General features: G+C 41.4%; 2 protein-coding genes across 2 annotated transcripts; one reads left to right on the forward strand and one right to left on the reverse strand.

The window, feature by feature from the left end:
• Window positions 1-18,337: 18,337 nt before the first annotated feature.
• FAM98A (family with sequence similarity 98 member A) lies at window positions 18,338-36,065 on the forward strand. Its single transcript, XM_075267496.1, has 8 exons — window positions 18,338-18,482; window positions 20,455-20,603; window positions 21,686-21,820; window positions 25,584-25,765; window positions 26,034-26,114; window positions 27,657-27,773; window positions 28,288-28,455; window positions 33,511-36,065. Exons 1-8 carry the CDS (start codon window positions 18,430-18,432, stop codon window positions 34,408-34,410), a joined length of 1,785 nt encoding a protein of 594 aa, XP_075123597.1. The 5' UTR covers window positions 18,338-18,429; the 3' UTR covers window positions 34,411-36,065.
• Window positions 36,066-48,954: 12,889 nt separating this feature from the next.
• Window positions 48,955-118,362, reverse strand: RASGRP3 (RAS guanyl releasing protein 3). Its single transcript, XM_075266560.1, has 17 exons — window positions 118,288-118,362; window positions 93,060-93,202; window positions 89,994-90,099; window positions 88,940-89,002; window positions 87,865-87,996; window positions 83,318-83,465; window positions 81,981-82,154; window positions 81,000-81,116; window positions 79,814-80,089; window positions 71,812-71,889; window positions 68,986-69,099; window positions 59,609-59,724; window positions 56,624-56,771; window positions 54,447-54,483; window positions 54,141-54,266; window positions 51,220-51,581; window positions 48,955-49,377 (listed from the first exon to the last, which is right to left on the reverse strand). The coding sequence occupies exons 2-17, from the start codon at window positions 93,130-93,132 to the stop codon at window positions 49,369-49,371; spliced, it is 2,079 nt and encodes a 692-aa protein (XP_075122661.1). The 5' UTR covers window positions 93,133-93,202; window positions 118,288-118,362; the 3' UTR covers window positions 48,955-49,368.
• Window positions 118,363-141,024: the final 22,662 nt, after the last annotated feature.

Raw genomic sequence — 141,024 nt, forward strand, 5'->3', positions numbered from 1 at the left:
TGCAGTTTTCACTGCAAATCATCCTGTATCTAGCGAATATATTGAATATATCATCCTCCTGACGATCCTTAATGGTGAAACGCGTTGAGGAATAGGTCATCTCTTTGACAACCATAGGAGAGCATGGCAGATTGACTCTATGTATTAGGCTAATGTGGGTCATTGCAGTGGACTGACTTGGGGGAGCATATATATGCAATAGAGGCTGACCAGGCAAACCATAGTCAGAATTCCACACCCAAGAGCTAAAGTATCTGATACATCTGCTAATGCCACTACAATTATATTGAACAAAGTCGCTAGCACATATCCTACGGGTTAGTGTGGCCTTCAGTATTGACCTGTATGCTATGGAATAACAATTTACAGTCCTTAGTAGATACAGGGATTTTTATGTTTTTATGTCACTGGGTAGGATCTCACATTGAGTTGGGTGTGTCTGGGATCTCCAGGTAGATGTAGCTATACACACACAAGTGGGTGGCAAGCACTTAAGTTGCTAGTTATGTTTTAATTGGACCCAAGGGTAATATAGTGTATATTGAAAATAGGGGGCTCCCTTATACCCTGTGTTACTATTATAAATAATGTAGGCAAGTGGAGGGAAAAGTGGTAGAGGGAAGGTATATCCCATTGAGATGGCTCCTCTCCACTATGAAAGGGATGAATCCAGTTCCGGGTGTTGGGTGTAGTCATAGACCCAGGTTCCAAGCTCTGGCCCTGAGTTTTCGTACAACACATTTGGAGCCTTAACCCTGTGAAGACAGTAGGGTGTGTCTGACTTTCATTGCTGCTGCTATTGAGAGCTGAGGACCCAAACCCCGGGTAGGTGTGGAGAACCAGAAGGGCCAGCCTGCTAAGTTTGTGGACTGCACTGCTTTGTGGCTGAAGAAAAGCTGTTTATGTTGAACTTTGTGAATTTGCACCTAATAAACCAAGCACCAGTGTGAACCTGAAGACCAAGCTTCACGTGTGTTTTACTTGCCTGACAACCAGCCCCAAGCACCCGTCTCCCTTACCTTCAGGTACATTAATTGAAATCGATTTTTTAGACATCAAGGTGGGAGTTTTGGCAGATGGGTGCATCATCACTGATGTTTTTCGTAAACAGACAAACTAATTCTTTATTACACGCATCTTCATCACATCCAATAAATTTAGTTAACAGTAAACCTGTAGGACAATTCCTTATAACTAGAAGAATATGCTACACTGATGACTTTTTCAAACTTCTAGAGCCTTTGGGGAGTAGATTCCGTGAACGTGGTTACAATGAGCGCTCTATTGTGGAGGGTTTCAAAAAGGCTGTATCCACTAATCGTAGAGATACTTTAAAAAAACACAAAGATTCTCAATCACAAAATTTGCTTCGATTTATTACTACTTATTCCTCTAGAAGTTTTAAATTATCTAAAATTTTACAGAAACATTGGAATATTTTGACAAATGACCCCATAATCAAACAATATGCCAATAATCAACCGACCATTACCTATAGAAGAGGTCGCAACCTATGAGATAATTTAGTCCACAGTCATTATGTTATGGTTCTGTGTGTATATGTAAAAATAATAAATAACACAACCAGAACCGCTAAGTCGCAGAGCACTGCGGCGAGGTCCACAGGCCCAGATGGGCAGCCGTGTGTCTGAATTATGCACCACCAGTTGAACTGCACTGGCAGTGATGTGTGCAACACAAATGTGAACAGGCGGCAACAGACTCTCTCCAGTTAAAGGTCACTGGGAGAGCGTGACAATGTACAGCAGTTGAGCAAATGAAGTAGTCAGAAGCCCCTGCTATTTACAGCAGGAGAACCAGACCTTAGCATGTGCTTCACTGCACTGCACTGCCAGGGGTTAACTTCACTCCTGGTCAGTCAAACAACAAACTCCTATCCGACAAGGAGAAACAAGGCAGTTGGACTGGGAATGGGTTTGACGGGTTCCAAGGGGCAGAGCCAAGGGGAACTAGCTGGATCCCTACTCAGCGCCTAGATTTGTCTGGAACCTGGCCCTAACCTCCTGTCTCAACATATTTTAAGCAAAGTGTGAGCACCGGGCGGGCGTCGGCTCACACTATTTAAAGGCTAGTCCCCGCCCAACAGGGGCGGTGGCATGACGTCACCGATCATGCTCAGTATGGCCAAACTGGGACTTAGTCTCAGAGCGGCTCCAAAATGTCTGAGCATGCTCAGTGGGCCAAAAGCTGGACAGACTCCAGACATCTTACTGCACAACGCCGAGGGCGAGGTTTGGATTGGCCCGCAGGTGGTGCTGTGCGCCGTGATGGAAACCTGCGAGACCCGATCCTAACACATTATCAAGTGATCCCACAACCCACAATCTATTTTTGGCTCATGTGGACCAAAATCAGAATGCAAACCATGGGGCGATTGTGTCGCATGTTGCAATGTCGGCATAAGTAATGAATTCTGGAACTCTGAGAAATGTTGTATCTTTAAGATCAGATACCCTTTAAACTGCCAATCATATTGCGTAATTTATTTCACCACTTGCCCTTGTGACCTCATATGTAGGCTTAAAGAGGACCTTTCATGGTCCGGGGCACAGGCAGTTCTATATACTACTGGAAAGCTTTCCCGATCTGTGCCCCGGTACCGTAGCGCTTTACAGTCAGAAGGGCGTTTCTGACAGTCAGTCAGGGACGCCCTTCTGCCCAGCAGCGCCTATTGCGCTGTACAGTGTGAGCGGGGAGGAACGCCCCCTCCCTCTGCTCACAGTGCTCGTCCATAGACGAGTATTATCAGTAGGGGGGGAAGCGTTCCTTCCCGCTCACACTGTGCAGCGCGATACGCGCTGCTGGGCAGAAGGGTGTCCCTGACTGACTGTCAAACGTCCTTCTGACTGTAAAGCGCTACGGTACCAGGACCGATAGCACTTTACCCAGGGCACAGATCGGGAATGCCGACAGTGCGCTGAATTCAGCGCACTGTCAGCTGTCCAGCAGTATATGGAACTGCCTGTGCCCAATCTGATGAAAGGTCCTCTTTAACCTCCAGGGAATTGTGAAGACGAATCAGGGAACACGTCATCGGCATTCAGAATGCAACAACTTGTATTGATATCCAGTCTCTGAAGACGATTCCGAAACATTTCAAACAACATCATAATTGCGACTCCTCCCTCTTATGTGTTTGCGCCATTGACAAAGTCATTGTGGGCCCAAGATCAGGCAAACCCTTGCCAAAAAAAATGTAGATGGATTTATGTCTTAGATACAGTTTATCCAAAGGGCCTCAATGAATGTCTAAGTTTTGCTTCATTTTTATAAGTTTATCTTGCTATTTAAATTACTTCCTCAGCGGTTTTTTTCTTATTGTTTTTATGTTGTGTTTGTGGCTCATTTTGTATTTGTTTTTAACTTTTGTTTGTGATTTATTGACCAACATGTGAAGCGTGACTCTTTAATCCACCTCTACAGAACCTTGGATTCACCATCATTTTTTAACAATTGATTATAGATCTTTTATACCTTATATTATATCGTATCGTATTCCTCCATAATAATTATTTTTGTCACATTTGTGTGTTCACCCAGCACTGCGCACTTTTTATCACCATCACTTTTCATTTATTTATTTTTCATCTATTTCTTATTCTTATTTTATTTTTTTATTTATCTTATTATTTATGTATGCCTTAGCATCACTCCTTTGCTCTTTGTTGGGTATCTGATTGGCACTCCTATTTCATTGTGCTTATATTTCACATTGCTTTGATATCGCTGTAGTCCTTTATTCACACCATGCATTTTGCATGCGTTTTTATACAGGGTTAGGCAGGGAGGTATGAATTATTTGAACGAGGCGCCACGCACGGTGGGGATAACCTTGGTGGATAAAGAGGAGACGTGGTCAATAGAGCATCGTGTGTTCGTGTACAAGGTGTGTTCGTGTACAATACCTTTATTGAAACGTGCCATTCTGTCACTGAAACACAGAGACGTTTCTGGAATCATTTCAACGTTGGCCGTCATGGTCGTGTTCCGAAGTCTGACACGATAATGAAGTGTGTGAATAACTTTCAACGAACAAGTTCTTTTAGACCCTGAACTGCACGAGGAGGTGACCAAACAGTATGGACCCCAGAAAACATTGAAAGGGTGCTTCAAGCAGTTGAAGCCAGCCCTCGACGTTTGGCCGTACAGCATGCTCGTGCTCTTCACCTGTCGGACCAATCAATTTTCCAGATTTTACACCTAGACCTGCGTTTTCATCCCTTTAAGCTGATGGTTGTCCAACAGTTGCAGCAAAGTGACTACGGAAGACGATTCAGATTTACAGAAACAATGTTGGAAAACGTGACTGACGATTTTGCTTTGATTTTGAGTGACGAAACTCACTTTCATTTGTCAGGGTCGTAAACAAGCAGAACTTTAGGTATTGGGCTTCTAAAAATCCACAACAATCCCTGAAAAACCTCTACACAGCGACAGAGTAACTATTTGGTGTGGCATTAGTTGAAACTTCATTATTGGTCCTTACTTTTTTTGTGAAAACGGTCGGACAGTCACTACCAACACAGACCACAGTTACCTAGCAATGCTCGTGAGTTTTTTCTGCCACAATTGAGAAGACAACGTATCAACTACTACAAAATACTGTACGGTTTCAACAAGATGGGGCAACATGGCATACATCGAGAGCAGCTATGGAATTTTTAAGGCAAACCTTCCTTGGACGCCTCATTTTGTTGCGTGGAGATGTGGAGTGGCCTCCTTGGTCACCAGACCTGTCACCTTGTGACTATTTTTTTATGGGGCTGCCTCAAAGCACGAGTTTACATAAACAAATCACGTGCACGTGAAGCCTTGAGTGAAACAATAACAAGACATTCGAGCATTTTGCACGTTTATATTGCTAGTCCCGGACAGTTGTGGGATTGTTTAGGTAATACCTGCCTCTTTCATCACCTGATCTTGGTCACTCTAATTACTTTCCCTATATATCATTGTGACCTTCCATTAGAGCCCAGTGCAAATAACGAAGCCGACTTGGAGAAACGCGCGTTGGGGCGCGTTTGCATTTGGTAGGTTAATATGAGCATTCACCACCTCATACTCTGAGACTTTGGGAGGGTTATGTGAATCTGTGATTATTATTTGAGTTTTGTACTCATTTATTCTATGGCTGTATTTACACTTAACCCTGTTTTTTGTACACCATGCATGATATGTTATAAACCCTACCTGCTTTTTATGGAAGTACTGCCCCCCTTTTGACATTTTTTGTATATTGTTCTTAATATATGAATTTCTAATAAAAATTTGGAATTTTATTGAGATGGTAGTTCTGTCGTTTGACATCATATTACTTTTTTGTTAGCCACTTCAGTACCGGGCCAATTTGTGGTCCAGGACCAGACACATTTTCGGGTTTTTTTGTATGTGCGGCTGTAACATTTTTCTCGTATGTCTCATTCAACTAATTTTTGCGTCTTTTTTCGGGGACACAGGGCTTTATTTTTATGTTGTTTTTATTTTCGAATGTGTTTTAATTTTTTTTATATCCGGGAAAATATAAACATAATAGGAGGGAAATTGTGTCTGGTTTTCACTTTATCATTTTCTTTTTATTTAGTAACACAAAGTGCTACTGAAAAACTTTATAAAATAGTTTTTCCTCTCCGTTACGGTAATTTTTATTTTGTATGGTGTTGTCGGGGGTGGGGCTATAACCTTTAATAACGGCGGTTTATTAGCGTATTATTTTATTGATTTTTTTTTATTTTTTTTTAACTTTATTACTTTTTTTTTTTCCTGTCAGAACTAGGCCACCACTTCCCGGAAGTTTATAGTCTATGGGCGGTCCGGAAGTGGTTAATAACTAGTACAATTGATACACTTTTTACATGTCATTGTATTGTATGTATCTGAAAAGTTTATTGCACTTGAATCATATGCACTTTTGCACTTTGTATGTTTTCACTTTTTTATATGATTAAGAATTGTGATGATGTCACTGGGTATTGCATTACCAACACCCAGTTTTTCTAGGTTACTTTTCTAGGAAATCTTCATACATGACAGATTTGTTGCAAAATAATCTGAAATCCTTACATGGATTTCAGCAAGCCTCATTCCAATCTTCTGTGTGTAACCAAACCCTTATTGCTTATTTTTTTTCTAAATTCATCGTCCTGACAAGACTGAAATTCCAGGTTGTAAAATCAATAACTTCGCTTTCTATTCTAGATTTATGCAATTTCAACAAGACAGTGCAGAATATTCACATTTTAGAAATGTCAAGTTTTGAGAACAAATATTATTTCACTGGCAAATAAGATATTCATTGCAAAATGACAATCAGCCTGTGTTGTGCAGTGAGAAACTGCCACCTAATGTTAAACAGAGGCAATGCGATCTCATCAAGTGCAATCCCTATAGGTGCAGGGAAAGGGGAAACAATTTTAAATTTGAACGCACAAGTAGGAGTTGTATTCAAAATTTTTAAAGGTATGTGTTTAAGAAAATCCTTTAAGCATATGACAATAAATTGATACGTAAGACCCAATTCACATGTCAGTGTTTTGGTCAATGTTTTGTATCTAAAACCAAGAGCGAATTGATAACTCAGTACAAATCTTTCTATTATACCTTACCTCTGTGTAGACTCCACTATGAGTTGTAGCTTGCAAACACTGACTTATAAAAAAGTACACATATTAAAGTATTTTATATTATAACTTAACACATGAGTCATTCAAAGGGGCATCAGGTATATGTGCATATAATGGCAATACAGGTTGAACATAGGACAGACCTTTCTGCTAAAAAAAAAATCAGTGTCCTGAGGAAAAGCACCCAAGACATCACAGCTGGCCAAGATTTCAGACAAGAAAAGACAGCAGATTCGGAGGCACAAAGGACAGGTACGAGGTTTTTTTCTCTCTAGCCTAATATATATATATTAAAAAAACGTTTTATCCTGGACAACCTCTTTAAGGGAAAGCACATGGGGCTGTTGCTGTACCATGGTCATGACCCTTTGTGGAACCACCATACAAAAATGCATGCAGTTATTGATTATGTGAACCCAGTTTCTAGCTATGAAGAAGATTCATGTATAAAGTGTCATGCACACGACCAATGTCATCCGTGTGCCGCCCGTGATTTTGCAGTCCCATCCATTGGGGACAACTAGCACGGCCGCAAAACTGGACAAGAATAGGACCAGTCCTGAGTTTTGCTGCAGGGCTGTTGGTCCACACTTGGAACTGTTAAAATCACGGTTGTGTACTTGGGCCCATACAAATGAATGGGTCAGTGTGTTATCCAGAAAAAACTCGAAAAGCACACTGAACTATTACACAGTTGCAGGCTTATAAAGATGCACCTATCATTTACCTGATGCATCACTAGACTGCAGCAGAGGACCTGAATCTGCCTTGGTGTATCTCAATTCATGAGCATCTTCCCTCCATTTCCAAATGCTGCATTTTTCAACGAGTTTTTCTCTTTTATGTTGTGGAAATTCATTGTGTTTTTGCTCTAGTTTATAATGAGCAATAAAGGTAATTGAAAGAAGCCAAAAGAATGATGGTCCTCACTTATTTAAAGTGACAGACACTTTTTACTCAGCAATACACTGTAGGATTTGATAGCAATTGCAAACCTTCGTCCTGTGCACTCTGGCCCTTCTGACTATCCAGCAGAAGGGACCGTTTAACCCTTTCATTGTACTCATCTTACGTAGTCGCCGCTTTCCTCGTCTTTAAAGAGGACCTTTCACCATATCCGGGCACAGGCAGTTCTATATACTGCCAGAAAGCTGACAGTGCGCTGAATTCAGCGCACTGTCGGCTTTCCCGATCCGTGCCCGGTGTAAAGCGCTATCGGTCCCGGTACCGTAGCGCTTTACAGTCAGAAGGGCGTTTCTGACCATTAGCCAGAGACGTCCTTCTGCCTCGCGGCGCCAATCGCGCTGTGCTGTGGAGTCGGGAGGAACTCCCCCCTCCCTCTCCTGATAATGCTAGTCTAGGGGCCACACGGTGGCTCAGTGGTTAGCACTGCAGCCTTGCAGCACTGGAGTCCTGGTGTTTGAATCCCACCAAGGGCAGAAAACCATCTGCAAGGAGTTTGTATGTTCTCCCCGTGTTTGCATGGATTTCCATCCCATATTCCAAAGATGTACTGATAGGAAAAAAATGTACATTGTGAGCTCTATGTGGGGCTCACAATCTACATAAAAAAAAAAAAAAAAATGCTAGTCTACGGACAAGCTGTGCGAGCAATGGGAGGGGGCGTTGCTCCACAGCACAGCGCGATTGGCGCCGCGAGGCAGAAGGACGTCTCTGGCTAATGGTCAGAAACGCCCTTCTGACCATAGAAGAGCTACGGTACCGGGCCGTAAGCTCTTCACACTGGGCACAGATCGGGAAAGCCGACAGTGTGCTGAATTCAGCGCACTGTCAGCTTTCTGGCAGTATATAGAACTGCCTGTGCCCGGACATGGTGAAAGGTCCTCTTTAAGGTAATGCTTTTGTAATCCATTTCAAAATGGATACATAATCACATATTTTTGCAAAAAAAAAAAAAATGTTTGTTTTTACAGAGATGCATAATCTTTTTCTTATTTCATTTTTGACTCCCCATCTTCCAGGCCTAATAACTTCAAATTTTTTGCATTGCAGTAAGACCCCCCCCCCCCCCTTGATGTTTTCAAGCCAAACTGTACTTTGTAATGTACATTATTCCATATGACAAACTGGGGAACTGTTAAATTCAGAGTGGTGGTGAGTTTTCAAAAAAGTGGATTTGTGCCACTTTCTTGCAGGCTTTTGTTTTTATAGTGTTCACTGTGCAGTCACCTGTATTGTATGATTCTGAGGATAACACATTTATATCATTTTCTTTACCTTTAAACTACTAAAAAAAAATTTAGGAATGCATAAGTCGTCTTTTTTTTTTTTTTTTTTTACAGGGCCAGATGTACTTTTTAGTTATACCACTTTAGGGAATAACGATTGCATTGATCCCTCTTTTTTTTTTCAAATTATTATGAGGAGAAATGGAAAAAATTTAATTTTGGGGGGAAATTTTTTTCTCAATACACCGTTCACCATTCGGGAAAAAAATTATTTATAAGTGACAGTTTTCGGATATATATACAAACAATCCCAATACACGTTGTGTATCCTTTTCAACCTACATTCAACTAAATACACTACAAGATATTTAATGTTCCAGTGGATAAACTTTAGAGGGTTTTTTTTGCAAATATTCACTTATTTTTAATTTGATGCCTTCTACATGTTTTAAAAAAGCTGGGACATGGGCAACAAAAGACTAGAAAAAGGTGAGTGCCATGATTGGGTATAAAGGGAGTATCCTCAAAAGGCTCAGTCGTTCACAAACAAGGATGGGACAAGGTTCGCTGCTTTGTGAACAACTAAGTGAACAAATAGTCTAACAGTTTAAGTTTCTCTACATACAATAGCAAGAATTTAAGGATTTCATCATCTACAGTCCATAATATCATCAAAAGATTCAGAGAATCTGGACAAATCTCTGCAAGTAAGAGGCAATGCCGAAAAGCAACACTGAATGCCCATGAACTTCGATCCCTCAGACTGCAACCAACATGTAATATAATGTAATATTACCACATGGGCTCAGGAACATTTCAGAAAACCATTGTTAGTGACCACAGCTCGTCACTACAAGTGCAAGTTAAAGCTCTACCGTGCAAAGTGAAAGCCATACATCAACAACAACCAGAAACACCGCCGGCTTCTCTGGGCCTGAGTTCATCTGAGATGGACTAACGCAAAGTGGAAAAGTGTCCTGTGGTCTGACCGGTCCACATTTCAAATAGTTTTTGGACATCGTGTCCTCCAGGCCAAAGAGAAAAATGAGCATCTGGATTGTTATCAGCACAAAGTTCAAAGGCCAGCATCTCTGATGGTATGGGGGGTATTTGTGCCCATGGCATGGATAACTTGCAGGTCTGTGAGGGCACCATTAATACTAAAAGGTATATACAGGATTTGGAGCAACATATGCTGCCATCCAAGCGTTGTCTGTCTTATTCAGGGACCCTACTTATTTCAGCAAGCCAAGCCAAGCCACAGTCTGCACATTACAACAGCGTGGCTTCATAGTATAAGAGTGCGGGTACTAGACTCTCCTGCCTACAGTACAGACCTGTCTCCCATTGGAAATGTGTGACACATTATGAAACTCAAGATAAGTCAACAGAGACCCCGGACTGTTAAGCAACTGATGATGTACATCAAGCAATAATGGGAAAGAATTCCACCTACGAAGCTTCAACAATGAGTATGCTCAGTTCTCAAATGCTTATTGAGTGTTGTTAAAAGGAAAGGTGATGTAACACAGTGGTAAACATGTCCCCGTCACAGCTTTATTGGAACGTGTTGAATATAGAATGAAAAAGATTTGCAAACCATCGTATTCTGTATTTATTTATGTTTAACACAACGTCCCAACTTCATTGGACTTGAGGTTGTGTGTATTGTGTATAACATATAATTATTTATAAAAAAAAATTGACAATGTAGGTGGTATTGGGTGAGCCCAATTCTCTTAAAATGGGATCCTAAAGACCTTTTTAATATTTTTCATTTTATTGCATAGTTTCACTTGCCTAACAATATATAGATTTTCTTTTCAGTTACCTGGAAAAACTTGTCATTCTGGACACTTACTATCCCTGGTGTTGACTACCTGCTACATATGGTGGATCCGAAGTTGACCTACAAGGACATAATGATGAGAAATGCTATCTGCACTGAAGAACGCCTGATCTTCACCTTGTACTTTATATCATATTTTTCTCACTAAGGTCTCTCTATTTTGTTTGCTTTTCTTTTGTTGCATAGATATTTAATTCCAGAAGCATATGAAAGCATGTGAACCTCCTGGGCCCCATTTTATAATCTATCTTGTGTTATGGAGAATAGAGTTCTATTTTAATATGGCAGAGGAACCTTTGAGGCCTCCTCAAGGTTCAGGGGCCCTAAGTGTGCACCTATGTCTGATCAGTAGCATTATGGCATAATTTTTTTCATAAATATTTTTCACAGATTTTTGGCCACAGGAGAGAGCTACGCATCACTGCATCACTGTGATGGAAATCCACCATTGGTCGAATTGTGAAGTGCACGTTACATACTCTGGCAGAGGTTGCAGCCCATTGTGATGCCTTCCCTAACTAAAGAGACTTAACTACAGTAGCAGTTGCAGCAGGCTTTCTTTTCAATAATTTTGTTGCCATAGATAGTTACCTTTGGTAGATACTGGGGACTCTCATATGTTGTGAACTTCACAGATTGGTTTGCAAATTCTTTGAGATGGTGATTTGCTACCAGACCACTTCCAAGCATCATAGATACAGTCCCCTTTGTAATAGTATGAGATGAGGCTTTCCCTCTGATGCCAAAACTACTGCTCCAATACCCACACAACGGACTCAATGACCTGAAGCAGATTTTTAATTATTGGGTGAAACGGGCACATCAAATAATGGAGTACACTTTCAGAATCATGGTTAGCGAGTGGAAGATCTTTACCACTGCAATCCAGTTGTTACCATTCACCATGGATGCAGTGTGTTGCCTTTTGTGTGCTCTACAATTACCATAGGGACTATAGTCCTGAGGTAGATGAGGATGCATTGCAATCGGCTTTTGACATTGTCAATCAGTGGGGTCCTGGTCGGCGCGAGATGCCTATGCTGACTATTTCATGAATCCAGAAGGTGCCGTGCACTGGCAATATTCATGTGTTGATGTTAAAAAGACTACGCGGGGGGGGGGGGGGGGGAGTATTAAACTTTACATTCATTGAGGGAGAATTCAGTGTCGGTATCAGTGAGACTGGGACAGGAGCTGGGACATAATGTACACAGGCAATGAACAAGGGTCCGGGGCCCTAAAAAGGGTGTATACAGGGGAGAAGCTTAATTCTCTAATTACAGGGTCTATTCTCACTGCTGAGGAATTATCAAGAGTTGAATATATGTCGATGCAGGAGTTACCGCCGTTACTTAGAGCCCATTGCTTAGACATGTTACATGAGGTGTCCTGAGGATGTCCAATTAAGTTGCTTTAGATCATAATTCTTCCAGGGCTTGGTTGACTGCACGTCTGCCTTAGAGGCCATTGCTGCTCGAAGTGGGTTATCAGCAGCCTATTCTGAAATCACCTTAACCGCTGATACAGGAGTTCGAGATTCCACCTGGATGACTGTACTCAGAAGGGGAGGAACAGGTACTGCTATCCAATCATACCTAGAAGGAATTCTTAAGGCTAGTTCACACGGGGCACGGGACCGCATATTTTGGTCCTGATTTTGATGCGGGAATCTGCGTCAGAATAGGACCAAGATGCGGCTTCCCGCTCCGGAGTAGGCCCAAATGAATAGGCCTAGTCCGGAGGGTGCTGTTGCGAGGCAGACACCGGGGCTGAATCAGCCGTGGAATCCGGCTGAAGAAAGGGCAGCTCGCTTCTTTTTTCCGTGAGCCAGAACATACCGCTCATGGAAAAAAGGAAGCTAGCGGTCTACATAGACCTCTATTGTGAGGGGGCGGATTCTGAGGTGGATTTAGCGTCAAAATCCACCCCCTCTTGCCCTGTGTGAACGAGCCCTTAAAGAGTGAACTCTTACTCAGCCTATGAATTAATAGATAGGGGACATGTTAGATTGACACCCCCCCCCCCTTTTTTGTCTCCAGTCTCTTAATTGTGATTTTATGTTGTCAGAATTTTAATTTACATAACAAAAATTCTTTTATGCTTCAGACAGACGTGCCAGCAATATAGCTTAACTATGTAAGTTGTGAATCTGAGTTGTCCTTGCTACCTTACATACATTGGAGCCACTATATTAGCTTTAGGAATCAGATTTACTCTGTACAGGTACACTATTCGCAAAAAAGTACATCTTACAAAGGAAGACTTAGAATTTTGTATCATACACTATGTACCCCTGTTATGTAGGGTTGGTGATGGGGTTAAATTATTAAGAGAAAGTAGCTAGAGTATTTTACAATCGAATGGCCTGAATATCGATTTTACATGTGGTGCAGTGATATAGCTTTGGTTACCTGATGGACATGCTTCTCTTCTTGGTATTAGGGTCCTTTCACACGGAGGAAAATGGTGAGGAATTTGGTGTGGAATTGAAAGCCTCCCATTGATTTCAATGGGTTCTGCTAGCTTTGTTTTCCACTAGCAGAGTCCAGACTAGTAGTTTACACATAGTGCTCTAGAAAAATGTATTTCTCCTGATAAGGTTTTAATTTCTTTATGTATATTTTATTTCACATATATTTACACTATATTTTTTTCTTCAGAAGGAATTGGGTTTTTGATTGGGATTCAAATACACGCTTGGAAATTCCCTCTCCCCTTTTTTTAAATGATATTATTAATTATTATTATTATGAAATATTTATATATCTATTATTAAAATTATTTTTATCTATTATTACCTTTGGTAGATTGATGGTTGTAGTAACTGGATTTTTTTTCATTTTAGCTTGGGTTGTGTTCTGGTCTCATTGACATTCATATCTTTAGTTAATATCTATATATTTATTTTAGGTTTGGTTTTCTTTTTTAATTCTACATATTTTTTTCAATTTAATTTTATTAAAGACTAGAGATGAGCGAACAGTGTTCTATCGAACACATGTTCGATCGGATATCAGGGTGTTCGCCATGTTCGAATCGAATCGAACACCGCGTGGTAAAGTGCGCCAAAATTCGATTCCCCTCCCACCTTCCCTGGCGCCTTTTTTGCACCAATAACAGCGCAGGGGAGGTGGGACAGGAACTACGACACCGGGGGCATTGAAAAAAATTGGAAAAAGTCATTGGCTGCCGAAATCAGGTGACCTCCATTTTAGACGAATAGTGGATTTCAAATCCGGGTCATATGAGAATGTGAACTTTGTGACTATGAGACAGGGATAGCTGTACAGGCAGGGATAGCTAGGGATAACCTTTATTTAGGGGGGAATGTTATTAAAAATAACTTTTTGGGGCTCTATCGGGTGTGTAATTATGATTTTTGTGAGATAAACTTTTTCCCATAGGGATGCATTGGCCAGCGCTGATTGGCCGAATTCCGTACTCTGGCCAATCAGTGCTGGCCAATGCATTCTATTAGCTTGATGAAGCAGAGTGTGCACAAGGGTTCAAGCGCACCCTCGGCTCTGATGTAGCAGAGCCGAGGCTGCACAAGGGTTCAAGCGCACCCTCGGCTCTGATGTAGGAGAGCCGAGGGTGCACTTGAACCCTTGTGCACCCTCGGCTCTGCAACATCAGAGCCGAGGGTGCACTTGAACCCTTGTGCACACTCTGCTTCATCAAGCTAATAGAATGCATTGGCCAGCGCTGATTGGCCAATGCATTCTATTAGCCCGATGAAGTAGAGCTGAATGTGTGTGCTAAGCACACACATTCAGCTCTACTTCATCGGGCTAATAGAATGCATTGGCCAGCGCTGATTGGCCAGAGTACGGAATTCGGCCAATCAGCGCTGGCTCTGCTGGAGGAGACGGAGTCTAAGATCGCTCCACACCAGTCTCCATTCAGGTCCGACCTTAGACTCCGCCTCCTCCAGCAGAGCCAGCGCTGATTGGCCGAATTCCGTACTCTGGCCAATCAGCACTGGCTAATGCATTGTATTGGCGTGATGAAGCAGTGCTGAATGTGTGTGCTTAGCACACACATTCAGCTCTACTTCATCGGGCTAATAGAATGCATTGGCCAATCAGCGCTGGCCAATGCATTCTATTAGCGTGAACTGAGTTTGCACAGGGGTTCTAGTGCACCCTCGGCTCTGCTACATCAGATTGCTACATCTGATGTAGCAGTGCCGAGTGTGCATCAGATGTGTAGTTGAGCAAAACTGACTCAGCACTGCTAAGTCTCTGCATTCGCATAGGAATGCATTGGCCAGCCTTCGGCCAATCAGCGCTGGCTCTGCCGGAGGAGGCGGAGTCTAAGGTCGGACCTGAATGGAGACTGGTGTGGAGCGATCTTAGACTCCGCCTCCTCCAGCAGAGCCAGCGCTGATTGGTCGAGTTCCGTACTCTGGCCAATCAGCACTGGCCAATGCATTTCTATGGGGAAAAGTTAGCTTGCGAAAATCGCAAACTGACAGGGATTTCCATGAAATAAAGTGACTTTTATGCCCCCACACATGCTTCCCCTGCTGTCCCAGTGTCATTCCAGGGTGTTGGTATCATTTCCTGGGGTGTCATAGTGGACTTGGTGACCCTCCAGACACGAATTTGGGTTTCCCCCTTAACGAGTTTATGTTCCCCATAGACTATAATGGGGTTCGAAACCCATTCGAACACTCGAACAGTGAGCGGCTGTTCGAATCGAATTTCGAACCTCGAACATTTTAGTGTTCGCTCATCTCTATTAAAGACTCCTCCCATAGGCCATTTGGTGCTCTGTATTCAGGCGATATATGTGCTGTTTCCATATGTCGCTTGTGACGGAACATATGACATTAGTCTTGTTCTCCTGATGGGGTTACAAATAAGAAGTCAGGTCTGGTTTAAGTAGTTATATTATGCTGCTTGAAGTGTTTGTTACATTGTACAATGACACAGCACTTATTTGGTTAATAGTGTGCAGATTGGGGTTAGTCACTATGTGATTGATCCACAACGTGGCATATTTTTGCTTTATTTTTTCTGTTTATGTTTTTGTCCTTTTATTGGTGCTATATGCAGTTTAATCAATATAAAGTAGTATTATATAAGGTGTATTTACACACTGTGATATTGCAGCCGTATCCTTGCTGCAATTTTTTCCGCAAAGTGGGCATGGGATTCGCATGTATCCCATCCACTTTGCAAGTACTGTAAAACGCCGCGGCCAAATAGCTGCGTTTCCGGCCCCGGCCTAAAAGTCTGCACATTTTACTGTGTTACTGCTTGAGAAAGGTCCTGTAGTCTTAGGACTGAAACGTTGCAATGGAATAAATCTTCACCCTTTTGATTCACATTTTTGGAGTAATGTCCAATTTTTTGCATTATATATAAAGATTGATTTTTGTGCAGCAATTTCACCATTAATATGTCTGAATCTATGACTGTGCTATTACTGGATTTGCCTTCATGTTCCAAAAATTCATGAATTTTGGGACCATCAGTAAAGGTCACAGCCAGGTTAGTGTTATCTTAGACTTTTGTACTCCATTATATTAAACTGAAGCCCATTGCTCATTGAAGCAAACGTTTGGCCAGTCTATTTGCTTATAATCTAAACTGTGTATATAAAGAATACACCATGTGAATACTGCAGTCTATGTGCGAAAAAAGCAAATAGAATCAGCTATCTGTGTATAAAGCATACGATGGACAGCTACATATTTTTTTGCCGGCGTCTACACTGTTAGAATTTGCTCCAAAGTTGCACCATGTTAGACAAATTTCAAGTTTCTTTAAGGATAACGCTTCTTTCCTGAGATGTTCACTGTCAATGCCATGTCCCTACTGAAATGAGATTTCTGACAACTTTGCACCAACTTTTTTTAAGAGTAAAATGTAAAGTCTTCCACTATTTTTGCACAAGGTAGCAAAAAAAAACTTTTACTACTGTTGAATGCAGGTGCAAATTTATTACGTGCAACATTTTTTAAGTCGGTTTTGCTGGCAGGAACATTGCTGTTATTTACAACTTTATGAAAATTCTGCACAATCTGCGCAAATTTGTTGCATGTTTAAAAATATCTACAGAAATTGTTCTAAGTTTTAGGCAACCAATCAGAGTGAGAACATGCAGCGCCTTTACATCGTTCTAAAAAGTCTAATTTCTTACTGCCTCGGGGTTGTGTTTGACTCAGACCTTTCCTTTACCCCTCATATTAAATCACTCACACTCTCGTGTCACCTCCACCTCAAAAACATCTCCAGAATACACCCTTTCCTTACCAGAGATACATTAAAGACCCTTATTATTGCTCTGTTTCACTTTTGCCTTGACTACTGTAACTCCTTACTAATCGGTCTTCCCCTCTACAATCTATCCTGAATGCAGCGGCCAGGCTCATCTATCAGGCTAGACGCTACAGCAATACCTCCGGTCTGTGCCAGTCACTACATTGGATGCCTATTCATTATAGAATAAAATATAAACTTATCACCCTCATCCACAAGGCTCTCCATAATGCTGCACCTCCCTACATTTCCTCCCTCATTTCTGTCTATCACCCAACCCGTGCTCTCCGTTTACTCAATGACCTAACACTTACATCCTCTATCATCAGAACCTCCCACGCTCGTATACAAGACTTCTCCCAAGTTGCACCACTTCTCTGGAATGCTCTACCCCAGACAATCAGATTAACTCCCAATTTCTACAGCTTCAAGCGCAAACTAAAGACACATCTTTTCAGAGAGGCCTATCCCAATTCCTAAATTAAACCCTTCCGTACCGTAATTAGATTCCCTAAATTTAACTCTCCTCTGTCCCCGCTCCCACATTACCCCACATGATATGATACCATTTCTGGCTAACTTTATATGTCCAAGCACCAGCTGCATGTTAAAGGACACGACTGCTGACGGCTCCCAGTTTGTGTAATGACAGTAACTTATATTACAACATTGTCTGACCCCTGTATAAGTAATGCCGCCCCTGCTACCTCTTGTGTCACCCCCTCTACCTCATAGATTGTAAGCTCTTGTGAGCAGGGCCCTCAGTCCCATTGTGTGAGGTGGCTATTTCTCTGTAATGTATTTTTGTCTCTGCTTGATCCCTACACCTTGTACAGCGCTGCGGAATATGTTGTCGCTATATAAATACAAGGTATTATTATTACCCATCTACAGCTATGCACTAACAGCACATACAGTCTAGTTTTCTCTCCTCTCTACAAACTGACACGTCCCTCAGCATTAGACTTGATATTGGGGCACAAAGAACCAGAAAAAGGGGCAAAGCCATTGCTAAATGTAGGCCTGAGTGCAGAGGTTTGTGGCAGCATACATGGCAGAGCTGAGCCTATACACAGCATACAGCACAGCTACATGTGTGAGGTAGCAGAGCTGTGTGTACTAGAGCAGCAGAGTTGTGTGTGTAGCAGAGCCGGCAGCACAGCCACAGCTCAGTACAGCACATGGTGGCCGGAGGACATTTTCATAGCCACACGGAGCAGCTCCATGTTCCACCTCCGAGCACATCATGGAGTCTGCCTTCTGTCTCCTCCCCTCCCATGTGACTGATCACATGCTCATGACATCATCCCAGGTCCTTAAGCCTGCTAATGTGGACCGTAGTAGAGGCATGGTGATGACGTCACGGCAGGTCCTTGAGCCCTGTAGGCTGTAGGCTGCCACATCTCCTGTCCCAGCCGGCTGTTGCCTGCGCTTCCCTGGAGCAGCTGTCGTCATTGTGCAGCTCTAGTTCTGCTGACGCCATGGACTGTGACACCATGGAGAATGACATTCTGGAGGCCTTGGAGGATTTAGGGTATGGCTGACCCATGTAGACTGGAGCATGTCCCTTCTTCTCATATTATCTCCCTGTATCATGTACAGTATGGGGCACTATGGGCATGGCTGTGGGGTTGGGGCATTGGCACAGCTTCTCTTCTGCAGATCTGCAGTACATGATCCAGCCCTGGTCTGCTACCATCACAGCTGTAATGTTCTCCAGCCCTATTCATTCCCTCCCAGCTCTGCAGCAGGCAATTGCTTAAGTAGCACTTCCCTACTGGTACAGCAGTGAGGATTTCACATAATCTTCAGCGCCTGTAGACTGCTATTCACAGCAGGCCTTCTGTATTCACCAGTTATCTCCTGTCCCTTCATGTGTAAGCAGTATTCCTTAGGAAGATCTATGTGAGACAAGGCAGTAGGGGTAGAGCTCATCCTGTATGTAAATGGCACAACCCAATTACTATTAGCGATTAAATGGCCGCACCTCATAAGCCTTGACTACATGAACTTACAAAAAAAAAGGAGACACCGAGCGACACTATAGTGTAGATCCATTGGATAGTGGTAGGATATAGTACAAATGGAAAGTATTCGATCAGTTGGCCTCTCACCTTTTGTTGTTTGGATTTGATGTCACAACAATATATACCAATGATAGGTGAGAGCGGCAGCGAATTCAACAGAACTGGGCACGTATATGAAATAAATAGAGATGTAGACCCCACCACTGGGAAAGGAGAATCACACTCACTGGTCGTGGATGACAATCAGAAGTGTGAACTGCAGTAACTTTGACAACGCGTTTCTGGCAAAGGGCTCTTTGTCCGAAACGCGTTTTGATCTTGTGAATAAAGTTATTGCGGTTCACACTTCTGATTGTCATCCATCCTTCATTCCTTGACCAGTGAGGGTGATTCTCCTTCCCCACTGGTGGGGTCCACATCTCTGTTTATGTTTGACTACATGACAGCCTTGGCTGCAGCGCACATTGTGCTGTCAAAGATCCCATCGTAACACTGACTGAAGCTCATGAAAGTAAATGTGGCCATGCTCCAACAGAAATCCAGCAAGTTTGGAATTTTTGGTGACTGGGGTGGTGCAGGTGTTAAGCAGTTACGATTCAGACAGGCGATCTTTGGCCACGCCATGAGTATTGTGGTAGGAGGAGGGTTTTTTAGCCCTAGCTTACATGGGGTATGATCATATGCCCACTCCATCCTTATTCATTGAATGGATGTACCATTTATTTACAGCATGGGATATACACGTGTAATTCCACCTGATTATCCAGACACATGCAAGCTTGGCTAGTGTCAATGTGTTATCAATAGGATATCAGAATAATAAGATCTCTGGTGGCGGATTAACTCTCTTGAGATCAAAGATTGCAGCATGTTGAGTTTTCTTTTTCCCAGCATTTGCCATTTGGTGGAGAATCTAAACTTCCTCACCGGGACACACTATATGAACCCGGGCAGATAGAGTTGGGGTCACCTGAATCAAACAGTGTTTTCCCCATGTCAATCGATTGGTGAGATGTCACGTTTATTTGTTAATACGTAAATAAGCTATTTGGAGTGATGAGGACATTGCCAATGCCCTTGTTGCTCCAAAGAGCTCATTTACATATTGACCAACAACCCTAACCTCTCTATCAGCAGGGCTGGGTTGATATGCCGGGCTCTGGTGACAGATTCCATTTAACAGCTCATGCCTGTATTTGGAGGTTTGATTTCGAAGATCAAGAAGTTATAGCTCACTGCTTTACACAGTCCATAAGGACTCACCTCAAAATGTGATTTGTGAGCCAAAGTTGCACTCCATTTGTTATTTATGTTGAACTTCATGTAGATTATTATTTGACAACTGCAGAAGCTATTGATCTACAGTAAGTGAACTGACCCTATACAATGTGATATTACATTATTGAATGTTGATCAGGATTATCAGAATAAGTGCACTGTTACACTTGATGTACCCATTCTAACTATATAACTTTACAGGTACAAAGGTTCCTTGATGGATGAGGGAGCCTTGATCCAAGCTGCTACTCAAGGAGCTCTTTCTCCAGAGTATACCAAGCTGTGCGCCTGGATTGTAGCTGAGCTAAAGTTGTTCTGCAAATTAGAGGAAAATGTAGAAGCGACTAATAGTAAGTACAAAATGTGAAATATATCTCTAAGTATAGACAAAGTAGCTTACATTTAAAGCAGATTTGTCACCTAAAAATTCTGATCTTAATAAGGATAGCACATCACGTCACAGCTTCTCCTGTCAGTCAAAACAAAGAATATAAAAAATATAATTTATAATATAATATAATAATATATAATATAATAATATAATATAAAAAAATAAATAATAAAAAATAATGTGCTGTTTGGCTAATAGGAGTGAGCTAATAAAACACTTAGGAGGAGTACAGTGTATTTATGAGGGGAGCGCTATTCACATCTTTCCCCGCCACTCCCAGTTGTGATTGACAGATTGCTGTGTTTCTTCTATGTATAGACAGTAGCCTGCCTGAGACCACCATTGGTTTTCAGAATAAGGGTATATTCACATGATCATGTTCTGTCCACTAAATGTGATTCATGTAGACTGTAAGCCCTCGCAGGCAGGGCCCTCTACCCCACTGTGCCAGTCGGTCATTGTTAGTATTATACCTACCTGTATATTCTGTGTACTGTATGTAACCCCCAAATGTAAAGTACCATGGAATTAATGGTGCTACATAAATAAACAATAATTATAATATGCCAACAACCTTTCCTGGACTGATCATGGCCATGTCAATAAAACTCACTGCAAAAGAGTGTTCGGTAGCGCCCCTGGTGTTTGGGGCTCCCTGCATCATAACTTACTATTGTGCAGTGAGTTACAGAATTACTGACATGCCTTTACCACTGCTTAGAGATTTGTTACAGGTAATCAAACACCTCACTCTAAGCAAAGGCCTTTGATTTGAATGGTCATTTGCTTAGAGTTACCGGTATGTACCATTCAACATTACTCCTGTTTCCAACAGGTGATTTTTTTTTTTTTGTCTTTCTTTTTTTAAACACCATGTGTCACTCTATGATACAAAGGTTGTGCTAAATAGCATAATGGGGCTTCCTTTTATGAAGCAAGTCGTTTACTCTCTGAACATACAATAAGTAATGGTATGGGGCACCTTTTAAATACTTTTCTCCGATTTATTATTGATGTGTTTTTTGTTTTGTTTTTTCACAGGCCCTTCCGAAGCAGAAGGGTTTCAGTTAGAAATGAGTGGTCTACTAACGGAGATGAACTGTCCATATGTATCTTTGACATCTGGAGATGTCACCAAGCGCCTTCTTGATAAGAAGAACTGTTTACTCTTACTAAGTAAGTGATATAGTTACTAATTTATCATAATGTGTATGTTATTTAGCCTAATAAATGAAGAATCATTAACCTATTGTGACATTTCATTAGTGAGTCCAAACTGTTCTTATCCCCTTTCTGATCCGCCGTACTAGTACGGTGGATGCCGGGTATTTAACTATGGCGGCCGCCATAGCCGCCGGATGTCTACTGTTTTATACAGTAGACACTCAGCACTAATGCGTACGATAGGTGATCGCATGCATTAACTCTTCCGATGTCTTGGTCAAAGCTGACCGAGGCGCCATTTTCCCGGCGGCGTGTAGGTGCCGCCATTTTTCCTGTGATCGCCGACACCCGGAGTAATCCCCAAGTGGGTCAAACAAATGCGATAGAAAAGTTTAAAAAAGTTAAAAAAAAATATTAAAAGTTCAAATCACCCCCCTTTCCCTAGAACACATATAAAAGTATGTAAATACTATGAAACACATACACATTAGGTATCTCCGTGTCCGAAATCGCCCACTCTACAAATCTGTACGGTAAATGTCGTAGCAGGAGAAAAAGTCAAAAGTGCCAAACCGCTGTTTTTTCACTATTTTACCTCTAATAAAAATTTGAATAAAAAGTGATCAAAGCAATAATAGTAATACTCTAAAATGGTAGAACTGGAAAGTACACCCAGCCCTGCAAAAAAAGACACCAGATACATCCCCGTACACGGAAGTATAAAAAGTTATGGGTGTCAGAATATGGCGAATTTTAGAAAAAAGTTAACACAATTTTGGATTTTTGTTAATGGGATTAAAATTTTCGTATTTTTCGGACTATAAGACGCAAAATTTGGGGGGAAAAGAAGGGTGCGTCTTATAGTCTGAATGTGGCGCCTGGCATCCGCTGTAATAGAGAGGCGGAAGCCGGCAAGTGATAGACGCCGAGGCCTGAGACATCGCTGCGCTCCTCTGCCCTGCATGAAGCCAGCAGCGGGAGGAGTGATGCTATTCTGCTCCTCCGTCCCCCCGCCGCTTGCTTCATGCAGGGCAGAGGATCGTAGCGATGTCTCAGGCCCCGGCGTCTATCCCTCCCCGGCATCCGCCTCTCTAGTACAGCGGATGCCGGGTCAGTATCGGCGGCCCCTTCTCTCCCCCGTACCTGTGAAGTTGCAGGCCGGCTCCTGCGCGGCGATATCGCAGGAGCCGACCTGTTCGGGTGACAGCCGGGAGCCTAATGAGGCTCCCCGGTCTGTCACTGCTATATATTAGTATTGCGACTGGGTCTATGACCAGCCGCCGTAATACTAATATACAGAATGTCCCATAGACGGCAATACACTTGTATTGCCGTCTATGGGACTTGCGATCAAGTGACCGCAGGTTCAAGCCCCCGGGGGGGAATAAAATAGTAAAAAAAAAAAAAAAAAAGCTTTAAAAATATGAAATAAATAAAAGTTCTAAATCACCTCCTGTTTTTTTTTTCAATACAAGGTGATCTAAGCAATAGATATCCCCCAAAATGGTATAACTAAAAAGTACAGCTGTCCCCGCAAAAAAAACGCTCTATGCATCCCCGTACAGCTGCAGGGTCACCTGTCAATGTGGCCTTGCAGCTGTTCCAAAACTACAACTCCCATATATTAAATATTTTACCAGTTTTTGCTTCAAAATTTTTTTTCCCTATTTTCCTCCTCTAAAACCTAGGTGCGTCTTATAGTCCAGTGCGTCTTATAGTCCAGTGCGTCTTATAGTCCGAAAAATACGGTAAATAAAACCATATAAATTTGGTATCCTCGGAATCGTACCGAAACACAGAATACAGGTGACAGGTCATTTTGACTGCAAAGTGAACGCCGTAAAAACGAAGCTCGTAAGAAAGTCGCATAAATGCACGTTTTGTTCAAATCCACCCCATTCTGAATTTTTTTCCAGCTTCCCAGTACATTGTACAGAATAATTAATAGTAGCATCTTGAATAAAAAATTGTCCTGCAAGCATTAACCCCTTAGCGACCCTTGACGTAACTGTACGTCATGGGTCGCATGGGGATGTATGGAGCGAGCTCACACGCTGAGCTCGCTCCATACACGGCAGATGCCGGCTGTATAATACAGCCAGGACCTGCCACTAACAGCAGCGGTCGGTGCCCGAGCCGATCGCTGCTGTTAACCCTTTACACACTGCGGTCAAACGTGACCGCAGTGTGTAAACGGCGCCGGCGGCATGGGCGCCGCCATGTTTTGCCGATCGCCGCCCTCCTGAACGTCACAAGAGGGCGGTGATCGGTTGCTATGACAGCCGGAAGCCTATTGAAGGCTTCCAGGCTTGTCTCTGCACTAGATCTATTAGACGATGCCAGAGGCCAGAGGCCTCGTCTGATAGAAGTGTTGGGATTTTGCTATTCACTGCAATACTGTAGTATTGCAGTGAATAGTATGAGCGATCAGACTCCCTAGGTTTCAAGGTACCTAAGGGGTCTGATCATAAATGTAACAGAAGAAAAAAAAAAGTTTTTAAAAGTATTAAAAAAATAAAAAAAATATAAAAGTTCAAATCACCCCCCTTTCCCTAGATCAGCTATAAAAGTAATTAAAGAACATTAAACATAAACATATTAGGTATCCCTGCGCTCCAAAATGCCCGAACTATTAGAATATTAAAACATTTATCCCGTACTGCGAACGGCGTAGCGGCAAAAAAAATAAAAACAGCCAAAAAGCGTTTTTTTCAACACTTTGCCTCCTATAAAAAATTGAATAAAAAGTGATCAAACCATCGGATCTTTCCCCAAATGGTATCAATAGAAACGTCATCTTGTCCCGCATAAAAAGACACCACAACCAGCTCCATACATGGAAATATGAAAAAGTTACAGGTGTTAGAACATGATGACACAAATTTTTTTTTCTATTTTGCAAAGTTTATCATTTTTTTAAAAGTATCAAAAAATTTCAAATACTATATAAATTTGGTATCACCGCGTTTGTACTGACACGTAGAACACAGGTAACATGTCATTTGTACCAAACAGTGAATGCTGTAAAAATTAAACCCATAAGAAAATGGCACAAATGCATTTTTTCTCCAATTGCACCTCATTCTGAATTTTTTTCCAGCTTCCCAGTACATTGCACAGCATATTGAATGGTGCCATTACAAAGTACAATTTGTCCCGCAAACAATAAGCTATCATGTGACTCTGTGAACTGAAAAATGAAAAAGTTATGGCTCTTGAAATGTGAGGAGGGAAAAACGAAAATGCAAAACCAAAAAATGGCCTGGTCCTTAAGGGGTTAAGAGCTCATATGGCTCTGAGAGTGGAAAAATAAAGTTATGGAGTTTGGAAAGAGGGGAGTCCAAAACGAAAATCAAAAAATGCCGTCGGTGGGAAGGGGTTAAAAGGCTTGTCCTTTACCCCTCTGTCAGGTAATAAGGGTGTCTTAAAGCAATTTGTCCTGCTCCAAAACCACTCAAATCCACTTCTGTTAGTTTAATGGACAGAGCTATTTGCTCCCTGCACACTCAGCACAAGGTTATTGCATGATCACCTGTTCATTTAAGCATACAATATTCTGCACATTACCCCGGCATTGCCAGGAAATGTGTGGCCGCCTACATATCCCCCTGGTGATAAGACATGACATAGCAGCAATGCACTGGATGTTACTTTGATGACATCTTGTGACTGCATAAGAAAATATGTTGCTGAATTGCCTTTTCTACAAGAATTTGTCAGGTCTACCAGATATAAATAAATGACAATGTACTGTTGTGATCCTGACTCTCCACAGCGTATTTAATATCAGAGCTTGAAGCTGCGAGAATGTTGTGTGTAAATATACCTGCGAAAAAAGAGCTAGATGGGGGCAGTGACGTTTTCAAGGAGCTCAAGACTATATGCATGACTCTGGGAATGTCCAAACCTCCAGCCAATATCACTATGTTCCAGTTTTTTAGTGGAATTGAGAAAAAGGTAAGTTTTGGGGGGTTTTATTAATTTTTTTTTTTTTTTTTGGGGGGGGGGGTGATCTGTGAAAGGTAGTACTATTCTCTTGGCAAAGTCTGCAGAGAGACTTTGTCTTGGTTTTAGAGACAATACAAATGCCTTACACCCACTTAAATACACACACTTACATGAGAAGTTGGAGGTCACAGATTTCAAGTATCTTAATTCCACCGTGTTATATATTTTATTAATTTTGTCATATATTTTATATTGTGCTTTTTTTTTTTTTTCCTAGTTAAAGGAAACTTTAGCAAAAGTGCCACCTAACCATTTAGGAAAGCCTCTCCTAAACAAGACCTTGGGGCCATCACATTGGGTGAGTCATTTACCTTCAATGTCTTTGATGACATATACCTTATTTGTATATGTATTGCTATAATGTGAAAAAGCATCTAATAGAGGGACAAGGCTGTGAATGGAAAATCATTTGACTTTAAAAATTCCCCAATTGTCCTCCACCTTGTGCAGGTGCATGTAAGCACAGGCAGCGATCATATGTCAGGGTGTCTCGACACGGTCTGATGACTTTGCACCCCAGTTTGAATAGAGGTAATGGTCAGAAATGTGCACCCCTACATTTCCAACTACTGCTTTTGTTTAAACTGGGGTGCAAGATACTCCAGTCCTTGTGAGGGGGGGGGGGGGGGTTACAGTTTTCTGCCATTAAAATCTGCTCTGAAAAACAACCTAATCTGCCCCATTGTTATCAGTGGGAGACAGTGACCGACACTTAGGGCTGGCCAATTAACTGAAAATAATCAAAATTGAAATTCTGTTCATTTAATCATCATGAACTAGCTCACATCAGTTATTTCGAGTTCATACCATCTTGTCTCACATTGCTATTGGATAAAGGATATGTGTGGTAGGGTAGTGTACTAAAATAATCATTCACTAAAGCTGCTGATGATGGGTGGTTACTCAATAGCAATGGAGGCACGGTAGGAGGGACGGTGCTCCAGGCAGCAAGGACATTTCCTCAGTGCTCCAAAAATCTACCGTAATTATAACTACCCAGCGATAAGGTGTGGCAAGGGCCCTTCCTTGCCACACCTGAATAATAGTCCTTAGACTTGAGGCTGTGTACTGAAACACTTATTTATGGATTTAGGATTTAATATCTATTTGGGAGCTGACAAATACCCTAAGACTAAGGGTGCATTCACACTAAGTAAATGCTAGCTTATTTTGTAGAGTAAAATTACACTTGTAAATTTTGCTATCCCATTGACTTCAATGATATTTTTTTACAAGTGTAAAAATACGCCTGTAAAAAATACGCCTGTAAAAATACGCCTGTAAAAATACGCCTGTAAAATGTCATTGAAGTCAATGGGATAGCAAAATTTACAAGTGTAATTTTACTTTACAAAATAAGCTAGCGTTTACTCAGTGTGAATGCACCCTAAGGGTAAGTTCACACGGAGTAAAATGGAGTGTATTTCGGAGTGTAATTTTTACACGTGTAAAAAATTTACACGTGTATTTTGGAGTGTTTTTTTTACACGTGGCGTTTCAGTAGCGTTTACGGAGCGTTTTTTGGAGCGTTTACTGAAGTGGTTTTTTTACACGTGTAACGCTTCAGTAAACACTCCAAAAAACGCTCCGTAAACGCTACTGAAACGCCACGTGTAAAAAAAAAAAACCACTCCAAAATACACGTGTAAATTTTTTTACACGTGTAAAAATTACACTCCAAAATACACTCCATTTTACTCTGTGTGAACTTACCCTTAGATGCTCTCGGAGCTGATGTGATTGTTTGGTGACCAGTAAGTCCTGTGTCCCCTTCTCTTTTTCCACAGCCTTTAGGGTTTTACTGACTCCCTGCCCTTACATCCATATTTGTCTTTTCCAGGAGAAAATTGAAGGAATAAATCAAGCCATAACCAACGAATATGACGTCCGGAGGAAAATGTTAATAAAACGTCTGGATGTGACTGTTCAGTCATTTGGCTGGTCAGACAGGGCCAAGGTAAAAATGATACAAGCTGTATGACGGTGTGTAATATATTACCATGGTATCATGGGCTGTATTATATATTGTAGGATTTGATGTTAGATGGGCAGCAGTTCAGCCTTTTATGTGTGACCTGTATAGCTTGGGTTACATTCTATATCGCATAGCAGAAACATCTATGAAAAGTGATTGGGTTTTAATTTCCACATTTTAGACTTTTTTATAATTTATAGATTAAGCTCATTTCAGTTTTTTTCTCTCCTATAGTAAAGCAGTCTGATTTTTCCAGTGAAATTTCATGACATAGACTTTGATGGTAAATTGACTCACTATTGTGGGAAAACTTCAATTGCAGTCATTACCACTAGAGGGCGTCAGTGGGTGTAAAATTATCCCTCTCTATAAAAGCCGATCATGGCAATGGTTTTATCTTCCAATCTTTTCTACATGCATCAATGCTGATATCTTTGTGCACACGATAAATTATTCCTTTTAATAACCTCTCCATTACTTCTTTCATTGGAAACAGAGTCAGTCTGAAAAGTTGGCAAAGGTTTACCAGCCGAAACGTGCGGCCTTATTAAGTAAAAGCTCCATTTCTGTTGCCCACCTGTTGGCAGCTCGACATGATCTCTCAAAAATCTTGAGAACTAGCAGTGGCTCAATCCGGGAGAAAACTGCTTGTGCCATTAATAAGGTGGGTAGAATAAAATCAATAATTATTTCATTTAGACCTTGACTTTTTTTGGTGTTTTTTGGAAATGACTTATTGTTTAAGGCTGAGGCCTCACGTCGCAGAAACGCAGTTTTTTGGGGGGTTTGTTGCAGATTTTTCTACAGTTTTTGAGCTAAAGCCAAGAGTGGCTACAAAAGGAACGGGAACTATAAAGGAAATTCTTATACGTCTCCCTTCTGTTCAATTCGCTCCTGTATTAGGCTCAAAAAACTGCCGCAAAATCTGGAGCAAAAAAAGCTGTGTTTCTGCAATGCGGGGCCTCAATTTAAATCATATTTTTATATTAAACATATTTTGGTGATGTTTGCAGTATTTCATGTTATTATTGAACTGTACAAACTCTAGAAATCTTGCAATTCCAAATCTCGCCACTAAGCCTAAAATAATCCCTGACTTCCTTGAGGTGGTCCATGGGCCATTGACTCAGTGGTCTTGGAGTAGACCCTATTGATTTGTATGAGAGAGTCTTGTAGGCATGCTGTGTCACCTCTGCAGAGGGGATAAGCTATTGGGACGTAGATTCTGTGTTTTCACTACATATAAGCTGTGATCACTATTGCTGGTAAATGAGGGACGCAGTGAGATGCAGCCAAGAATTCTACAAAAAATAGGAGACCTCAGCGTATTATGTGGCCAGAGTCAGAACTGCAGGATTTTTAAGAATTCTTTTTAAAATCTAAATAACATGGAATTTTTTTTTTTATTTTTTTTTTTAAATCATCAGGTATAATTCTTTATAAACATGTTTTAACATAAAATTTGATTACAAAAAAATATATACTTTCTGGTGACACATTAGCTTTAATGTATTCTTTTCTTTTTAGTTTCTGGTGTGAGTAAAAATATATATGTATGTGTGTATATATATATATATATATATATATATATATATATATATATATATATATTGTTTTTATTTATTTATTTATTTTTTTTTTACATTATTCAGTTGGTTGAGGCAGCATAACTGGGAAGATTAACAAAATTAGTAACAGTGAGAAATACATTCAACTTATCAGAATACAATTCATATTTTCTGAGGTGTTTCAGAAAGTATTACATGTTGATGACTTGTAGCTACAGTAGGTCAGTAAGGGTCAGTTCACAAGTGAACTGCCCGCGCGGGTTTTGACACCGAGAGAGACGCGGTGAGCCGCATCTCTCTCTTGTCAAAACCCGCCTGCCGCGACCATCGGGAGCTGCCGGGGGCGGAAGCCGCGCGGCTTCCGCCTGAAGATAGGGCAGGTTGTTTCTTTTCTCCGCTAGCGGCAGCCCGCCGCTAGCGGAAAAAAAAGCCCGGCGGTCTACATAGACCACCATTGTAAAGGGGCGGATTTTGAAGCGAAATCCGCTGTCAAAATCCGCCCCTTTGCCCACGTGTGAACTAGCCCTAATATGTGATCAGTGGGGATTCAACACCTTAGATACCACTGATCAATTGTATCGAAATACAGCTACAGCCTCTTCCCTGTGTCAGTGATATCATGTTCATCATCAATGAATGGGGATGAGCTGCAGCGCCAAGCATAGCCCCTATGTATTATATACTGCGCTGTGCTTTTAGTGAAGAGACATTGCAGGTACTGTAAAACACAGCGGCTTAAATCTTATTAGACTTGCAAGTAAAAATTTTCTAGGCAACCAGTTTTATTAGAGGTCCCCACTGCACAGGTTCAAAGACTGCCACATGCACTGAACATATGCTGACGTATAACTAAACTTTACAAACAAAAAAACCTCTTGACTTGCGAAAAGTTATGTTTGATGTGACTCCTATTGCTAAACGTAACCACTGCCAATCTGAGCGATGTGCCCGACTGGCTTTATTTGGCTCTCCTTAGACTGGTATGTAGGCTCTGCCCTTTTTGTTTTAGTCATTGGTGGAGGCCTCAACACTGATGAAAGCTTTGTCACTAATTCTTCTGAAAATTTAGTTGCTTTTTTTTTTTTTTTTTTTTTGTAAAACTGCACATCAAATAGTATACAGGCTAAAAGAAACAAGCCATCACATACACTCACACATTTATATATATGTGTGTGTGTGTGTGTGTGTGTATATATATATATATATATATATATATATTATATACCCAAACACACATACACATTTATTATTATTTATTTATCTGTAAATAAGGAGGCTTAAAATAACATATCAGCCGGTTCCGGTGGACAGTCTCTATTTAGATGTCCAGTTTTTATTTTCCTTCTTCCTGTGCGGTGTATTGAGCGCTGAATCTTTGTTTGAACGAAGCATTACTGTTCATCACTGTTGTTCTCCTGTATAAGCCAATGGTCACAAACACTGGGGACCCGAACAGAGAGACAATACAGATTCCCCAGCCTAACAGACAGGTATATACATATATATTTATATATGCTATTTTAAGCCTCTCTATAGAGAACCAAAACACTCTTTTGAATATTTATTCCTTCTTAAGCAGGGTTCACACTAGCGTCGGTGTCCAACAGCTAGTGTCCGCGCAGGATGTAAGGATGTCTGCAGCCCACTGTAGGGCCGCCCTTACATCAGTAATAAGGAAAACGCTCACTTTTTTTAGGTTCAGAATGAAAATAAACATAAAAAAACTAACATACTAAAATAAGGCTACCTACCATGTAAGGGGGCGTTCACACTAGCGTCGGTGTCCGATGCTAATGTCCGCGGAAAATCTTGCGCAGACATTAGCATCGGACACTAGGTGTGTCCGTTACATTTCACATTATTTTAAATGGGACATCATGCAGTATCCTTTACTATCCGTGTGTGTCCTTAACTGTCCGTTCACAAAGATGTCCGAGTTTTCAAGCGGACAGCTAAATCCTACATTTTAGGGTTTTTTATGTTTATTTTCATTCTGAGTGGGCTGCAGACATCCTGAAGACTGGCTTTTAAAGTGTGAATTGATTTTTCTATCAAGTAATGAAATTCCCAGCATAAACTTAGGAGTTTAATTAACATCTTTTAACTTTAGTCTTCTTACTGCTGTGATCTGGTTTCCTGTGTGGGGGGAGATGGTGTCTGTAAGCTCATTGCACCTAGAATGAATTTAGCTCCTGATCATATATACATAGATATAGAATATATAGTCTGCGTCTATTTCAACTTATTATTCTTTGGTAGTATATACTAACATAAGTATCTTACAAGTGTAAGAAGAAGATAAGAGAAGTCCATGTTGAAATGCAAATGCAGCGTTACCACCAGTATTAATCAGATACCATACTATTGGTTCATAAATAAGTAACACCATCTGGGTATAAAGCAGAAGTGATTCCTTATTAACCCCCTGTGGGATTTATTTCTCTTTTTTGTTTGGTAGTGCGTAATGCTCGAACATTAAAGGGAACTTGTCAGGACAATTTACTGTCCCAAATTGCCCTGTTATTACTCAGTCTGCGGCCACATTATATATATATATATGTAGTGCTTTATCAGATACATCTCTGGGGCTCCGATCACCTGCACTGTTCTTCAGCTAAGCCAGAAATGTACACCCTGTCTATGCTGCGCATGCGCCTTGAAACCTTGATGGACTTCACTGAAGAACTGTATTGGTGCAGCTTTTTTTTTTTTTCCCTCCACCTTCCCCTGCTTAGGAAAAAAAAATTATCCTGGACAACCCCTTTAATGGTATAGAGTGACGGGCTCATACAGTACCCAGAGCAACTGCATTTGTTCTCATTGATGATAATGTAAAAAACTTAATGACGCTCTGTTCTATCATATTTGTTTACTTTTGTAACAGAAGAAAAATTGCAGCATGCACAACTTTTTTCTTCCATCAGAAAAGTAAAAGACATGACGGCAGAAAGCTGACATTGTGGTTTTTTACATGGTTATTGAATGCAGACTGACACCAGATGGTGGGAGATCCAAATGCATCCATCACGATAACCGAAGTGTAAATCCACCCCTACTCAATATAGTGACATATATTATGTCTAAATACATTTCATAAAAATCTATTTAAATATTTATTCCACATTAGAGCAAATAAATCAGGAGTTAAAGTAGTAGGCAAAGTATGTTAGATGAAATGTTTCTTCGTATGTCAATATGGCTGCTATATATGTTTAAAGGGAGTCTGTCAGCCGGGAAAACTGCAGCTCCATTATGGAGAAAAAATTGTTTTATTAATATGCAGATTACTTGCAAGGGGCTTTTGGAGCGTTTGTTATCCTTCCCAGGATTCACTCTGTGCTGTAGATAACCTCCTTTACTTTCTGCCCAATAATAAAGGATGGTGGGCTGAGCTGGGCAGCAGTTAGGGGGAAGTAATCTACAGCATAGAGCGAAACCTGGGAACATAAAAAAACACCCCAAAAGCTTTAATTGCCTAATTTGCATATACATAGAACAACAGTTTTCTCGATAATGGAGCTGCAATGCTGAATAACACGCTGTAGGCAAATTTGTAAAGTGTTTTACTGAACTGCAAGATACTTTTAGTACTTTGACCAGGATTTTCCTGCTGACAGACTTCCTTTAGGGTCAGTGCACACAGAGTTTTTTTGGCGCTGATTTTGATTCTGAATCTGCCTCAAACTCAGCCTCCAAAAAAAAACTCCCAATAGAGTTCTACTGGGAGGCTGATTTTGAGGCGGATTCAGAATCAAAATCAGCGCAAAAACAAACTCTGTGTGACTTGACCCTCAATGTTCTGCCTCTCCATTTGAGATCAAAGGCTGAGAATACACTTTGACCCTTTTTAGATATTTTTTTATGGCAAGGTAAATGACCCAAAATAGGCTTTCTGACTCTGTCCAGGTTCAATCGGGGATCTATTTTCCTGACATCGGACTATATACCTTGGCCGTCAATATGAGAATCATACGGACTGAATTAGTCATTGTTGTTATTGACATTGTTAATTGCTCCTTACTTATCATCTTGAATAATTTTTGATAACAAGGTTGCCTGTTAGGTACAATGTTGAAATGTGTTTTTGTATGGTCATGTTTTTCAGAAACCTTTATAACTGAATTACTAGTAATATTTGTCCTCAATTACAGGTGTTAATGGGTAGAGTTCCTGATAGAGGTGGTCGACCAAATGAAATAGAGCCTCCTCCCCCAGAGATGCCTCCTTGGCAGAAGAGACAAGATGGACCCCAGCAGGGTGGTAGAGGTGGAGGACGAGGTGGTTATGAACAGTCTTACAGTGGTCGAGGAGGCTATGAACATGGCGGAGGAAGGGGTGGCTATGAACACGGTGGAGGTAGGGGTGGCTATGAACATGGCGGAGGTAGGGGTGGCTATGAACATGGCGGAGGACGGGGCAGCTATGAACATGGCGGAGGAAGAGGCGGATATGAACATGGCGGAGGAAGAGGCGGATACGAACATGGTGGAGGAAGAGGAGGCTATGAACAAAGCGGTGGTCGAGGAGGACGTGGTAGCTATGATCATGGTGGCAGCAGAGGTGGTAGAGGAAGCAAAGTTCAAGGAGGATGGACAGATGGAGGTGGCAGTAATACTGGTGGACACTATCAAGATAGTGGCTATAGAGATTCTGGATTTCAAACTGGGGGTTACCAAGGTGGTGGTGGATACCAAGGTGGTGGATATCAAGGAAACAGTGGTGGTTATCAAAGTTCGGGTAGCTACCAAGGAGGAGGAGGAGGATATGGTGGTTACCAAGGTTCTTCCTACACAGGAGGTGGATTTCAGGGTGGAGGCTATCAACAAGACAACAGATATCAAGATGGTGGCCATCAGAATGACCGAGGTGGTAGCCGGGGAGGTGGAAGAGGAGGGCGCGGTGGCCGTGGTGGAAGAGGAGGACATGGTGGTTGGAGTGGTCGGGGAGCACAGAGCTACAACCAAGGGGGTCAATTTGAGCAGCACTTTCAACATGGAGGTTATCAATATAATCAGTCTGGTTTTGGACAAGGAAGGCACTACACCAGTTGAGATGATTCCAACTATGATTAAAGTAGAGCTCAGGTAATAAGAGTGATACACTGATCAGAAAAGATTTTTTTATTTTTTTTTTTTCGTTCAGGCTATGCTGGCTGAAACAGCCAATTGCATGCATAAAAATAATAAAATCCTATTCCTACGAAGTTTTTTTTTTTTTTTTGGGTGATTTTCTGTTGAATCACACACCTTTCATACAATTTAGTACAGTGTGAATTTTGCAACCTTCTTTCACTACTGAGCAGTTGCTGTAAGTGCGTTACACCAATTGACAATACAATTATAACTAGAAATGGCCCATATTACACCATGGGTCTCGTCATACATGTATTACATGTATGACCTCACTGATGGAAATGGGTCATGTATACTATAGTTCCCTCTAGCAACCACTTCAAAAGACATAAGCCGCTAGTGTCAACTTTCCCGACTCTTGGGAGCTAGATCCACCAAATTAGGTGGTTGGCTGGAATACTCATGTTAAAAGATTGGTCTAGGATGAGACTAATTCATTCTGGTGGATCTACAGCATCACATTTTTTTTGTGTGTGTTCGCCTCTTGGCTACGAGAATCTTTTACATGACATAATGTATTTTTTTTTTCTGTTATGGTCTCAATACCTAAAAATTACAAGGTTTTCCCTTATCCCCCAGTTTTGTTTGTGACCCTCCAAGTCCATATATACTGATTTGTTGGCACATGGGGAGTCCATGGTAGTGGTGTCACTGCTGCGGCTAGCAGGTGGCCACTGAAGTCTGCTTTCTCTGTGAATATGCACAGAATGGGTTTGAGAAATTTTTAGTTTTGGCGCGCTACTTGATCCAGACAGTGAACGTGGTTTTTTTTTCTGTATTTTTGTAGTGTTTCTGTTGGGAATTTTGATAGCAATAACCACTGTTGAGACAGAAAATGTTTGGCATTTTAGTAAAGAATTTTGTAATTTTTTTAATTTTTTTTAAGCCATTTTCTTCATTGCCTCTGCTGGGATTTTTTTGCAAGTTTTTTTTCATTACTTTTCCATTGGCTGTGGAGGTTTCTTTTCTGATGGGTTAAGCTTTGTTACATGAGCTCTACTGCAGGCAGTCCAGAATGTCTCTAAAACGCATTCTGTGTTTAGCCATAGGGGACAATACGGTTTTAGCATGGTATATCAGTGATCAACATTTACATACTTTAAGTGCAGTTATCATACATCATAACTTTTACTTGCCCAGCAACACAATGGCTATTTCAGTTAGTGTGTAATATTACTTGAAGATCTCTCAAAGTAGACACCTTACTTTGTAGCTCGTGCATACTCTCTTCCCATCTAGTCCTGCCGAGTATTTTTTCTTTTTTTTTTTTTTTCTTTTTTTTTTTTTTTGTGTGGCAGGGGGTGGTTGTGGTCTCCATTTTATTTTATTTTTTTTTCCCTTAAATAAATGCACTACAACTTGGGCAACGGAGTTTATGTCCAAGTATATTCTCTACGAATGCTGCAGGAAACAAAGCCTGTGTGGGTTTGTAACGTTTATTACGCCTTTAACCAAGAGCCACATACTGCTTTTTGCTGGTTTTTCTTTGTACATAAAGCATTGTGAAGCTGTGAAAGAAGCCTTTTCCGAGAATGCTGATTGTATGAAAGGTGAGCAATAAAGTTCCTGAATGGTTGCCGTCTCTTCTTGACATTCATCTATGGTAGTTTATTTAACAAGGGTGTAATAAAGGCCGGAGCTTGAAGTATTGGCGATGTGATATACTAGTGGTAGTCATGGAGGCTGGTAGTTGATTTATTGCCTCAATCTTTGGCATGGTAATGTCTGTTACGCTAGGTTCACACTAGCACTCGGACACTCCATCCCAGATTCTGCTTAAACTTGGCGGAGAGAAAAGTCCTGTAAACCCATTATAGTCTATGGGATCCTCAAGTAAGTGGGCTCGAAGGATGGAAACATGAATGCTAGTGTGAACCTAGGACACTGAGACTCAGGTTCATGACGCGTGGTATATTTGAGGGCCGAGAAACACTGCTTGAAGACACACAAATAACTGCAACTGCTAAACTCCACCATGACACATGATATAATCCTAGATTCACACCACTAAACTTCACCCGTGAAGCTCGGTTCATGTGTTTGCTGAATTGAACGGCGTGCCAAGAGAGAGACTTCTGCATAATGGTAATCGATACTGCTAGGAGTCCATAACTCTCAACGGCATACTGTCTTGTACTGGTTATAGTATGGTACAGTATCTTACTGGGATTGTAGAGAACTATATTGCTAGGAGTCCCTCTCACTGCGTGATGATCAGACCAGTAAATCAGATGAACCGAGTTTTAGTCTAAGGGCCCCTTTACACGGCGTAAGCGCTCGACTCATTCCGAGCCGTACACGCGAGCGCTTCTAAACACTTCCCATTCACTTCAATGGGAGCGTGCGTAAAGCCGGCTTTACGAGCGCTCCCATTGAAGTGAATGGGAAGTGTTTAGAAGCGCTCACGTGTACGGCTCGGAATGAGCCGAGCGCTTACGCCATGTGAAGGGGCCCTCATAAATGGAGACTTAAAGAAATTTCTTTACTAGTTGGAAATAAAAGATAACAAAAACCGTATAAGGTTGGGGTCCCACGTGCCATAAATGCTGTGGCGGGAAGTGGCGAACGATCAGCACTAGTAAGCTCTTATATGCTATGGTTAATAGACAAAAAGAAAAAATGTAAAACTTTCCACCATGATGCACTACAACACAGAAGCAATTTGTCAGGGAAATGTGAGCTAATAAGAACCTACGCAAGACACAAATTCCAAATGCAGTATGGTTTGTTGTGATGCTGCAATATTAAAATGACATAAGAATGGTTTCACAAGCAGCATTTATTTTTCATGGGGTGGGTTTGGTTTTTATGCAGCCAGAAGTTACATTCAAGTCTATAGTGAAATACTAACTGCACATTTTCTTTCTGAGAATTTTTTTTCTAGATTCTTTTCTAAATGCAACATGCTCAGGCTGTAGGATGTGGCCGGTGTTTTTATTTTTTCTGCAGGCTTCTTTATAGAACATGGAGAATGCTTGGAAAGATGCATGTTACAAATGTAAGACACATAAATCTGTTACCAAAAGAAGACCGGAGGCAAACTACCACCTAGCTACAGCATAAGAAAAGGACTGCTTCATATCCAGCTGTACACACTGCACCTTTCTGTTCAGTTTCATTCAGATTGACTGTATGCCAATGGGAGGACAACAAAAGTAGAGTTTGGCATTGGCAGATTTCAAGGACTGTTTACTATCGTATGTGACAAATTTATCAAAACGTTTCACAACAGTGCTAACCTTGTTGCATCACCACATACTACTGTATATGTCTACACGTCTTCACTTTTTATGTGAGAGTGCGTGAAAATTTTGCCACGTTTTAAAAGGCAAGGTAGACAAGGTATCGCCTACTTCCCACTGCAAATTTACAAACTGATCTTCAGAACACAGATGGCAAACATGGTGGACACATGTATGTAAAAGTAGGTTAGATAATATTTTGGGCTACATAAAAATATAGCAGAAGTACATTATTAAATCTACGCCAAATTGGTGCTTTGTGTCTCCAACCAATATCCAGAGACTCAATTCATCCAGTCAACATCTGTGTGGAGTAGAGAAAAAAAACACTACTCTGAGTCTATTTTCATTTCAGAACACGTGTTTTTCAGGAACCAATGTCACCTCTCCATCCCATTAACATGAATAAGCACGAAACAATAAAACAGAAGCACCGAGCAGTGCGTAGTGCGTTATCATTTATAAATGAGAATCTAAAAGTGAGACAAGATGGCTCCTCACCTTTTGGGAGGAGCAAAACAAGAAAACTGGGTCACAGCTGTCACCAACTCATCAGACCAGAAGACAAAGGACTGCACGAATCCAAAGGAAATGAGTAGCAGAACTCTTTATGCCAGACAAACATCAATAAAGAACACAACGCTTTTTAGGGATTCGAACTACCTCTTTATCAAGTGTGCATCGAACGCTACCTGTAAAGTTCACCTGGGGGAGAGGAGGCTCTTTTTGAGAACTTTACAGATGGTGTTCGATGCACCCTTGAAAAATGGGTAGTTCAATTCCCCGAAACGTGTTGTTTGTTTCATTGATGTTTATCTGGAATAAGGAGTTCTGCTACTCATTTCCTTTGGATTTGCGCAGTCCTTAGACTTATGGTCCAAGCAGTTGTATCAAAATGAATGGGACTGAGCTGCAGCATGGTCATGTGACCAACGGAAATGATGTTACTTCCCGAGAAGAATAAAGCCGTTTCAAATAGCATGATCCCATAGAAATGAATGGAAGCGTCCGGCACGCAGACCTTGCCGGTAGTCGGCCGCTTAACCCCCCGCGTGTCGGCCGCTTCCATTCATTTCTATGGCAGCGTGCTATTCGAAACGGCTGTTTCGAGTAGTGTTCGCTCATCTCTACTGTACATGTGTTTCTGCTATAGAAACATAAAAAGATTGGCAGCTTTATAATGGATTTTGCAATAATACACAGTGTGTAGATTGCAAATAAAAGAAATAAAAATATATCCTAGTGTGGACATGTCCTTCAAGTAGTTCCATAAATAAGTAGCTGTATACTGAAATCCTGCATATTACTAATATTTCCAAACTGGTTGCCCTCTATGAAGGTAGACGGCGCTTTTAATATTTATTCATTCTGATATTCTTTCCCAGGTGTCCACAGTTTTAGAAGGTTCTTATGTGTGAACAGCTCTGATCCTAACAGAATGTGACAGAAATGCACATGGGAACGTACTCGCACTGAACTTGAATAAAAATAAAATCTTGCTAACAGCAGTGTGGGCTAAAGGGGCATGTATTAAAAAAGAGAAGCAGGTTTTATGAAAATCCACAATAACATCCCTTCTTATTCCCATATTAGAGTAAGAATATCACATTGTTATGTTGCTTTCTGTAGCTGGTGGAATATGAACATATAATGCATAATAATGACTATTCCAATCTTACTGTTTATGGCTATATCCATGGGCCCTGTTCTCAGCCACAAGTAAATATTAGAGGGCCATACCTACATGAACATCTCTATTCACTTTTATGGAAGTTTTAAAAATAGCCCAGGCTGCCTTTTTGACTATTTTTGTAAATCCAGTGCAAGTAAATGGAGAGATTCACATTTGTGTGGTTCTCATTTCTTCACTTGTGTCCATGAGATAGCTATGGGACCCAGATGTAGATACATTTATTGCATATCCAATGGGATAAAGCCATAAAATATCATAGAAATACCACTTTAACAATTGATACACGTAAGGGTTATTTAAAAGGGACCTTTCACCAGGTTTTGGACTTATATGCTAATAGCATGCCCTTGTGCAGCTGGCGTTTAGGGTCTGACACGGGCAGTTTTGCATTGTATGTGAATACTATTACTTAGTATAGCAACCTAGCCCTGCAGATAGGTTATGGTCACCTGAATCAAACAGTGTTCTCCCCATGTGAATTGGTGTCTCCATTGCCAACATTTTACAATTTTTTTCACAAAAGAGTGTTCGCTGTTTTCAGGCACAAATGGTGAGATTAAGATGTAAAGCTGCTGTGGTTGTAAAGAATGAAGTGCTACATAGGGTATAGTAGTACAATGTGCGGGTGCAGTGGTGTAACTGAAGTCTTTTGGGCCCCCTACACCCTTACTAGAGCAAATTCTTGATAGTGACGGTTATGGGTGCTGAAGCGATATCTCAGATACTTGAAAAGGGGTACAGCTTTAGTACCCACAACTGCAGTAACAGAATACAGTGAGTGAGCAATGCTGCACCCGCCGTGTAAACAATACAGAGATTGTATTACATGCTCCACAGTGGATCCCACACAGTATAAAGTGCTCCACAGTGGACCCCACACCGTATTACGTGCTTCACAATGGCCCCCAAATAGTATTATGTGCACCACATTTGCCCCAAACAGAATTCCGTGCTCCACAGTGGACCCCACACAGTATTATATGTCCATAGTGCCATCCCCTTCCTGAGCCAGTGCTATTATTATACTCGCCATACCAACCATTCCCTCTGACACTAATAAAGCTCTTCTGACTTGTTTTAATCTGATTGGATGATGAGAAGAGGAAATACTACATCCTACTGGGAGAAGAGGAGTCGACTGTGGAAATCGCTGCCCAATATGTGTCCACCTGCCACCAACTAAGGGGAAGATGAGGCCCCAAAGACTATTATACCCCAAATCACCCACCCCATACCCACCATTCTCCCCTCCAACCCCAACTCTCCCAACCCCCCACTGTGCTTGCTTTGGCAATGCCAAATATCTATTCGGACGTGCCAATAAAGCTTCTTTGATTCTTACTATGGGGTCTCCTCAGAGCCCAGAGTTTAATAATCTGAGGCCCAGGAGAAGTGATTAAAAACAAAAAACACTTTATACTCACCTTACCTCACATCACTGGGGCATACTCGCTCTGTCCTGTGGTCTGCGGCATCCTCTTCTGTCTTCCAACTGAGGTATTGCGCTCCAGCGGTCACGTCATTACACCAGCACGCCCCATGTGACCGCTTGCATATACATATGTTTAGTAGTCGGGGAAGATGGCTTAGGTGGTGGTGGTTAGGGGCCCCGGCCATTTCCAGCTGGCCGCGGGCCCCATACCCCGCCGGACATGGTCACGGTCACACCTTCTGCGACCATGATCACTACATCACTGTGTAGGTGTTTGATGGGTTTGTTGGGGGCAGTATGGTGAGTGGGAAGCTGTAGGAGCCTATGCTTCAACTCATTCCTTATGAGTACCACTGCTTCTCTACTGTGCATAAGCCATCAAAATTATGTCTTCAACAGCATCTCTCACTGCGGTCATGACATCTGATGCCTAAACATGGATGCAATAGCATTTCAAACAGGTCTCATGTGAAGTATTGGGCCTTTTGAAGTCTGATGTGGAGGAGAATATTGGTCACTTTCAGATGAAAGATCTGTGCCCCTGGAGTTCACATGTTGGACTACTTCATGCTCTAGAATTGTTGCTTGTACAATCAATGTAGCTCTGTTAAGAAAAAATATATATTTTGCTAAGTAATTGATCCAATTGATCCTGGAAGTAGAAGTAATTGGTTCTGAGTGCAAATTTCTCCTAAGAAACTCAACTACTGTATATTATAATAACGTTGCAATGTACAGTAGCGTAAACCATGTTTTTGTGGTTGCAGATCCACTTTTCATCCAGGTTTTATTCTTATTTCACAGATGAAAAGATCATGGACAGATCCCCATCTATTCTAAATCTGTTTCAAATCTGAAAATAAATGAAGATATGTATTACAAGTTTCTAAGCACAGACAGTTTCTAGCACTATGGGCGTCCAATTGTTCACAAAGAAGTGGATGTGATTCTATAAGATGAATCAGGGATTCAGTTTTAAAGAAGAATACAGTGAATCCACCACAATCACATCATGCGGCAGTGAGTTCCCTAGTCTCACTGCTTTCATAGTAAAGAATCCCTGCCTGTGATGCTAGCGACATTGTTCTCTCCTCTAGACATAGAGGATGTCCACTTGTCACTGTCATAGGCCTAGGAGTAAAATGATCTTTGTGCTGGCTCTTCATGTACTTGAACATTGTGATAAGATCTCCCCATAGCTATTGCTAAACTGAAGAACCCCAAGGTTTGTTAATGTGTCTTGTCTCTACACCCCCATCCACCCATCCCCCTCATTATTTTGCTCACACTCTGTAGTTTAGATATGTCCTTCATACACAACAGTCTGTGTGTGTACTAGTGATTTGTATAATGGCATAACTTGTCATGGGCATCTATGCCTCTTTTAATGCATCCAATAATTTTATTATCCTTAGCAGCAGCTGCCTGGCACTGGTCACTAAAGGTGAGCTTACTGTCAATCACAATCCTCAAGTCTTTTTCCATGCCAATCTTACCTATTAATTTACTATTAAAGGGATTCTACCATTAAAAAACTTTTTTTTCTAGGTAACACGTCGGAATAGCCTTTAGAAAGGCTATTCGTCTCCTACCTTTGGAAGTGATCTCCGCCACGCCGTTCATTCGAAATACCGTTTTGTACCGGTATGCTAATTAGTTCTCTCGCAGCGATGGGGGCGGGCCCCAGTGCAGGAGATGCGATGGGGGAGTCCCCATTGCTGCTCGAAAACCGACTCCAGCGCCGCCTCTATCTTCTTCTGCATCTGCCCCTTCCTTGACATCGGGCACCTGCGCAGTACGCTTTGTTAGGCGAAGTTCGCCGAACGTACTGCGCATGTGCGAAATTGCGGTGTCGGCACTATGGCTGCGGGCATACGCAGTACGTTCTCCTTGGAATTTTAGACCCTTTGTCTACCTTTTGCCCACCGCAGCTAGGCCATGCCAGTCTCGTAGTTCAGTCTGTTTTACTGCACAAGTTTCCAATGCAGCATGTCCTCAGGATCCTTCTTGTCATGTGACAGACCCCCCCCCCCCCCCCGATTGTTTTATCTGTAAAGATGGGCAATATGGTACACTCCTGCAGTTGTTGTCATTGGGTCATATTTTTGATATTCTATCTCTCACCCTTACAATTAACCTACCCTTAAATATAGACTGTTCACGTCTTTGTCAGTGGGTGAACTTACAAAATCAGCAAGGGATCAAATAATTATTTCCTTAACTGTACATAGCAAGTGCCAATGCTTATATATCACCATTTCTGCTTATATAAGGAAATTAAATTGTGATGTATTGATATTGTTGTTTCTCCTTGTGACAAAGCATCAGTTCTATGTACAGCTGTAAATTGCAACCTTTAAAGTATTAAATAGAATGATAAAAATGTATATTCTCTAAAGTCAAAGTTTTTTTTACTCCCAATTAGTTATTAGAAATAAATTATTTTAAAGGACAGCCAGTATTTCTTCTTTATTTCTATAAGGACTTTCAGCTTTGCTGATCTTAAACACGATCCACTTCATTTACTGGACAAGTTTCATATATAACACAAATAAGTTCAAGGTCACAGTCCTAAACCTGAGAAGCAGTCCACCATGTACACCAGCTTTTATTTCTGTGTGATTTTCTATTTTTCTTAAGTAGTAAATGTTAAATTCCCTAAAGATTTCACAGTTAGAAGTCACATTGAGTTAAGCATTGGATCTAAAAGGAAACTAATGGCACTTTTGGGAACCTGACCTCCTGCAGCAACATCAAGACTTGTGAATGATGAAGGTCAGTATGCTGCTAAATATCAATATATAGAGTACGTGTCACCTACTATACAATGATATGCACGTGTATTTCTGCAGATATTTGTTTTATATACAGTATCAGTAAAATGTTTGGACATATCGTCTGACCTCATGCTTTTTCTTATTTTTTTCATGGCATGAAAACGTTTAAGGAACAGCTTCACAAGGTAGTATTAAATGGAACGACACACTTCAGGTATGCAAGGTAACATACATTTATTCTGTAGAGCAGAGTAAAACGTTTTTCGGCACCTCAGTGCCTTCATCAGACTCTTCAAATTGTCTAGAGAAAATTAAGGGTATTCCTGGATGTGTACAAACAGATATCCCTCCGCTCAGGAAGCCCGCAGGGTCCGCTGTAGATGGCAGTAATAATATGCAATATGGTGAAAATGGTACGCCAATAATACAAAAAAGCCGTCCGGCACAGAGAGAGGCGTCTCTCTCTGTGCCGGATGGCTTTCTTGTATTATTGGCGTACCATTTTCACCATATTGAATATTATTACTGCCATCTACAGCGGACCCTGCGGGCTTCCTGAGCGGAGGGATATCTGTTTGTACACATCCAGGAATACCCTTAATTTTCTCTAGACAATTTGAAGAGTCTGATGAAGGCACTGAGGTGCCGAAAAACGTTTTACTCTGCTCTACAGAATAAATTTATGTTACCTCGCATACCTGAAGTGTGTCGTTCCATTTAATACTATACACTGGGTTGGGACCCTACGACCACGAAGCTCCATTCGATTGGACCTTGCATCCCTTTACTACGTAGCTTCACAAGGTAGTCATCAGGAATGGTTTTCCAGCAGTCTTTAGTTAATTCCCAGAGATACTCAGCACTTGTTGGCTGATTTTCCTACACTGAGCAGTTCATCTGATTCCAAACCATCTGAACTGGGTTTAGGACGGATTATTGTGGAGGACAAGTATCTGATGAAGCAGTCCGTAGTTCTCCTTCATGGTGAAATAGCCCTACATAGTGAGGAGGTGTCTTTGAGGACATTGTCATGTTGAAAAACAAATGATGATCCCACCAAACCAGAAAGAATGGCACGTTGCTGCAGAAAGCTGTGGTGGCAATCAACAGTGTCACCCCCAGACCACCACACCCCGTCCTCTATGCTTCACAGTAGTAACCACATATGTAAAAATCATCCTTTTACCTTTTCTGGATCTACAAACAACCCCAAAATTTATAGTTGAAATACCTAACATCCACTAGTTTACAGGTACCCTTATGTAAAGCATCTGTGTCCCCACATTTATTTTTTTGTTGCAGATTTTGCAGCATTTTTTTCAGCCAAACCCAACCCCTAATACTTTCTCCCTTCTGCTCAATCCACTTCTGGCTCAAAAAAGATACCCCCACCCCCTTGGATGTCTATCTACACCTTGTTATTTTTTATTGCTGGATTACCATATATACTCGAGTATAAGCCGACCTGAATATAAGCCGAGGCCCCTAATTTTACCACAAAAAACTGGGAAAATTTATTGACTCGAGTATAAGCCGAGGGAGGGAAATGCAGCAGCTACTGGAAAATTTCAAAAATTAAAATGGTCGGAGTTTTTGGGTGCAGTAGGTGCTGGGGAAGGGGAGGGGGTGTTTTGGTTGTCTGTCTGCCCCTTCCCTGAGCTTGAGGACTGGGTTTTTTTTCCCCCACTTGGAATTCAGTCTGGCTGAATATAGGGTATCTGTAGTGCTCCTATTAACCTCTTTCCGACGGAACAGGAGCACTGCAGATCCCCTATATTTAGTAGACTGGGCACTGTCAGACACAGGGATACCTAATGTGTATGTGCTTCATAGTAATTTTCTACTTTTATATGTATTCTAGGGAAAGGAGGGATTTAGAACATTTATTTATTTATTTATTTATTTATTTATTTATTTATTTATTTTAAACCTTCTTTTTTTCTCACTATTTTATGGGAGATTCTATACATTACTATTGCGGCTGGACATAGAAACACCCCCCCCCCCAAAAAATATATATATATATATATATATATATATATATATATAATTTTTTTTTTTTTTTTTTTTTTTTTGCTTAACTCGAGTATAAGCCGAGGGGGGCTTTTTCAGCACAAAAACTGTGCGGAAAAACTCGGCTTATACTCGAGTTTTAGCATTTCACTGTTTTCAATCGTTGTACTAGATCTACCCCCATGCCTCTACCACCATACTTCTGTGAGATACCTGAGATACTACCGTAAATGCATTGTTCTTGCTCCTCCGTTAGAAATGGGGACACTGTCTTCCTTGCTTATATTTATCTGTATTAGTTTTGATGTCGACGCACTTAGTGAATGTCTATTGTCCATTGCTTGTACAAGCTGTTTTGCTTCTTTTTCCCCCGTTTGGTTTATTTTGACAAAATACAATTGAAACAAAAGAAAGGATACGTATGCCAATAAAAATGCGGACGTTATACTATAGTAGGTGAAATGCGAATATGTGAATGTAGCCCTAATTATAATGACATTTACAGACACTAGCAATAGGACCTCGGCCATTCTGTCTTATGCAGGGATAAAGTGGTGTAAAAATTCAGACCAATTTAGGGAAGCTGATAAAAGTATACAGGAAGCCATTTCTATAACAGGAAATTTGTAACTATATTAAGAGGAATCGTCTTATTATATTGATAAAAGCTAAGCAAAAGGAGTTTTGTCCTGAGAACTTCTCACACTGAAGATCCTGTCTTCTAAACAACTGACCTGGGAAACAATATTGAGAAGTGGACCCTGAATGAGTTCTCTCACAACAGGTGGAACCCTTGGAGTTTTGCTAATTTAGCATATCCCTTTTGTTTTTCATGTGGAAGGTCTTTGTATTTGTAGTCCAAGGTCAGTTATTTAAGACACAATATGAGGTCTGTGTATTGTCTAGTATCTGGCGTACAACAGGAAACAAATCTGCATTTCAAAAAATGCCTTTTAGAAAAAAACAAAAAAAAATCATGGACAAACTTGATCTATCCGATTCTGTACTCCTCTATAAATATTTTAGATAACAGTTAAAAAACGTCCATATGGATCCAGTACAAATTTATGGGGTCAATTTTTAAAGTCCATTTCAGTTTCACTGATGTAAAAACTTAATTTTTTTTTTTTAACTGGACACAAAGTCCTGCATGTCCGACTTTGTGTCCCGTTAAAAAAAAAACGGTTTCACAGTGGACAGGCACAAAACGGTCACTTTGCAATCCCATTCAAGTGAATGGGTTGAAAACTGACCGCCGGGTTTCCGTGCCCTGTCCAGTTTCTAGGGGCAGAAGATGGAAATCGGCAAGATTGCCTAAAGCGGGCACGGGCGCAGGTGTGAACCTACAGTCAACTGTTTAAGGTTTGTATTGCACCGTCTTAAAGGTCCAAGAAACTCCAGTCTGACTATGGTGTCACCTATGTCTAAACTCCATATTATGTTTTGATACAGACAACAGATTCTTTTATATAGTTTTATTCAAACCATATTGCTTCAAAGAGGAAACGGCTTGCCTACTAATACAATATTACACTTGGACATGAAAAACTGTATCTTGCAGGGTTTTTTTTAAATAACATTGAGAAACAGCAAACATAATTTAATCCCAGTATCCAGTGATTTAAGGAAACATTGAAATAAATAGAAGTAGTGTGCACATTGTGGACATATATACATGAGCTGTAGCTACTCTTGTTTTACTTGGTACTATGTTACATTATTCTGTATGGTGATGAATTTTAGACTTAAAAACATTGGGTGAGGGTCAAAAGATGATGTAAAGGAAACTTGTCACTTGGAAAATACTCTTCAATCTGCCAACATCATGTGCGGAAGGAGATAAGTAGGTTGATGTATAATTTTGTCGTAAAAGATTCGGCATAGTCAGTCATGTATCCGTTGATATCTCTGCTCAATCTATTCTAAGAAGTCTAGGAGGCGGTCCTATCAGTGATTGACAGCTATCTCTATATGCACAGTCGTAGAGTGGAGGCTGTCAATTGTTGATAGGACCACACCCTGGCAAGTGAAGACATTTCAATGGATGAATGACAAGTTATAAGTTTCCCACAAATCTATACATTATTTAACTCCTTTTACTCTATAGCACACAGTCTACAGTTTGGACACAGGGGTGAACCCAGCCTTTTTGCCGCCTGAGGCGGACGACAGAAAGCCGCTCCCCCCAATCCCAACACCCCACCACCACCACCCGCCCCCCCAATCCCCTCCCCCCCACGGAAAAAAGGCTAGGTTCACCCCTGACTACACAGCATGTAGTCCAAAAATTGTTTCAATTTTTGGACCCCACGCTGTGTAGTGATTAACCCCCTCCCCCCCACCGGTGTCCGCTTACCTGCAGCTCCCTGTTCTTCTTGGTCCGGTCCTCTGTCCGGTCTTCAGAGCGCCCCCCCCCCCCATGCGTAGGACGTAGGCACACGTCGGGTGCGGGCCTGATTACATGGCCACGTCACCCAGCGTGTGGGGAGGAGGAGGCGGAGCGGAGGGGGCAGCGTTAGCAGACAGAGAGTAGGCAGGGAGAGGACCTGCTCTCTGCTAAGGGCCTCCCCATTCCACCGCTCGCTTCCCGTGCCGGGCTGCCGAGACGGTGACGCTAAGCCAGTCCAGGACAGATTGTCCTGGACTGGCTTAGGTCAGTAAAAATGCCGCCGCCCCCAGGGCCCCGACATAGCGCCGCCTGAGGTGCGGCGCTGGTTGGACACGTATTTTTCATGTGATAGGTTATCTTAAGATCACTTTTTTCTGATGAACGTTAAAGGACTGGGCAAAGAAGGAAAAGAAGAATATTGATATATCTCCTCTTGAAACTTAATATGTAGGACAGAACGGAAGGGATGTTTGAAGCAATCTGTATGAGTATGTACTTCTAGATTTTTGCAATCAATATCCTAGCATGGGTGAAACTGATGCTTTAGCGCTCTGGTTCATTCACATCCATTTGGCTTCCATCACTGTGGATCCACACAGGAAATTAAAAGAGACTGAGTAAGAAAGTCCGCCATCTTTTCTGTATGGTGAGTACCCCGTATTACTTTGCCACTTGGCAGTATATAACTTACTGACACATCAGATTCTACACATTACACATTCTTGTAAATGACTCCTCAGGAGACTATGCTGAGACTTGCTCCACATGATAACTATGAGAATTTACTACGTCTCATGTTTAGAATTACTTTTATCTGACAACACGTTTACTGTAAGTTGAATGAAAGGCGATTCTGATACGCAAGGATAAGATGATGTCTGAATATCACTCCAAAAATCAGCTACTTGTAGTACACCTGACACTATGGAAGTAGATCCTTGGTTCTCATAATTATTAAATAATAATAATTTTATGACTTTTTCACTTGTTCTTCTAAAAATAAATATCAATCACATCTCTATACACAGTCTCTACAAACCTACAGATGTTTAGTTATGTACAAAATGTTAGTATAGTGGAGTAAGTGACCAACTCCAAGACCATCTGTAGAAGTCCTTTACAAGTGTCTTGTAAGTGTTGCTACACAATGTTTTTCAGAAAAGTTCATTTGCTTCTCACGGAGACAAATAGTCCATTTCGCCCAACGTCTGTGCTACATCTCTTTTCACAACCATCCAGTCTAGGTCATTTTTCTGCTTGCGATAGCTACTTTGAAGGAATTTCCAACCTCAGCCAGTGTCAGTTTCTTCTTACTTTACAGAAGACTAGACTCAACGGTCCTGTGGGCATAATGCATGAAAAAAAAAAAAGTATGAAAAAAAAAAATTCAAAAGAGTGTACTGTCCCCCAAGAATATTAATATTGATTTGCACAATTATAGCTTTAAGCTGCACCTTGAATCCCTTAGCAACACATGACATATCTGTACATCACAGTGTCACTAAGATAGTATGGAGCTCGGCAGCTGAACCCTCTTCATAACCGGCAGGAACCGGCTGTATTATATAGCAGGCAGGCTAGTGGCCACAATCAGTTCTTGCACCAATCTTGGCTGTTAACTAGGGTTGAGCCGATCCTGACTTTTCAGGATCGATTTTAAAATCCGATTTCCGATCATTTTTCATTCGAACCCGATCTCGATCCCAATTCCGATCCCAATGCAAGTCAATGGGATTTTTTTTATTAATCAGAGATCGGATTTTAAAAGCAATCCTATTCACCATACAGCATGGAATCTAAGAATTGTTAGAATCCACGCTGTGTAGTGAATCACTAAAGTAGCCAGAGGATTTTTTTTTAATCCTCTGGCTACTTAGTCCCCCCTGGTGTCCACTTACCTCCAGAGATGGCTGCTCCACTGCTTCTCCTTCTTCTTGTCCTCGCTGCCGGTCCAGCTGCAGTCTTCTTCGCCTCGCGGCCCCCTCCCTGCCAGGTTAGGAGAGTGTGGGCGGGTTAGGAGAGTGTGGGCGGGTACTGGGAGGGGAGATGTGACGTCTCCCCGCCCTGTACCCGCCCACACTCTCCTAACCCGCCCACACTCTCCTAACCTGGCAGGGAGGGGGCCGCGAGGCGAAGAAGACTGCAGCTGGACCGGCAGCGAGGCGAACAGCAGCAGAGCAGCCATCTCTGGAGGTAAGTAGCTACGAGACATGTTAGTTTGGCCTCCAATTAGAATGAATGGAGGCGGCCGGCGCGCAGGGGGTTAAGGCTGTGTGTCGGCTGCTTCCATTTATTCCTATGGAACCGCAGCGGAGCCTTCACACTGAGTATTCACTATATACTCAGTGTGAAGGCATTGTGGGAACTACTACCGATCCCACCTAAAAACGATCGCTCAACCCTACTGTTAACCCTTTAGACACCTTGGTCAATTGCGACCAAGGCACTGAAATAGTAGTTCAGCAAGGCTATCACCATACTGTGCCTCATCACTGTCCACCTGAACATACTAGGACCCAACAACTAAGGGGCCCATTTCCACTAGGAAAGTACAGAACTTGCTTTATAAGGTGGTTATGGTAGAGTGGGCCCCATTATAAGTTGTGTCCCATGGTTACTTGTTACTCTCCTGCCCAGAAGTTTGCAGCAGTAACCTTGAGACTGTTAGAAGATCTCCAGAGCTACTCTGAGTAGAAACTATAATCCTTGGCCATGGTGGCTGAAAGCAAGCACCAAGTTTACGCCTAGGAAAGGGGAATTGGAGCTAAACTTGCATTATAGTTGGCATGGTGGGACAAAGATCAAACACCACTACTGTTCGTGTCATTGAGAGCCCTGTAATACTTCTAAAGGACTCCGTGTATGTATGGCTTGGCATGAATGCAAAAGAAAAATGGTGCCATGCTTCCTCACATGCCTTACTAAGAGTAAATTCTCTTCTAGAAGCATTGGTTCTAGATGAGGTTATATTTGACGAACAATGTAGTATGGAGCACCATATGGTGACAAAGTTTCTGTAACTCTGCAGAGAATTCTGTGCGCAATATTCTTCACAAGCCTCTGTCGTACCCATAATATTATCACCATATCAGAAGATTAATCAGATTCATTAGTCTAACTTCCAATTGGTAATTAATAAAGACATTTTTATACATAAGATTGACATTTATATGTTGTTATACCTCAGTACTGCTCAATTCCTCCTTGGTTTCTGTCCCATTATGGTCTTGAAGCTGTTCCATTATCTGTACTTCCATAATGTCCATATTTTGGTGCATGTTTGGCTTTTCATTCTCCCATTTAGCAAAGCCTTTGTTTTTGTTTGACTTACTATAAAATTTGCATTTCATCTTAGGAAATGTATGAGAACCTGTGTCACTCCAGCCAGAATCTGGCCACATTGGATCTGTCTGTGTAGCCTGACTGGTTGTTGACCTCTGTAACCGTACTGAAATTTTCCTAGAAGACCCAGTGACCAAAGTGATTGCTTGTCCATCCAGATCTTGACTTCCAGAAGGGGGAAACTCAAAAACTTCCTCTTGTGCTGCAAAAATAGAAATATCAAATTGAAACAAACAGAACTTGAATATTCACATTCATCTAGGTATTGTTAGAACATGGGGACATGAGTGTCCCTTCCTAGAAGGTTCATTTACTATATGCAAAGTTTGAGCATTCTGAAAGTCTTCTTTCTCTTGGCTGTTGCCTTGTTTAAAAATGTATGGCTATCTAACTTCTTAATGGGGTTGACTGTGAGTTAAATATTGATGATATATCCATTCTATAAGTCATCAATTTCTGATTGGTGGTGGTTCAATGGCCGGAACACCAAGAGATCAGCCATTTTTAAGAGACCGCAAGCATTTGGGTCAACACTGCAGCCTCTTCACTAAGACTGAGTTCACACGGGGGTTTTTGGTCAGAATCTGCCTCAAAATCCTAAACAAAAAAACGTCTCCCATTGAAATCAATGGGAGCCAATCAGTTCTTCCTTCCATGAACAGTTTGTTGCTGCTCCCGGAAAAAAGAAGCGACATGCTCATTCTTCAGGCGGATGCCGCGACCGGACATCCGCCTGAAGACACCTCCCTCCCAACTAGGCCCATTCATTTGGGACTAATCTAGAGCAGAGTGCCGCAACTGGATGCCGGTGAACTGCACAGTCGTGGCTACCGTTTTTTTGGTCCAGGATGTGCAGTAGCCTCCGCCTGCAGGTAGCCTCACATTTCCCTGGTAGTAAATGGGTAACCTTGTTACACATGGTCTTACTAAACGCCAGTTGATATTTGCCCCTGATAAAAGAGAGGGATGACAAGTAGAGAAAATCTGACATATTTATGAAAAACTTTAAGATTTAAGATAAGGTCTATAAAGTAACTTTGCAGTCCATAGCTGAATCATTGCAAACACATAAATCCCGTCCATCAAGACCATAGTCCCAAGAACATTCAGTCCAGAAGCCGCACAATTAAAATAGAGAAGTCGCTCCAATCTCCTTACATAGTGCTCTTCTCTGTAAGTATCTTGTAATGTCATGTATCATATATTGCATAAACTACAATGGACTAGTGAGGTCAAAAAGCAGTGCAGTGTTTCCTATGCATTACAAAGCAGCTCTTTTCTAGAGGACAACTCCTCTACAGTTGTGGAGCTTTGGACTGAACCTTCCTGGGACTCTGAACAGAAACCTCTTGTGTATTTGCATTAACCACTTTTTGGGGCACAACGTTTGAAGAAACGGACTGAAAACTATACAACACGGATGTGCGATTCAGGTCAGGCTTGGTTCACATATGCGTTCGGGCCATTCCATTCCCCTCTCCGCTGGAAAAATGCAAGCAGCATTTTTCGTTTGGAAACCACATGGACCCCATTATAGTCTATGGGATTCGCAGGTTTCCTAAGGTAACCGCTTTTTATGTGGATTCGGAAACCCATGCACAGATGTGAATCAAACCTCAGTGTTATTGTTTTATTCCAACTTAGATTATGTTTTCAGTCCTTGATACAGAAGTTCACTGGTATATGAAGGAAGTATATTTATCCCAACAGATAACTGTGCAAAGGGAACATTCTGTGTTCTCCAGGCCATATGCATTTAGGAGTGCAAGTGCAAGTTATTTATCACATTTAGGCTGAGGCCCCACATTGCGAAAAAACTGCTTTTCTTTGTTGTTGCAGATTTTACTATGTTTTTTGGAAAGAAGAAGAAAGAATTATAAGTGCATTGCTTTTGTAGCTTTGTCTCATAACAATGCAGCAAAGTCTTCAACAAAAATACCTGCTTTTCCTCAGAGTGGGGCCTTAGTCTTAGAGTTGCTTTTGTATTTCTTGTATGTTTATGGCAGGAGAATGTTGGATCTCTGCAGCTGACTCCTTAAAGGGGTTGTCCCATCACAAGGATCCTATCTATACTGATTGTTAATGTGGATGTAAGACTTTTCCTAAATACATTGCTTCAGCAAAACTGCTTTGTTTGTCCACTATCTTACTTTATTCAATTCATTGTTGACACAGCCCTTGACTTATCTGCTCAAAAGTCAAGTGATGTATCTGCTGCTCTCAGGGGGGAGGGAGGAGGGGCTAAGTGCACGGGAGCGAGCCTGTGTATCTAGCTACTCCTGTGTCTACACCATGTGACCTAGGTCCTGCTCTCAGATAGGGGAGAGGAGCTGCTTTCATTTCTGAACTCGTCTTCTGTTCTCTTAGTTATCAGGCTAGCTAATTCAATTGTGTTCAATATGGCAGAGATAGGCAGTCTCTGTATGTAACACACAATGGAGTTGCTCCTGCCTGTACTTCATAGTCCAATACTGTGCATATAGTGTTATTTGAGGATCTTTGATGACATCACAGGCCCTTCAGCCGCCCCATAGGATCACGGCCACCAAATGACGCAAGAAACCAGGAAGAAAGAAGATTTTACAGCAGTGAAGACAGGTGAGTATGCGACGTGGGAATACCCCTTTAAGTATTTTATTGTGGTGCTAGTGTGAATGGGTGTTTGAAACATAAGGCTTGGCACTGTATATATCCCATCCTGGTAATGTTATCATTGTAGGTAATGTTTTCAGTGTCCCATGTTACATTATAAATACGATACCTGGAGCTATAGATGGGCTGTTGGGAAGAGAACCATGGCTGCTGCCCATAGACGCTGCTCGGGAGAGTTTTCTACACGCTAACACGAGGAGATCTTTACACTGTTTATGGCAATTGGCTCCACAATCTGGAAAGTAATGTATTATGTTCATTAAAGATGTCTGACATTCATTATTTATTGCACACAAGCCATTGTATGTGAAATATTAAATTCTATCTACAATTGAATGATACAACTGTTTCTGACAGGTTGACAAGTCATGGGCGACCTCTTTATCTGCATACAATGAGGGCCCTTGAAATTTACCTTTGCACTTGTATCCTTGTTTGATTATACCCCAGAGCTGAAATGAAAGATATAGCAGGTTAATGGAAGCAGTAAGGAAAGACGGGTCATAAAGAAGGAAGTAGCAATTGCTATACTAACAAAACAGGATATACCAACACCCTTCCTGACACCAACAGCTCCAGCTCATGTGAATTCTAACTGAAGTCTTTCCAGATTTCTCACTAAGAAAGGATTGGGTGACCAAGTCTATGCTATAAATCACAAGTGCAAGTGCTCAGTGAGACTGATGTGGTTAGGACATTATAGTTATGTGATTTTACATAATAGTATGTGCTATTAGATTAGTGTCAAGATCATTATGGTCATAAATATCTTCAGAGCTACAAAAGAAGAAGAGTACCGTAAATACTCGAGTATAAGCCAAATTTTTCAGCCCAGTTTTTGAGCTGAAAAAGCCCCCCTCGGCTTATACTCGAGTCAGCAAAAAAAAAAAAAAAATTAGGAGGGGGGGGGGTCTATAACCAGCCACAATATCAATGTATAGAATCTCCCATAAAATAGTGCAAAAAAAAATTGAAAAAAAAATTAAAGTTCTTAATCCCTCCTTTCCCTAGAATATATATAAAAGTAGAAAATGACTGTGAAACACATACACATTAGGTATCCTGTGTCTGAAAGTGCCCGGTCTACTGAATATAGGGTATCTGCAGTGCTATAGGAAGGGGTTACTAGGAGCACTGCAGGTACACTATATTCAGCCAGACTGAATTCCAAGTGGGGGAAGAAAAAACAGTCCTCAAGCTCAGGGAAGGGGCAGACAGACAACCAAAATACCCCCTCCCCTTCCCAGCACCCAGCATCTACTGCACCCAAAAACTCCGACCATTTTAATTTTTGAAATTTTCCAGTAGCTGCTGCATTTCCCGCCCTCGGCTTATACTCGAGTCAATTAGTTTTCCGTTTTTTGTGGTAAAATTAGTGACCTCGGCTTATATTCGGGTCGGCTTATACTCGAGTATATATGGTGATATAGCACCTGTACCAATGCCAGTGTCAGAAGACATGTAGTATGGAGAGCATTGGGTGAGTAGAATGACTTGGAAAGGGTTAGGGTGATTGGGGTTCTATGAAAAGTCATTGCAGGGAACAGAAAGGTTTTACATGCGGTAAGGGTGTGATTCTGCTGTATGCCCCAGCCTGTGCTCTAACAAATGTATAGACTGAAATGTGTAACTCTATGTTCAGGTTTATTATTTTGAATTCTACATATATTTCACACATATTATTGAAAATTCAGATGTATTACTTTTGCACAGATTTTTCAATAAATGTTGCCATACATACAGTGAAGCCTGAAATTGTATAAAGCCATGTTAGACTGTAAGGGTCAACTTACACGGAGGAATTTGCCATGGATTTGGGGGCGGATTTCATAACCGAATCTGGAGCAGATTCCTCCCAGAATCCACCTCCCATTGTTTTCAATGGGAGGCAGAGATTGTAGCAGGAAGCAGAAAAAAAGAAGCATCCTGCTCGATCTTGCCGCAGATTCCGCATCGGCTTCCCATCGCGGCTAGACCATGGCGGAAATACCAGCGGAAGAAAATGAAGAGAAATTCATCTTCATTTTCCTCCGTGTGAACATACCCTTTAAAGATCCTTTAATGCCTGACCAGACCTGACACAGGACCATTGAGACCAGTTTAGTGGCCTCAGCAGTCACAGGAGAAGAACTGGTAATGTCACTCAAAATACATCACCGGTTCTGTACCAGAAGCCACTCTTCTCTCAGTGTACATGTGGGTTTTTCTTCTTCCAGGCTCATGAGACCCTACACAGGAAAACTGGGACTGGATAGCAAGGTATTGGGGATTGGTGAACATAACTTTTTAGTTAGTTTTACAGTCTGTCAATCCTGTCTGCGCCTGAGTATGCTGTAAATCCTGGACAAGAGGTTTCTTTTGACATACTGTATGTCTGCCCCACATGCCTATTATTCTGGATATTTTTTTCACATGCAAGTATATACCCCTGACCTAATGACCAAAGGGCATTTGAATTGAGTTTTTTGTTACTACAGTAAGGAAACATTCCTCTATAGTGGTAGCTGCTGATTCCTCTATAGAATCCAATGCAATTTCATGTACTAAGGTCTGATGGTAAAGCATATTTACAATGTAATAACACAAACTTACAAATCCTGCACAATGCTCGCAGAAGGTCGGCTTAAGGTATGTCATCTCCTGGAAGTTGTGAATAAAGCCTGGTCCCATTTTACAATGAAACTGAGATTTGGCCCTTAGAAAATAGGCCATCATTTCTTCTTTACTGATCAGACCATCTCTATGGAACAAAATGAAAACTATATTAGGATACAAACAAGTATAAAAGAGACGTACACAATATTAATGTAGTTTCTTACATTTTATGATGAAGATAACTAATATATTTCTACGGTAAGGCAATGACCAGTCATCAATAAAATTACAGTTTACAGGCCAAAACCAAAGTCAGAAGGTTGTATATTAAACCGATAATAAAGTGTTTACACGCACATCTCCCCACCCATCTCACCATTGGTTTGGGCTGCAGTCGAGCTCTATGTTATAACATTTTGTTCACCACTTTTGGTCACCACTAAGGGTAGGTATAAACAGGGTTTTTTGGTCTGGAACCTGAGGCGGAGGCTGCCTCAGGTTCCAAACCAAAATACGGGTAGCTGCGACTGGATGCCAGTGCACTGCACCGGCATCCAGTCGCGCACTCCACTCCAGATTAGGCCCAAATGAATGGGCCTAGTCGGAAGGAGGGAGTGTCTGCATGGGAATGTCGGGAGGAGAATCCGCCTGAAAGAATGAGCTGGAACAAACGGCTCCCGGAAAAAAGACCTGACCGGCTCCCATTTAATTCGGATACAGCCTCAAAATCCTGACCAAAAAACCCTGTGTGAACTTACCCTCAGGGGAGTTTACTACATTATTACATAGAAATGTATAAAATCTTCAGAAAATTTATTAATTTGTAGTAAGCTGCTAATCTCCCAATAATGTGGGCTATAAACCACCTAAATACTACAATATTAAAATGTGGCTTGTTTTTTAAAATAGAAAACAGATGGGGTTTTTTTTTAGAATCTGATGCAACCTTTTACCACTTGATAACGTAGTGACATACTATTATGTCATAGAAACTGTACTTTCCCTCCAAATTTACATATAGTATTTTATCCTGCTATGTTCACACCATGTAAGGAAGAAGCTGGCTTTAACATACAGCCTGCTGTTACAATGTTTTAAATCACAGATAAATTAAATCATGATTTAAAGAGGTTGTCCCATCACAAGGATCCTATCTATACTGCTTTTTAATGTGGATGTAAGACTTTTCCTAAATACACTGCTTCAGCAAAACTGCTTTGTTTGTCCACTATCTTACTTTATTCAATTCATTGTTGACACAGCCCTTGATTTTTCTGGTCAAAAGTCAAGTGATGTATCTGCCTGCTGCCAGGGGGAGGGAGGGCTAAGTGCATGGGAGCGAGCCTGGGGGGGGGGTAGTTTACACTTTGGGGGAAGGGGCCGCCAATACAGACCCGACATCTGCTGTAATAGAGAGGCGGATTCCGGGGAGAGTTAGACTCCAGCACAGGTGCCCGCGACATCGCTACGCTCCTGCCCTGCATGAAGCCAGCAGCAGCAGGAGCGATGCTGCTATTCTGGAGGGGGGGGGTCAGCAGAATAGCAGCATCGCTCCTGCCGCTGTTAGCTTCATGCAGGGCAGGAGCGTAGCGATGTCGCAGGCACCTGTGCTGGCGTCTAACCTTCCCCGGCATCCGCCTCTCTATTACAGCGGATGCCGGGTCTGTATTGGCATTGTGAAGGCTAGAGAACTGACTGTTCTCACCATCTATGAGCGCGCAGGCAGGGCCAGCGGCATAGAAGCGACGTCATCTCGCCACTGGCTTTGCATATGTAACCCCGCCCACCAATGACGCAACAAAGCAGGAAGAAAGAAGATTTTACAGCAGTGAAGACTGGTGAGTATGCGACGTGGGAATACCCCTTTAACCCCATAAATGCCACTGTCAGTACTGGACATGGTATCCAAATGATTAAGAAAGGGTAAGGCTTGATTCACATCTGCGCATGGGTTTCCATTTGTGGGTCCACTTGGGGACCCCTTGAACAGAAACCTAAACCATATAAAAAAGCGGTTACCTTAGGAAACTCGCGGACCCCATAGACTATAATGGAGTCTGTGTGTTTTCCGCATGAAAAATGTAGAGAGAAGAGTGCTGCTTGCAGTGCTTTTCTCTCTGCATTTTTCATATGAAGATGGGAACGAAATCCCTGACTTAGATACACTCTTTGTCACCCAAATGGCCCTCCATGACCCAATTGAGGCGTTGCTGTCAAGGTTGTTGTCTTGCTAGCCAATTTTTTTTCTCCCTTTAAAGTATCTAAAAAGAGTACCTATATAAACATCAACTCATCCCACAAAATGCAGGTGTTGGCTCTCTGAAGATGTCAACACAAAAAAAATTATGCAAAATTAGTAAAACATTTGGTATTGCTGTGACAAGACTAAACTACCAAATACATATATTCCATCATTTAGACCACACTGTGAAAGCTTTGAAAATTAAATCCAAAGAACAAAACCCAAAAAGGAATGAAACAAATATAATTACAATTCCATTTCACATGTCCCCAAAATGGGTGTTAATAACACAACTCATCCACAAAACAAGCCTTCAATATCACTATCTTGGAGGTCTAAACAGGCCAAATCCTGAGGTTCTTTAAGAGGTTACAGTAAATATCAACACAAAGTTGAAGTTACAATTTGAATGTTATTTATAACTGAAGTCTAAAAGGCTTTACAATTATATATATATATATATATATATATATATATATATATATATATATATATATATAGTAGACAAAAACAATTTAATAAATTATATTTTATTATCCTTCATAAATCTTTGTTCAGTGCTGTTGTGCTGTATCTGTTTGGTTGTTGCATTTTTATATTTGGATTTAAAGAATTACAAATCATTTGTAGTAAATTTAGAAAATAAAGCTTACCCTATTGTTTGATGACCTCTTGGCACATATAATTATATAACAATCATTGCCAACAATGATATCATAACAAAGCGTGAGCCAACTTACTGATCCTTGTCTAAAACACAGAAGGAGTCCAGAAATGGGAAGTTAGCAGCAATGCTTTCAAAGTCCTCTTGTGAAATATAGCCATCGTGATCGTGGTCATAATTTCTAAAAACAGACTTTAAAGAATATGTTAAGTTTTAACTTTTCTTCAAGTAGGAATTTATCAACATTTCCTTACAATTTCATTATTGACCAATTACATGCTCTTGATTAATATATTGCGTATGTAGCACCAATGCAGTAATGAGTTTAATATATATATATATATATATATATATATATATATATATATATATATATATATATATATATATCCATGAGTGCAGGATAAAACTATACATATATTGTTTGTACTCTATACCCCTGGAGACATATTTAGGCCTGTATAGGAGCTATATGCACAAAGGGATTAACAAAAGATAATGATAAAAATTTTAGAGCAATAAAAATGGTTGAAAATATGCATAGATTTTAATACTAAGAGAAGGTATGAAAAAGAGCTTTTTTCTATTCAAAATGTACCCAAACAGTGGCGTAACTACCGCAGAGGCAGCAGAGGCAGCTGTCACAGGGCCCGGGCCATTAGGGGGCCCGGTGACAGCCGCTACCGCTGCGTTTTTTTTTTTTGTTTTTTTTTTAATAGGCTGTTACGGGCCCTATATACTTGCTGATCCTGGCTGGGCCGGGATCGGTAAGTGACACCGTGGGCCACACAAATACTATCATTATACTCAGGGGTCTTTGCAGACCCCCGAGTATAATGATCGGCAGACCGGAAGAGGTAAGGGAACGTAAAAAACACTGTTACTTACTTCTCCACGATCCTGGTCAGGCCTCCTTTTTAGTAGTCTGACGTCTCTGACGTCACATGAACCCGGCCTGCCTCCCGGGTCATGTGACGTCCGACGTCATAGAAGAAGGACAGCAGCGGAGAAGACAGCGTAGGAGCCGGGGGACAGGTAAGAAACAGTAATTTTTTATGTTTTTATTCCCCTGGGTCTCCGATTATTATACTCTGGGGTCTGAAAAGACTCCAGAGTATAATAATTGTTTATGGGTGTCCACTATGGGCTATAATACTGTGTACAGGAGCCACTATGGGGGATAATACTGTGTGCAGGGGACACTATGGGGGATAATACTGTGTGCAGGGGCCACTAAGGGACATAATACTGTGTGCAGGGGCCACTAAGGTACATAATACTGTGTGCAGGGGCCACTATGGGGCATAATACTGTGTGCAGGGGCCACTAATGGACATAATACTGTGTTCAGGGGCCACTAAGGGACATAATTCTGTGTGCAGGGCTTACTAAGGGACATAATAGAGTGCGGAGGAGGGGGTCGGTCGAGGTCTTCTGTGTCGGTTGGGGGGGGCCATGTCAAAAGTTTGTCGTCAGGCCCCGTCATTCTTAGTTACGCCACTGTACCCAAACATTATACTATCTTGCAAAAACTAATAGTACACTCTATACTTTAGGGATCACAATATTTCTATCCAATTTCTCAATTGTATTTGGTATTATTTGTACTTTGTCCCTGGTTTGCATTTCTCCCTGAGCTGGTGTTTCTGCTACTATATCTCTCTTCCCCTGCTCATATCCCTCTCCTCTTTAAAGACTTGTATAGACATGTGTAGTCTTAATCATGTGACCTGTAGCTTGTCTCGAGATGGATATTCTAAAATTTTCAGGGTGAAAGTCAGTTTTCTAGAGGGGAGGGGGAGCAGGAAAGCAGCCTGATAAGAGGACAAATAAGCATTTTTCTTTGAAAAGATATATTACAGTTTTTGTATTTTACCTATACTCTTTGAAATATTAGTGACCACTTACATCTCAGTAACATAGCTGTCATGAAGCTCACACTATCACTGTTACGTCACAGGAGAAAAGGCAGAACCTTGAGCCATTCTACACTTGAATATTCAGGCTCCAAGCTGTTGATGGATCAATTTCTATACATATTGTGGGGAATCGCTCATGTAGATGCTCGGTAGCAGTGCAGGAAACAGGAACACAGAGACTGTTTTAACTGCCTTTGCAAAGGCACAAATAAACAAAACAAAAGCCTTCTTGGCTGAGAACTAACTAAACATAAGCAAACTGTTCCCTGAGTATGCAGGAGCCAGGCTACCAGACTACAGCCTTGGCAACAACAACGGGTGGCACAGTACCTGCTTTATAGGTTCGGTCTGGACAGGTCAGCTCTGTCTATGTGGTGTCACACTTCTAGTTCTCACACACAGACTATATCAAGCCTTAATTACATAGTTGACCTCCCTGGTGTGGGTCTTACGATACACCCTTTAGCCACCTGGCTGGAATATACCTGTCCTCCCACACCACACCCTTCACTCTCTCACAATATTGATATCCTATAACTGGGTAACTTAGTCTTCTTAGCAAGAGCAAAGAAAAGAAAAAGGAGCAGATCAAAGTCGTCAGTTTCAGTCATGGGAACCAGATCTCCAAATATTTAGGATAATTGTGAAGTTTCCAACCAGTGAGTTCTTCAAAAGGACAAGTTGGTGAACCTTGTTCAGCCAAAGTTGCACAGTTGGGGTGGTTGTTTGGAGCCAATATGGCAGAATAATTGATTTGGCAGACGCCAGTAAATGTGCCAGTGGAAAGTTGTTGGAAAGGTTTAGGTTATTAGAGGACATGGCCATAAATATTAATTCTGGTGTAAGAGATATCTGTGCCTTTGAGTTTGCAAAGATAACCCTGTACTTGAGACAAAAAGGAGAAAATAAGGGGCAGTACCACCAGATATGAGAAAAACGTGCCTACTTGTGATTTTCATCTTCAACAGGTGTCATCAGCCGATATCTTCAAATGATGCAATCTATCCGGCATCCGATACCATGTGGACCAAATTTTGCAGTGGTCTTCTTTAGAGATGAGCGAACACTAAAATGTTCGAGGTTCGAAATTCGATTCGAACAGCCGCTCACTGTTCGAGTGTTCGAATGGGTTTCGAACCCCATTATAGTCTATGGGGAACATAAACTCGTTAAGGGGGAAACCCAAATTCGTGTCTGGAGGGTCACCAAGTCCACTATGACACCCCAGGAAATGATACCAACACCCTGGAATGACACTGGGACAGCAGGGGAAGCATGTCTGGGGGCATAAAAGTCACTTTATTTCATGGAAATCCCTGTCAGTTTGCAATTTTCGCAAGCTAACTTTTCCCCATAGAAATGCATTGGCCAGTGCTGATTGGCCAGAGTACGGAACTCGACCAATCAGCGCTGGCTCTGCTGGAGGAGGCGGAGTCTAAGATAGCTCCACACCAGTCTCCATTCAGGTCCGACCTTAGACTCCGCCTCCTCCGGCAGAGCCAGCGCTGATTGGCCGAAGGCTGGCCAATGCATTCCTATGCGAATGCAGACTTAGCAGTGCTGAGTCAGTTTTGCTCAACTACACATCTGATGCACACTCGGCACTGCTACATCAGATGTAGCAATCTGATGTAGCAGAGCCGAGGGTGCACTAGAACCCCTGTGCAAACTCAGTTCACGCTAATAGAATGCATTGGCCAGCGCTGATTGGCCAATGCATTCTATTAGCCCGATGAAGTAGAGCTGAATGTGTGTGCTAAGCACACACATTCAGCACTGCTTCATCAAGCCAATACAATGCATTAGCCAGTGCTGATTGGCCAGAGTACGGAATTCGGCCAATCAGCGCTGGCTCTGCTGGAGGAGGCGGAGTCTAAGGTCGCTCCACACCAGTCTCCATTCAGGTCCGACCTTAGACTCCGCCTCCTCCGGCAGAGCCAGCGCTGATTGGCCGAAGGCTGGCCAATGCATTCCTATGCGAATGCAGACTTAGCAGTGCTGAGTCAGTTTTGCTCAACTACACATCTGATGCACACTCGGCACTGCTACATCAGATGTAGCAATCTGATGTAGCAGAGCCGAGGGTGCACTAGAACCCCTGTGCAAACTCAGTTCACGCTAATAGAATGCATTGGCCAGCGCTGATTGGCCAATGCATTCTATTAGCCCGATGAAGTAGAGCTGAATGTGTGTGCTAAGCACACACATTCAGCACTGCTTCATCAAGCCAATACAATGCATTAGCCAGTGCTGATTGGCCAGAGTACGGAATTCGGCCAATCAGCGCTGGCTCTGCTGGAGGAGGCGGAGTCTAAGGTCGCTCCACACCAGTCTCCATTCAGGTCCGACCTTAGACTCCGCCTCCTCCGGCAGAGCCAGCGCTGATTGGCCGAAGGCTGGCCAATGCATTCCTATGCGAATGCAGACTTAGCAGTGCTGAGTCAGTTTTGCTCAACTACACATCTGATGCACACTCGGCACTGCTACATCAGATGTAGCAATCTGATGTAGCAGAGCCGAGGGTGCACTAGAACCCCTGTGCAAACTCAGTTCACGCTAATAGAATGCATTGGCCAGCGCTGATTGGCCAATGCATTCTATTAGCCCGATGAAGTAGAGCTGAATGTGTGTGCTAAGCACACACATTCAGCACTGCTTCATCAAGCCAATACAATGCATTAGCCAGTGCTGATTGGCCAGAGTACGGAATTCGGCCAATCAGCGCTGGCTCTGCTGGAGGAGGCGGAGTCTAAGGTCGCTCCACACCAGTCTCCATTCAGGTCCGACCTTAGACTCCGCCTCCTCCGGCAGAGCCAGCGCTGATTGGCCGAAGGCTGGCCAATGCATTCCTATGCGAATGCATACTTAGCAGTGCTGAGTCAGTTTTGCTCAACTACACATCTGATGCACACTCGGCACTGCTACATCAGATGTAGCAATCTGATGTAGCAGAGCCGAGGGTGCACTAGAACCCCTGTGCAAACTCAGTTCACGCTAATAGAATGCATTGGCCAGCGCTGATTGGCCAATGCATTCTATTAGCCCGATGAAGTAGAGCTGAATGTGTGTGCTAAGCACACACATTCAGCACTGCTTCATCAAGCCAATACAATGCATTAGCCAGTGCTGATTGGCCAGAGTACGGAATTCGGCCAATCAGCGCTGGCTCTGCTGGAGGAGGCGGAGTCTAAGGTCGGACCTGAATGGAGACTGGTGTGGAGCGATCTTAGACTCCGCCTCCTCCAGCAGAGCCAGCGCTGATTGGTCGAGTTCCGTACTCTGGCCAATCAGCGCTGGCCAATGCATTCTATTAGCCCGATGAAGTAGAGCTGAATGTGTGTGCTTAGCACACACATTCAGCTCTACTTCATCAGGCTAATAGAATACATTGGCCAATCAGCGCTGGCCAATGCATTCTATTAGCTTGATGAAGCAGAGTGTGCACAAGGGTTCAAGCGCACCCTCGGCTCTGATGTAGCAGAGCTGAGGGTGCACAAGGGTTCAAGTGCACCCTCGGCTCTCCTACATCAGAGCCGAGGGTGCGCTTGAACCCTTGTGCAGCCTCGGCTCTGCTACATCAGAGCCGAGGGTGCGCTTGAACCCTTGTGCACACTCTGCTTCATCAAGCTAATAGAATGCATTGGCCAGCACTGATTGGCCAGAGTACGGAATTCGGCCAATCAGCGCTGGCCAATGCATCCCTATGGGAAAAAGTTTATCTCACAAAAATCACAATTACACACCCGATAGAGCCCCAAAAAGTTATTTTTAATAACATTCCCCCCTAAATAAAGGTTATCCCTAGCTATCCCTGCCTGTACAGCTATCCCTGTCTCATAGTCACAAAGTTCACATTCTCATATGACCCGGATTTGAAATCCACTATTCGTCTAAAATGGAGGTCACCTGATTTCGGCAGCCAATGACTTTTTCCAATTTTTTTCAATGCCCCCAGTGTCGTAGTTCCTGTCCCACCTCCCCTGCGCTGTTATTGGTGCAAAAAAGGCGCCAGGGAAGGTGGGAGGGGAATCGAATTTTGGCGCACTTTACCACGTGGTGTTCGATTCGATTCGAACATGGCGAACACCCTGATATCCGATCGAACATGTGTTCGATAGAACACTGTTCGCTCATCTCTAGTCTTCTTGTAATCAGATACAGCACGAAAAACCAGAGAATGCTTCAAAATCTGTTGGACATCGTCCAAATCTAAAAAACATGCCAAGCTCCTGTTCCCAAGAATGGATGAAGACGGGTTTTGACAGAACATGGGTGTCTATAGATGTGGATAGTAGTCAAGATGTTCTTGTAACATTTTGGTCTTAGACATTAGTAACTTCTCAAAAGGCATCAAAATGGTACAAGGTTGAAATGTTTTCCAGAAGAGGAACAAGTAATGGGTCTGGTGATGCAAGTGAAGAAAATATAGTTTGAGGTCTGGTAAAAGTTCCAAAATTTGCTGGGTGCTGAGGAGAGCACCAGTTGGCACCTGGTCTCTCAGAGTAAGGACGCGCTGTATGTCCCAAATGAAATTGTATGCTGGTACTGAATGAGTAGGATTAGTATAAATCTCATTGAGGGGATGGCAGAGGAGTTAAGGACTGTCCTAAATATTTCCAGACATTAGATGGGCCCTTCAGTAGTGGATGTCGAGAGAATTTGGGTTGTAGTAGGGGTAACCAAAGTATGGACTCCATTGGAGCTTTGAAAAGAGCCTGCATTAGTTTAATCACCGCAGATGTTGTTGTTGGTGCTATCAAGTTGGTCCAGCAATTCAATTGTACTGCGTAAAATTGGGTGTTGAATGACAATGGTTGTCTAGTTCTTTATTGACCTATCCTCAGGATAGGCCATCATTAATACAGGGCACTCCCGCTGATCAGCTGTAAGTAGGGACATGAGCACGGCAACCTCCTTACTATTTACATAGTATATCTTTTGTTTCACAGAGTCCATCGAAGCAACAATCAGGCAGCACTCTGCAGGTACAGTGAAAAAACAGAAGCTTCTTTATTGACCAATATCAGATCATTTTCATGAGCCTTTCTCAAGCGATTCCCTTCTATGGGATGATTCTGTCATTACATCATCACACAGGCTCTAAAAAAAACAGAATTCAACGTAAACAGAAAAGATGTTGCGTCATTTATACCCTTCATACAGCTGATCAGTTCCCGGGTGAGAATAATCATCATTTTTTTTTTTTTTAAAAAGACATTTAATTCCACATATTTAAGGGAAGGAGTTTTTGTTATAGCTAAGACTTTCAATAAATATTTGTTTCCACTGTCAAATGTGAGAAACATTTAGTACTTTCAAAATATACATGTCATAGAATCAAACAAGAAGATTTTAATAATACACTGTCAAATCTTAATCACAAGTATTGAAATATTTTCCTTCAGCTATGTGAGATGACTAGAATATTTTATTTCATAGATTTATTTTCGGCATTATAACATAATGTTCTCTGCCACGCTTTAAAACAGTGTGACTTTTAGGAACTCTGAGGTTGGTAACACTAAGGCTTTATTTTACAGAACAGAAAACACTATGGTTAATTGCTACATAATTGCTGGTTACTAGTGCTGAGAAATGGAAAAGTACAATACGCAGAAATGTTCTTCCATAGGGATTACCGCAATGAAGAAATAGTGTATGAGGAAGTAAAGATGTAGCCGTCTGTAACTAGAATCTGATCTCTGCTCCGGTGTCATATCACAAAACAAAAGCTCTGAAGTCAAGTTAAAGGGTTATTCTGGATTTTAGTTTTTATATATTTGTATAAAGCATGGGATATTATACAATATTCTGTGCACATACATGGACGCCATTCTTCATAGTATAAAATTACAGCTCTTGGATACATCTTTTGTAGAGATGAGCGAGTAGTATTCAATCAAGTAGGTATTCGATCGGATACTACGGTATTCAAAATACTCGTACTTGATCGAGTACCATTCGCTATTCAAATGGAAAAGTTCGATGCAGAACCAGCATTGATTGGCTGAATGCTATACAGTCAGCCAATCAACGCTGGTTCTTCCCCTACCTTTAGAAGTCTTCTCCGTGCAGATTCCCCGTGGTGTCTTCCGGCTCTGAATTCACTCTGCCAGGCATCGGGCCTGGGCAGAGCCGACTGCGCATGTCCCCAACTGACCAACTTTCCCCCCATTCCTGTACACACTATTATGCCCCATAGTAGCCCCTGCACACAGTATTATTCCCTATAGTGGCCTCTGCACACAGTATTATGCCCCATAATGGCCCCTGCACATAATATTATTCCCCATAGTGGCCCTTGCACACAATATTATGCCCCATTGTGGACCACCCATGAACAATTATTATACTCTGGGATCTTTTCAGACCTCAGAGTATAATAATCAAAGACCCAGGGGAGGATACAAACGTAAAAAATTACTGTTACTCTCCTGGGCTCCAGTGCACTTCCTGTTGAAATCGGCCATCTTCAATGATGGAAGAAACTTCACTTGAGCATAGGCTTGCGTCTCGACGCATAACAACACATGCCCAGCCCATGTGAGGTCTAGGACACCACACAATTAGGCCTGAAGCCTTCCAGAGCCAGGAGAGGTAAGTAACAGTGTTTTTTATGTTCCCTCACCTCCCCGAGCTTCCTATCACTAAACTTGGAGATCTGAATAGAGCCCCCGAGTATAATGATAGTGTTTGTGGGGTTCGCGGTCTGCGGCCTCAATTACTGATCCCAGCTCCTGCTCATAGCCTCATCCACAGAAGGGGAAATGCCAGTGGCCATGAGCAGGAGAGAAGATCGGTAAAATAGGGCCATTGCCTGCAGTAGTTACTAATTTCCGGGGCCCTGTGGCAGCCGCTAGCGCTGCTACCTTGATAGTTACGCCCCGTGTAAGTGGAAAACACACAGTTCTTTTTAGCGAGTTGTATTATATGGCTCTATACAGCTCCTTATGAAATGCTATTCTGTGTCTCCCATAGCCAGTCAGTGGCCGCCTCCAACAATAATTAACTTAGTTTTGGTGCACTTCTGGTACACTTTGTCGCACCTTAAAGAGGACATATCACCACCTCCAATAACTCCAACTCATTGCATCTTTCAATAGAGGCTGCTCCACTGATTCCGGCTCAACTGGATTTTTTTCTCTAGTCCCAGCCATTCACAAGCAGTTATTAGTTACAACACACAGTCATGCTCTCTATTGCCAGGTGGGTGGTCCTAGGCTGGAGCAGAAAGAATTGGAGATGGATGAGGTAAAGAAAGATGCTCCTTAAGCATCACCCTTTCAGATAAACCACACTCATTTCCTACCAAGCCACACTTCTTTCCAGAAAGTCAAAAATAAGCGGGTACACAATAGGTAGGCCTTTTTTTTTTTTTTTTTTTTTTTGCACAAATTAAACCACAGTTTTGGTACATTTAGCAAATCTGCCCTTATAATCTAATGAATGCACATTGAAATTATAAAGCATGAGAATGAATAACCAATCACTCAAAGTGAATAGAAAGAAATAGCAAAAAGAGAAGAGATCTTACCTCAACTAATTTTCTTATATGTTTATTAATAATCGTAGGGTCCGGCTTTGGTGTCACACCAGAAGCCCAGTCAAGTGGTACGTCAGGTTTATTGGGAGTTGTAGGGGACGTTGGCTGTGATAGATAACCAAGGATAATATTAGTGTGTGAAAATAGGCATTGAACATGAAGTAAGAGTTAGTCTGGGGCCCCACGTTGCAAAAATGTAGCATTTTACATTATCTGCAACGTGGATGGGATTCTGGTTAATCCCATCCACAGATTGCAGAGAAATATCCACAACGGACATGCTGCAATTTCAAAAACTATTGTTTTTTTTTATAAATTGCAGCATGTCAAGTATACCTACGGAAACGCTGGAGTTTTCGTATAGGTATAATGTAGGCAGAAAGTCTGCACAAGAAAACTCTGCAGACTTTCTGTGAAAAGCACAGCGAGAAAAACCACGATGCGTATCTGCCACATTTTTTCCCGCAGTGCTTTTTTGCTGCATCTCACCACGTGGGACCTTAGCCATGAACACACCTATATTTTCATTTGTAGACAATATCAGGTTAAATATTTATACAAACATAAACGAATAAAAACCTTGCAGTGTGTTCTTTAACCATTTTGGTGACAGTCTTTTGTCTTGATCAGTTGCCAATGGATATGACCATTACAGTGGCGTAACTACCGTAGAGGCAGCGGAGGCGGCTGCCACAGGGCCCGGGAAATTAGGGGGCCCGGCGACAGCCGCTACCGCTGTGTTTTTTTCTTTTTTTTTTTAATAGGCCGTTACCGGCTGGAGTCCAGATTACTAAACAAAAGGTATGTCTGGAATAGCCTTTCTAAAGGCTATGCAAATATATGCTTAGTTAAAAATCACCAGAGCCAATGATAGAATCTAGAGATGAGCGAGTACTATTGGAAACTCTAGTTTTGAATAGCACGCACCCATAGGAATGAATGGACGTAGCCGCACGCAGGGGGTTAGGTGGCCAGCCGCCGGCTAAGTCTGCGTGCCGGCCGCTTCCATTCATTTCTATGGGTGCGTGCTATTCGAAACGGTCGTTTCGAATAGTACTCACTAGAGATGAGCGAGTAGTGTTCGATCGAGTAGGTGTTCGATTGAATACTACGGTATTCGAAATACACGTACTCGATCGAACACTACTCGCTGTTCGAAGTTTAAGGTTCGATGCAGAACCAGCGTTGATTGGCAGAATGCTATACATTCTGCCAATCAACGCTGGTTCTTCTCTTACCTTTCCGAAGTCTTCTCCGCGCTGCGTCCCCGCATCTTCTTCTGGGTGGAATTCACTCTGCCTAGGCATCCGGCCTAGGCAGAGCCGACTGCGGATGCCTAGGCAGAGTGAATTCCACCTGGAAGAAGACGCGGGGACCCTGCGACGGGAGAAGACTTCAAGCAAACCGTCACTCGTGGACTTGGTAAGCATGATTTTATCGAATGTTGCCTACCCCTGAAACAAAATCGTTCGAACAGTATGCGGTTGTTCGAATCGGATTTCGAACCTCGGACATTTTAGTGTTCGCTCATCTCTAGTACTCACTCATCTCTAATAGAATCCCTTTAATTTGCTCATTTTCTTAAAGGGGTATTTCCTTCTTTGGGTAAGCCCCTCCTTACCTACTATTAGGGTGCACAACATTGATAAAATACTGTCCTCTGAAAAAGACAGACCCTTTAATAACTTTTTTAACTGTTAGTTTTAAAATCCTAAACTATTCACACCGAATTAATGCTTTTTATTTTCAATATTTAAGATCAACCGGTTAGCATTAGCATATGTTTATACATGGCTTTTTTATTTTTTGCCGAAATATATGCAACTGAAACATTTGTCCTATACATCTTCTGCATCAGGTGCCCATTGATCACTGCACAGACGCTTGTTTGTCAGGTGATTCCATGTGTTATGCAGCCTACTAAAATATGCTGCAGATTGCTGAACATACAACGCCTCGTGTACTTATAGTAATGTGCAGCCGAGAAGTGTGAAGTGTATTGATATAACAGAAGAATGAATAGGAGCAGATGCTCCCGGCAATATCCTTTCCCAATCATTGCCCGCCACGTCAGCCCATATTAAAGGACATTTAGGTCAGTTAAGTGTAGCTTTATCTTTGAGTTTCCTGTCAATTCAGTTGATATTACTCATAATGTGTGTTCTTGCCCTCACCAAATTACAGATTTATCTGTAAATTTGACAAACCATTAGTTTTTCTCCAGATGGGTATTAAAGATTGTCAAATTGTGACCAATAAGTCTCAGGCCCGGTTCACATCTGTGTTCGGGTTTCCATTTGGGGAGTCCGCTTGGGAAACCTATTCTCATAAAAAAGCGGTTACCTAACGAAACCCGAAGAGTCCATAGACTATAATGGGGTCCTTGTGGTTTCCGTTCGGTTTCCGCACAAAAAATGCGGAGAGAAGATTCGTGCAAGCAGAACTTTTCTCTAGGTATATTTCATGCAGATAGGGGAACGGAATGGCCCGAACGCAGATGTGAACCAGGCCTAAGAACTACATTTGTAGGGACTAAGTAATACTGCATTGGATAGTTGGATATAGCCCATTTAGTCTCGGAAGCAGTGGGATCATCAATATTCCATTACTTTCTGTGCTGGGGACATTATTTATAAGTGGAAGAGAGGATTTTCATCACCAGTAGAGTACCATAGTAAAACAAGAAACATCTATTTTCAGTGAGGGCAGTTTTAGCCACATTAATCCCAGGGGTTTTATTTAACTTCACCTGGATCATATAGTTAGGTCATTGTGCAATACGTTCATATGCAATTCGAAGCCTTAAAAGGTTCTCACCGATTTTGGATTCCGCGGCTCAAGCACCAATGAAAGTTTATAAATATCATCTTCCGTGTGGTATAAATCAAGTGATAACTGAAAAGAAAGCAAATAAGATCTTTGACTATGTATCACACCTTAAATGATAAAATAATACAGTAAATGGTTCAATAGTATAGTTTTTGAAAACGAGTACACAGTTTTTGTTAAAGTGACACTCCAGCATTGTGTTTTTGGAAATTGCATCATGTTAATTATACCTATGGTAACGCTGATGCTTTCCCTATAGGTATAATTGAAGCCTCAAATCTGCAGAAGAAATCTCTGCAACGCTTTTTCGCTGCAGCCCGCTACATGGGGCCTTGGCCTTCAGCTTGCCATGTCACGGGAAGCTTTTACAGTTTCAGAAGTTATCCTTTTTGATTCAAGTATCAGCTGAGGAAGCCAATATAAGACTCCTCCCTCCTGACATAGGTGCCACCTTATTGTTGTTCATTCCCTAGTTTGGCTCAGTATCTGATTGTCTTGTTTGCTTCATACTGACCCCCTGGCTGTTTTTTTGGTTTTTCTATTGTCTACTGATTTTGCCAGGGACATTCCTGTCTGGGTTTTTGACCTTTTGATTGTTTCCAGATACAGCATTTGTCTTCTGATTTTGTCTTTGGCATCTTCTCCTGGTTCTGACCCGTGCCCTATGACTTGTCTCCTACCTCCACTCCACTCTTTAAGTTATTGTGGGTTTTGTTTTGATTCCAACCAGCAGTGTGTTTATTATTGCTATGTCCTTCTGTTTGGAGACAATTCAGACTGCCAGATTCAGCGAAAGTCTAGGGTCTGTCTTGGTTTGCAGTAGTGTGCTGGATTTAAAGAGCTGTTTCTACTGCTCGCTGTTATAAGCTAACTCATGCCAATTGTTTTATGAGGCCTTGCATCAAAAGCATAACACTGATAACACTGCGGAACATAATGGGGTTATGCTTATCTAACTTCGAAAGTGGGGTGAACTATGTGAGAGAAAGGGGGATGTATAGGGAGTAGATTACATGAGAAGAGACATTCAGAAGAGCTAGGGCAGAAGAACAAGAGGATGGAACGCTGATGAATCTGAGGTCATATGCTAGTTTTCAATAGTATCTGCAGGCAGCAGAGAGAGACATCCTGTCAATTCATACTAGCAATACATCACATTGTGATCATGTGGCTTACTATAGAAGGAGAAAGTAGGAGAAGGAAATACACTGTATATAAGACGACTATCACTACTGAGGAGATAATCCAACAGACAACATCTTAGCTACGTGACTGTATTTATCAATATTAAAATGGATTATATATATATATACTAGAGGGAGGACCCGGCTTCGCATGGGTATATTACATTTTATGTTTGTGTAGTGGCCCCATAAGAAATGTCCAATTTTGCACTGGTGTATTTTGTATGTTGTTTGTGTGTATGTCCATAAGCGTCATGTGATTGTGTGTATCTCATTTTAGATATCAGTGAAAAACCTATGATCAGTTGTTATGGATACCTGGAGTAAAGCTGTATCTAATCCTTCCCCGTGTAGTACTGTGTTTAGACTCAAGTATCTAATCCTTGTTGGTGTGGTACTGTTTGCAGATGCACATATCTAATCCTCCAGCGTGTGGTACTGTGTGCAGATGTGTGTATCTAATCCTCCCCTGTGTGGCATTGTGTGAAGAGGCACGTATCTAATCCTCCGGTAAGTGAAACTGTGTGCAGATGTGCATATCTAATCTTACGGCATGTGGTACTATGTGCAGATGCGCGTATCTAATCTTCTGGCGTTGTGGTACCGTGTGCAGACAGGTGTATCTAATCCTCTGGCGTGAGGTACTTTGTGCAGATGCGCGTATCTAATCCTCCCCAGTGTGGTACTGTGTGCTGAGATGCGTATCTAATTATCTGGCATGTGGTACTGTGTGCAGAGGCCTGTATCTAATCCTCCAAAGTGTGGTACTGTGTGAAGAGGCACGTATCTAATCCTACGGCATGTGGAACTGTGTGTAGACACGCGTATCTAATCCTACAGCATGTGGTACTGTATGCAGACGCATGTATCTAATCCTATAGCGTGTACAACTGTGTGAAGACGTGCGTATCTCATCGTCTGGCATGTGAAACTGTAAGCAGACGCGTGTATCTAATCCTACGGCATGTAGTACTGTGTGCAGACGTGCTTATCTAATCCTCTGGTGTGTGGAACTGTGTGCAGATGTGCGTATCTAATCCTCCCTTGTGTGGTATTGTGTGAAAAGGCGCGTATCTAACCCTACGGCGTGTGTAACTGTGTGTAGACGCGTGTATCTAATCCTACGGCATGTGGTACTGAGTGCTGAGACGCGTATCTAATTCTCTGGCTTGTGGTACTGTGTGCAGAGGCATATATCTAATCCTCCAAAGTGTGGTACTGTGTGCAGACACACATATCTAATCCTCACCTGTGTGGTATTGTGTTAAGAGGCACGTATCTAATCCTGTGGCATGTGGAACTGTGTGTAGACGCGCGTATCTAATCCTACGGCATGTGTTACTGTGTGCAGATGCATATATCTAATCCTCTGGCGTGGGGTACTGTGTGCAGACACACGTATCTAATCCTCCCTGTGTGGTACTATGTGCTGAGACGCGTATCTAATTCTCTGGCTTGTGGTACTGTGTGCAGAGGCATGTATCTAATCCTCCAAAGTGTGGTACTGTATTCAGGCACACGAATCTAATCCTCCCCTGTGTGGTATTGTGTGAAGAGGCGTGTATCTAATCCTATTGCGTGTGGAACTGTGTGTAGACGCGCGTATCTAATCCTACGGCATGTGGTACTGTGTGCAGATGCGCAAACCTAATCCTCTGGCGTGTGGTACTGTGTGCAGATGTGTGTATCTAATCCTCTGGCATGTGGTACTGTGTGCAGATGTGCGTATCTAATCCTCTCCTGTGTGGTACTGTGTGCAGATGCTCGTATCTAATCCTCTGGCATGTGGTACCATGTGCAGATGAGCGTATCTAATCCTTCCCCGTGTGGTACTGTGTGCTGAGACGCACATCTAATTCTCTGACTTGTGGTACTGTGTGCAGAGGCATGTATCTAATCCTCCAAAGTGTGGTACTGTGTGCAGACACACGTATCTAATCCTCCCCTGTGTGGTATTGTGTGAAGAGGCGCGTATCTAATCCTACGGCGTGGGGAACTATGTGTAGACACACATATCTAATCCTGCGGCATGTGGTACTGTGTGCAGATGTGCATATCTTATGCTCTGGTGTGTGGAACTGTGTGTAGACACGTGTATCTAATCCTATGGCGTGTACAACTGTCTGCAGACGCGCGTATCTAATCCTCTGGAGTGTGGAACTGTGTGTAGATGCGCGTATCTAATCCGACGACATGTGGTACTGTGTGCAGACGTGCGTATCTAATCCTCTGGAGTGTGGAACTTTGTGCAGATGCGTGTATCTAATCCTTCGGCATGTGGAACTGTGTGCAGACGCACGTATCAAATCCTTCAGTGTGTGGAACTGTGTGCAGAAGTGCGTATTTAATCCTCTGGTTTGTGGGACTGTGTGCAGACGCGTGTATCTAATCTTCTGGAGTGTGATACTGTTTGCTGATCTGTGTATCTAATCCTCTGATGCGTGTATCTCAGTTTGGATATCAGTGTTGTATTGTGCATGTGGAGTGACCATGTGTATTGCAGTTGGAATATGAGTGAAAGACTTGCAGGTTTGTATTGGCTAAGGGGGGGGGGCACTGTGTTTGGAATGCTGTAACTCAGCAACGGTACGTCCGAGTGAGTTGGAGTCTCGTCTTAAACCTTCCCGGATACCTGAAGTATCTCTGTACCAAATTTGGTGAAGATCGGTCCCGTCGTTTGGTTCGCATTAGAGCACAGACAGACAGAAATTCATTTTTATAATATAGGGAGATATATATATATATACAGTCCTATGAAAAAGTTTGGGCACCCCTATTAATCTTAATCATTTTTAGTTCTAAATATTTTGGTGTTTGCAACAGCCATTAAAGTCTGATATATCTAATAACTGATGGACACAGTAATATTTCAGGATTGAAATGAGGTTTATTGTACTAACAGAAAATGCGCAATATGCATTAAACCAAACTTTGACCGGTGCAAAAATATGGGCACCTCAACAGAAAAGTGACATTAATATTTAGTAGCTCCTCCTTTTGCAAAGATAACAGCCTCTAGTCGCTTCCTGTAGCTTTTAATCAGTTCCTGGATCCTGGATGAAGGTATTTTGGACCATTTCTTTCTACAAAACAATTCAAGTTCAGTTAAGTTAGATGGTCGCCGAGCCTGGACAGCCCGCTCTCAAATGATCTGAAAACAAAGATTGTTCAACATAGTTGTTCAGGGGAAGGATACAAAACGTTGTCTCAGAGATTTAACCTGTCAGTTTCCACTGTGAAGAACATAGTAAGGAGATGGAAGACCACAGGGACAGTTCTTGTTAAGCCCAGAAGTGGCAGGCCAAGAAAAATATCAGCAAGGCAGAGAAGAAGAATGGTGAGAACAGTCAAGGACAATCCACAGACCACCTCCAAAGAGCTGCAGCATCATCTTGCTGCAGATGGTGTCACTGTGCATCAGTCAGCAATACAGCGCACTTTGCACAAGGAGAAGCTGTCAGGGAGAGTGATGAGAAGGAAGCCGTTTCTGCACGTACGCCACAAATAGAGTTGCCTGAGATATGCAAAAGCACATTTGGAGAAGCCAACTTCATTTTGGAAACAAAGATTGAGTTGTTTGGTTATAAAAAAAGGCGTTATGCATGGCGTCCAAAAAGAAACAGCATTCCAAGAAAAACACTTGCTACCCACTGTAAAATTTGGTGGAGGTTTCATCATGCTTTGGGGCTGTGTGGCCAATGCCGGCACCGGGAATCTTGTTAAAGTTGAGGGTCGCATGGATTCCACTCAGTATCAGCAGATTCTTGAGAATAATGTTCAAGAATCAGTGACAAAGTTGAAGTTACGCCGGGGATGGATATTTCAGCAAGACAATGATCCAAAACACTGCTCCAAATCAACTCAGGCATTCATGCAGAGGAACAATTACAATGTTCTGGAATGGCCATCCCAGTCCCCAGACCTGAATATCATTGAACATCTGTGGGATGATTTGAAGCGGGCTGTCCATGCTCGGCGACCATCTAACTTAACTGAACTTGAATTGTTTGTCCAAAATACCTTCATCCAGGAACTGATTAAAAGCTCCAGGAAGCGACTAGAGGATGTTATCTTTGCAAAAGGAGGATCTACTAAATATTAATGTCACTTTTCTGTTGAGGTGCCCATACTTTTGCACCGGTCAAATTTTGGTTTAATGCATATTGCACATTTTCTGTTAGTACAATAAACCTCATTTCAATCCTGAAATATTACTGTGTCCATCAGTTATTAGATATATCAAACTGAAATGGCTGCTGCAAACACCAAAATATTTAGAACTAAAAATTATTAAGATTAATAGGGGTGCCCAAACTTTTTCATAGGACTGTATATATATATATATATATATATATATATATATATATATATATATATATATAGTCATGGCCAAAAGTTTTGAGAATGACACAAATCTTATATTTTCACATGATCTGCTGCCCTCTGGTTTTTATGTGTGTTTGTCAGATGATTTTATCACATACAGAAATATAATTGCAATCATATTATGAGTAACAAAAGCTTATATTGACAGTTAGAATGAGTTAATGCAGCGTTGCAATATTTGCAGTGTTGACCCTTTTTCTTCAGGACCTCTGCAATTCTCCCTGGCATGCTCTCAATCAACTTCTGGACCAAATCCTGACTGATAGCAGTCCATTCTTGCACAATCAATGCTTGCATTTTGTCAGAATTTGTAGGTTTTTGTTTGTCCACCCGTCTCTTGATGATTGACCGCAAGTTCTCAATGGGATTAAGATCTGGGGAGTTTCCAGGCCATGGACCCAAAATCTCTATGTTTTGTTCCCTGAGCCATTTAGTTATCACCTTTGCTTTATGGCAAGGTGCTCCATCATGCTGGAAAAGGCATTGTTGATGGCCAAACTGCTCTTGGATGGTTGGAAGAAGTTGATCTTGGAGGACATTCTGGTACCATTCTTTATTCATGGCTGTGTTTTTAGGCAAGACTGTGAGAGACCCGATTCCCTTGTCTGAGAAGCAACCCCACACATGAATGGTTTCAGGATGCTTTACAGTTGGCATGAGACAAGACTGGTGGTAGCGCTCACCTCGTCTTCTCCGAATAAGCTGTTTTCCAGATTCCCAAACAATCAAAAAGGGGATTCATCAGAGAAAATGACTTTACCCCAGTCCTCAGCAGTCCACTCCCTGTACCTTTTGCAGAATATCAGTCTGTCCCTGATTTTTTTTTCTGGAGAGAAGTGGCTTCTTTGCTGCCCTCCTTGAGACCAGGCCTTGCTCCAAGAGTCTCCGCCTCACAGTGCGTGCAGATGCACTCACACCTGCCTGCTGCCATTCCTCAGCAAGCTCTGCACTGATCCCGCAACTGAAATACTTTTAAGAGACGGTCCTGGCGCTTGCTTGCTTGCATTTTCTAGGCAAATATTGACTTTGCAGGTAATTGCTGTTAAGCTGATCACTCTTTATAACATTCTGGAGTATATGCAAATTGCCATTAGAACAACTGAAGCAGTAGACTTTGTAAAAATTAATATTTGTATCATTCTCAAAACTTTTGGCCATGACTGTACATATAGATATATATATGGGAATTATCCCATTAACCCCTGTGTTTGATCAGTGTTTCTACACTCAGGACCCCCTTTCTTGTGATTTTTGTGTCAGTGCCACATCAATCATTTATCCCCTATCCTGTGAACTAATACTTCTATTGCAAAGTATAATTTTAGCATTACAATATAGCTGCTTTCTTCCAGAACCAGTGCCACACATGTGCATTATATCTTGTATCGCAATGAATGGAACATGACTGCAATACCACATATGGGACACATTTATCAATCCAAGTCCAACACCTCTCTGTCTACATTTGCATCAAAATTCATAGTGCACAGCATTTACGACATATTAGTGAGAATTATGTGCCAGAAAGAAAATAAAAATACGACAGGCTAGATCTAGAAGTGTCTCACTTTACGACATATTTATGAAACAGAAAAGAACGAATATGCCGCAGATATCCCGTGCAAAGATAATTTGTGTCTGCTTATGTTATGCCAAGAATTGTAGTGTCTTGATGGGTGCACTAAATACTTGTTCCTTACAGCCTGCAAATTAAGATTTTCGTCTACAGATTTTGTCTCCAATTTTTCACCAAATATTTGTCTCATGGTGAGTCAGAAGTTTGGAGGTTGTAGAAACAACAGATTCAAAAATATGTCTAGCACTACAATTGGGATTCCAAGCTTAAGACAAAATCCTACAACATCTATGTGAGCAGCACTCTCCTTAGCTTGCAGATGGGTGCGCTTATTCCACCAGTGGCTGACAGGAACCCACCAATTGAAATACAAGCTTGTTTTATAGGATGGATAGCACTCCAGGTAGTTGTTCTTGCTTGTTAGTTTTATTTTATTCCATGTTAGACCAATATATCATATACAGGATGTAGATATTGTAAGAGCAAAGAGCCGAGAGCAACGTTTCGGGCTGCGAGAGTCTTTCCTCAGGCAATTAGAATCTGAATAAGAAGGTTGCTGCATATCTAGCATAAATATATTTCTCGTGGGGTCCAGAAGAACCGATCCTTGTAAGGAACCCAAGGATGGGGTAGATATGTGTCTTCCCTTAGCAAGCTCTGGACAGCAAACCTGTAGTGCTGTTCATTCTTCAAAGCAAGCTTAAGACAGTGCAAAGTTTGACATTGATAAATGCGCCCCAATAATTGCAGACAAGTGTAGCGGACTTTTGTTTATTGCATCAGTATAATCCCATGAATAATAATGCACAGAACATACTGTAACAATGCTAGATGAAATACATACCGTTAGCAGATTAATTAAATCCATACTGGTTTCTAGGTGATGTGAAGCGCTCTGCAGTGATACCAGTTCATTGAGGGTGACATATAACTGTTGCATTTTTACTGTATTCACTTTATTGTCGTCTATCCAGTCAGGGAATATCACATGGACCGCTATTAAGTCTTTTAGATGGACACCTAGAATGGGGATCTTGAATCCGTCGCACTCTGCAAAGGCCTTCCGGTAATTACAGTAGTTTCCATTAGATGAGACCAGCTCAGTCATTTCATTCCACACCTGGAATGAGGGAATATATGTAAGGGAGAATATATGTTATTAATAAAGCGCACTGGATTTATATTACTGTCTCGCTCATTATGGAATGTGTCGGATCATAATTTAAAAAAAAAGTCATTGTTTATAAATAAATAAAAAATTTATTGTATATTGTTTCCACTTAGTAGACCAGCCACCATCTGTCCAGGGAGACTTACAAGAGAAACACATAGTATATGGATTGGGGGTGCAGTGGTATGTGTATTACAAATTACTTGTATTACTTCGGTCCCCTCATACTGCTACATAGTGTCTTCCAAGAGTAAACTTTTTTCTTAAAGATTCAATATAGTAAAACACCAAGTTTTTTGATTATAAGTTGGTAGCCAGTGTCTATTCTACAGTATGGCTCCCCTGTGAGGCACCATATTCTCCAGAAAGTTATGTTTCCTCGATGGAATTTCATGTGAATTTTGGCACATATTCCAACATTTGAGCTACAACTGCCTCCGGTACTCTGCAATATATTCACATTGATCAATGACAGGTCATCCATTGAAACAGATGGCACAAAGAAACTGTGGCCGTCCACACACATGTATTTTCTTTATTGCTTGGGATTAATCCCCATGTGGCCAATGGAATATCAAATTGGAACTTTGCTGCAGAAATCCAAGCTTAGAATTCTGATGGTATCCATTCTGATTTTTATCATCATCAAAATAAATAATGTGAACATAGCCTAATACAGAAAATGATATTGCTTTCCTTAGCCCTCCTCAGTGTTCCTTTCTATAAATTTGGAGGGACAGAATGATGCTTGAACCCATAGAAGTCAATTGACGCTCTACTACAGATATGTACAACACAATACGATGATACAATCTCATAATGTTATGACTGAATTGTAAATACAGTATACATTATATACCTTTGTTACATCAGAACTAAGATGTGCGTGAGTATCCTTTAAGCGAGATATAGAACTATGGCTTAGTCCACCAACCACAGACATCAATGTATTGAAGTTCTGCAGGTCCAGTAATTTCTGCAGCGAAAAGAAACAATGATTGAATGATAATCTGCCACCATAGAATACATATAGTATAAAATGTATCAAAATATACAAATTGATTGGTTGAGTTTATATTGTTGTAGCTCCATTGCCATGGAACACTACAAGAGAGCAAAACTTTGGCTGAGTGTTCTTTTTCTGAACCATAAGGGTTTGTTCACACTGTGTTTTCAGACCAGATATTGAGGCATCAGCCACTCACTAATTAGATTCATTTAACTATCTAAAATACTATTTGAGGGGCCACACGGTGGCTCAGTGGTTAGCACTGCAGCCTTGCAGCGCTGGAGTCCTGGTGTTCAAATCCCGCCAAGGGCAAAAAACCATCTGCAAGGAGTTTGTATGTTCTCCCCGTGTTTGCATGGATTTCCATCCCATCCTCCAAAAAAGACATACTGATAGGGAAAAATGTACATTGTGAGCTCTATGTGGGGCTCACAATCTACATTTAAAAAAAAAAAATAAAATACTATTTGGATTTTTCCAATTGCATTTTACCAAAAAAGCTGTATGATCACACCCTAAGGCTGAGGCCCCATGATGCAAATGTTGCAGATTTTGTTGCGTGGTTTTTTTTAGCTAAAGTCAAGTATGGCTACAAATGTCCTTATACTTCTCCCTTTTGCTCAATCCACATCTGGCTTTGGCTCAAAAAATGCAACTAAACCTGCAACAAAAAATCTGCGTTTCCGCAACGTGCAGCCATAGCTTAAAGAAGAATAGTATTCGACCTGAATAATTTTGGTCACAGTAGAGTATATTATTCTATACTTAAGTAGTGTTTTACCATCCATTAATAATAATGCTTAGATAACAGTAAATACATACAAAAGTTACCTCGGCCACATAGATGTACTTTGTAATGACTTCTGCCCTTTGTTGTGGAGTTGGCTTACTGAGGACCATAAGCTGAACCCATTTTGAGATTCCATTAAATAGTGCTATCGACCTCTCCAAAGTTGGGTTATCCACTAAACTTCCATGAATGACATAGCTTTGATAATCTGTAAACTGGAAGACAAAAAAAGTATATAGATACAATTCAGTATATAAAATATACATTAAATAATTTTGGAAAACAACAATCCAACACAACCAGGATGGCCCTTGTTGTGTTGGGTTGTTTTCTAACCTGTAAGTTGATCATTACATCCTTACAAAGCCCCCCTTTTGTCTACTATATGGGCAACAAAGAATACTTCTCCTGTATCCATAGAAGATAAACTGCCCCATTGTACATTTAGCCGGCCTGTAGCTGCTGAATGAATATATGCCCATGATGGATGGGGTGCAAGTGTGCTTCCATTCACTTCAACGGGAGCACTAGAGATAGCTGAAGTACAGCATTCAGCTATATCCAACACTTCCTTTCAAGTGATTGGGAGTGCGGACTCATCCACCAAGTGACATGCCTACCTTCGGCTGGGCTCCATCGGTCAGACCCTGACTAGAGATGAGCGAGTATTGTTTGGATCAGCCGATCCGAACAGCACGCTCCATAGAAATGAATGGATGCACCTGGTACTTCCGCTTTGACGGCGGCCGGCCGCTTAACCCCCCGCGTGCCGGCTACGTCCATTCATTTCTATGCGAGCGTGCTGTTCGGATCGGCTGATCCGAACAGTAGTCGCTCATCTCTAACCCTGACCGATGAGATATTTATCCTTTATCCTATGGAATATCATTGTGGAATAACCCTTGAATTTGTGCACATTTTAGATATAGATTAGATTTTTGTAAATATGTTAGCTCAATAATAATCGTAATTATGTTTTGTTGATTACAATTGTTTTAGTTATACTATGTTAACATTGACATATTTTTGCTATTATTATGCTAGCTTTGTTTGAAAAACTTACACCAGGGAGTGAAACCATATTGGTAGCGACTTTTGAATTGACATCTCAAAAGCTGGTGGTGACATTTTTATTACCAATATACTGTACTGACAAAAGAATTTAGCCTTAACCAAAAATGGCTGCCACAACTGAACAGAGAAATTGCTATATCTCTGTAAATACTTGAAACATAATTATTAAATTTCGTGTTCGTGTGAATTAGGAGTATAATATTTTCTATTAGGAATAAAATAGACATATTTAATTTGCTATTATCTATTTTCTGTGCTGTGAATGCAACCTAATAGGAATGAACAAAGTAGCATGTCTCCTTACAGATATCCTTCTGAATGCTTTATATTCAAGAAATGTTAGGTGCTCCGCCAGCTCCACGGGCTCCAGATGGTCGAACAGAAGGCAAACCTTTCCCTTCTTTGATGTTTTTTTCCTCTGTGTGACTCTTCGCATCCAGTCATAAGATGGGCTGCAAACAAAAGTGACAACACATACTGTCACCACAAAATGCTGAAATCAATGAACAATTAACAATGCTCTTGTTGTGATGCCTCCGTATCCTTGTGTCTCTGCAATCTCCTCACCTTCACTTCATATTCCCACAATACATAGGAGACATTACACAGATATATTCTCGATTAGCGTCTCATTTGGTTATAGAGTAACTGTATTTAATATGTGCCCCGAAAAACATAATGGGGCCATTTATTAGACTGGTGTGTATTATGTCAGTCTTAATAATCTGCTGCACTACAATGAGTTGTACCAGAAATATCAAGAGGATCCAGCGTCTTTGTGACTCTGTCACATCTCAGGAGGTCCCATTTGCCAAAATAGGAATTTACGCCACACGGGGACTGGTGTATATTTCAGCCACTTTTCAGGCACAAGTTATAGTAAATCTGTTGGGCTGAGCTGTCCCCTACGAAGGCATATTTTAATGTTTAGGCAATTAAAAGTTTCCTATTTTTACAAAGTTTTAAAGCTGTTCTCCATCCAATGTAGTAGTGACAGTCGTTTGTCTTGATCGTTTGTCAACAGATACAACTATGAATGCAGAAACTTTCTATGCTCTGGATACTTCTCAGTGTCTCTGTCAGATAATCTATCCACAATAGAAAAGATGGCTGGGTCTTCCTTCATGATGACTAAGATGACTAGAGAAAATTTTTTAATTATTTATATTTGAAAAAATGTTTAACTTTTAATTGTTTATAAATTTAAATATGGGAGTTTTGAGTTCATGAAAAGCCTGTTATGTTATGTTGTTATATTATATTAAGGGCCCACATTGTGGAAAAGCTACTTTTTTTGTTGCTGATTTTGTTCTTTTTGGAAGGGGGTTTAACCAAAGCCAGGAGTGGATTGAGCAGAAGGGAGAGGTAGATTCTTTTATATTTCCATTCCTTTTATAATCATGTCAATTGTACCTGCAGGAAGACTCGTATTTTCCCTATAGATTTATTAACCCCTTAAGGACGCAGGATAGTTTGGGCCTTAAGGCTCAGACCCTGTTTTTCAAATATGACGTCTTTTACTTTATGTGAGGATAGCTTCATATTGCATTTACCTATCCAGGTGATTCCAAGATTGTTTTTTCGTGACACATTGTACATTATGTTAGTGGTAAATTTTGGTCATTATATTTTGCGTTTGTTTGTTAAAAAAAGGACAATATACTGAAAATTACATAAAATTATCAATTTTAAAAGTTTCTGTTATTCTCGTGAAAACACAGAAAGTCCTATCACACAAAATTCAAGAAAAACTGTAGAAAAAAAAACAAATATGCAATGCAAACCGATGCAGATAGAAGTTGTGATATTTTTCTGTTGCTTTTTTTTTAGCAGTGTTCCGCTATGTGGGGCCTTGGCCTTAATGAGGTTTGTCAATGAAAATTGCAAATTGGTAGGGGTCCATCTGCTGGGACCACCACTAGTCACAAGAATGGAGGTACATTGCTCACACCTTTGAAACGAGATACCCTATAGTCAGCCAGGCTGAATGAAAGGAAAAAAAAAAAAACAGTCCTCAAGCTCAGGGAAGGGGCAGACAGACAACCAAAACACCCCCTCCCCTTCCCCAGCACCCAGCAAATACTGCACCCAAAAACTCCGACCATTTTAATTTTTTAAATTTCCCAGTAGCTGCTGCATTTTCCCACCTCGGCTTATACTCGAGTCAATAAGTTTTCCCAGTTTTTTGTGGTAAAATTAGGGGCCTCGGCTTATATTCGGGTCGGTTTATACTCGAGTATATACGGTAAATATACTTTAAATAATGAGAACCCTGTCATACCTGGCCAAAAAAATAAAGTTTTTGATGTAATTGTTTAATAAAAGATCCAAATTGTTTCCCATTTTAAGGCATGATCTGCCAGATGGGCGCATGCTCAGATTTAGAGCTTATTAGGTATAACTACTATATATACAGTACATAGTATAGAATGATGGTTGAAAATACAAACAATACGAGGGCAGCTGTAATATGAATTGTGCACTAAACATCTGGTTTAAGAAGTTAGCTCACCAGTTTCCGACTCAGGGTTTCTAAATATAATACAATGCTTGCAGGAAGTGTGTATTGTGCGCACAATCCCACAACAGACTTACTGATTCAGTTCATGGCAAACATTTACATTGTAAAAGTGAAAAGCACAGATAAAGAAGAGTTTCTGCTATGGCTTCAGAAAACATTTAAGACGTGAGAGAATTGTACCTCTTTATGCCAAGAAATCACTGGAGAAATTTTTCAATACTTGTGTTACTTTGTGGCTTAAAAAAAGTTACAATTTTTGTTACACATTGGAGCTAATATATGTAGACCAGTGCATTTTGCATCGGCCTTAATCCATTTGTGCATTTGTGCAAATATTAAGATGCTCTGGCCTCTTAATAATTTTGGTGCAACACAGGGATGTCCCGTGACAGTCACAGAATGACATAGATTTCTGGTGTGACTCCTGTTTTCGCCCAGTTTTTTGAGAAGTTGTGCGCTGGGTATAAAACAGTTGGTGTCCAAGGCTTGATAAATCAGACTTATTAAGTTTTGCACTAAAAATACAACTTAATGGGTTATTATGCAGCCTTTATCAGGAAATTTATTAAAAGTGTTTGACAGAAGTCTTTAACTGTTAAGTACTATCATGGTGTCTATCATAACAATGTGTATGATAGTGGTGTATGATAGATAAGGGTTAAATTTATGCCAAAAGCTGCCATAAATAATGTAAAACTATGGTGTAAATCCGCTGTTTTGGTGCACACATCGACAAATTTATTTTCAGGCATATATGTCTTCAGAAATTTGGCACATCTTAGGTCCGGTTCACATCTGCATTCAGGCCATACCGTTCCCCTCTCTGCATAAAAAATGTGGAAAGAAAAGTCCTACAAGCAACAATTTTCTCTCTGCATTTTTAATGTGGAAACCGAGCAGAAACTATTATAGTCTATGGGATCCGTGGGTTTCCTTAGGTAACCGCTTTTACATGCAGATTAGGTTTCCGTTCAGTGAGTCCCCAAGCGGACTCCCCGAATGGAAACTCATGTGCAGATGTAAGCCGGGCCTTACTGTCTCTTCTTTTATTAAGACTGGCATATAGAGCATGAGTCTTACGAAATCTCCTGTTATCTTCATGCTGTATGGATAAGCCTCCCCTTTTTAAAATCAAAGCAAAGACAATATGTCAATTGGAGCTCAATTTCCACAGTTTTCGTAGTAGTCACCAAATAATTTTTTTCTTACTGTCAATCTAAACTTTTGTAAGGTATCCTGTCCTTACTGCAAATCAGCTATCGACTGTATGTACATATTTCCTTGTGAACTTGGAAATATGGGCTTATGTTTATGCATGGGAGAGTGAGATAGCATAAGCAGGAGACATAAAACAAGAAGTAGATTTCAGATACTCAAATATAAAAATACTGTATATACTCGAGTATAAGCCGACCCGAATATAAGCCAAGGCCCCTAATTTTACCACAAAAAACTGGGAAAACTTATTGACTCGAGTATAAGCCTAGGAGGGAAATGCAGCAGCTACTGGAAAATTTCAAAAATTAAAATGGTCAGAGTTTTTGGGTGCAGTAGTTTCTGGGTGCTGAGGATGGGGAGGGGGTGTTTTGGTTGTCTGTCTGCCCCTTCCCTGAGCTTGAGGACTGAGGTTTTTTTTCCCCACTTGGAATTCAGCCTGGCTGACTATAGGGTATCTGCAGTGCTCCTATTAACGCCTTCCCGACGGAACAGGAGCACTGCAGATACCCTATATTCAGTAGACCGGGCACTTTCAGACACAGGGATACCTAATGTGTTTGTGTTTCACAGTCATTTTCTACTTTTGTATGTATTCTAGGGAAAGGAGGGATTTAGAACGTTTATTTACTTTGTTTTTTCTAAAAAAAAATTTAAAGCTTCTTTTTTTTTTCACTATTTTATGGGAGATTCTATACATTACTATTGCAGCTGGCCATAGACCCCCCCCCCCCCCAAAAAAAAAAAAAAAAAATTCTTTTTGCTTGACTCGAGTATAAGCCGAGGGGGGCTTTTTCAGCACAAAAACTGTGCTGAAAAATTCGGCTTATACTCGAGTATATACGGTATATTAAAAAAATCTGAAACGTATATGCAGTGTAATCCATGGCAGAAATGTGAGTAGGTTAAAGGGGGTCTTACAACCTGGTGTTTAAATTGACAAGTTTTTTTCTATGTGAGTGTATTGTGAACAATGAACAGTTGGAATAAACTGGTCATCCTGGGCTTAGTACATGCTTAGTACATGAAGTATTTTCTAACATAACCCATTTACAGACACATTTATACAATTATTACAAACCTGTTTCTGCATTAAAACTACTATAAATGCTTACATGCTGGAGATGTCTATAAGATTAATGTGCTCTTCATAACCCAGTTGGCTCGCCAGTTCTCTAAATTCCTCTGTCAGCTGTATCAATCCCAAATCCAAATTAAACTCTGCAGGAAATTCCAAAATCCAGTATCTAGAAAAGACATAGGGGTCATCATGACTTTCTGTCCTCATAAACGGGCACATGTTTGATGATAATATTTTAATTGAATGACTGCCCATTGGTCAAACATTCCTCTTAGTAGAGATCATCCCAACTTCTGTAAATGATTGGACAAATTCATTTCTAAAAAAAGTTGTAAAAAACATTGGGGGAATTATCAAGGCTCGTGCTACATAATTCTAGCATTCAAAAGCTGCAGAGTATAGGCTTGCAACTTTTTGAGTCTATTTGCACACACAAATTTTTAGATATTTTGCATTTTCACACCCTAAGCATCTGCGCCCGGCCTTATGGTAGTGAGGACCCAACAGCCAACTCAGATCGAGCAGGACAGTTCCACATTTTGGGTGCTGTCCCGCTGTTCCAGGCTGCAGGTAATGATTTCAACTCTATAAAGTTGGATACAATGATGGAGAATGGATCGGCTCAGTGCTCCACCATTCAGGATTTGGCTGATTATGTCTGCATCAGGACGATGAGCACCCAGCCGGAGACATCACTACAGACAGAACCTGCAGGCGACTCTGTGGGAACTTTTATTTAAATTTATATGTAATATATTCATTGAATGGTTACTGAGGGGGCAGGGGGCATTATGTGTGGGCGACTTGAGGGGACATTGAATTATTTGGGGGGGGGGGGCCCAATTATGAAACCTTTCAGTGGGGTTCCTCTAGTTAAAACAGCCCCATGATATGGGTGGGATGCCAGGCTCTGGATATAGGCAATATTTCCATCTTCTCCTCATTACGCATGACTGACTAGTATATACTGACTAGTATACAACCATGTCCCGAACACAAATGTCAGTGAGGAAGACATTTCCTCTTCTCTCTGTAAGCACATGTACCGTATGGAATTTGCCTTATTCCATATCTGTAACAATAGTAATAGAGATTCCAGCTATACTTACCTCATAAAGTGACAGGTTTTTAAGCGCAGTTCATTGTAGTTCTCACCACTGGCATTTCGATAGGTAAATATGTTAAAGAAAATTTAATGACAAAGGTTGAAAAATGTGACCAAGAATGTGATCATCATGGAGCTATATCAGTACCAATTCACATGTACTTGTGTTACATGGCCTACCATTCATCTGAAATATATAGCCACTTGTGGCTTTCCCCAGTCATCACACCTGAGTGTTGGAGAATACAGAAGTCGTAGGCCGGGTTCACATCTGCGTTCGGTAATGCATTCGGGGGAGTCCGCATGGGGTTTGCCCCGAATGGACTACCAAATGCACTGACAAGTGGTGTGCAGTGAAAGCACACAGACCCCATAGACTACACAAGTCATGCAGACAGGAAAGTAGATCATGAACCCCATAGATTATAATGGGGTCCGTGTGTTTTAATCACGGTCTCCGCACAGAACAAGCGGACAGAAAAGTAGGTCACGATCTACTTTCCTGTCCACATGACTCACAAAATATATGCCTTATAAGAGAAAAATGCTTCATTTTCAATTATCAGGCTGTTTACTAACATCAATAAAGGTCAGTACCTCTCTATGTATGTCCCGCATGGTTCAGGTGCTGCTCTGAGTGAAGATGAGATAGTAAGTAGAGGAGTATCTGCTCCATAACTATGTGTAGTATATAGCAGCTAGTCTCTACTCACTAGCTCAGGGGAAGATGCAACGTACAGAGAGAGCCTGCAGAGGGGGACACTGACACAATTTGCAAAAATATAAATCATAAAATGGCCAGAAATAGTGTTATTCTTAATGTACATATGCAAACAATAGGTAAGCTTGAAGTAGAGGATATGTTTGATGAGACAATTCCATTAAAGCATTGTCCCAGCTGCTCTGTCCCCTTATGACTATAGACACCCTGGTGGTCAGCTGATCATCCCACATGATATACTGGTATAAATTATGGCTGATATCCAAGACAATTCCCATCTGCAGCGATTCAGGTGACATGTATAATGTATATTTTGTTTTATAATCATAAAGGATATATGGAGAGAAGTTTTCCTGCAAGTTCAGTGGAAGACAGATACCAACGATGCATTAATAAGACAGTCCTTGGCAGCAGGTTGTTGTCATTCAGATCCCCCTTCTCATCTGTGAAAGTATAGAAAGCCATATTATTATAAGTTCTTCTTTGGAATCCATGCAAGGTGCTCTACGTTTTCTATATACTTTGGTCTGCATTAAATTATTCATAGCATATAAAGGGCACCAAAGAACAAAGAGGAGAAAATAGATTTCCTCACCTACTAAAATAGAGCTGTGAATGACACAGTCGCGACTTAGTCCTCTCTCCAGAAGATTAAGTGCGAAGCACAAGTTCCAAAATAAACTAATTGTAGATTCTGTATTCACGGTTTTACTGCTCAGTATCAGGTGGCATTGCATGCTGCTTATCTATGTAAAACATTTACATCTATCTGGGTTATGGCCATTTAAAACCAAATTTAGGGCAAGACCCCAAATTTTGGAAAAGAAGTTTTTTTATTGCAGATTCTGCTGGGTTTTTTTTTTTTTTTTTTTTTTTTTAAAGCCAAAGCCAGGAGTGGATTGAACAGAATGTATAAGGATAAGTTTACACGGAATTTTTTGGTCAGGGTTTTGAGGCCGTATCCGCCTCAAAACCCTGACCAAAAAGACGGCTCCCATTGAAATCAAGAAAAAAGAAGCAAGATGCTCATTCTTCAGGCCGTTTCACTTCACGATTTGGCCTGAAGACACTCCCACCTCCGGACTAGGTCCATTCATTGGGCCTAATCCAGAGCAGAGTGCGTGGCTGGATGCCAGTGCAGTGCACCTGCTTTCTGTCGCGGCTACCCGGTTTTTGGATCGGAACCTGAGCCGTCCTCTGCCTCAGATTCCGATCCAAAAAACCCTGTGTAAACTTACCCTAAGGGCTCGTTCACACGGAGTAAACGCGGCACGCAATGCGCCGCATTTACAGGACATTTGCGCCGCAATTTTGATGGTGCATGTTTGCGGTCGCGCTAACGCCGAGTTAACGCGTGTTTACGCGGCGTTAATGCGACCACAAACAATTTCCTTTATATCTCCCATTCCTTATGTAGCTATCCCTGGGTTTGGCTCAAATACACGCAGCAAAAAAAGCAGCTTTTCCACAATGTGGAGCCAAGGCCCTGTTGCACATTTTCATGTAGTTTTTTTAAGCAAAGTCAGGAGTAGATTTAACAGAAGGGAGACGTCTAAGTGCTTACTTGATATTTCTCAAACCTTTTCAAGTCATTCTTAACTTTGGCGCAAAAAAATGCAGCAAAGTTTGCAACAAAAAAAAGCAGCCTTTCCACAGCGTGGGGCCTTAGCCAATGCTTACTATTTAGGCATTGTATGATTGTATTTAGGTTGCATTGTGTGGCATTGCTACTCGGCACAGTACAGTAAATTAATTTTACTGTATATGGTATTACTGCATACAAGTGTTATTTAGACAAGTAAGGGCTCGTTCACATCTGCGCCCGGTCTCCGTTCTGCAGGTTTCCGTTTCCTGCACAAAACAGAGGCAGGATACGGAAACCTGCAGGACTCTTTCAAACCCATTCATTTGAATGGGTTTGAAAGATGTCCGACCGTGAGCGGCGGTGAGTGTTTTATGCTCTCGCCGCGAAACCGTTTTTTTAAAATCGGACACAGAGTTGGACATGCAGTACTCTGTGTCCAATTTTAAAAATCCGGTTTCACAGCAGAGAGCATAAAACGCTCACCGACGCTCAAGGCCGGACCCGCTCTGACAGGTTTCCGTCTTCTGCATGCAAAACAACCAAATTTTTGTTTTCATGCCATTTCTTCTACAAACAATTGAATAAAAATAATCAAAATATCATACATCCCTTAAAATGATATAAATAACATTTACATATGCCCCCCTCCCCAAAAAAATTCCAAGAATTTTTTTCTTTCAAAGTTTGGACTTCTATTTTAAGATTTTAAAAATATAACAAAAACTATATAAATGTGGTGTTGCTGTATTTGTAATTATCCACAGAATGCAGATAACATGTGATTTCCAAAACCGACGTGGTTCTGGAATTCGCAGCATGTCAATTATATCTACAGAAACGCCGGTGGCTTTCCCTTAAATATAATGGTAACACCGCGTGTCTCAAATGCAAAGTGGGCATGGGATTCTATGGATCAGTAGGAATACGGTGTAACCTAAATATAGATCTTTTATGATTTGCTAATTTTTCACAATAAGCACACTTTTCGTTTTTACACAACTTACTCCTCTGACTTACATAGTCAGAACTTTTTAAATTTTCAGTTCACAGAGCCACATGGGGGCTTACTTTTTTGTGGGACAAAAGCTGGAAAAAATTCTAAATTTGGGTTTGAATTGGACACTTTGTTATGTGTATGGTTTTCACAGCACTGACTGTGAAGTCACAATAACATGTTATCTGCATTCTGTGGATAATTACAAATACAGCAACACCACATTTATATAGTTTTTGTTATATTTTATGTCTTTGAGGCACAAATTGGCTATGTTCTTAAGCTGTTAATGGGAATCTACCACCAACAAAATTCCTTCTAAACCACTTTATTTATGCTATTGTGGCGCTATTAGTGGCACTGTGAACATACCTTTATACCATCCTAGCAACACTCTCTAAGGCCAGGCTCCCCCAGGTTGGAAATGCCGCAATTTGCCTGTGGTAGAAACACCTCAGGAAAAAATTGCAGGGTTTTACAGTAATTGCAAAGTGGATGGGATTCTTGAGAATCCCATGCCCACTTTGCGGGTAAAACTACAGCGCGGACACACTGCGATTTCCAAAACCAGCGTGCAAGTGCACGGGGCACAATCCAATCCAATAAGGTCTTTGCTGGTGGGCACGGTCTATTTATTCGATTTCCTTCATTAGGAAAATAACAAGTTAAACATCTTATTTTATACTATTTTGTAGTATTTTACTTTATTACACCAAGTAAATTTCACTTTTATCATCTGAAGGAGTCTAAGCATTTCGGTAACATCATTGTATCTTTGACATTGGCTGGTGATCAGAATGGCTATACATAGAACTTAAACATACCAAACATGTCAATGCAAGTGTACAGAAGTTCATCCAGCGTAGCTGCCTTCCGAAATGTAGTAGATCCCATCATTTGGTCATCAATGGTTCATACTTCTCCGGAATACCATATTTCACATGAGGTTGTTCTTATTCTATAAGTCCTACAAATTCATAACAACACATTAATGTATAACAACAGTTATAATATGAAAAAAAAAAATAGTATAGCTCTTGACTACATTTCTGTAGAAATATCACTGTACATGTATTTGTAGAGAGAACAGAACAGACAGTATTCGCTAAGAGCTGCTCAGGTTCCCAGTCCTTTTACATTCTGGCAGAAAAAAATACATCCATATGCCATTTATCCCCATGCTGGACGCTGATGCATCCCTTATTAGAAACATTATGACCACAGTTACACAACAAATTTTATTGCACAACATGAATTGCTTGCAATGTGGTTGCATTGCAATACACAATGCAATGTGAATGTGATTCTAAACTTCCTGGTTTTCGGTTTTGCTTTGCAAATTGAGTGCATCTTTTCAAGTACAGGCTTCCCGCCGAGGCAATGAACCCCCATCTGCTCCTTTGATGCGCACAGTGTCCAGCCCGACCCTCACTCGTGGACTTGGTAAGTATAATTTGATTGAACGTTGCCTACCCCTGAAACGAGCATTTTCCCCCCATAGACTATAATAGGGTTCGATATTTGATTCGAGTAGTCAAATATTGAGGGGCTACTCGAAACGAATATCGAACCTCGAACATTTTACTGTTCATTCATCTCTAGCAAATATCAATATCTTTGCATTCTTATTTCCATACCACATCTTCCATATATACTTCAGCTTTCTGCATATCATATTTCATGGTATTTCATGGAAGTTGCATTATTTGAAATGTCAGCCCATGAGGTTTCGGATTAAAGGGATTTTCTAGTAATAATTTATGAACAGGGATTGAATTGTCTACATTTTCCATAGTTGTGAACAAAACATTAGTTAGAGTTTTTGTTTCTTTGTTTTTCTTTCCCCGCTCTCCTCCATCATGAATATTGTATGTCACCACAAGAGAAATGTTTTCAAGTTGCATTAAAAAATATTAATTACAGTTTCTTAGTAAAATTGCACAGGAAGAAAAGCTCCAACATGTTATTAGTCAGATACGTGGCGGGAAGAAGCATTTGTTTAGTTAGAATGGAGCTGTAATATAATTATGGAAGATTATATAATCTCACAATTGATTGGACATTATTTGTAAATGGGTTATCAAAATTTCCCTTTGTGTAGTAAAGGTGCGTCTTTTCAGACATTGTGTACAGAACACGATGTTATTCTTGTAGTCATTTACTAAGAACAGAGGTTTACATGTTATTTTACAGGCTGAAATGAAGAGCTTAATAGAACTTTGTATATATCAACAAAATGTACATTTCCGTGTCGAGAAGCCATATTTAAGCGGATCTGTCACCCCTCTTGACATGTCTGTTTTAGTAAATAATTATGTTCGCCATAAAATAACAAATGTGGAGCATCTTTCCTTAGAACTATGTACGGTGTCTTTCCTCTGTTATTCAACAGAGAATCTGAAGAAAACGTGCCACAGAATTATTATTCCATGACATGTTAGGAAAGTTGTGCAACTTATTATTATACAAATAATAACATTGGTCTCTTAATATTGGTCTGAAAGTGGCCAAACCTATGGCTGCATGCACATGGAGTTTCCGTGCGCGGATTCTGATGCAGAATTCAAGTGAGAATCTGCACGGAAAAGAAGCCACCCATTGACTTCAATGGGTTCCTTTTTTCCGCTTGCGTCAAATTCTGCGTCAAAATCCGCACACAGAAACTCCGTGCGCATGCAGCCTATAAGGGCAATTCAAACAGCCACATTTAGTCCAACCGTGGCTTGTCTGAAGTGAACACATACCACTGATGCTTTGCACATGATGCTTGGAATAGAGGACTGTAAACCCATGGTAGTTCAGGAACCGACATAAGATAAGATAAGATAATCCTTTAATAGTCCCACATTGGGGAAATTTGTGTTTGGTTTACACAAGCCATGCTTGGTTAGGGACGTGTGGGTATCACATGAACTCCCCAGTATGGCAAATTATGTTCCATGTGGCAGTTGTTCAATTCCTGCTTTATTTGTCCCAGGATACAGTCACTCCTCATTAATGTGATATTTGAGGCATTTGCAAAATACCCTCATGCATCTTGTGTGTGTGTTTTGTTTTTTTTAATGGGTTTCCAGTTATTGTGCCATTTTTTTCATTTATCATGTTATGATCTGTGGTTTGTGTGTATTGTCTAAGGCTAAGGTCCAACGTAGTAATCGGGAGCAAAAAAAAACAATGTTGCGGAAAAGAGTGTGGCAGAAACACATCAGTTTTTTTGCAGCATTTTTCACAGAAACCTCTGTGGACTTTGTTTCCATATTATACCTACACAGAAAATACCAGCATTTCTGTAGGTATAACTCTCATGCTGCAAATTTCAATAAAAGCAGGTATTTTTCAAAATGCAGCTTTTCCACAGTGGATTTTTTTCTGAAATGTGAGGATAGGATTCACCAGAATCCCATCCATTTTGCATGTAATGTAAAATGCAATGTTTTTTTACACATCCAAAACTGGAAACTGGACCTCACTATTAGGCTGGTTGTAGACAACCATGCTGCAACCGGCCTATTATGAATTAGAAGCACGGGCTGCACACGGGGGACACGGGGATGTCCCCGTGTGCCGCCTGCGCACGGTCCAAGCTTCCACGGTTCTTTTCATTAAATGAATAGGAGCCACAGAAGCACGGGCCACAAAATAGGACAGGAACAGGACCTGTCCTATCTGATGAGACCCAGACTGTCAGCCCACACACAAGATCATCAAAATCACGGTTGTGTGTATGGACCCATAATAAAGAATGGGTCAGTGTGCTATCCATCGGGTAACACACTGACCCATACTACGGTTGTCTGAAAGGGGCTTTAGTGGAAGTCTGGGCCAAAGCATTTAAAAGTTACCTCAGTTAATCTTTTTTTGTCATATATCTCATAAATATTCCTTATGAAAAAATTAACAGATAAGTAATTAAATACTAATAATATGAATATGTGTTATTTTTATTTTATTTTTTTTACTTTTTTTCTAGAGAATATTTATAGGCTGGTTATTGTTTTTTTTTTTATTTATTATGCAATTTATAATCCATCTTACTTAGTTTAATCTTTTTGTTTCTCTTGAGCTCTGTAACACATTCAAATTAGCAAAAAAAAATATTTAGCAAAGCAGAGATTTGTGCAATGATAGAAAGGCCTGTGCAGCAAGGACCCACTTCTGTAAAAACTGCCTCCCCAGCCCAACTTCACTATCAACTGTCACTGAGAAGCAATGACCAAAAAGTTATATGAGTAGACTGAAACCTAGCTCCAGTCTTACAATATGGAGCTGCTATGTCCCAATATGTTTGTCTTTGCAGCTTGGCATATTTCCATTAGTTACTATATATAAGTACAAGCTGTGATGTGCATGGAAAAGGTAAGCTAAAATGTAACTACACAATCAGTGACGTAATGATCATGCTGCATCATGGAACTAGAGGAAGGCTTTTCTAAGGAGCTACTTTAAGTATATGGATCCAGTAACATATAAAAACAGTGATCTGCTGCGGACTTGGCAGATTATGATCAGTGTTCGGGAAAATACTTTGGGAAAGTATTTTAAATACAAAATACTTATGAAATACAAATACTAAATACTTTCATTCTGAAGTATTTTAAATAGAAATCCTAACTACTACTTCAAAACTATTTTAAAAATACTAAAATACTTCAAAAATTTAAACAAAATTTTTTATAAAAACCAAAAATGGAACAATTGAACATAGGCTAAAAGAAGCTAATTTACTGTATTTCATGACATAATCATACAGTAATATATTCGCGATCGGATACTTTAAAAAAAACAAAAACAAGTAAATAACATGTTAACCCCTTAAAGACACAGCCCAAAAGTATGTTAAGGACCAGGCCTATTTTTTCAAAATTGATATGTGTCACTTTAAATGGCAATAACTTTGAGACACTTTAACTTACACAAGTGATTTTGAGATTGTTTTCTCGTAACACATTATACTTCATGTTAGTGGTAAACACTAATCAATATTTTTGTATTTACTTATTAAAAAAATAGGAAATTTGATGGAAATTTGGAAAAAATTGCAATTTTCAAAATGTGAAATTCTCTGCTTTTCAGGCAGATAACCATATCACCCAAATACATGAATAAATATTATCTCCCATATCTCTGCTTTATATCGGCATCATCTTTTGATTGTATTTTAATTTATTTTGGACGTTACAAGGCTTACAAGTGTAACAGCAATTTTCCAGATTTACAAGAAATGTAACTGTTTGTTTTTTTGTTTGTTTTACACACTTTATTTTTTTTAAAAAAACCTTTTTTTACATTTTTTTATTTGTGCTGCAAGCACACTAGAACCAGCGATCAGAGAGGATCGTTGGTTCTATACTAACTACAGACTGCAATACACGTGTATTGCAGTCTGTAGAGGAAGCTAGCTATGCAGATGTATAGACTAGCTTCCTCTCGTCCTGGCATCCAAGGGGTTAACCCTCCCCCCATCGGAGCTCACTCCGATGGGGGGAGGGATTATGGAGCAGCGTGTAGCTGTAAATTACAGCTAGCACAGACTCCTTATGTAGCCGGCAGCATGCTTTATAGCCGGCCAAACCCCTAGGGTGCCATGATCACTATGGATCATGGCACCTTAAGGGTTAAACAGTGGGGGTCGGTGCAATCACCGTCCCTGCTGCTACAGGGGAAGCCTGGCTGTCAGATACAGCCGGCCTCCCATGGAGATCGCACAGGCTCTGCTTTTGAGCCCGTGCGATCTCCATCACGTACATGCACGTGGGAATGCAGGAACTAACCACATTCCCTAACGTACAGGTACGTGATTTAGCATTAAGGGGTTAAAAACATAGAAATTGTTTGTTTTTATCATTAATGAATTAACAAGTTAACGCAGCGTGGGTGAGATTCTCGTCAATTCTCGTGAATCTCGGGACACGTGAGAAAATGCTTTGAACGTATTTTACTTGTTTTAAAAAAGGATATACATTTTGTTTTTTATATTTTATATAATTATATTTAATTTTTAATTTGAAATCGGCTTAGTGTGGTAAAAAAATAAATCGTTCAAAAAAAAAAAAAAAGGAAAAGGCTTTTATCACTTTCAACTCACGCACCCTAAACCATACGTCCGGTTTTAAAAATTTGCTTCGGGGTTTATAAAATAAAAACCAAACCATGATATAGTTAAATAACTTCCCACTAAGTGCTTAAGGAAGTTGGACGTTGAGTTTATTTAACCCGTGATGAACTTGTTTGGACATGCCTTGCAATAAGAAGACACTTTTTGTCCTGCCCCTGCTGCTTCGGATTTAAATCTTGTTAATTTTGAAAAAAGTTCTGTCCAAAATTGTCGGTTGTGTCCCCTTCACTGGTATTACGATTTTCCTCCATTTTTGAAGTAATTTTACGGAATGGATTACGCGATCAGAATGATTATAAACTAAAGATAAATCACGCTTCACTACAAGGCGGACTTGCGTTGCTGGAATGCGCTGGAATTTTCCCTCCTCTCGTCGCACCTCGCACGAGATAAGAGAAACGAGAGTGATGATGTGACTCGCGCTGTTTTTTTTTTTTTTTTAAGTGCAGTGAGGCGGGTTATTTAAATTACAACATTTGTTTGAGTTTAGACAGTAATTAAAATACGTAAAATAATTCCTAAAAGTATTTTAATTACAAATACAAAATACTGAATAAAAAAAAGTATTTTAATTACTATTTTGATTACTTGTATTTTAAATACTTCAGAACACTGATTATGATCTACCAGAAATTGGTCATATATAGTATACACTTGTCAGTAACATGATTGTGTGTGAGCCAAACAATTACTCCTCAATGCTTGACAATCCGAGTCAAATTAGAAAAAATAATTGTTTCCAGTGTGATAAAAGTGTACTTTAAGTTGAGGGTAAGTTCACACTGGGTTTTTTGGACCAGAACCTGAGGCGGAGGCCGCCTCAGGTTCCGGTCCAAAAAAACGGATAGCCGCGACTGAATGCTGATGCACCGTGCCGGCATCCAGTCGTGCAATGAATGGGCCTAGTCGGGAGGGAGTGTCTTTTGACGGATGTCGCAAAGCGACTCTGCCTGATAGAATGAGCATGTCGCTTCTTTTTTCTGGGAGCCGGAACGAATGGCTCCCGGAAAAAAGAACTGACCGGCTCCCATTGATTTCAATGGGAGCTGTCTTTTTGGTCAGGATTTTGAGGCAGATACGGCCTCAAAATCCTGACCAAAAATCCCTATGTGAACTTACCCTAAGGCCACATGTAGTGAAACAGTAAAAAAAACACTCAAGAAAAAATGCAGCACAAAAACATTGCAGTGTTTTCATCATTTTTCATTGCGTTTTCGCAATGCAGGCTTTCTGCCCTTAATATACATATAGAGAAAAAGCCAGAGTTTCCAAGTACAGAGTTTAAGTATAACTTACATACTGCAATTTTCAAAAACACGGGCGTTTTTGGAAATGCAGCTTTTCCACTGCAGATTTTTTTCCCGTACTATATAGATAGGATTAGCCAGAATCCTATTCACTTTGCAGGTACTGTAAAATGCAGCGTTTCCGTGTTTTTGCAATGTGGGGCATCACCCTTAGGCTGAGGCCCCATGATGCTAAAATTCACCTTTTTTGTTATAGATTTTGCTGTGTTTTTTTGGAGCCAAAGCCAGGAGTCAATTGAGCAGAAAGTAGAAGTATAAGAACTTCCTGTGTATATTTCCCATTTCTTTTATAGCCATTTCTAAGTTTGGCTAAAAAAAAAAGCAGCAAAAAAAGCTGTGTTTCCGCAATGTGTGGTCTCAGCCTTAAAGAGATTGTCAAATATTGACAATCTTTGTCCATATGGATTTTTAGGTCACTTTGGCACTTGTTAATGAGTATGAAGAGCTGCTATACAAGGTAGCTTCAGTTCTGGAGCATGATCAAGTATTATTGTCACCCATTAATCTCAATGGGTAATACCATGCACCTCCTGTGTGGTCACTGACACTTTTTCTTGTGAATTACCGTATATACTCGAGTATAAGCCGAATTTTTCAGCACAGTTTTTGTGCTGAAAAAGCCCCCCCCCCCTTGGCTTATACTCGAGTCAGCAATTTTTTTTTTTTTTTTTTAGGAGGGGGGGGGGGGGGGCGGGAGGGTGTCTATGACCAATATCAATGAATAGAATCTCCCATAAAATAGTGGGGGAAAAAAGAGGCTTTAAAAAAATTTTTTTAAAAAAGTTGTAAATCACTCCTTTCCCTAGAATACATACCAAAGTAGAAAATTACTATGAAACACATACACATTAGGTATCCCTGTGTCTGAAAGTGCCTGGTCTACTGAATATAGGGTATCTGCAGTGCTCCTGTTCCGTCAGGAAGGGGTTAATAGGAGCACTGCAGATACCCTGTATTCAGCCAGGCTGAATTTCAAGTGTGTGTGTGTGTGGGGGGGGGGAACCCAGTCCTCAAGCTCAGGGAAGGGGCAGACAGACAACCAAAACACCCCCTCCCCTTCCCCATCATCCAGCAACTACTGCACCCAAAAACTCCGACCATTTTAATTTTTGAAGTTTTCCAGCAGCTGCTGCATTTCCCCCCTAGTCTTATACTCAAGTCAATAAGTTTTCCCAGTTTTTTGTGGTAAAAGTAGGGGCCTCGGCTTATATTCGGGTCGGCTTTTACTCGAGTATAAACAGTACATCTCATCACCAGCGGTTTTAGCTGCTGGACCAGTGAGAAGGTCTTTAGACAAGACGTTGAATACTCCAACAATGCTACAGTATTAAGCATGAGAAAATGAAAAATTCTTTAGATAAATGTATCACAGGGATTCTACAACATTTGGCAGAAATAAAATCACCTGAACTTTTACAACAGATAAATTCACTTAAAAGGAGAAGGCAATGAAATCCTATCTGACTCTAGTTCCCCATCAAAACAATATTCTTATATTTCCAAGCGACTTCCCATTTCTGTAAATAGCGAGATTGATAATGTTGTACTGTATGTAGATCACCTGTTTATCTCTCAGGCCATTGCACAAGAACCCCGCCTTCTCCTCCGCCACAATACAATAACTTTATTTAAAATATTTAGCTTATGTCATTAGGCAGGATTTGGCCAGCTGCCTAGGCCTTTCCGTGTGTAATGACACGCGCTAATACGTAAGTTGCTGTGCTGTTTTTGTTTTTGTCCTAGTGAAAAGTACTTCCAAGTTAGAGATTTCCTGTTTTCCGAGCTTTATGCAGATTACATTTATTTTTAGACATGTATTATCCCAGTTGGAGGTTTCTAAAATATTTTATCTATTTTATTTCTAAGCTCATACCTGTGCTGAAAAATAAGAAATACAGAAAAGCGACTGTATACTATATTTAACGAAAATTCTGAATCCAAAGCCAACCTATTGTAGGTACAGAAAGTAGGAACATTGACGGCATGATACAATTCATACATATTGTGCCAACTATATAGAGATCCATATATTACACATGCATACTAAACTGCTAAAATATTTTATTATGATGCTATGGAATTTAATATCTTGCAAGATTTCCAAACTGGGATAGCTTTGATTCCAAGGATTATTATTTAGTTATTGAGAATTATGCAAGTAACTAAGTTTCCAAGAGATTGATAATGCAGTAGTTGTGGATATAGTGTGTTAAAGGGAGTCTGTCAGCAGGAACAGTGGTATCAGATTAATGACAGGGTAAGGTATGAGGGTAATGATAGTACTTGTAGGGTGGCTTCTACACTTTCCAAAGATGTCTTTCTTATTCTGCATGGCAGAAATGGACCTGCATGGCAGAATAAGAAAGGCATCTTTGGAAAGTATAGAAGTCACCCTACAACAGTGGTGCTCAATACGTCGATCCCGATCTAACGGTCGATCGCAAAGGATGTATGGGTCGATCGCGGGATGCAGCCAGTTATCCCCGGTGTCTGCTCGTTCACAGTGCAGGCTGAGAGTCGACTCTCAGCCTGCGCTGTGAACAAGCACTCCGGACACTTGCAGGCCGGGCAGCAGCAGCTCCAGGGGATGACGCGCTCCCCGCTCTTAGGGATGGAGGGAGCCAGGGTGCTGCTTGTTCACAGCGCAAGCTGAGAGTCATCTTCGGACACTGGCAGGCGGGGCTGCCGCAGCCCCAGCCTGCCAGTGTCCAGAGATAACTCTCAGCCTGCGCTGTGAACAAACAGACAGCTAGGATCCCTGGGTGGCCACAGAACGCCGCTGTCTCCTGCTTTCACGCTCCGCCCGACCCCGCCCACACACCCCGCCCCACCCACAGAAGTGGGTAGTAGATCTTTTGCCTTGGCCAGTTTATAAAGTAGCTCACATGCTGAAAAAGTGTGAGCACCCCTGCCCTACAAGTACTATCATTACCCTTATTTATATACACTGCTTTCCCTGCTGACAAATTAAAGCTCATACAGATCTTTTTTGATGTCAGACACTGCTTAATGATGGTTTCCAGGCAGTACAGCTTCCAATGATGACGTGCTAGGTGCAGATTATTGGTGGCTTTACTAATATTATCTAAGTTGGAGACAGTGCACACTTATTCTAGACCAGATTTATTACAGTGACTGATGCTGGGTTTTAATGTGCGTGCTGATAACACCCACCCACGAAAGTTCACCATCCACAAGTCACTGTTATATTCCATGAGGCCCAAAGCAAGTGAGGACACATAATAAATAGAGATGAGCGAACACTAAAATGTTCGAGGTTCGAAATTCGATTCGAACAGCCGCTCACTGTTCGAGTGTTCGAATGGGTTTCGAACCCCATTATAGTCTATGGGGAACATAAACTCGTTAAGGGGGAAACCCAAATTCGTGTCTGGAGGGTCACCAAGTCCACTATGACACCCCAGGAAATGATACCAACACCCTGGAATGACACTGGGACAGCAGGGGAAGCATGTCTGGGGGCATAAAAGTCACTTTATTTCATGGAAATCCCTGTCAGTTTGCGATTTTCACAAGCTAACTTTTCCCCATAGAAATGCATTGGCCAGTGCTGATTGGCCAGAGTACGGAACTCGACCAATCAGCGCTGGCTCTGCTGGAGGAGGCGGAGTCTAAGATCGCTCCACACCAGTCTCCATTCAGGTCCGACCTTAGACTCCGCCTCCTCCGGCAGAGCCAGCGCTGATTGGCCGAAGGCTGGCCAATGCATTCCTATGCGAATGCAGAGACTTAGCAGTGCTGAGTCAGTTTTGCTCAACTACACATCTGATGCACACTCGGCACTGCTACATCAGATGTAGCAATTTGATGTAGCAGAGCCGAGGGTGCACTAGAACCCCTGTGCAAACTCAGTTCACGCTAATAGAATGCATTGGCCAGCGCTGATTGGCCAATGCATTCTATTAGCCCGATGAAGTAGAGCTGAATGTGTGTGCTAAGCACACACATTCAGCACTGCTTCATCACGCCAATACAATGCATTAGCCAGTGCTGATTGGCCAGAGTACGGAATTCGGCCAATCAGCGCTGGCTCTGCTGGAGGAGGCGGAGTCTAAGGTCGGACCTGAATGGAGACTGGTGTGGAGCGATCTTAGACTCCGCCTCCTCCAGCAGAGCCAGCGCTGATTGGCCGAATTCCGTACTCTGGCCAATCAGCGCTGGCCAATGCATTCTATTAGCCCGATGAAGTAGAGCTGAATGTGTGTGCTTAGCACACACATTCAGCTCTACTTCATCGGGCTAATAGAATGCATTGGCCAATCAGCGCTGGCCAATGCATTCTATTAGCTTGATGAAGCAGAGTGTGCACAAGGGTTCAAGCGCACCCTCGGCTCTGATGTAGCAGAGCCGAGGGTGCACAAGGGTTCAAGTGCACCCTCGGCTCTCCTACATCAGAGCCGAGGGTGCGCTTGAACCCTTGTGCAGCCTCAGCTCTGCTACATCAGAGCCGAGGGTGCGCTTGAACCCTTGTGCACACTCTGCTTCATCAAGCTAATAGAATGCATTGGCCAGCACTGATTGGCCAGAGTACGGAATTCGGCCAATCAGCGCTGGCCAATGCATCCCTATGGGAAAAAGTTTATCTCACAAAAATCACAATTACACACCCGATAGAGCCCCAAAAAGTTATTTTTAATAACATTCCCCCCTAAATAAAGGTTATCCCTAGCTATCCCTGCCTGTACAGCTATCCCTGTCTCATAGTCACAAAGTTCACATTCTCATATGACCCGGATTTGAAATCCACTATTCGTCTAAAATGGAGGTCACCTGATTTCGGCAGCCAATGACTTTTTCCAATTTTTTTCAATGCCCCCAGTGTCGTAGTTCCTGTCCCACCTCCCCTGCGCTGTTATTGGTGCAAAAAAGGCGCCAGGGAAGGTGGGAGGGGAATCGAATTTTGGCGCACTTTACCACACGGTGTTCGATTCGATTCGAACATGGCGAACACCCTGATATCCGATCGAACATGTGTTCGATAGAACACTGTTCGCTCATCTCTAATAATAAACACTGATACTCACCTTCCCTCCCCTCTCCTGGGCTCTCTTGAGGTCTTCGAGGTGTCCTGGGTGACATCAAAGGTCTATTAATCTTCCAGATGGAGGGGACTACTAGTGTATTAGGTGTATTACTACCTACTTCTAACATGCTTTTATATGTGATTGAAATATGCGATGTATAAAGGTGATATATTTTGCTCTTTATACTGTAAATGTGTGCAGTATTTTTGTAGGTGTTTCTGCTTTAGTATATGCCACATGCTTTGGCTTAAAATTAATTTTGGCCCTTTGAAGTAGAGATGTAAATATCTAGTCTAAGTTTACATCACCTATGAAATGGCTTAGTTTGTGGCAAAAAAAAAAATAATGCACCAAATTTTAGCGTAGTGACTCTTGAACCATGCCTCCTTCTTGGCAAGCTCTGTTACTTTTTAGCAAGCGTGTAACCAAAGCATGTAAAACAGTTTTAGTAAATCTCACCCGTGTTTCAGTTATACAAAACCATTTATCAGTGATGTCATTACATAGGATGTGGATAGTAACATGGTCTCAGTAGTTCAATGTAAACCCTGTGAGCTCGTGGGGCCATGGAGAGCTCCATACCACCATTGTCTCCTATGGCATCCTATGGTATCACATGCTGATGAATGGTTTTTGAAACCCAAAACCTTCTGTGTCATAATTTCATCATCTGTGTTTTCACTGGATCTGTATAAATTCACTTCAAGCATGATTGGTGTATTGTTGCCTTACACTTCTTCAATGTTACAGATGTTTTCCAGGCTAAAAATAGTGAAAAACTATGCTAGGGTCCTATTCTAATGGGAGCTGATGTGCAGTAACCTTGTCTGGCCACTACACAAAGAACGGAGCTGCCTGCTTCCTGCTCCATTATCTGTGTATCAGTTACTGATGGAACTGCTGAAGGTGGTCACTTATGAGTGGGACCCTTCAATCTACAGTATGTATGGTTTCATGCTATAGTCCTGGACAAGGTTACACTTTGTCTTTCCTTGAAGTCAATCAGCTGCAATTTTCTGTAGTGCAAAAACTTATGTTACACGTAAAAGAGATTTTTTTGTGAAAATTATTTCCCTTTGATTTGGAATGTATACTAGCCACATATAAGGACAGCAGCACAGTTTTGTGATGTTTTTATCTACAGTTCACGTAAATCCAATATTTATTCTCTTGAAGCACTTAATGGTTCGGCACAGCCTCGTACATGTGGCCTGCTTACTCTTTGGCATCAGTTTACTTTTTCCTTGTCTGCTCAGTCAGTCAATCCAGACACAAACTATGAATTAGCCAAAAAAGAATACTCAATCTCTATTGATCAAAATATAAGAATTACCCCTGAAAACCCAAACCCTTTACAAAAGGAAAATGTAACACTTGTATATTTAGAGGAAGGCAATTTAATGTGGTTAGCAAGATGGAAGGGTGGCGAAAATGTGGCCATACACACCAGATTAATATCATCTGACCATGTACCTTGTGTTGTCTTAACCCTATAAGTCTGGGGCCCCACAATGTGAAAACACTGCGTTTCACGTTACCTGCAAAATGGATAGGAGTCTAACTAATCCTTTCCACACATTACAGAAAAAAATCAGAAGCGGAAATGCTGCAATTTTAAAAACACTACAGGAATGGCCATCAATATTAGATCTACAGGACTCTGACACTCGGGACCCCAGCAGGTCACCAGTACTGTACAAACTGGCGGCAAGTGTAGGTACTGCCCCATTAATGGTGATCCTAAGGATAGGCCATCATAGAAACTGGATAACCACTTTAAAGGGGTTGTCCCGTAACAAGAATCCTATCTATACTGCTAGTGTATGTGGATAGAAGACTTTTTCTAAATACATTGCTTTATCAAAACTGCTTTGTTTGGCCGCTATCTTAATTTATGCACTTCATTGTTTACATGTGTTTCTATGACCACGGGGCCCGTTGTGAGCTTATTGCTCAGTCAAGATATAACAAAAGAAACGCTCAAACCCCTTTAAATAAAAAGGAATGGAAACATACTTGATTGAAGGCTGCTGCGGATAAATCCCCGACTGGAGAGGATGCAAATGCACGATGATGGAACCGAAGAAAATAAGATATCCAGCGCCAGAAAATTTTTTTAAAAATTAAAACTTCACTTTTACTTCATGAAAGATAAAAAGATTACAAAAATGGATCCACTGAGTAATACAAAGATGATAGCTTACGCGTTTCGGGGCTTCATAATATGCCCCTTACTCATAGCTATGAGTAAGGGGCATATTATGAAGCCCCGAAACGCGTAAGCTATCATCTTTGTATTACTCAGTGGATCCATTTTTGTAATCTTTTTATCTTTCATGAAGTAAAAGTGAAGTTTTAATTTTTAAAAAAAATTTCTGGCGCTGGATATCTTATTTTCTTCGGTTCCATCATCGTTATTGCTCAGTCGCCAAGTGACTTAGCTGCCTGCTCTCAGGGGGGAAGGGAGGGGCTGAGTGCTGGGAGAAGCTCTGAGCTGTGTATGTCTCTGCCACAGACAAGCAACGTAGCTCCTCAGATAGGAAGGGGGGAGGTTAGAGCTCTTATCTCCTGCTCTTCCACTTATCAGTCGCTTTAATTGAATTTGGCTGATAAGGGAGTCTGGTACCTCTGTATGTATGACAAACTGACTCCAATCCAGCTCTGCTACATCAGCTTCATACTGTGGTAATTCATTTACAACCAATCCCTCATTACTGACTGCAAACATATCAGATAGCAGAGCAAGTGAAACCCCGCCCAGCAATGTAACGAGAAAACCAGGAAGTGAAGTGAACACACAGCCTGCAGGTTGGTGAACAAGCATGATAGGGATACCTCTTTAAATATTAAAAAATACATACAACCAGAAAGGATGTATTGGAGGTAGAAAATAAAAAAAACATACAGGGTAAGTGATGGGGGAAATGCCAAAGAAGGTGCTGTTAACTAAACAATCTTTCTAATGTGTATAGGGCTGCAGAATCAGACTATATACAGTTTTATCTATAGTCTATAATCATGATGACACAAAGGTCTGCAGGGGAACTACATGCACCCTAAGCATAGTTCAAAATGGGTTAAGAAACACAAATTCATATGAAACAAATTCAAGATGATAGCAAAACCCACTATAGGCTATAACTCACACCGCAGGGAACGTACAACTGTATTCAGTGGGCAGTGGGTAACCACTGAAAGGACTGGCATAGTGGAGCAGCAATACACAATCCAGAGGAAAGGTGTATTAATAGAGCAACAGAGCTTAGAAATAATGATATGAATGAAATATGAATCTACTATAGGGTAGGACACAGAGGAGGTTGTTGCAGCCGTCTAAAGTCAGGCCACATACATTAGATAACTGTTGGCCAAATGACCGCAATGTCCCCATACACATGAATGCTCGATAATAAGCATGAGTCAAGAGTGCATGTGTTGTGAATGGGAAGATAGGAGGAAGCAGTTTCCAGACAGCTCTGACAGTGGTCAGACTTGTCGATATGCAACAGCCTTAGGCCCCTTTGGAAGATAACACGCTGACCCATTGATTTCTGTCAGCTGACGCACATGACTGTGAATTCTCCCTACAAAACTCAGGACAGGTCCTATTCTTGTCCGTTTTGCGGCCATGCTTGCACGAATCCTATTCACTGATGAATAGGGCTGCGGAAGCATGGCCGGTGCACAAGCAACACGCGAATGACATCAGTGTGCCGGCCTTGCCTTTCAATTACGGTCAGCGGCCAGCAGACGGTCATCTGCAAGGGATCTAATCCTTGTCTCTCCCAAGGTTTCTAGTATAGTTGGTATTCCTCCAATACACATTAGATGGTCAACTGGTCCTGCCAGAAAAGGTGGGTTCATTAAACTTATTTTCTATGACATACTTAAGTGAGATGAGCATTGAGTGTACCGTCATTTTTATTCACTCATGATTTGAAAGCGGTGAGAACTGTGCGGTCCAAAAGACATATAGATCCGGTATGAGATGTCTTAGGGGGCATTCACACGGAGTAAAGTGGTGCTGATTCTGCCACAATAACTCGCGGCAGAATCAGCGCTGATAAAAAGACTCCTGTTGACTTCAATGCGTTCCATTTTCCGCGCGGAGCACATTGAAATCAATGGGTTAAAAAGCCAGCCATTGATTTCAATGTGTTCCGTGCAGAAAACAGAACCCATTGATGTGAATAGGAGTCTTATTAACAGTGCTGATTCTGCCGCGACTTATTGTGGCAAAATCAGTGCCACTTTACTCCATGTGAATGCACCCTAAGGCTGGGGCCCCACGGAACGTAAACGCCATGATTTGCCCATGGCGGAAACACTGCGGGAAAAATCACGGCGTTTTACAATGTAAACAAAGGGGATGGGATTCATGCGAATCCCATGCCCACTTTACGGGAAAAAAACGCATTGTGGACACGCTGCGATTTGCAAAGCCATTGCCGCTTTGCAAATCGCAGCATGTCAATTATATCTATGGAAACGCCGGCGCCTTTCCCATAGATATAATTGTAACAAAGTCCGCGGAGGAAAACTCAGTGGACTTTCTGTTGACAGCGCTGCGGAAAGAACCGCAGTGCGTTCACGTCGCTGTTCTTTAGCGCTTTAGCACTGCGATTACGGCCCATGGGGCCTTAGCCTAAGTCTGAGTTCACACTGAGTTTTTTGGTCAGGATTTTGAGGCCGTACCCGCCTCAAAATCCTGACCAAAAAGATGGCTCCCATTGAAATCAATGGGAGCTGCTCAGGTCTTTTTTCTGGGAGCTGTTTCCCGGCCACTGACCACTCAGACACCCATCGATTAGAGCAGGGGTAGGGAACGTGCGGCTCTCCAGCTGTTGCAAGACTACAACTCCCAGCATGCATACTTGCTCTGCTGTTCATGGAACTCCCATGGAAGTGAATGGAGCATGCTGGGAATTGTAGTTTCACAGCAGCTGGAGAGCCGAAGGTTCCCTACCCCTGGATTAGAGGAATGGCGTTTTTTTGGTTCCCCTATCTGTATGGAGTGGTGCTTGGCAACAGTGTCAGAAATATGCAAGTTCTGTGCTTTGGCTATTTCTCATACTCCCAGTGAAATAAATGGAGTTCTACACGAACTGCTTGACCATCGTAGAACCATCAAGAGCATGCATTTACATAATATAATATGATGATATAATATGATATAATACAGCATTATATAAGTGTACATGTAAATTCAAATAACCAGCAGTTTTGAAGAGTACCCTTTAAAATTACATATTTCTGGAAGATATTGTATAATTAAATTTATTTTAACTTTTGTAAAGGCTCCCAAGCATTGTACACCCAGATAGTAATCAGACAGAATAATTGTTGTCTGCTTCCTGCATGTCATTGCTGGAAAACAGACTATTCAAGTTAAATTTGGGTTTGTACACGAAAGGAATACAGAGAAAGGTGCAGAATGACAAATCTTATTTCTTGTATTATATCCCCATATTACTTTTTAAAATAACCGTGTCTCCATAGTGATCATATTTCTTTTGCAGACTCGCACATATCAATTCATTTATATGTGTCACAGCCATTTAAAAACCATATAGCATACAATATATAGGGTAAATTATCTGTCATAAACTACTAAATGATGAATATTATTGCACATTACTAAGTCATTTCTGGAGTTAATAATTGCAATGACAGCCGCACTCCTCCCATATCAATCAGTGGTGTAACTAATGGCTATTTTTGCCATTAAAGGGTTAGTTTTCTCCTTACTGACAGTGGAAGGCTCTGTATCATAAATCTTCTCAATTTAGTGCACGAGAGAGCAGGGGTCATAGAATAACCATGCACAGATTGACAGCCATCAAAGGAAACCAGAAAGAAGTTTAATCATCATTAGTGTGGTTAAGGTAACCTGCGGCCCCCTGGCTTCTGTACCCAATCCCAGGTGTGACCACTATAGTAACACCAGTGTCATGGATGACAATGCACCCAACATGCCCTATTGTTAAAATATACGAATAGGTTATTTGAGATTTAATCTGAATAGATAAATTGCATTGAGTGCACCTGTTAGATATCATGGGTCTTATTGTGGTTGGGTCCTGAATCTGGGATACCTGTATATATTTCTATGTGTGTATATTTATTGTGCATTCCTTTATATATGTGTTGTGTGTGTATATGCATTATGTATGTGTATTTATATGTGTGCATATACCTCCCACGGGTCTTATTTTAATGAGGTTATCCAAGACCCCAAATAAATTACTTATTCTTAAGATAGTTCATTAATTGTTGGTCTTATTCCAGACCCCGCACCTCCTTACCGCTCACCTTCCATGCATTCACTCAGCATATGTTAACTAGGGAGTGGAGAATAAGCCATCTCCAACCATTCATTGGAACGACCAGCATGTAGTACTACCGTTCTCCTTCAGCATCTCGTGCAGGGGTATGGGTTGCCAGAGCTTTTCCTGACAATAAGGGTCCATTCACATGGAGGAAAATGGTGAGGAATTTGGTGTGGAATTTCAGCGCTGAAAAAAAGCCTCCCATTGACTTCAGTAGGTTCCTTTTTCTGCCATTGACGTCAATGGATTCCTTTTTCTGCTTGCAGAAAAAGGAACCCATTGAAGTCAATGGGAGGTTTTTTTTTCAGGGCTGATATTCCACACCAAATTCCTTACCATTTTCCTCTGTGTGAATGGACCCTAACAACTGATCATTAGGATTGATCACTAAGGGTCCCTGGAGCCACATGTTTTGTTAATCATCTGATCGCCTCTTTAAAGAGGACCTGTCACCATTTCCACCAATTCAAGTTCTTTGTATCTGTTAATAGGCGCCGCTCCACTAATTCCAGTACAGTTGGAACTTTCTCTCTAGACTCCACCATTGCTGAGCAACAAGTACAGTTAGTTTTGGTGCCTGATGTCTTAAGCTGTGTAATATGCGCCATGTCGTATCTGGCCTGGCAGCAGTCCCAAACAGATCTGTGTCAGGGCCATCAAAAAGAATCAGGAAAGAACATTTAAGCTAAGTTTGCAGTAGAAGGTGCAGTATTTTACTACCTACTGAATACTTCCTGTCCATTGATACCCGTGGAGGTTTCGTATGTTTTAGCTCTTCTCATGAGATACAGGTGTAAAAGTTGCAGCATAATATTTTATCAGAACACAGCAAATACCATTAGGAAGTGATTGGAAATGTTGAGTCAAGGATCTGTTCAACAATGTAGTTAACTTATTGATTGGGGTTTAAAAATGAATGGTCTATTGCTAAGTTAGTCCATGAATTTTTGATCGGCAGGGGTCCAACTGGTTAAGACTCTGCTAGCTTCCAGAAACATGCAGCTCCAGCATTTTTTACATGTCAGCTGGTGTGCTGCTCACTTGCCATACTTTTAATAGAGGCGTTTCTGGGTACTAAAGCAGTGCCCCGCAAACACTGCAAGAGAACCCGTAACCATTGTGACTAAAAGACAGCTAATGAGCAACGCAGCACCTGGCATGCAAGCAGTTCAGGGAGAAAACAGTAAAAACAAAGCTGATCTGCAGGGATCATGACAGTCAGAACACCGCTGATCTTAACTTGATGGCCTATCTCAAGTATGTCTCAAGTGCGCCCTTGAGGTCCCTTCCAACTCTACCAAAAAGTAAAGTATAGACCATCATTTTTTAAGAACTAGATAATCCTTTTAAAGCAGGCCATATACAATTAGATGTGTATTAGCTTAACATAGTTGTTTCAGTCAGCTGACCATCTAATGTGTATCAGGACCACACAACTCGGGGCCTTGGCCTCGGGCCTCGGGGTCATGTTTGACGCAGACCTTTCCTTCACCCCTCACGTTGAATCACTCGCACGTTCATGTCACCTCCACCTCAAAAACATCTCTAGAATACGCCCTTTCCTCACCAGAGATAAACTAAAGACACTTATTGTCTCTCTGATTCATTCTCGCCTTGACTACTGTAACTCCTTACTAATCGGTCTTCCCCTCACTAAACTCTCCCCTCTACAATCTATTCTGAATGCAGCGGCCAGGCTCATCTATCAGGCTAGACGCTACAGCGATGCCTCTGGCCTGTGCCAGTTGTTACATTGGCTGCCTATTCAATATAGAATAAAATATAAAGATATCACTCTCATCCACAAGGCTCTCCATAATGCCGCACCTCCCTACATTTCCTCCCTCATCTCTGTCTACCGCCCAACCCGTGTTCTCCGCTCACTCAATGACCTAACACTTACATCCTCTATTATCAGAACCTCCCATGCTCGTATACAAGACTTCTCCCGAGCTGCACCACTTCTCTGGAATACTCCCATGTCCACTTTGCAGAAAAAATTGCAATGCGTTCCTTTCGCAGAGCTTTAGCGCTGCGTTTCTGGCCCATGGGGCCTTAGGATAAACAACAAATCAGAGACACTACCAACAATAATACAGTAGGTGCTTAAAAAGTGTATTTGGCCTCTAAATAAGGACCTGCAATGCAGTTATTGTCTGTCAAAAAAAAAAAAAAGACTAAATTATATAGTAAATAATCGCTCTGACTTCACATGACCAACTTCACTCTATTCAACAAGCCTACAGCCTGAGCAAAGAGGAGACAGTGACGTCGCTGGGAAAGGGAGAAGCTGCAGGGAAGAAGAGAAAAAACTATTTTGACCTCGCAAGTTGCTCTCTACACAAGTAACTTTGGACTTTGGGCACATGGATGAATGTTAATAATAAAGTTTAACCAGTGCGGGCAGTGGTCTGGTAAGATTTTTTACTTTTCAGCTATCCCCTTTAATATACAGTAAAAACAGTATCATTAAAGCATTAGGCTAGACTCACACGGTGTAATTTGGTGAGGAATTTGAGGTGTTTTTTCACTTTGGATTCCTTTCCTAATGTCTGCCCTGTTTAATCCGCAGGTTTTGAAGTTTAATCTGCAGTAGAGATGAGCAAACACTGTTCGGAACAGCCGTTCCGAACAGCACACTCACAGCACACTCCCATAGAAATGAATGGAAGCGGCCAGCACGCGGGGGTTAAGCGGCCGGCCGCCGGCAAAGTCTGCGTGCCAGGTGCTTCCATTCATTTCTATGGGAGCGTGCTGTTCGGATCGGCTGATCCGAACAGTGTTCGCTCATCTCTAATCTGCAGCAAGATTGAGCATCACCCCTTGGACACAACAGAAGACAAGGCAGATTCCAGATGGAAATGGGAGCTGATTTTGAGGCGGATTCCAAATTGTTTATCCCCCTAACATTCACATTAAAATTGCAAAAGCCCTCCTGAAAATGTCACTTTTTAAGCCATGCGGCCTCACGTAAAATCCACCACGGAATTGCTACAATTTCAAAAGCACTTGCGTGTTTGTAAAATGCAGCATGTAAATTAAACCTATATGGAAAAGCCGGTGTTTCCATATTGGTATAATAGTAGCAGAACGTTTGCAGAGGAAAACTATGTGGACTTTAGGTGAAAACCGCTTTTGAGAAAACCATGGTGATTCAGCACAGTCTTTTCCGCAGTGTTTTTCGGCTGCGGTTTTCTACGTTAGAGCTTTGACTTTTATCGCAGATTTTGGAATTATGACTCAAATAAATATAGCTAGTGCATAACTCTGGTGCCATATATACATCATAACACTTTAGCACTCTAAGGGTAAGTTCACACAGGGTTTTTTGGACCAGAACCTGAGGCGGCGTTCCAGTCCAAAATACAGGTCGCTACGACTGGATGCCACTGCAGTGGACCGGAATCCAGTGGCGCACTCCGCTCCAGATTAGACCCAAATAAATGGGCCTAGTCGGGAGGAGGGAGTGTTTACAGGTAGCTGCCGCGAGGTGAATCCGCCTGAAGAATGAGCATCTCGCTTCTTTAACCCCTTTCCACTCTGCACCGGACTATTACTTCGCGCTGAGCGTATCGTTAATGTATAGTATTGACTTTTTAAACATTTTTATTTGTAAAACCACTTTAATGCTGCGGTCTGCATTGACGGCAATATAAAAGGGATTAAATGGAAAGTATGCTTTCTGACGGATGAAAGGGTGTGTGATATTATGAGCAAAAGTCCATAATACAACCACCCCTGGGGTTATCTGAAGTGACAGGGACAGGAGAATAAACAATCCTTCTCTTCTCTGCACACTGATAGCTGCATGCGCTCTGTACATTGGATGAAGTGAAGCTGCAAGTATATGTAGCTTCGCTTCCATCAATGATATCTTAGCCAAGACCAAGATTGTGTCTCTAGCCCCCATGGCCCCCCAAGAGTTAGAGCCTTTTAGAGTGACTGCTCCCTCTGCAGTTTCATTGAAGGTATCGTGCTTGGGGTAAACCGTAGTGTTCTTTGTTTAGAACTGTGGCAGGGGATTAAAGGGTTTTGCTGGGCTGAAAATAGTGAAATAGACCCTTTACCTAAAGATAAGTCACTAATATCAGATCTTTTGTGGTCTGACACCCGACACCCTCATTCATGAGCTGTTCTGAGCAGCTAATACACAGAGAATGGAGCAGGAAGCAGACAGCTCTGTTCTCTGAGTAGTGGTGAAACAGAGTCACTGCAGTTTAGATCCGATTCAAGTGAGTGGGTGCTGATCTGCAGTACCTAGTCTGGCCACTAGACAGAGCTGTCTATTTGCATCTATATTCTCTGTATATCAACTGCTGAGAACAGACCGCAGCAATCTGATATGGATGAGCTATCCTTAGTATACATCAGCAATAGTTTAAACCCAGGAAACCCCTTTAAGCACTTTATGCTTTTATTTACTACACTTTTTATGCTCTCATTAAGGAACCAAGGCAGATAAGTGGGAGGATTTATTGACATGCGGCCTCTATATTTATATGGATATGATAAGCTAAATGTGCAGTGATGTCATATACTGTATATAGTTAAACTTTACAATGATCATTCTTATGCAGTGTATACAGTAAGGCAGCCTCACAATTAATGGCGGCTACTAAGCAAAAGCATTGCTCAGACACCTTTAATTTGCTAAGAAATAACTGAATACATTTCACTTACAGTACATTGCATTCCAGGCCATGTGTTGATGTTAACTTGTTGTGAAAACCTCTAGTGCTCACAGTATGGACCAAAATAGTAACATAATCTAAATGCGTGATCCCTAAATAGACTCTGTTGTTTCAAAAACGTTTGCATAAAGGAATAGTGAAGAAAATAATAATAATAAAAAAATTGCAATATATTTTATCAGACACAAATACCTATTTCTGCTGTTACCAGCTGTCTCTCTACTCTCCCTCCCTGTGCCAAGATGACTTTCACTCTAAAATTTCTGTTATATCTTTCTTGAGACTGACTACTCATGACTACTTATATCTATAGAAGTCTATGGAGAGACGGAGGAGTGAGCAGGGAATGCAAGAGAGAAGAGAGAAAGACATGCATATTCTGATGCTGGAGCTGAATAGGAACTTTTTATCACAACCAAAGAACTGTAATCACATTAATGTGTGATCCTGGAGCTGGTTCCTCTTCTACTCCCAGTTAGAGTATGTTCACACAGCAGAAGAAAATGAAGCGGAAATTCCTCTTCATTTTCCACAACCGGCATTTTCACATGGGTTAGCCACAATTGGATGCTGATGCAGTGCTGGATGAATGGGCCTAATGAGGTGGGTGCCTTGGGCCGCGCATCCCATGGCTGAATAAGCTGCGGAATCCATGGCAAGATCAAGCAGGACACTTCTTTTTTCCGCGTCCTGCTGCGATCTCTGCCTCCCATTGTTCACCCTTAGACAGTGCAGACTTAAGCAGTTTGAAAAATGTTCACACTGTTTGATGCTGAAATATCCTTTTACCATATTTAAATCACCTTTTAGGCCGGGGCCCCAGGGGCTGGAAACGCTGGGATTTGCCTGCGGCGGAAACGCCACAGGAAAACTCTTGGTGATATACAGTACTTGCAAAGTGGATGGGATTCATGCAAATCCCATCCCCACTTTGCGGATAAAAACGCAGCACTGACACGCTGTGATTTCCAAAACCGTTGAGGTTTTGAAAATCGCAGCATGTCAATTATATCTACGGAAACGCCGGTGGCTTTCCCATAGATATAATTGTAACAGAAAGTCCGTGGAGGAAAACTGGGAAAACTGTGAACTTTCTGTTCAAAGCGCTGCGGGAAGAACCACAATGCGTTCACACCGTGGTTCTTCCCACAGCGCTTTAGCGCTGGGTTTCCGGCCCGTGGGGCCTTAGCCTAAGAAAGAATTTTAAGTCACAATTTTAGTGCATCTTGGCACATGTAAGCCACACCCATTTTCTAAAAAATCACACCCACATGTACAATTTTGGGCCAAACAGAGATCTGTCATGACATCTAAAAACTGCAGAATATATGTGATATAATTGCCAGAAATAGCGTTATTCCTCATGTAAACACACATAACCTGAAATAACAGGTATGCTTTAGATCTAAGGCTCCATTCTCACGGAGTAACGCGCCGCTCATTTAGACACGTAAACACGTGTCAGTGCGTGGCGCTGCAAAACAAATCCCATTGCTTTCAATGGGTGCCGGCTTATGCGCGCTACACATTGAAATCAGTGGGAGGCTTTATAACCCATTGATTTCAATGTGTAGCGCGTAAGTTGGCACCCATTGAAATCAATGGGATCTGTTTTGAAGCGCCACGCTCTGACATGTGTTTACGTGTCTATATGAGCGGCGCGTTACTCCGTGAGAATGGAGCCTAAAGGTGCAAAAATATACCTGACTTATTTCCTTTTTTTACACCGGAAGCAAAAAAGAAGCCAGAACACAATCACACTGCAACTTTTAGTGTCTGTTGTGTGTGTATAATGTAATATCTATCTATCTATCTATCTATCTATCTATCTATCTATCTATCTATCTATCTATCTATTATCTATAGTAATATACACATATAATGTAATATATACACACTAAGACTTACAGATGTGTGTGCGTATGATCGGAAGGCTCAAGTTATTTTCAAAAAAATAGACTAAACCTAATTGTAAAGCAAATGGAGTTTCTCTAGCCCTTGTATAGACAATACATGGAATGGCAATGTTTTTGTAAGCACTATCATGAGACAGCCTCAAGCTCTCGCATCCAGCATGATTAGCAGACAAAAAACTCATATGACTAGTTAAGAATGTACACAGTGTTGTAAGCAGCCCAGAGGTATTGTGAGCCGACATAAGCCCACTTCACATATCACAACACCATAGATCCTGCGTTCCAGTTGAAAGCCTGAAATAAGCTTTAGCTAAACTTGTTTGCAGACATCGCCTATACAACCACAGAGAAGAAAAAAGTAAAACTTTCAAAAGCAAAATTGTAAAACTGTATCGGGGTCTAAAATTAGATGCAAATTCAGCTAAAAATAGTGTGCGGTTGTGCCCTGGAGAATTGCATCCTTTGTCACATTAACTAGTTCACTACCAAAGGTGCACATGACAATTCTATGCAACGTGCATCTGTTCTTTACACATTCAGTTCATTGTAGCTGCAATGTTCTGGACGATGGTATGGAAAGAGGAGGCAAAGGACAGAGACGTGCGACCATGATAGGACAGAATAACAGGAAAATGCCTGGGTTACTTACAGTAATTCTCAGTGCAGAGGTATTCCACAAACATCCCTGCTTCTTGCTCACTTGCCAAGTGCTAATGTATGAAATGAGCAGCTGTTTCCTTTGAGCTTGTGCTGTGTCTTACTAAGTCACATGCCCCTCCTCTGATAAATCTAGCTACAGACTTTGCCAGGAGGTCAACATTTTGCGAATTTTTTTTTTTTTTCTTTAAAGATTATTTTATTTTTAGATGGTTATGACCTGAGCGGTGGCACGGCATTGAAATATAAACACCAAAGCAAGTGAGAAAGGGGTTTGTAATGTACAATCTGTCAGGAGCCCCGATGTGTGAAATGCGTGTGACTATTATTAGTGGGAATATTCTTATAGGGCAGAACTTCTCATTTTATGAGCTTTGTGTTGCAATGATGCCATGTACGTCACTATATGATCCTTAGTCCTTAGTCATATTGAAATAATGTGGTTCGATTTCATAATCTTGTATAGACAAATAGGATAAGATAGATAATGGTACATGCTAGCTGTATATACAAAGTCTGTAAAATGGTTTAACCCCTTCCCGCCAACGGCATTTTTTGATTTCGCTTTTCATTTTTGACTCCCCTCTTTCCAAACCCCATAACTTTTTATATTTTTCCACTCTCAGAGCCATATGAGGTCTTATTGTTTGCAGGACAAATTTTTCTTCATGATGCAAACACTAATTATTCTGTAGAATGTACTGGGAAGCTGGGAAAAAAATCAGAATGGGGTGGATTTGAAGAAAAAGTGCATTTGTGAGATTTTCTTACAGGCTTTGTTTTTCTGGCATTCAATGTGCAGCCAAAATGACATGTCCCCTATATTCTGTGTTTCGCCACAATTCCGGGGATACCAAATTTCTATGGTTATATATATATTTTAACCCCTTAGCAATAATCCAAAAGTGTGCCAAAATTTTTTTTTTCTAAAAGTCGCCATATTCTAACACCCTTAACTTTTTTATACTTCCGTGTACGGGATGCATAGGGCATCTGTTTTTTATGGGGCCGGGTGTACTTGTCAGTTCTACCATTTTGGGGAATTGTTATTGCTTGGATGACTTTTTATTCATATTTTTATCAGAGACAAAACAGTGAAAAAAACGTTGATTTGGCACTTTTGACTTTTTTTCCCGCTACGACGTTTACCATATGGGAAAAATATTTTTATAGATTTGTAGAGCAGGCGATTTCGGATACAGGGGTACCTAATGTGTATGTGTTTCACAGTATTTTAGTACTTTTATATGTGTTGTAGGGAAAGGGGGGTGATTTGAATTTTTAATATTATATATTTACTAGCAGTTACCTGCAACTTCGTCTGCGGTTTGGCGGTGGTGCCGAGCCGCTTATATTTCTTGTCCCCCTATCTGTGCCCCCAGTATCTTGTTCCCCACCATCTCTGCCCCCAGTATCTTGTCCTCCCCATCTGTGCCTCCAGCTTCATGTCCCCTCCATCTCTGCTCCCAGTTTGTTCTCCTCCCAACTCTGCCCCCAGCTTCATGTCCCCCCTTCTCTGCCCCAGTCCACTTCATCTGGCATCTGGCCCCAGTTTCTTCCCCCCCCCCACATCTCTGCCCCCCAGTCTCATGTCCCCCCCTCTCCGGCCCCCAGTTTCTTCCCTCCCATCTCTGCCCCCAGTATCTTGTCCCCCCATCTCTGCCCCCAGTATCTTGTCCCCCCATCTCTGCCCCCAGCTTCATGTCTCCCCTTCTCTGCCCCAGTTCACTTCATCTGCCCCCAGTTCCTTTCACCCCTATCTCTGCCCCCAGTTTCTTCCCACCCCATCTCTGCCCCCCAGTCTCATGTCCCCCATCTCTGCCCCCAGCTTCATGCCTCCCCCCCCTAAATCAGCCCCCTGTGTAGTACGACTCACCTTTGTCTTTGTCTTTGTCTGCTGTCTGTGCTGGCTGAGTGCACACACTTCTCGTGCTGCTACCTGTGGCGTATATGTAGCAGAGCAGGCCCGGCGTCATAGCAACCTGACGCCGGAGCTCGCTGTGCTTCATATAGGACACAGGTAGCAGCACGAGAAGTGTGTGCACTCAGCCAGCACAGACAGCAGACAAAGACAAAGGTGAGTCGTACTACACAGTGGGCCGATGTAGGGGGGGAACTGAAGCTGGGGAGCTTCTATAGCCGAGCCCGGAGGGGTCTTTGGAGGGTGACGGTGGCGATTTAAAGTAGCCTATTACACCTTCCTGGGAAATATGTAGGTATGTGTGAAATTTCACCAAAATCCGCTCGGCCGTTTGGCTGTGATTGAGGAACAAACATCAGAACATCCAAACATCCAAACACACAAACCCACAAACTCACAAACATTCACCTTTATAATATTAATAGAATATATATATATATATATATTTTTTTTTTCATGCATTTATTAGACTCCTAGGGGTTTTGAACCTCAGGTGTTCAGATCACTAATGTGATTCATTACAATGCTAATGCATTACAAAATACCGAGGCTTATATTGCAGGCTACATAGTGTGCACATAGCCTGCATAGGTCGGGGAGCCTTCACAAGGAAACGCATTGTGTTTTTTTCCGCAGCACTTTTCACAGCGCTTCAATTATGGCTAAAAAAGAAACCGTCAGCATTTCCGTTGGTCCAATTGACATACTACAATTTCCAAAAACTCTACATTTTGGAAATCGCAGCATTTCAGCTGCACATATTTTTCTACAATCTGTCTGAGGTTATTAGAATAAACTTGTCAACATACAGTACGTACCCCTAAGAGCTTAGTTAAACTTTTATAATGCTTAAGAACACCACCATAATACATTGCCTTGTCATATTCATGATGCTTTACATACAATGGCGAAAAAAGTTTTGTCTTTGGTTACCAGTATTGCTGATGGCAACGACAGCACAGACTGCAATTGATTTTTTTAACATAAAAAATAACGGAGCCCCAATGGAAATAAGCCTACTTGATGGATCCCAATATAAGTTGGAATTTCATGGTACCCATTATATAAATATAGTGTAGCTGTCATAACTATGTTATAAATGTAAGCTATAATGCATGTGTGAACAGAGCCTAAACAAGCTGCTGAATAAAACAATAAAAAATACGTCAGCAATACAAGCTCTCCCCGGTTCTGATAGTTTGTTACAATTACAATGTAGGTGAAATGTCCTTCTCCAGGCTGTTGTGCTCACAGTTGTTTGTCTAGACTGGATACAGTTGCAGAGCGTTCAGTATACAATGGTTAGACTTTCTGTATATTGAACTAGAAAATTTCTGACCTTTTTTCTTGAAGTTTCTTTCTAAAGTTCTGGAAAAAAGTGAAAGAAAAAAAAAAAGCCAGAAAACACCCCTCCCCCCTGAATAGCTACGTGTGTACAAACAAATGACCTACAAAAGCCAAAATAATTACCACCCCTCATTTGAAAAGTGCCCATCTCATCCTTAACCTCTTAAAGGGATTCTATCATTAGAATCCCTTTTTTAACTAAGTCTATTCTTTTCTTAGCCTTCGTTTTCTGATCCGCGCCGCCGTTCCTGAGAAATTTCTTATTTCTTCCATATGTAAATGAGTTTTTAGAAAGCACAGGGGGCGTTCACCTTTGCTCAAACAGCACAGGGCAAGTCCCCTGTGACGCCTCCATCTTCTTCTGCCGGCCGCCTCTTCGCCCCGTCACGGGCTGCATCTTCATTCAAAAGTGCCGACTGCGCATGTCCATCGTCCATTTTCCTGTGGCTGAACAGGTGCTCATGTAAGAGGCCACTGGAAAATGACCGATGGGCATGCGCAGTCAGCATTTTTGGATAAAGATGCGGTCGGTGACACAGCAAAGAGGCGGCCAGCAGAAGAAGATGGAGGCGTCACTGGAGAGTTTTTGGGCAGCACAGGTGAATGCCCCCTGCTGTTTGAGCAAAGTGGATCAGAAAAAGAAATGTAAAAGAAGAATAGCCTTTCTCAAAGCTATTCCGACGTGTTCTAAGTTAAAGAGGACCTTTCATCAGATTGGGCACAGGCAGTTCCATGTACTGCTGGAAAGCTGACTGTGCGCTGAATTCAGCGCACTATCGTCTTTCCCGATCTGTGCCCCGGGTAAAGCGCTATCGGTCCTGGTACCGTAGCGCTTTACAGTCAGAAGGGAGTTTGTGACAGTCAGTCAGGTACGTCCTTCTCCACAGCAGTGCCTATTGCACTGCATAGTGTGAGCGGGGAGGAACGCCTCCCTCCCCTCCTGATAATACACGCCTATGGACGAGCACTGTGAGCAGAGGGAGGGGGCTCCTGCTCACACTCTACAGCGCGATTGGTGCTGCTGTGGAGAAGGACGTTCCTGACTGACTGTCAGAAACGCCCTTCTGACTGTAAAGCACTACGGTACTGGGACCGATAGCACTTTACCCGGGGCACAGATCGGGAAAGCTGATAGTGCGCAGAATTCAGCGCACTGTTGGCTTTCCAGCAGTATATAGAACTGCCTGTGCCCAATCTGATGAAAGGTCCTCTTTAAAAAAGAGATTCTAATGATACAATCAATTTAAGAACTAGAGATGAGCGAGTAGTATTTGATCAAATACCTCCCCTGCATAATTATTGGTGTAATCGGTCAGTGCGGTAAACGCAGTAAAAATTCAATGCCCCTCCCACCTTCCCTGGCGCTTTTTTACACCAATAACTATGCAGGGGAGGTATTCGATTGAATACTACTCGCTCATCTCTATTAAGAACGCAACCTAGTTTGGGCTTTATAGACTGTGTGATTCTTTTTTTTTCTATCTTTGATAATTTTTCCATTGGCACAGTCATCGGAGGGCTTGTTTTTTGTGTGATGAATTAGATTTTTTAAGTGACATCATTCTGGGGTATTATTAATTTTTATTAATATTTTAAGGGAAAGAAAATATGAAAATTTATTTTAAGGGTTTTGTGTTTATGGTATTACAACATCGTTTTTTTTCAGCAGCAAACTGAAAAAAAAAATAGTCAAGGTCGCTGTTTATTTTATTTATACCTTGGTCTTTTCTTATGTCTTTTCTGTTGAACTTATGTTTGTCCAAAAGATTGCCAGATGGTCAATTATGATTCATCTCTACATAGAACTACTGACTCCAGTGCTTATCAAAATATGATCATTCAGCCTTGAGGATCCTGCACTGGTCAGCTGGCATGGCGTACTGCCTCAAGAACCATGCCTGCTGACAAGGAATTTTATGTACCTCTTAGCTCTGCGTGGTTGCAATTCTTAAAATAAAACTAGGAGTGGGTTAAAAACACAGAACAGGTACAAATATTTATATTGCACCTGATCTCTGTGTAGTCCCCACTCCTAATTTTGGCTGACAATCACTGAACAAAATCACTGACCAAACACTGCCATGTGAAAGCAGCCTTAATGTCCATAAAAACAGCCGTGTTTGTCCATACAAGTGCAATGGCTGCCACATGGCCATTGTAGAATTCATGATTTTTGATATGTGTATTCACATGTCACTACATATGTCTGTTTCCTGCGATAAATGGGTGATAAAAAAACAGCCTTAGGCTAAGCATATAGCAAAACGCAGCAAAAAAAAAAAAAAAATCTATATTTTAAGCAAGTTTGTCAGCAGGGAAAGGGTTGTGCAACTAGCCCCAATTGTAAGGGAGTTGCTAGAGGACCAATCCACACAACAAGATAGTGAGCCTTAAGTTGACCCCCCATGTCCCTTTCTACTTATATGACCTGTCCTAAGCAACAGGTGACAACTGGGCGGCAAAACCATTCCTAGATATATGTGATGACACAGAATGTAGACAAGATAAACAATAACAGAGGGGAGTTGAGCTACCCAAGGGGTCAGTAACAGTTGAGCAACACAGTACAGAATCGGAATCCAAGAGAGTAGTAAAAGGTAAATCCAGAGGTCAGAAATATCAATACAGGTAACAAACAGCAAGAGAGAATAGCCAGCACACACAAGGCAATAGCAAGCACCAATGTGAATGTGAGCCAAGAATAAATCAGAAGGAAAAACCCGCCCCAGACCTGATAGGAAGATAGGCTGTCAATCACACAGGCAAGGCTAACATTAACTATTAGAGGGGCAGAGGGAAACCAAGGTGAAGGAGATGGCTGTTGTGGAAAATCAATTACCAAAATGGGGGAATAGGACAGTGTTCAGACAACACGAGAAAAATCCTAAGCAAGGAATCAAAACTGAACACACCTCCTGCGCTGCAGCATGCAAGCAGATGGTGCAGAAGTTCCAATGGGTGCGGATGTAACACCAGTACCTTGTAGTGCAGAGTCTGCTCAGAACATTCATTACTTTAGTTTTGGGAATTGTTGACTTAGAAAATCATAAAAAACCACCAGGTACAAAGATTTAAGCAAAAATAGAAAAACGGTTTTATTGTATAAAATCCACATATAACAATACAAAAAAGAATGGAGGGGGCAACTGAGTTACCCAATAATTAGGAGTGAATATGGGAAAAGTGGAAAGTATGCACATGAAAGATGGATTGGTATGGCTAACAAAACCATAGGCCCACAGGTATATATAAAGCAGCAGAAATACAGCAGAAACAAGACAAAATGTATTGCTATAATAGCAGAAGTAACATGCCACAATTGTGAATCTCCTACCCGAATGTAATAAACATTAAGGCCCATGGATGGTGCAAACAATACATAATTATAATAATAATAATAATAATAATAATAATAACAGTAGCATACAGACCGTATAGGCCAAGAGGCCAAATATCCCACTCCACTCCACACCCGACGCGCGTTTCGCCCGTTAGGGCTTTGTCAAGGGATCCCTTGACAAAGCCCTAACGGGCGAAACGCGCGTCGGGTGTGGAGTGGAGTGGGATATTTGGCCTCTTGGCCTATATGGTCTGTATGCTACTGTTATTATAATTATGTATTGTTTGCACCATCCATGGGCCTTAATGTTTATTACATTCGGGTAGGAGATTCACAATTGTGGCATGTTACTTCTGCTATTATAGCAATACATTTTGTCTTGTTTCTGCTGTATTTCTGCTGCTTTATATATACCTGTGGGCCTATGGTTTTGTTAGCCATACCAATCCATCTTTCATGTGCATACTTTCCACTTTTCCCATATTCACTCCTAATTATTGGGTAACTCAGTTGCCCCCTCCATTCTTTTTTGTATTGTTATATGTTGTATTGTTATATGTGGATTTTATACAATAAAACCGTTTTTCTATTTTTGCTTAAATCTTTGTACCTGGTGGTTTTTTATGATTTTCTGTTTGATTACACCAGAGATCGTACCTATATATGGTATATGTTTGTTTATTTATGAATTGTTGACTTATTCGCACTAAAAAAAAAAAAGACTAAACTGACTATGCTTTACTTCGCAAATCCCCTGACCAGCAGCCTTTATAGGGTCGAAATGCATTGAGATGGAGAATTAATAGGGTCTGTCTAGGGACAGTTCTGGCCCTGCCCTTGTCAGGTTGGGTGTTTTAGATCCAGGGTTTAAGGAATGAATAGGGTCACAGTGCCTTCTTCCCTAAGCACGGACCCTGAGATCCTTTGATGAGACTCACTATTTCCCCCGACCACACTTTGACAGTTCTAATTTGAAATATTTCACAATAGTGACACATTAAGCATATTTATTAAACGTTATATTTTAGTCATCTATTAATATAGCATTCTTATATATGTTAGAATTCAATTAGCTGAAATGGGAAAATGTGGTTATTTCATCTGATGATTAGCTATAAAAATACTGCAGATGACCATTTGCAAAAACCAGCTACCAATAATAGATTGGCTCAATTTTTGGGCTGCAGTTAGATGAAAATTAAAGTGTTTGGCAAGATCGGCCACTTTACGAAGACTTACTATATTCTTTGTAACTAAGCTATTTCCCTGATCAGACACATTAGTTCTTACTGTTGTTGATTGGATCATTGATACAACAATTCCACCATTGATATTACAAGCATATCATGGGTGTCCAAAACATGTATAGCCCACTTTACTTCCTTACAGATCATACTACAGCACTCTTATGCAAATTCTACGTAGCCCACATATTGACAAGTATCATCTGCAAAATTAATAACTCTGAAAGCAGATTATTTATATACAGTAAGAATTCTAGGCTTTGTCTAGTAGTTGTCTATAGGCCTTGTAGTAGTTGTCTATAGGCTTTGTAGTAGTTGTCTATAGGCCTTGTAGTAGTTGTCTATAGGCTTTGTAGTAGTTGTCTATAGGCCTTGTAGTAGTTGTCTATAGGCCTTGTAGTAGTTGTCTATAGGGTTTGTAGTAGTTGTCTATAGGCTTTGTAATAGTCGTTTATAGGCCTTGTGGTAGTTGTCTATAGACTTTGTAGTAGATGTCTATAGGCCTTATAGTAGTTGTCTATAGGCCTTGTAGTAGTTGTCTATAGGCCTTGTAGTAGTTGTCTATAGGCCTTATAGTAGTTGTCTATAGGCTTTGTAGTAGTTGTCTATAGGCTTTGTAGTATTTGTTTATAGGCCTTGTGGTAGTTGTCTATAGGCTTTGTAGTAGTTGTCTATAGGCTTTGTAGTAGTTGTTTATAGGCCTTGTGGTAGTTGTCTATAGACATTGTAGTAGTTGTCTATAGGCCTTGTAGTAGTTGTCTATAGACTTTGCAGTATATTTCTATAGGCCTTGTAGTAGTTGTCTATAGACTTTGATTAGTAAAGACAGCAGAGTTAGGTATGAATGCACTTGAACATAGGACTCTATGTTCTTCAATTTACTAGCATATCAGGTTCTTGTATGGAATGAGAAAAATGTTTCTCTCTATTAAAATATTATCTAGATTAAACAGAGTTACTTAGTTTTAAGTGGGAAAAAGTGACCGTGCTTGAAACAGTTGACGTATGTTTGAATACTATCGGTGATCACATGTGGGTCACTAAGTACCATAGGGAGCGAAAACAAAACAGCACCATTCAGAATATAACTGCTGCAATTCATCTGTAATGAGAATTTTCATTTGTGCCGCTAGCAGTAAATATATACAGTAGGATATGAAGGCATTCATGTCTGTGACTTCAGGCTGTATAGGAATATAATATACATTATTGTCCTACTGCCATAACAGACATAAAAAGTCCATACAATATTGTCTGCAAAGCCGACTAGATCAATGATTATATCTGTATACATGATTGGTTATTTATAGGCTTTGTTGGTAAATTCCAAGAGTTATATGAAATCTTAAGGCCTATGTTCTATTGTATCATTACAGGCATACAAGTAGTTCTGTACTTTATTCATATATATCAAGGTTGACTGTATATATTCTAGAGTTAATGGAACACTCATGATGTGTTATACCATGTGGGGAGCCGCATGATACAGGAGTGTTGACTGGTGTTGTTCCCAAAATGTTCCATTACATTCATAAACAATCAAACCATCCTCATAGTTAAAGACCTGTGGGAGAAGCCAAGTGACATACATCATCTGATAGGCACTGTACTTGGTGTGTTTTTTGTTATTTTTTAATCGAACTCCATAAGCCATTTTAGTGCTGATACAAATTAGGGTATACTAGACAAGTGGGTGGTTACACTTTGATTTCTCTTGGGGTGGGGTCTGTTATGCAGTGTTATTGATCAGTGTATCCCACATTGCATCAACATTAATAGGGCTTATATCTTTGAAATAGCTGTATGGATCTGGACTAACAAAACATACAAATTCTTATGTTGACCGCACCATACGTTGACAGACAGTTAACATCAACTATAATTTAGTTAAGGACTCATATTTCTAATAAAACCAATTCTATATAATATCATGACATGCTACCAAAACTTGTGACAGGCTGCAATTAACGACATAAACCTTGGGATAGATATCTTGTTACAAAATAATGTGAAATGTTGTTTTGAAAAGCTGGTCATCCGACAACCCACATAGCTGTACAGCCAAAAGGAAAGACGCATATACACAGTTCAACACATTCCACTATGCAGTGCATAAATTGAAGTTATTCTAACCCAGTCTCCATTGAGCCTTCCAATACATGTCGCTAACAAACACACTCTAGGACAGTATAATAGTATGAAATGGAATGAAAATGGATGAATGCATGTAGTTTGGCCCTTGTCAGATTAGAACATCTACTGTATAACATGTCCTCAGGAACCATGCACGTGTGAGCAAAGCAGTAATGGAAGTAGATAGCTAATTCTAACCTCAATGACTCGATATTATTCCTATCTCAGATATTTATGGCATATCTGCACTATAGGTGGGTGTCTTACCTGTGGAGTAATGTACTCCAATATACACAACAGTCACAATTATTAATCATCCAATTCATTCACCATACCAGTATAGTAGGACACGGTGTCCATACTCTTATGTATTACTGACCCATAGGCACTGAGTGTGCTGTTATATGGTGCATCCATGAAAATACCTGTGTTATAGGACATTCAATGGAGCATCTTACAATTTATTTTTTCTCATATATCCTTGACAAATAAAAACCCAACATATAAGTATTACAGAAATAGAGAATGGATATACTACTTTTTGACAGTCTTATTACAGACTAGCCTCTGCCCATGACTTCATCTGCGTGTTGTTGGCATCAATGATCCGCCTACATTCAGCAAAGTGCTGTGATCGATGGTTCGCCTACTCCGGTGTTTCGGCAGCTCTCAAGCGATCCTGCTGCTGAACTTGTTCCTAACACCATGCCTGTGATTATTTCGATATCTCAGCAGCTCGCTGGGACGCCATATAATGAGCACATTGTTGGCGTTGATGATCCACCTGCTCTGGCGTTTCGGCAGCTGTCAAGCTGGCCTGCCGCTGAACTTGTTCCTTGTGCTGTGCCCCTGATTGTTCCGATATCTCAGCAGCTCGTTGTGATACCATATAATGAGTGTCTTGTTGGCGTCGTCGATCCCCCTGAACTCCGCTTGAGGAGAACTCTGTGACTTTGGGCTACCTTCATAGCTTCATTGTTTTAGAATTTTGCGACAAATTAGATTTTAAGAACCATTTTTTTTTTTTTTTTTTTAAAATGTAGATTGTGAACCCCACATAGAGCTCACAATGTACATTTTTCCGTATCAGTATGCCTTTGGAATATGGGATGGAAATCCATGCAAGCACAGGGAGAACATACAAACTCTGCAGATGTTTTTTTTTTTTTTGCCCTTGGCAGGATTTGAACACTGAGCCACCATGTGGCCCCCAATTTTTAGAACCATTTGTATTGCTCCAATGGGTATATGTTTACAGCTCCTACAGAGACTTATGTGCTTCCATAAACATAAACATGGAACAAACAATTGTACCGAGCGACCAAATTCTGTCCGCTCCAACAGTCCTTTTGGAGGTATTGACAGTAATGAACTGGAGCACTGATGAGCAGCAGGAATGTGCTTCCATAGAAACTGACACAAAATAAGCTTTCGGTAATGGTGACACATAGGTTTTTATAGTAGCTGAATACACAAAAACAACACAACATAAGCAGGATTAGTTTTTAAAATTGTTTAATTTTTGTATAATATTGAGTAATATTGACCTGAATAAGATATATGTTTATTATCATCATTATTCTTTTTCTATATTAGATTATGGATCTTAGAATTGCAAAATTAGACCATGTTTCTCCCTATATCACACAGTATGACCTTTGCTTCAATTGCATTCATATTGTCTGTAAACAGCACAATGCTTGCTTATTGGTAATATATATATATATAGCATTCACATTTAAATATAGCCTTCACATCTGTAGCACATGACATATAGTAGTATGACTAGAAAGTATTTGGGAAGAAATGAAAGCACAGGCATATTTCACATGAGACACTTCTTTCCATTACACTTAATCAGTAATGTATTATAGAGGCCGAGCTCCATGTGCACAATTCCCAGAGAAAGCTCAGCATATGAGTAGGAACTTCTCTTCTGGTTTAATCCCCTCCTACTGCGTTTTTTTTTTCCACAACTGTTTTATTTTTACATTTAATGGCAAACCATGTATTACGATATTGTATATACTCGAGTATAAGCCGAATTTTTAAGCACAGTTTTTGTGCTGAAAAAGCCCCCCTCAACTTATACTCGAGTCAAGCAAAAAAAAATAAAAAATTTTAGTAATAGTAAAGCAATAGTAATGTATAGAATCTCCCATAAAATAGCGGGGAAAAAAAGCTTTAAAAAAATATAATAAAAAAATTAAGTAAATAAAAGTTCTAAATCCCTCCTTTCCCTAGAATACATATAAAAGTAGAAAATGACTGTGAAACACAAACACATTAGGTATCCCTGTGTCTGACAGTGCCCGGTCTACTGAATATAGGAGATCTGCAGTGCTCCTGTTCCGTCAGGAAGGGGTTAATAGGAGCACTGCAGATACCCTATAGTCTGAATTCCACGTGCGGGGAAAAAACCCAGTCCTTAAGCTCAGGGAAGGGGCAGACAGACAACCAAAACACCTCCTCCCCATCCTCAGCACCCAGCAACTACTGCACCCAAAAAAACATTTTAATTTTTGAAATTTTCCAGTAGCTGCTGCATTTCCCCCCTAGGCTTATACTCGAGTCAATAAGTTTTCCCAGTTTTTTGTGGTAAAATTAGGGGGGTCGGCTTATACTCAGGTTGGCTTATACTCGAGTATATACGGTATATGGGGTGAAATGGGAGAAAAAACCTGCAGTGTTAAAGTGACATGTTATCTATATTTTTTTATATTAGTGTATTTATAGAAACAACACATTTATATCGTTTTTTTATGTTTAAAAATGAAAAATACTTTGACAAAATATATTTTGCATTATATTATTATTCATTCTTCATCTGAGATTGTAGTACTTATATTATAATACTTGTAACAGACCAGCTTTTTATTATGTCCTCATATGTAAAACCAAATTCAAAGACGGTGTACTGTGTTTTTCTCATGACTGTCTATATCGTAATATTACCCTTTACACACATGGTCCTTTATTATATTTGATCCAATTTCATTATGTTTAGTTGTTAATAGTTTGTCTTCATCTAACAGGTAAGGAGTGGCCACAGCTAAAAAAACACTGTGGGAAAAACCGCGGCGCGGTGGCAACACATGGCGGTTTTTTCACCAGTGCTTTTTACAAAAAATCCACGGAAATTTCCTCTGTGGACTTTCTGCTTTAGAGGACCTATAGGGAAACCACCGGCATTTACGTAGTTTGTGTGCTTTCCGCATGGTCTCCACATGGAATATGCAGACAGAAAAGTAGTTCACCATCTACTTTCCTGTCCGCATGACTTGTGCGGAGACTGTGCGGAAAGCACACGGACCCCATTATAGTCTATGGGGTCCATGTGCTTTCACTGCACACCGCTTGCCAATGCATTCGGTAGTCTGTTCGGGGGGGTCCCCATGCAGACTCCCCCGAACGAATTATCGACGCAGATGTGAACGAGGCCTTAGTTTAGCAGATAAGCAATGGCTTGAATTTAGAAGACATTTTCACCACTGATATCAAGGAGCCTGATGCAACAATGAGTTAAAGTCTCTTTGGTTGGTGAGTGTTAATGTCAGGACTCATTATTTTTAATTGAATGCAGTTACCGCATCAGGAGGAGGTTTATCACATAAAATGTATCTAGAAGCAAATCTAATTGTTTAATTAAATGTAAAATACCCCCCTAGATATCACTGACGCTAAATTTACACTTCTTTTCCCAATTCTTTAAAGTCTAATATTAAAAAAGATCTACTGAACTTCGACCTACTGCATGACTTATAAAAGATATCAATAAAAGACAGATAAAAATAAATGAACATAATATTACAAATTAATCGAAGAACACTGGGGCAGATTTATGAAGACACATGGGTGTTCAGAGCCATGGAGCAACTCATTTTCATTGTCATATACACCACATTTCTGGCAAATATGGCCGAGTCGGTGACCCTGTCCCTTCTACCACTCTAATGTTGTAATATGATGATGTATTCTTCATGGGGGGGCTTTCTGAGATATTTAAGGATATCTTTCTTCCTGTGACTATGAGGATACTAAATTTGCATCTGACTGTTGTTATCCAGCATAGAAGCAACAAGGAGGAAGTAGAACACAGGAAGTGGATTAGAGAAGACAGGAAATCCAGGCTTCCAATACACAGGCGGCCAACACACCACAGCTCCGAAATCAATAGATTGTTAAAAAAAAATCGTAGCTGCAGCAAGTTACTGCTATACCTTAAAGAATGGCTGTCACCAAGAGTGAAAAGCTAAATGACATAATGGCAGATATTATTGGAGACTCTGCTGAGAGCAGCAGACCCCATTATAGTTCATGGGGTCTTCCAGTAGCCTCAGACGTGAACCAAGCCTTGCTTACCTATCTTTCTTTCTTCCTATGATTATGTGATTTATTTCCACATGCACATGTTAAAGGCTATTTATGCATATGTGGGCCTCTATCAGCATGATTTTGCTGATAGAGCCCCTTTAAGCACTTGAGGATTATAAGTGGAGTATTATAAATTATATTGTATGGGGTCCACCATGGGATATTATACAGTGTGGGGGCTGCAATGGGACATTATACAGTGTGGGGGCTGCAATGGGACATTATACAGTGTGGGGGCTGCTATGGGATATTATACAGTGTGGGGGCTGCAATGGGACATTATACAGTGTGGGGGCTGCTATGGGATATTATACAGTTTGGGGGCTGCAATGGGACATTATACAGTATGGGGGCTGCTATGGGACATTATACAGTGTGGGGGCTGCTATGGGACATTATACAGTGTGGGGGCTGCTATGGGACATTATACAGTGTGGGGGCTGCTATGGGACATTATACAGTGTGGGGGCTGCTATGGGAAATTATACAGTGTGTGGGCTGCTATGGGACATTATACAGTGTGGGGGCTGCTATGGGACATTATACAGTGTGGGGGCTGCTATGGGACATTATACAGTGTGGGGGCTGCAATGGGACATTATTCTGTCTCAGGGATCTTTGGTATCAATGAGGGGTTTCCCTTTTCTAATAGCCTGAGGTCCATGGTACCCTTAGTCCTCCTGTGTGGTATGTAATGAATGCAACTTACCACTCACTCCTTAAAGGGGTTGTCCCATCACAAGGATCCTATCTATATTGCTTGTTAATGTGAATGTAAGACTTTTCCTAAATACATTGCTTCAGCAAAACTGCTTTGTTTGTCCACTATCTTACTTTATTCAACGTCTCTGGAGAAAATCACGCTCACCTGCAGATTTCCTCCACTTCAAGTTTATGCTTAAAACATATAGCTCTGCCCTTTACCTCGCCAAACAAGACTATTTCACCGCCCTCATCTCTTCTCTCTCCAGCAACCCTAAAAGGCTTTTTGAAACCTTTCACTCCTTACTCACAACCAAGGTACAGACGCCATTCACAGACCTTAGTGCTGATGACCTGGCCATGTATTTCCATGATAAAATTGATAAGATCCGTCAGGAAATTACTGCCCAAGCCCCAGGTGGCATTGATCCCACCACCTACCATAGCAATGATCCCCTCACCAATTGCACCTCAGCCTGTCCATTCTCATCTTTTGAACCTGTTACAGAAGAGGAAGTCTCCCAGCTACTTTCTTCATCTCGCCCCACAACCTGCAGTAGTGACCCCTTCCCCTCACACCTTCTCCAATCTCTGTCCCCTGCTGTCACTACTTACCTTACTAAAATATTTAACCTCTCTCTCTCTTCTGGAATCTTCCCATCCTCCTTCAAGCATGCTGTTATAACCCCGCTACTGAAAAAACCCTCCCTGGACCCATCCTGTGCTGCTAACTATCGACCCGTCTCTAACCTCCCCTTCATCTCTAAACTTTTGGAACGCCTGGTTTATTCTCGGTTAATCCGTTATCTCTCTGCTAACTCTCTGCTTGACCCCTTACAATCTGGTTTCCGCGCTCTGCACTCTACTGAAACAGCTCTCACAAAAGTCTCTAATGATCTACTAAAGGCTAAATCCAATGGTGACTTCTCTCTTCTTATTCTTCTGGACCTCTCTGCAGCTTTTGACACTGTTGACCATCATCTCCTCCTCACTATGCTCCGCTCAGTCGGCCTCAATGACACTGCGCTCTCCTGGTTCTCCTCTTATCTCTCAGACCGCACTTTCAGTGTATCATTCGCGGGCTCTGTTTCCTCCCCTCTTTCCCTTGCTGTTGGGGTTCCTCAGGGCTCGGTCCTCGGCCCCCTGCTCTTTTCTCTCTACACAGCCCCCATTGGACAAACCATCGCCAGATTTGGCTTCAGGTACCATCTTTATGCTGATGACACCCAATTATACACATCTTCCCGTGACATCACCCCTGCACTCATACAGAACACCAGTGACTGTCTCTCTGCTTTCTCTAATATCATGTCCTCGCTCTATCTGAAACTAAATCTCTCTAAGACTGAACTACTACTGTTTCCACCATCTAACAGATCTGTCCCTGATATATCCATTGCAGTCTCAGGCCTTACTATAACTCCTAGGCAGCATGCCCGCAGCCTCGGGGTCATATTTGACGCAGACCTTTCCTTCACCCCTCATATTGAATCACTCGCACGTTCATGTCACCTCCACCTCAAAAACATCTCCAGAATACGCCCTTTCCTTACCAGAGATACACTAAAGACACTTATTGTCTCTCTGATTCATTCTCGCCTTGACTACTGTAACTCCTTACTAATCGGTCTTCCCCTCACTAAACTCTTCCCTCTACAATCTATTCTGAATGCAGCGACCAGGCTCATCTATCAGGCTAGACGCTACAGCGATGCCTCTGGTCTGTGCCAGTCACTACATTGGCTGCCTATTCATTATAGAATAAAATATAAAGTTATTACTCTCATCCACAAGGCTCTCCATAATGCCGCACCTCCCTACATTTCTTCCCTCATCTCTGTCTACCGCCCAACCCGTGTTCTCCACTCACTCAATGAACTAACACTTACATCCTCTATTATCAGAACCTCCCACGCTCGTATACAAGACTTCTCCCGAGCTGCACCACTTCTCTGGAATGCTCTACCCCGGACAATAAGATTAACTCCCAACTTCTACAGTTTCAAACGCAAACTAAAGACGCATCTTTTCAGACTAGCCTATCACAATTCCTAATGCACAAAATTGTCTGAACACTGTATAAGCAATGCCGCCCCTGCTACCTCTTGTGTCACCCCCTCTACCTCATAGATTGTAAGCTCTTTTGAGCAGGGCCCTCAGTCCCATTGTGTGAAATGACGTTCTTTGTTATGTATGTCTGTATCTGAACCCTATAAATTGTACAGTGCTGCGGAATATGTTGGCGCTATATAAATAAAATGTATTATATTATATTATTCAATTATTGTTTACACATCCCTTGACTTATCTGGTCAAAAGTCCAGTGACATAGCTGCCTGCTGTGAGGGGGAGGGAGGAGGGGCTAAGTTCTGTGTCTCTCTATTTTATTAGTCCCCCTCCCCCCCCTAGGGGGCTTGAACCTACAGTCAACTGTATTGCCGTCTATGGGACTTTCTGTATATTACTATTACGGCTGATCATAGACCCAGCCGTAATACTAATATAGCCGTGACAGGCCTGGGAGCCTTCATTAGGCTCCCGGCTGTCACCGGAACAGGTCGGCTCCTGCGATATCGCCGGGCAGGAGCCGGCCTGCAACTGTACAGGTATGGGGTCGGTGGGGACTGGCCCTGGTGGGGGGGGGGGTATTATACACCTTGGGGGGAAGGGGCCGCCAATACAGACCCGGCAGCCGCTGTAATAGAAAGGCAGATGCCGGGGAGGGATAGACGCCGGATGCGTAGCGATATTCCGGCGTCTAACCCTGCAGCATCCGCCTTTCTATTACAGCGGATGCTGGGTCTGTATTGGCATTGTGAAGGCTGGGGAACTGACTGGTCTTCACAATGCTGCATCGGGAGCGCGCACGCAGAGCTAGCGGCAAAGAAAGCCGCTGGCTTTGCATATGTAACTCCGCCCACCAATGACGCAACAAAGCAGGAAGAAAGAAGATTTTCCAGCAGCGAAGAGTGGTGAGTATGCGACGTGGGAATACCCCTTTAAGCATCACTGAGTGTGGGGCAATTATATGTGGGAACACTGCGGGGTCATTTTGTTATATGAATGGACACCGCGAAGGTCATTATTTTACATGTGGGGAAATAGAGCACTAGAGCATTCCTGGCATGTACACATGAATGTAAACCAAAAGCGTAATGTGAATATAGCTTTAATGACATAGGATATTTTACAGTAAGAACAAAAGGTGTTCAACTATGGAATTCGGACCCTGCAACTTGCAAGTGGATGATTTGCTATAAGGGTACTTCTGTATATGTGCTTAGAAATAACAGTACAAATAGAGTCATCTGGACCCCAGACATTGAAGGCAAACAGCCCTTTACCATCTACTATAGTGTGATAGCTTTGGTTTAGATATATAAATTCATCTTTAGTTACATTTATCACTTGTTCTTTTTTCAGATTATACACATAGGCCAATGGTTCAATGGCGTGCCTACTATGGAGACAGTGTAGGCAATAGTTATGGGGCCCCAAAGTCCCACTAGCACCACTGTGATCTCTATATATGTCAGGTATTCCAAGTAACATACATCCTTATAAAGCTTGTCAGATATGTCCCCCATTTACCATTCAGGACATCATTAACCCTTAAATTAAAAGTATATGGTCAAAAAAGGGGGCTGTGCAGAAAGGGTACCTGCCTGTTACCTGGACTAGTGGACCGTGGGCCGTGGTGAGCACACAGTTATCATTTTTGCATTGTTTTTTTTTTATTTTTATATCCTTAACACATTTACTTAACAATTTCAAGAGATATTTTTAAGAGGACCCAATTCTGACAATGCTCCAGGGTCCTGTGATTGTTATGTACAGCTCTGCCTTGGTCACTACCCTAATGTCTGCATGGCTCTCAGTAATAGACATATCCAACTAAATGAGCATATTAAACTAATAAAATAGCCTAAAATTACATAATAACAGTGAAAATATATGACTTCTCAGGTAATAATACAAGTGCTTAATATAATGCACTGAACTCCATGTAATTGTATTAAATTGAGACAAATGAGTCGCTACGTGCAAGAAAAAATTCAGTTTATGCAAAAATAAGCTAAAACAAAAATAAATGTCTTTACACGTTTGGTTCCATTCTGAGCTCTCCTTGTGAGATGTGAAGCATGTGTTGCTCTGTCAGTAGCACTGTGCTATATAAAGAGAGGCAATGTATCAAGTTTGCCTGAGTTTATTTGGCAGAAAATAAGATTTATTTTAAGGTATTACCTCTGATCTCAGCATTGGCTTCTACTGTGCAGATGTACACTGCCTAAAGAGATCCGCCATTCCTGACCTTGTCCTAGGCTCAGTCCTCTTCCTCCATCAGATCACACACGTATTTTCCAAGACCCTCCTTAGATTTTATATTAAGATGTGCTTCTTTTTGCCAGGTCTGGACAGTGTCCTGCTCACTCCCTGTAGGTCTACATAAAAAGCCTGTATGAAGGTCTTTGCCGTAAAATTGTAGATGACTTGACTGAGCAGCAAACACATTTCCTTCTATTCTTTCTTAAGTTCATTTTCCTGCTTCCAGGCATGTTTTTTTTTCTTCTTCTTAATTTGACTATAAATAGGTTTGACAACCGCAGCTCCGAGTAGAGGCCCAGGCAGGAAGCATGCGACAAACAAGGTAGAATTATTATTTGTTTCTAACAATGCATAAACCTGAATGCACATATCCTTTCTCAATATGGCCATTGAAAGTGCAGGGATAGTTCAGGTCGCATGACATTCTATTATTGAAGTTTATGGTTGCAGACCGTATTGTCATTACTAATAATAATTCCTTTTACGTATTTGCAGTTAAGTTTAATGGAACATTTTTCTCTACCTGGTAAAACGGTGACAATGTCAGGTGCCGGGCCAGAGCCTCCGCTGCGATGCACGGAAGCTGCCGCCTGCTGCACTATCTGCACTGGGTCCGGCACTTCCAGGTCCTTCAGGGGGAGGACTGGAACCTCCTCAATAGTCTGCGGGGGTTGCCAGTCTCCTCCTGGGACCATAACCCGGACTTCTGGGGTCAGGCGGTAAGCCACAGGTTATTTAGGCCTGACTCTGGCTCCAGCTCATCGCTCGTTATTCAGATTTCCTGGTATCAGCTCACCCTGTGCTCCTATTTGCCCCTGACCTGCTTTCCTGCCTCCTCCTGTGTATCTGCTATTTGCCTCCCATGTATGACCCTGTTTGCATTCCAGAACTCCTCTCGTCGACCTGCGACTCTGTACCACATGCCCTCCAGTATATGACCCGGCTTTCCTGAAGACCACCTCCCCTTGATCTGCGACTCTGTACCTCGTGATCTGCAGTGTATGACCTGGCTTGTCTGATTATCCGTTTTCTTCATCCTTCTGTACCACATGACTTCCAGTATATGATCCGGCTTGCCTGAAGACCACCTCTCCTTGACCTGCGACTCTGTACCTCGTGACCTCCAGTGTATACCCGGCTTGTTTGAATACGTCCTGTCTCATCCCTGGAAACTGCATGACCTCCTGACTACCAACCCGGCTTGTATGACTACTCTGCGGTGCGTCCGCCATCTCCTGGCAAATTCCCATTCCTGCACTCAACTCCTCTGACCAGCTTCATCTGTTTCTTCACCCACCTAGGTGAGTGGTTTTCGGATTCTGGGTCATGCTGTAATTTGGGGTGTGCTGTGCGTGTGACGCCATCTGAACAGCTGCGGTTCTGGGTTCCATAATTTACCAGTCCAGTTCCACCATCAAGAGCTCTGGTGAAGACCTCTGGGACCTGGTTCTGATCCGGTTTGGAGGGCGTTGGATGCTCAGTACTGTTTTGCCTCAGTATGCAGGGGAATCTGATTGCCCGGGACTAACTGTCCGTTCTATATTGAATTTGGTTCCTAACAGAGAACAGTGTTATGTAGAATTCAGTCAATGTAATGGTCAGAAATCCTAGACCCACCATAGTTCAAGTGAACTCAACTTGTCTGGGCTCTGTCGCATTCTTGACACCTTTGGATAGGTTATCAGTATCTGATCAGTGCGGGGTTGGACACCCAGATCCCACACTGATCAATTGTATTGGACAGCTTTTGGCAATATGCTGTACAACAGAAAGAAGCAGAAGGAAACTCTGATCCTATTTGAGTGAATTGGGTTGAGTTAATGTAACCTGCAGTTTTCTGGTGCTGCCCCTATACAACAAATGGCATCTTCCGCTTATGGCTCCGTCTGTAATACCTGTACCTGCGGCAAAGGCTTTACCGGTACAACCGATCAGTAGGGAGTTAAAGAGTCGAAAACCCCATAGATCAGATACTGATGATCTATCCTGTCGATATCAGAAATGTGACAGAACGAGGACATCCCATTTAAATCACCCATACACCTTTAATAGCTGCCTCCAAATGCTCGTTCAGCCAACAGCCATTTTCCCAAACCGTCAATACATATGTACGCTCAGAAAAGAGACAGCTATATCACATACTGTAGGTCTTTCTGAGGATTGAACAAGCTTTGACCTCAAGGACCCAGGGAAACCTTTTTTCTTTTGCCTCCCCAGATTCCATTGGGCAGTTTTTTTTTTAAAGGGAAGTTTCCAGGTCCATACAGTGTGCTTGAACAAAAAGTGTCAAAAACCTTGTCAAAAAATGTGACAAAAACCGCATCATGTAAAAAAATGAGTCAAAAAATCGTTTCCTACTTCCTGAAACAGATTTTTTCGGCCTACAAAAAACTCAGTGTGAACATACCCTAAAGCTTACCTATATGTTTTACTGTAAGAACAGAGTCCTCAGGGAATATATGGTCATACCTGACTACACTTTTCAGTAAATTGAAATATGGTTTGTCAGTGCATTCCCTTGCCCCAAATGCAGGTCCGATGGTCACTCTTTTGGCATCCAATAGATCCTTCCAGTATATTCTTTATTTTCCCCCGAAAAACAAATAACATTGTAATACAGGCTAATTTTATTCCATTTTGTGGAAAGTCCGAACCTCCAGTCATCTGGGATATGGTATAGGATTCTAGTTTCTGATATGTTTGGCCCCGCGAGTGTATCCTATGTATGGTATCTCGCAGACATAAGAGATGAGCTATTCAGCAGTCTCCTGCAGCCATGTGTTGTCTGTCCTTCTTAACTGATTCCTTATCAAAGCTTCTACAACAAAGGCCGATTTCTGTCATTCAGATGAGATAACCAGCCAAGCAGAATAGTGTGATCAGCAGCGAAACCTCCAGATAAAATGGTAATGAACAAAGTGACAGAAGTCATAGTGACAAGGCTTAAAGTGGACACCATGTTTAATAGCTGCAATATTGGTAATGTAGACAAAAATCCTCTCTGCTAAAAGGAGAATGGTATGGGAAGAATTACCTTTATAGACAGAAATGGGTAAGATGACGTGATGGGACAGCACATCGCTGCCCTGCTATAGGCCCCGTCCTAGCTACTATAGAGAAACGCGCACTATAGCTGAGCATCGCCTAGTATTTAACCCTTTAGGGACCAATTTGACCATAAGAAGAGTTCTCCCACAATATTCTGTTTGCAGTAGGAGCCCTGGAATGATATTTCTGTCCTTTTGCTGCTTTTGAAGCCATAAAAATGAAGGGTTCAGAAGGAAGTCACCTTCAGAAACAAAAAAAATACTGATGTCCATTGTATGTCCATTTTACTTTTAT

Source organism: Leptodactylus fuscus, chromosome 3, assembly GCF_031893055.1.
Source record: "Leptodactylus fuscus isolate aLepFus1 chromosome 3, aLepFus1.hap2, whole genome shotgun sequence".
NCBI classification, from domain to species: Eukaryota; Metazoa; Chordata; class Amphibia; order Anura; family Leptodactylidae; genus Leptodactylus; species Leptodactylus fuscus.

Excerpts from the sequence above, each read along its gene's own strand:
- FAM98A (XM_075267496.1), top strand. The coding sequence starts at position 18,430 with ATGGACTGTGACACCATGGAGAATGACATTCTGGAGGCCTTGGAGGAT. Across the intron at positions 18,483-20,454 it reads GAGGCCTTGGAGGATTTAGG|GTACAAAGGTTCCTTGATGG; the intron begins GTATGGCTGACC and ends ATAACTTTACAG. Across the intron at positions 25,766-26,033 it reads TTAGTGGAATTGAGAAAAAG|TTAAAGGAAACTTTAGCAAA; the intron begins GTAAGTTTTGGG and ends TTTTTTTCCTAG.
- RASGRP3 (XM_075266560.1), bottom strand. The coding sequence starts at position 93,132 with ATGATGGGATCTACTACATTTCGGAAGGCAGCTACGCTGGATGAACTT. Across the intron at positions 89,003-89,993 it reads GCAGGAAAACTTCTCTCCAT|CTATCGAAATGCCAGTGGTG; the intron begins ATATCCTTTATG and ends TAACATATTTAC. Across the intron at positions 71,890-79,813 it reads ATTTAATTAATCTGCTAACG|TTATCACTTGATTTATACCA; the intron begins GTATGTATTTCA and ends CTTTCTTTTCAG.